Source organism: Scyliorhinus canicula, chromosome 14 (assembly GCF_902713615.1).
Source record: "Scyliorhinus canicula chromosome 14, sScyCan1.1, whole genome shotgun sequence".
Taxonomy (NCBI): Eukaryota; Metazoa; Chordata; class Chondrichthyes; order Carcharhiniformes; family Scyliorhinidae; genus Scyliorhinus; species Scyliorhinus canicula.
The window spans coordinates 92,788,391-92,932,569 of record NC_052159.1 but is presented as its reverse complement, the minus strand read 5'-3'; the positions used below and the strand labels follow the sequence as shown (position 1 = coordinate 92,932,569).

General features: G+C 50.8%; 1 protein-coding gene across 2 annotated transcripts; it reads left to right on the top strand.

The window, feature by feature from the left end:
- The first annotated feature begins 41,695 nt into the window (after nucleotides 1–41,695).
- LOC119977594 (high affinity choline transporter 1-like) lies at nucleotides 41,696–90,743 on the top strand. Of its 2 annotated transcripts, XM_038818714.1 has the most exons (9): nucleotides 41,696–41,879; nucleotides 46,421–46,441; nucleotides 47,894–48,007; nucleotides 49,234–49,389; nucleotides 55,163–55,311; nucleotides 58,222–58,365; nucleotides 58,641–58,794; nucleotides 81,994–82,211; nucleotides 88,980–90,743. In XM_038818714.1, exons 1-9 carry the CDS (start codon nucleotides 41,696–41,698, stop codon nucleotides 89,508–89,510), a joined length of 1,671 nt encoding a protein of 556 aa, XP_038674642.1. In that variant the 3' UTR covers nucleotides 89,511–90,743. The 2 variants fall into 2 exon arrangements, with proteins under 2 accessions (XP_038674642.1, XP_038674643.1); XM_038818715.1 differs by lacking the exon at nucleotides 46,421–46,441.
- The last annotated feature ends 53,436 nt before the right edge of the window (nucleotides 90,744–144,179 follow it).

The following is a 144,179-nucleotide window of genomic DNA, read 5'->3' as shown; positions in this document are numbered from 1 at the left end:
TTAAAACTGCAGCAGCAGACTGCTGGAAACCAAGGGTGTTTTCTGAGCGTTTTGAGCCAGTGTGCAGGAGGTGCAGAGAGGCCCAGGCTGGAACTGTGGGGCGAAATTCTCCAACCCCACGCAGGGTCGGAGAATCGCCTGGGGGCGCCTAAAATCCCGCTCCTGCCGTGGCAGAGATTCTCCGCCACCCGGGAAGTGGCAGGGGCAGGAATCTCGCCCCGCCGATCAGAGAGGCCCCTGCGGCGATTCTCCGGCCCGGATGGGCCGAAGTCCCGCCGCTGGGAGGCCACTCCCGCCACCGAGGTTTAAAGCACCTCTGGAACGGCGGGCTCAGCGTCGCGAGCAGGGGTCCTGGGGGGGGCGGGGGGGCGATCGAACACCGGGGGGTGTCCCCACGGTGGCTTGGCCCGCGATCGGGACCCCCCGCTCAGACTGCGGGCCAGTGCCCTGGCTGCACTCTTTCTCCTTCCGCGCCGCCACGGCCTCCGCCATGGCGGAAGCGGAAGAGAACCGGCGCATGCGCGGACCGGCGAAAGCCTTTCGGCCAGCCCCGCTGCCGGGGACGCCGGTTTTGTGCGCCGGTCTTCTGGTGCAAACCGCTCCGGCGCGGGGCTGGCCCCCAAAGGTGGGGAGAATTCCCCACCTTTGGGGAGGCGCGACCCCTGAGTGGTTGGCGCCACTCCCCTACTCCGGGACCCTCCGTCACGCCGGGTAGGGGAGAATGCCGCCCCAGGTATCCAGAGTCATGGGGCGGGATTCTCCGTAGCCCGACACTGAAATCGGGATCAGCGATTGGGTAGCAAATAGCTTCTGATGTTGGAATCGGGGCAGGTGTTGGTTTGATGCCGGCTGGCCAGTTGGCGATGCTCTTCCCCCTTAAATTGGCATCACCTTTAGACACTAATAATAATAATCGCTTATTGTCACAAGTAGGCTTCAATGAAGTTACTGTGAAAAGCCTCTGGTCGCCACATTCCAGCGCCTGTTTGGTGAGGCCGGTGCGGGAATTGAACCCGTGCTGCTGACATTGTTCTGCATTACAAGCCAGCTGTTTAGCCAAGGGGCAATTTAGCATGGCCAATCCACCTAACCTGCACATCTTTGGACTATGGGAGGAAACTGGAACGCCTGGAGGAAACCCATTCGGACACGGGGAGAAAGTGAAAACTTCACACAGACCGTCACCCGAGGCTGGAATTGAACCTGGGACCCTGGAGCTGCGAGGCAGCAGTGCTAACCACTGTGCCACGTGCTGTCCCTTTTTTTTAAAGAACCTCATGGTCATCAGGTCCAGGAGGGAGTAGATCTTCCAAATTTTTTTACCACTATCTGAAGTACATCCTCACCCTCTGACTCAAGGCATCAAGGAAGCTGATACCAAGTATTACAACTTGCCCGGGTACATTCCCGTCAGCCTGCATCCAATTGCAGCCTATGACCACTAGGTGGCTGTTTTAGTATTGCTGTGTAACTGGCAGCCTGAGACTTGTGGTGAAATTAAAAATAAGTTGCAGTGCTGATGACATCATTGGACCATGACTTTTGCATGTTAAATAAAGCTCCACATGTTTTTAGCAGGAACTTTGCCCAGGACGGTAAATGAGCTGGGCTGTTCGATTCCAATATTTAACCCTCCCCTGTCCTTCAGGAATGAGGGTGAACAGAAAGGGTCACAGGAATCCACTGTGAGCTAAAATCCACAGTCCGCCCCTTTTACCACACCTCAGAATTCCTTACATGGTGATATCAGCCCAGACAATCCCCTGTGCTGTCAAAACATCACAGTCCCACTGCAATGTTCCCAAAATCCAGGGGCTCCACCTCACCTCTACCAAATCCAGTATTCTGAAAACCCTAGGTCATCCCCCATACTAGAAAAGCCATGGATGGTCTCGAGTGTATTCAGCACCAATACATCAAAATGGCAGAATCTGGTTTCCTATATCAGGCAGGTTTCGATCAAGGCTTTGATATTGATGTAATAATCCTCAATGAATGGCAAAAAACATGGCTCAGATTGGGGGTCTTTTCCGGGATGGGGGTCATGTGGTAAATATTCTGTCACCTTGAAAATATTTAAACCCTCTTTCAGCATGTCAATATCAATGATCTGTCCTGGCTGATCATCCAACTCAATAACTTGCTCCCACAGGCGTGGCATTGTGGCACAGTGGTTAGCACTGCTGCCTCACAGTGCCAGGGGCCCGGGTGACTGTGTGGGGTTTGCACATTCTCCCAGTGCCTGCGTGCGTTTCCTCCTTGTGCTCCGGTTTCCTTCCATAGTCCAAGGATGTGTAGATTAAATGGATTGGCCATCCTAAATTGCCCCCTAGTGTCCAAAAGGTTAGTTGGGGTTATGGTGATAGGATGAGCCCAGGTAGGGTGCTCTTTCCAAGGGTCAGTGCAGTCTTGATGGGCTGAATGGCCTCCTTCAGCACTGTAGGGATTCTATGGGTTCTACGAAACATTCCCCCCCTATCCTTTGATCCCTTTAGCCCCAAGAGTTATTTCTTTTTTTTTAAATAATTTTTATTGAGAAATTTTGATTTTATACAACATTGACGCACCTTAGTAAAATACCGAAAATAACAATAATATTAACAATCATATACATTCGCCCCATCCCCATGAACAACCCAGCATTTTAACAACAAAACAAATTAACACACTATAAAGTTACAGAATAAACACTACAATAATGCACCCCCCCCTCCCCCCCCCCGGGTTGCTGCTGCTATTGACCAAGATACCTATCTTTGAGCCAGGAAGTCCAGAAAAGGCTGCCATCGTTTATAGAACCCTTGTATTGATCCTCTCAGGAAAACATACAATGTTTTGGCCTCAACCACTTTCTGTGACACCAAATTCCACAGGCTCACCACTCTCTGACTGAAGTATTTCTCCTCATCTGAGGTTTACCCTGTATCCTTTGAGTGTGCCGCCTAGTTCTGGACTCCACCACCATAGGGAACATCCTTCCTGCATCTATCCTGTCTAGTCCTGATAGAATTTTATAGGTTTCAATGAGATCTCCCTCATTCTTCTAAACTCCAACAAATGTAATCCTGACCGACTCAATTTCACCTCATACGTCAGTCCCACCATCCCAGGAATCAGTGTGGCAAACCGTTGCTGCATCCCGCTGCAAGAACATCCTTCCTCAGATAGGAAACCAAAACTGCACACAATGCGGGCGATTCTCTGGCCTCGTTGCGCTCGGCAAAAATTGCAGAAGAATTACAGAAGAGGCCCAAAACAGGATTTGCACCATGTGCAGATCAGTCTCACATTCTCCCAGCCGCTCCAGCTGGCATAATCACAAGTCATTTGCATTCATTTTAACCTCATTAGTGAGAATAAAGTTGAACGCAGCAGCCTCCCGGAATTCACCCGGCCACCCCAGCGGGAAGTCATCCACGTACAAGTCACTACTGGTGCCTAAAAGTGCAGACCAGCCACCAGGAACACCATGGGGGAGCAAAGGGACGAGTGCCCGTTCTACACTTACCTCCAGAGTGCTGAAGAGGGTCAGTCAGAAGAGATAGGGATTGGATGGGCTAAGGCTGGGCTGGGGGGGCCCAGATTGGGGGTCTTTCCCAGGATGGGGGGATCATGTGGCAAGTCTTCCCTCTGCAGTCTTGAAATTCTTTAAACCCTCATTCAGCATGTCAATGTCATTCATCTGTCAGATGAAGATAAAAATCTTCCCTCTGTAGCCTTCAAACATCGATGTCTTTTTCAGCATGTCAGTATCAATGATCTGTCAGATGAAGGTAGAAGGCTTCCCTTTGATGTGTTGAAATCTTTGAAGTGCTTTTTTCACATTCAATTCATTCCCCTTTAACTTTTTCGAGCCTCTAGGCTTGCTGAGAAGCCTAATGCTTTGAACTGCATTGTTTACATTAAATTTGTGGCAGTAAATAGTGAAGAGGATAGTTTTAGATTGCAGGAGTATATAGACATGCTAGTCAGATGGACTGATCAGTGGCAAATGGAATTCCATCTGGATAAGTGTGAGGGGATGCACTTCAGCAGGACAAACAAGGCGAGGGAATACATGATAAATGGCAGGACCCTGGGAAGAACTGAGGATCAGAGAGACCTTGGTGTGCATGTACACCGATCCCTTAAGGTAGCAGGGCAGGTAGATACAGTAGTTAAGAAGGGATATCGTATACTTCCCTACATTAGCTGACGCATAGAGTTTAAGGGCAGGGAGGTTATCCTGGAACTGAACAAAATGTTGGTTAGGCCACAGCTAGAGTATTGTTTGCAGTTTGGAATCCACATTATAGCAGGGATGTGATAGCACTGGAAAGGGTGCAAAGGAGATTTACCAGCATAGAACATAGAACAGTACAGCACAGTACAGGCCCTTCGGCCCTCGATGTTGTGCCGAGCAATGATCACCCTACTCAAACCCACGTATCCACCCTATACCCGTAACCCAACAACCCCCCCCCCCCCCCCTAACCTTACTTTTTAGGACACTACGGGCAATTTAGCATGGTCAATCCACCTAACCCGCACATCTTTGGACTGTGGGAGGAAACCGGAGCACCCGGAGGAAACCCATGCACACACGGGGAGGACGTGCAGACTCCGCAGACAGTGACCCAGCCGGGAACCGAACCTGGGACCCTGGAGCTGTGAAGCATTTATGCTAACCACCATGCTACCGTGCTGCCCCCTGTATGTTGCCAGGCCTGGGGAGATTTAACTATGAAGAGAGATTGAATAGACTGAGGGTATTTTCCATGGAGAAGAGGAGACTAAGTTTGGACATGAATAAGGTGTATAAAATTATGATGGGCTTGGATAGAATAGGCAGGACAAAACTTTTTGCCTTGGTGCACGGATCAATGATCGGGGGCATAGATTTAAGGTAAGGGGCAGGAGGTTTAGAGAGGATGTGAGGAAAAATCTTTTCACCTCGAGGGTGGTGGGAGTCTGGAACCCACTGACTGAAAGGGTGGTGGAAGCAGAAACCTTCTTAACATTTAAGAAGTATTTAGATGTGCACTTGCGATGCCAAGGCACACAGAGCTATGGGCCAAGTACTGGAAAATGGGATTAGAATACTGAGGTGATTGTTTTTGAGTGGCACAGGCATCAGGGCCGAAGGGCCTTTTCTGTGCTGTACACCTCTATGACTCCACAATTTCACGGTCTATTACCTTTTTACATGCCTCTTGATTGACAGGTCCAGGCTCTTTCAAAGGAGGGCATGCTTTGTTTGTTTTTAAAGGTCTTCAGGGCCCATGAACTCTGAAGTGCTTCCTCTTTTGATCAAGTGTTATTTCTGACAACAGTTTTTTTAAAGAAGCTGTTTCTTATCTACATTATACTGTATCTGTATAATTGCAGCAAGGTATCCCTGCGCCTGAACTGCAATCCTCTCGCTATGAAGGCCAACATACCATTTGCCTTCTTCACTGCATGCTGCACCTGCATGCTTACTTTCAGCGACTGGTGTACAAGGACACCCAGGTCCCGTTTCACATTCTCCTCCCTCAATCTATAGCTATTTTGGAAAATGTCAAAATAGATAAGTCCCCTGGGCCAGATGGGATTTATCCTAGGATTCTCTGGGAAGCCAGGGAGGATATTGCAGAGCCTTTGTCCTTGATCTTTATGTTGTCTTTGTCGACAGGAATAGTGCCGGAAGACTGGAGGATAGCAAATGTTGTCCCCTTTTTCAAGAAGGGGAGTAGAGACAACCCTGGTAATTATAGACCTGTGAGCCTTACTTCGGTTGTGGGTAAAATGTTGGAAAAGGTTATAAGAGATAGGGTTTATAATCATCTTGAAAAGAACAAGTTGATTAGCGATAGTCAACATGGTTTTGTGAAGGGTAGGTCATACCTCACAAACCTTATTGAGTTTTTTGAGAAGGTGACCAAACAGGTGGATCAGGGTAAAGCTGTTGATGTGGTGTATATGGATTTCAGTAAGGCGTTTGATAAGGTTCCCCACGGTAGGCTATTGCAGAAAATAAGGAAGTATGGGATTGAAGGTGGTTTAGCGGGTTGGATCAGTAATTGGCTAGCTGAAAGAAGACAGAGGGTGGTGGTTGATGGTAAATGTTCATCCTGGAGTTCAGTTACTAGTGGTGTACCGCAAGGATCTGTTTTGGGGCCACTGCTGTTTGTCATTTTTATAAATGACCTGGAAGAGGGTGTAGAAGGATGGGTTAGTAAATTTGCAGATGACACGAAGGTCGGTGGAGTTGTGGATAGTGCTGAAGGATGTTATAGGATACAGAGGGACATAGATAAGCTGCAGAGCTGGGCTGAGAGGTGGCAGATGGAGTTTAATGCAGAAAAGTGTGAGGTAGTTCACTTTGGAAGGAGTAACAGGAATGCAGAGTACTGGGCTAATGGCAAGATTCTTGGTAGTGTAGATGAACAGAGAGATCTCTGCATCCAGGTACATAAATCCCTGAAAGTTGCCACCCAGGTTAGTAGGGCTGTTAAGAAGGCATATGGTGTGCTAGCCTTTATAAGCAGGGGGATTGAGTTTCGGAACCACAAGGCCATGCTGCAGCTGTACATAACTCTGGTGCGGCCGCACCTGGAGTACTGCGTGCAGTTCTGGTCACCACATTATAGGAAGGATGTGGAAGCTTTGGAAAGGGTTCAGAGGAGATTTACTAGGATGTTGCCTGGTATGAGGGAAGGTCTTACGAGGAAAGGCTCAGGGAATTGAGGTTGTTTTCGTTAGAGAGGAGAAGGCTGAGAGGTGACTTAATAGAGACATATAAGATAGTCAGAGGGTTAGATAGGGTGGACAGTGAGAGTCTTTTTCCTCGGATGGTGATGACCAACACGAGGGGACATAGCTTTAAATTGAGGGGTGATAGATATAGGACAGATGTCAGAGGCAGTTTCTTTACTCAGAGAGTAGTAGGGGTGTGGAACGCCCTGCCTGCAACAGTAGTAGACTCGCCAACTTTAAGGGCATTTAAGTGGTCACTGGATAGACATATGGATGAAAATGGAATAGTGTAGGTCAGATAGGCTTCAGATGGTTTCACAGGTCGGCGCAACATCGAGGGCCGAAGGGCCCGTACTGCGCTGTAGTGTTCTATGTTCTATGTTCTCTATGTTCTATTTACACAATTACCTGCCTCCCTACTGGACCCTTACATTTATCCACATTGTACTGTATCTGCCTTGCCTTTACTCACTCACTCAACTTGTCCAAATCACATTGAAGCATTTCTGCATCCTCCTCACAGCTCCGCCTCCCACCTAGCCTTGTTTCATCTGCAGATTTGGAGCTATTACATTTATTTACTTCATCTAAATTATTAATACTGTATACATTGTGAATAGCTGGGTCCCAGCACTGATCCCTGCGGCACCACACAAATCACTGCCTTCCACTTGGAAAAGACACATTTATTCCTACTCTTTGCTATTGAATCCCTACGGTGCAGAAGGAGGCAATTCTACCTATCGAATCTGCACCGGCCCACTGAAAGAGAACTCTACCTAGGCCCTCTTCCCCACCCTATACCTGTTACCCAGTAACTCCGCCTAACCTTTGAGACACTAAGGGGCAATTTAGCATGGCCAATCACTCTAACCTGCACATCTTTGGATTGGAGTAAACCGGAGCACCTGGAGGAAACCCATGCAAACATGGGGAGAACGTACAAATTCCACACAGTCACCCAAGGCTGGAATTGAACCCAGCCCCTGGCACCGTGAGGCAGCACTGCTAACCACTGTGCTACCGTGTTGCCTATTTCTTGTCTGTCAATCAATTTTCTAGCCATTTCAATACATGACCCCCAATCTCATGTGCATTAATTTACACGTTGATCTTGTATATAGTCTAAATAAACCATATTCACATCCACTGGATCCCCCTCATAAAGTCTTCTTGGAGGCTCTTTTATAGTCTGCCTATACCTGTTGCATTGCTGATTTACATTGGGTATTGTCATAATATGCACCCATGCACATCATGAGGTAAAAGCAGGCAGTGACAGACACCCAGGTGAGCCAATCAACGTACAGGACACAACACAACCAATCACCAGACAGAACACCAGAGGGGGGCTTCCAACTATAAAACACACGAGGCATCAACACTCGGCCTATTTCCACTGGTGATAACTGTAGTGACAGTCAGGGTGTACATAGCAATCAACAACTACTACACATGGATCAGAGCTAGCCTGGTCTAGATAGTTAGAATTAGTTTACTTAGAGCAGTAGAGAGTCAACCCACAGGCAGCTATGTGCTTCGTTACTGAAGTTCAATAAATCTTGTGGGCAACACGGTAGCATAGTGGTTAGCACAATTGCTTCACAGCTCCAGGGTCCCAGGTTCGATTCCCGGCTTGGGTCACTGTCTGTGCGGAGTCTGCACGTTCTCCCCGTGTGTGCGTCGGTTTCCTCCTGGTGCTCCGGTTTCCTCCCACAGCCCAAAGATGTGCAGGTTAGGTGGATTGGCCATGCTAAATTGCCCTTAGTGTCCAAAATTGCCCTTACTGTTGGGTAGGGTTACTGGGTTATGGCGATAGGGTGGAGGTGTGGGCTTCGGTAGGGTGATCTTTCAAAAGAGCCGTGCAGACTCAATGGGCCGAATGGCCTCCTTCTGCACTGTAAATTCTGATATGATAAATCTTATTGAACCAACGCCTACGTTTGGTGTATGCTTTAACGTTTATCTGCATCGTGTTGCAGTCCGTGTTACCCCAGGGTGAATAACACAACATGATACCAGGACTGGCTACTTCTTCTAAGTTACCTTCAAGAAGTCACTGACGACCAGCGAGTGCCTTCCAACGGCATGGAACAGATCCAGATCTCTGGAAACCTTGGCGCCAACTGGCGGGTCTTCAAGCAGAAATTCAGTCTCAAAAGTGAGTCCGATGCCAGAAAGATTGCGCTGTTGCTATCGACTGCGGGGGACCAGGCCATCCAAATCTTCAATTCACTCACTTTTGCCGATGGTGAGGACAGGACCAAGTTCCAGACTGTCTTAGCCAAATTTGACAGTCACTGTGAAGTCAAAACGAACGAGACCTTTGAGCGCAATGTCTTCCAGCAACGCCTTCAGGGTAAGGATGAGCCTTTCCAGTCTTTTCTCACTCATCTTCGCATTCTGGCGCAATCCTGGAATTACGGTGTCACCGCTGATTCCCTCATCAGGGATCAGATTGTGTTTGCTGTCCACTCCGATGCCCTGCGGGAGAAGCTCCTGAAAAAAAATATGACCCTGCCAGTAGCCATCGAGACGTGTAAAGTCCATGAACAGGCGAAAAGTTGCTACTCCCGCCTTAAGTCGGCACAGCAGGTCCAACTTACCTCCCGGGCGGCCATCGCCCGAATGCGATGCTTGAGCATCAATGAAGGCGGCCATTTCGCGCGCTTTTCCAGGGGTCTCACGCATGTGCACCAAGGTCGGGAGAACGAAGCGGCCGAAGACCGCATTGCGCATGTGCAACGACGCACAGAGCGTCACGACGTCGACATGATGACATGCCCGAACTGCGGCAACCGCCCATTTAAAGCGGCAATCCCCTGCAAGAGGCAGGCGATGTCTACACTGCAAGAAGCCTGCCCATTATGCGGTCTTGTGCAGGTCTGCACCTCCGATAGTGGGCCAGCGATCCCAGTCCAACGCAGACGCGTTCAAAGTGTGCAGCAAGGGCTGCTGGATTTGGAAATTTGGAACCTGATCCTGCCATGGATCCAGAGGACAAGTGCCCGGAGTCCCCATATCGAGTGGGCATCATTACCATGCATGACAAGGCCTCCCCACATTCAGCAGCACACACACCCAGCCTCAACGTGGATTCTGCGGACGAGTGGCGGCGCCCCTCCTCTCACCTCGCCCCCCCACCTCCCCTCCGCGGCTCGCCACCCCCGCCCCTCCTCGCCTAGCCCCCCCCCACCCCTCCTCGGCCTCCGTCGCCCCCCCCCCCCCCGCGCCACTCCCGGACCCTCGTCCCCCCCCCCGCCCCTCCCCGGCCCTTCCCCACCCTCCGGCCCCGCTGCCCCTCCCTCGGCCCCCCCCCCTCCCTCGGCCCCCGCCCCCCCTCCCCCATCGGCCCCCCCCCGGCCCCCGCCCCCCCCCCACCCACCCCAGCCCCCCCCCCCCCCCCAAGGGCGCCGAAGTTCAGCTTGCCCGGGGCGCCAGCAACCCTAGAGCCGGCGCTGCCTGCATGTGTCTAACAAGGCCATCAAGGCCACTTTGCGGTTTGAGATCGTCAAGCCCGGCAAAGCTTCTCTGCTTGGTGTCCATGCATGCAAGCTACTCCATCTCGTCCGGCGCTTACATGCCATGTCCTCTGCCAACATCACTCTTCAGGCCAACATTGATGAGCTACTATTGCAATACCCGGATGTGTTCAGTGGGATGGGCATGCTGCCCTACTGCTACCAAATTTTGCTCAGGCCTGATGCCACGCCTGTGATCCATGCATCACCCCAGTGCTAGCTCCTCTGAAGGATCGTTTAAAGGCGCAGCTGCAGGAGCTCCAAGATCAGGGTATAATATCTAAGGTGACGGAACCAACTGACTGGGTCAGCTCGATGGTCTGTGTCAAGAAGCCCTCTGGAGAACTGCCCATCTGTATCGATCCCAAGGATCTGAACCGTAACATTATGCGGGAACACTACCCGATCTCGAAGCGGGAGGAGCTGATAAGTGAGATGGCACAGGCCAAATTCTTGACAAGGCTGGATGCATCGCGTGGCTTCTGGCAGATACAACTGGACGAGTCCAGCAGGAAGCTCTGCATGTTTAATACACCTTTCGGAAGGTATTGTTACAACCGCATGCTGTTTGGTATCGTTTTGGGCTCTGAAATCTTTCATAGAATAAAGGAACAAATGCTAGAGGGCATTGAGGGTGTGCGGGTTTATGTTGATGACATCATTATCTGGTCCACGACCCCGGAGGAACATATTTCTTGTCTGCAACAAATCTTCAGATGCATACATGCCAACGGCCTGAAGTTAAACAAAACCAAACACTCCTTTGGTATGTCATCAATCAAGTTTCTGGGTGATCAGATATCCCAGCAGGGCGTGCAACCGGACTCGGACAAAGTCCAGGCCATCAACACAATGAAGACCCCAGAAGACAAAAAGGCGGTCCTCCGCTTCCTGGGTATGGTGAATTTTTGTGGGTAGTTCATTCCCAACCTCGCGTCACACACCACGGCTCTCAGGATCTGGTGAAGAAGTCCACCACTTTCCAGTGGCTACCCACATATCAAGCAGAGTGGCTTGAGTTGAAAGCGAAGCTAACCACCGCTCCTGTTCTAGCTTTTTTTGACTCAGAACGGGAGACTAAAATCTCCACAGCCACCAGCCAGGACGGCTTTGGGGCGGTGCTCCTCCAGAAGGACGACACCTCATCCTGGGCTCCAGTGGCCTATGCGTCAAGGGCCATGACCCCCACCGAGCAAAGGTATGCTCAGATAGAGAAAGAATGCCTGGGCCTTCTCACTGGCATTGTGAAATTCCACGATTATGTCTATGGTCTGCCAACCTTCACAGTAGAGACTGACCACAGACCCCTAGTTCATATCATACACAAGGACTTAAATGACATGATGCCCAGGCTCCTGCGCATTCTCCTTAGACTCCTCAGGTATGATTTTGAATTGGTTTACACACCTGGAAAGGAGCTAATCATCGCGGATTCCCTGTCGCGTGCCATCACCTCGCCCTGTGAGCAGGTAGACTTCATACGCCAAATTGAGGCACAGGTGCAATTGTGTGCCAGCACCCTCCCGACATTCAACGAACGACTCGTCATCATTTGAGAAGAGACCGCCAAGGACCCTCTTCTGCAGCGGGTCGTACATCACCTTATGAATGGCTGGCAGAAAGGGCAATGCGCCCAGTTCTGTAATGTAAAGGATGACCTAACGGTTGTCGAGGGGATCCTCCTCAAATTGGATCTCATTGTCATTCCTCACAGCCTCCAGAGCTTGGTGCTCACGCAGATCCACGAGGGACACCTCGGTATTGCGAAGTGCAGGCGCAGGGCCCGGCAGGCTGTCTATTGGCCCGGCATCAATGAGGATATATCAAACATGGTCCTCAATTGCGCGACCTGCCAGCGCTTCCAGCCTGCTCAGCTCAAAGAAACGCTCCAGCAGCACGAGATCGTGACCTCTCCGTGGTCTAAGGTAGGAGTTGACCTTTTTCACACCAATGGGCGTGACTACATCCTTATAATTGACTACTTCTCCAGTTACGCCGAGGTAGTGAAACTGTCCGACCTAACATCCAGGACATAAAGGTCTGCAAGGAGGCATTTGCCAGGCATGGTATCCCGCTCACTGTTATGAGCGACAATGGTCCCTGTTTCTATAGTCAAGAATGGTCCAACTTCGCAAAGCAATACCAGTTCCAGCACATCACCTCGAGCCCTCATTACCCGCAATCTAATGGGAAGGTCGGAAAAGGGGTCAATATCGTGAAGCAAATGCTCTGCAAGGCTACGGACTCAGCTTCGGACTTTAACCTTGCTCTTCTGGCGTACAGGGCAACCCCTCTGTCCAACGGTCTGTCTCCGGCACAGCTCCTTATGAATCGTAACCTGCGGACGACTGTTCCGGCCATTCATTTACCTGACCTGGATTACCTTCCAGTGCTGCAAAAGATGCAGCAAATCAGAATCCGGCAAAAGCTGACAAATGATGCTCATGCTACTGATCTGCCCATGCTCTCTCCGAAGGATGCTGTTCACATCAAGTTGTCTGGTGGAAGCTGGTCAGCTCCAGCTGTTGTTCGACAGGCTGCTCCCAGGTCGTTTGTGGTTCACATGGCTGATGGATCCATTGTCAGGTGCAACAGAAGGGCATTACGCAAACTTGCCTGCCCACCACCGGAACTCACTTTTTTCCAGCTGTCGTTATGCCTTATCCGGACACCTCGCTCCACAAGGCCACCAATCTGACTGCATACCCGCCTGTCAAGACTCCATCATCCCCACCTCCACTTCTCAGGCGGTCAACAGGAATCCGACGCCAGCCCTAACGACTGGACTAATAAATAGTTCCTTTGTATATATATTGTTATGTTTATGCACACTAGTCACCTTGCATATACATATGAATTCACTCACCAATTGCTGTAAATATTTACTTCTAAAAATATGTCGGATATGCTCTAAGCTACCGACAATTGTTTTTTAAAAAGGGGGATGTCATAATATGCACCCATGCACATCATGAGGTAAAAGCAGGCAGTGACAGACACCCAGGTGAGCCAATCAACATACAGAACAGAACACAACCAATCACCAGACAGAACACAAGAGGGGGGCTTACAACTATAAAACATACAAGACATCAGCACTCTGCCTCTTTCCACTGGTGACAACTGTAGTGACAGTCAGGGTGTACATATTTATCAACACCTTCTACGCATGGATCAGAGCTAGCCTGGTCTAGATAGTTAGAATTAGTTTATTTAAAGTAGTAGAGAGTCAACCCACGGGCAGCTGTGTGTTTTGTTACAGAAGTTCAATAAAATCTTATTGTTTGGTGTATGCTTTATCGTTTATCTGCATCGTGTAACAGTCTGTGTTACCCCAGGGTAAATAACACGACCGGTATCACCAATGAAAATCTTCGTCCTATTGGATCGCATATGACTCACATGTCTGCTGCTGATACTTTAGGCGGGATTCTCTGATCCTGAGGCTAAGTGTTGACGCCATCGGAAATGCCCTCACGTTTCTCGACGGCGTCAACACGGCCTCAGGATCAGCAATGCTGGCCCCTAGCACTGCATTGGAGCCGCCCACGTGTGATCCTGGGGTCCGTGCATGCGCAGTGGCACCAGCGCCAACGCGCGCATCCGCGGTGCCTCCCTTCTCCGCGCTGGCCCCAATGCAACATGGCGCAGGGCTACAGGGGCTGGCGCGGAAGAAAGCAGGCCCCCAGACAGAGAGGCCAGCCCGCCGATTGGTGGGCTCTGATTGCGGGCCAGGCCACATTGGAGGCACCCCCGGGGTCAGAACCCCCCCCCCCCACCCCCGCCCACAGGCCACCCCCCGACCCTTCCACGCCGGCTGAGGGGGCGGGGAACCCTGAACCATATATAGTTATCTTCTGTCTAAAGTCGGCCAGTTTGGGTACCGACAGGAGAGCCCGGATGGGATCTTTTGTGCTGTGGAAATAATAGTTATTGTAATAAAACCTCGTTTCCTTTTAATGCTGGACTCATTATTGGTCTACAAAACTGACCCTAGGCCTCTGGACACTGCACAGTGCATCCTTCTGGACTCATCCCGTTAACCATTCTCTGGAATGTGTCCTGACGTCATTCCCGGGCTGGATGCTTCAGCTGCTGGTCCTGTGGTGCTTGCTTTCTTTGCAGCTCTGGATGTCGAGTTGCAGAGGATTACTTCTCTTCCCCATTGACAACCAACCTCAGAGTATGTGGAACCAATAAAGTGTTATGGATGTAAGACTTTATAAAGTGATTATGTTTTAAACTCTCCCTTTTGATTTAAAGTAAAACAAAATGTCCTGGATTGGGAGATGATGAAATCATGATGAACGCTGCCCATAAACAGGCCCATGTGATTTGTTTGTCATGGGAGTCCCAGGCCTGAAACCCATAGACACCCAAGTTCCACTTTTCACACCTTGACACAAAAGAGAAGCAGCTGGTCCTGCTGGATACAAACGTGCAGACAGGCAGGGAGAGGCAGACAAAAAAAACAGCTTCTGCTGAGCCAAGCCAAGGGGGAAAATGTGTATGTGTGTTGACCACCAAGCTGAATGTTGGTGAGAGTGGAAAGCCAATTTCAAGAGCTTGAAGGATGAAGGAATTGCTAGAGAGTGACTTGCTGCTGGAAATCAGTTCAATGTTGGTCAGATCAATGAGTGAACAATGAACAAAAGAACAAAGAAAAGTACAGCACAGGAACAGGCCCTTCGGCCCTCCAAGACTGCGCTGACCATGCTGCCCGTCTAAACTAAAATCTTCTCCACTTCCGGGGTACATATCCCTCTATTCCCATCCTATTCATGTATTTGTCAAGGTGCCCCTTAAACGTCACTATCGTCCCTGCTTCCACCATCTCCTCCAGCAGCGAGTTCCAGGCACCCACTATCCTCTGTGGAAAAAACTTACCTCGTACATCTCCTCTAAACCTTGCCCCTCGCACCTTAAATCTATGCCCCCTGGTAATTGACCCCTCTACCCTGGGAAAAAGTCTCTGACTAACCACTCTATCTATGCCCCTGATAATTTTGTAGACAAACGCCACAGAGCTCTCCACCATCTTTCCCTCTGCCACACTTAAGAGTGTCCTCCTGGTCTGACTGTTGCCCATTATTTGTTCCACCCCTGGTTTGCTATGTCCTATGCATTCCCTACCAAAGGAAAAGTCTTAGTTCTCGATACTCCTATACCTGCATCGCCCCCTGCAAAAACCGTAAATGGTCCAGAACAATTCCAACTTGAGCAGGAGCCACCTAATGTGCTTCCTTGGCTGCCACCAAAAGTCACGCTACAGCATCTCTGCATCTTCCTCACAGCTCACCCTCCCACCCAACTTTGTATCTTCTGAAAATCTGGAGATAATACATTTAGTTCCCTCAACCAAAAAATTAATATATAATGTGAACAGTTGGGGTCCTAGCACAGATGACTGCGGTACCCCACTAATCACTGCCTGCCAATCAGAAAAAGACCATTTATTCCAAATCTTTGCTTCCTGACTGCTAACCAGCATTCTATCCATCTCAAGACACTACCCGTCATTCCATGCGCTTTACTGGTGATCTGCTGTATGAGACATTATCAAATATTTTCTGAAAGTCTAAATAAACCATATCTATCAGTTCTCCCTGGTCACCTCTTACATCTTCAAAGAATTCCAATAGATTATTTTTTTTCCAATTAAGGGGCAATTTTTAACGTGACCAAGCCACCTACCTCGCACATCCCCGAACCGTGGGGGCGAGACCCACGCAGACACGGGGAGAACGCGCAAACTCCACACAGACAGCGACTCAGGACCGGAATCAAATCCAGGTCCTTGGCGTTGAGAGGCAGCAGTGCCAACCACTGCGCCACCATGACACCCACACCTATAGAAACGTGTCCGTTTTTATGTTCACCGCTAGCTTACTTTCAAATTGTATTTCTCCTTCTTAATCAATCCCTTGATCTGCCTTGGCTGAATTTTAAACTGATCCCAATCCTCAGGTCTATTGCTTTTTCTTGGCCAATTTGTATTCTCCACTTTGAATCAAAGTATATTAGAAGACTTGCCATGGTATCTCTCCTTAAAGATTATCTGTCTCTATAAGGCTCATAATAAAATGGGGGCTCTTATGGGAGACAGATCCACAGGCTATAAAACAGGTACGCTAGATTTTCACAGTTTAAATGAATAAGATTTTACATTTACTTTTGCTTGTATGTTGTAAAAAGTCAATAAGGCTATGTTCACTACTCATGCATTTCTGGGAAGAGATGACATTTCTGTTAATACTTTAGAACAGCGAAAAAAGTTAATTGGAAGGCTGCGGCAGAGAAAGTGAGGGACAGCTGGAAAGTAGGGGCAAAAAAAAAAGGGATTGTTGAAGTATTGGCTCAGCAATTGATCCTTCAAGAGGATAGCACTCCAGTTGTGTTAGCTAGAATTAAATTACAATTGAAACAACTTGGTTTGGAACGAGAAATGTGGAAACTCGAATTGGAACGAAGGAAAAAAGAGAAATAAATAAAGTTGGAAAGAGAGGAAAAAGAGAGAAAGAAAGGGTAAAGCAAAAGCTTGAACTTGAATTCCAAAGAGAGAGAGAGAAGGGTAAGTTGAACTCTTGTTCACAATGCATATGAGTTAGTGCCAGAGGCAGACAGACAGACAGAAGCTTCGAAATGTACAGAAGAGACAGAGTCAGATTTTGGCAGAATTTGCTGGAGAAGTGGATATGATAGTTGATGGGTGGTATTGGTCCACAAAATTTGAACAAGATTTTTGAAAATCTTAGAAAGGTGGTGCTAATGGAAGAATTTAAGAATAGTGGGCGGGATTCTTATAATCAGCGATCGGACGGAGAATCGACTCTGACGTCAAAATCGGGCCTGGCGCCAGTTTGACGCTGGTCAGCCATGACCTCTTCGGAAATGGCGCAATCGCGTTGGGCGACTCAGAAGGCGAGGGAGCCAGGCATATCATATCGAGAATCTCGTGGGGGCGCATTTTTGGGACTATTACAGATCTTGCCAATGTGGCTGACCCGACCTCGCCAATGTGGCCGACGCAAAACACCCCACCAAACCCGCCCAAAATTCTGCTGAATTGCGCCCGTTATTTTTGTCTGATAAAATGACATGTAAAGGTGGAATGCTGGAAAAGCAAGACTGCAGCATTTGCAAATTGCCGAGTGTTCCTTCAGATGGTATTCTTTCAGAGTAAAAATAATAACAAAACTATAGGTTCTCCACTAGAGGGAGAGAGGGTGCAGGAAATGATGAAAGTTTTCAGCTTAGTATTGTCACTTACATCTGGTGAGGCAGCCAAACACATTACCACCCTTAGAGACATGTGGTCAACACAATCACTGACTTTTGCAGGTGATGGAACATTCCCTCCAGAAAATATGCGAAATAAGAATTTATTGATACCAGCTATTGATAGAAATTGTTTATCTGTTTAAATGCACAGAGCTAATTTAAGACATGGTTAATTTCTGGTCCAGTAATTATGAAGGCTGTGTCTAATTTTCCATTGATGGTAGAGATGTTTTATTAGGAAGCAACCTGACCTGGGATATGCTTCAAGGAAAACTTGTCAAAAGGCTGTGAAAACTGAAGTTGGACAGGGGGAACCAAGAGGCTTCAACAAATCAATAGATTCCTGTAACTCTGCTGCAAAATGTGCTGTTTCAACGAGAAATGTTTCCAAATTTGTCAGAAATTCAAACTGCTAATGCTGAAAGGACATTGAAGCACCAGACTGAAAACAAAGTGTTATTGGCAGTTTAAGAAAGATAATGCCATCTGATTTAAGAATGAGGTAAAACATGAACAGATCATACCCTACACCTGAAGCATGTTCATAAGTAAAGGGTGAGAGAGCAGATAACAACAGTACATGATGAAACAAAGGAAAAAACTGCTTTGAAATAGTATAGCCCAGCTGCCTCATTGACATAACTTTCATGAAGTTGTTAAAAATGCTAATGAGGGTTTTACTCAACAGAAAAACACATTTATTGCACAAAGTGAAGCTGCGTTAAACTTGTGTCTCCTGGCAACAAAAGCTGAAAAATTAAAACATGGGAACAAACCTAATGTAAATATGTTCCTGAACTTAAATGGGATTGATGTGACCATCAATTCATTCAAAGACACAAGTAGAAGTAAACCGAGGTTTTAATCAGCTTAGAACAGTGCCTGCCTGCGACGGGTACAATACTGTGATCCGTCCACAGGTCAACTGCTCTTTATATTTCCTTTCAAGGGGAGGAGCCATGGGCGGAGCCCGTACATGCCCCAACATATCCCACCGTGGGTGAAGCCACACAATGGCCCATAGGTGGAGCCCACAAGGTCAACAACATAACATAGCTGTAACACAATGGCAGAACATGATACTAATACACTGGTGAATTACTAGTACTATACATTCACCACATTCACCCCCTGTTAAAAAAAATGAAGTCCGACGGGGGTGAATGTGGTGAATGTATAGTACTTGGAATTCACCAGTGCATTAGTATCATGTTCTGCCATTGTGTTGCAGCTATATTATGTTGTTGACCTTGTGGGCTCCACCAATGGGCCATTGCTCTTTCGAACACCGAAACCCCATTCGTGATACCAAAGGGGACCCGGAGGAAATGGAAAAAGCAGTCGTCTGCCTCAAAAGCCGCGTAGTGGCGGTCCTCCGGGCAGATTGGGAGCTGGTGGTATGCAAACTTCAGATCCACCATGGAGAACACCCGGTAGTGTGCGATCTGGTTTACCATGTCTGCAATCCGGGGAAGGGGGTACGCATCGAGTTGCGTATACCGCTTAATGGTTTGGCTATAATCAACCACCATCCGGAACTTTCCCCCGGTCTTGACGACCACCACCTGAGCTCTCCAGGGCCTATTGCTGGCCTCGATGACACCCTCCCGCAAGAGACGCTGGACCTTGGACCTAATGAACGTCCTGTCCTGTATGCTATACCGCCTGCTTCTGGTGGCCACTGGCTCGCAGTCGGCGGTGAGGTTTGCGAAGAGAGGGGGAGGGTCGACTTTTAGGGTCGCGAGGCTGCATATGGTGAGTGGGGGTAGGGGCCCCCCGAACTTGGGGTTAGGCTCCTGAGGTTGCATTGGAAATCTAGTCCCAGTAGGAGAGGAGTGCAGAGGTCTGGGAGCACATATAATTTAAAATTGGCGTACTCGGCACCCTGTATTGCTAGGGTTGCAGTAGTGCACCCTTGGATTTGCACCGAGCGCGACCCAGAGGCAAGGGAGATGGTTTGTTGCGCTGGGAAAATTGGGAGCGAGCAGCGTCTTACCATGTCTGGGTGAATGAAGCTCTCTATGCTCCCGGAGTGGTAAAGGCAAGGTGTCTCGTGCCCGTTTACCAGGACGGCCACCATGGAGCTCCGGAGGTGCTTGGGTCACGACGGGTCCAGGGTGACCGCACCGAACTGCGGGTAGCCGGCGGCGTGGTCAGAGGTGCTGGGGCGGCCCCGCGATGACTGTCCATATTGATCATATGCGTCGAGCGGCGTAGCAGATGGCGGCCAAGATGGCGGCCCCCTTTGGTCGAGCGGGCGGTGAGGAAGATGCTGTCCAAGATTCCGGCCCCCATGGATCGCACGTGATGGGCCGCGTGGGGGAGGACGGCCAAGATGGCGACCCCATTCTTAGTTCTTAGACTTGGACAGGCAGACTTAGGCAAAATATCCGTTTCTCCCGCAGCTGCTGCAGTTCGCGTTGCGGGCCGGGCAGTGCTGTCGGGAGTGTTGAGACTGGCTGCAAAAATAGCAGGGTAGCCCCCCCATGATGGGTGGGCGGCTGTGCGGCACAGGCCTGGGGTAGTCTTTGGTCGGGGGCCCACGAGGGGGTCGCGTGGTCAGCTGGGAATGCAGAAAGGCTCTGAAACGCAACCTCCAGAGAGGTGGCCAACTTTACCGTGTTGTCCAGGTCCTGGGCCCCCTTTTCGAACAACGCTGTCTCACATAATTCATCCGGACTCCCGCCACATAGACGTCTCGTACGGCGAGTTCCATGTGCTGAGTGGCCGTAACGGCCTGGTAATTAAGTTGCGTGCGAGGGCTTTGAGGTCGCGTAGGTAGTCATCTAGTGACTCCCCGGGGCGCTGGCGGCGAGTGGTGAAGATGTGTCGTGCGTAGACTTCGTTCATGGGCCGTATGTAGAGGCATTCGAGTATCGCATTGGCGTCTGCGTAGGAGGAGGCCTCGTCGAGCTGAACAGAAATGCGATGACTCACCCGTGTGTGGAGAAGGCTCAGCTTCTGTTCATCGGTGATGGAAGACGTGGAAGAGGCAGCGAGATAGGCCTTGAAGCATCAAAGCCAGTGCGAAAAAATGTCTTTCGCCTCCGCAGCGTGCGGATCGAGTTCTAGTCGATCAGGTTTGAGGGCTGATTCCATAGTTGTGTTTAAGCTGATTAAATTGATGCAACCATCAATTCACTCAAAGACACAAGTAGAAGTAAACCGAGGTTTTAATCAGCTTAGAACAGTGCCTGCCTGCGACGGATACAATACTGTGATCCGCCTACAGGTCAACTGCTCTTTATACTTCCTTTCAAGGGGAGGAGCCATGGGCGAAGCCCATACATGCCCCAACATATCCCCCTGTGGGTGAAGCCACACAATGGCCCATAGGTGGAGCCCACAAGATCAACAACATAACATAGCTGTAACACAATGGCAGAACATGATACTAATACACTGGTGAATTACTAGTACGATACATTCACCACAGGGATGAGGTGAATTCAATTGTTATCCATGACCATTTGGATGTGTGGCTGGTTCAGAATTTCTTTACAGACCTGGACAACTAAAAAACATGCAGATATTGAAGAGAATAGAAATCAGGGGCGGAATTCTCCGACCCCCTGCAGGGTCGGGGAATCGCCCGGGGCCTTCGTAAATCCCGCCCCCACCGTGGCCAGAATTCTCCGCCACCCGGGAATCGGCGGGGGGGGGGGGGGGGGGGGGGGGGCGGCGGAATCACGCCGCACTGGTCGGCAGGCCCCCTGCGGCGATTCTCCGGCCCGCGATGGGCCGAAGTCCCGCCGCTGTCAGGCCTCTCCCGCTGACGTGTTGAAACCACCTCTGGTACCGGCGGGAGCAGGCGTGCCCCAGGGTCCTGGGGGGGGGGGGGGGGGGGGGGGGGGGGGGGGCGTGGGGCGATCTGACCCCGGGGGGTGCCCCCACGGTGGCCTGGCCCGCGATTGGGGCCCACCGATTTGTGGGCGGGCCTGTGCCATGTGGGGCACTCTCTTTCTTCTGCCGTCACCCCGGCGCATGCGCGACTCACGCCGACCGGCGAAGGCCTTTCAGCCAGCCCCGACGCCAGTCGGCGTGGCGCCAAAGGCCGTTGCCGCCGGTCGGCGGAGCAGGAGCCACTCCGGCACGGGCCTAGCCCCTAAAGGTGCGGAGAATTCCGCACCTTTGGGGAGGCCTGACGCCGGTGTGGTTCTCGCCACTCCGGTACGCCGGGAACGCCGCCCCGCCGGATAGGGGAGTATCCCGGCCCAGGAGTTAAAACCTGAACAGAGCAGTTGAGATGCTTGTTTAATAACTGGAAAATTTGATAACGATTTCAAATCTGTCTTTAATGAAGAACAGGATAAATAGCTGACTCTCGAGGGTTATAAGCTCTCTGACATGATTTCTCCTCGGTTTCCAGTTGACAGCTGTCAGCACTCAGAAACTAGTCGGGTTGCCAGCAACCAGTAATGTTGTTCTTGACAAAGTTAGCTGGAACAAACAAATTATGAAATCTTTTGGCATTGCAAGGTTTGCCATTTCCAAGGTCCAAACTGTGCATAATCCAATATCAATTTTTAAAAGCAAAGTGAAGGATACAAAACCGTCATTGACTCTTTTTACTGAAAACATAGAAATGCTTTACAGTTAATGCAAAATGAAAGCAAAGAACTTTTGGGCAAATCGAAAGTTAAATGACCAGCAGTAAAAGAAACTCTCATGTGCAAGAGAGTTTGGACACCAAAAACTCATGCAAGTTGGATTTAAACTTTAATTGTCACATTTGCCTGACTATCATGGGTTAAACCTTGTAATGTAACCAAGACAAATTGTTTAATGATGAAATGGGACAAAAGAGGAAAGACTGTTACCTGTACTGTATGGAGTAAATTCATGATTAAAGTGTTTACAATGTTGTACTTTGATGATGTAATAGAAAAGTCATTACAGTTTTCTAAAATTCGAATTTTTAGGGGTAGGTGTTATAAATGCAAAATTTTAAGAAGTGATTATGCTTTAAACTCTCTCTTTCAATTTAAGGTAAAACAAAATGTCCTAAGATGGGGACAGTGGACTCACGCTGAACTCTGCTCAGAGACAGACCCATGTGATTTGGTTGTCATGGGGACAGGTCCAGGCCCGAAACCCATTGAAACAGTTTTCACGAGGCACAAAAGAGAGCAGCTGGACTTGCCGAGTCCAGATTTTCAGTTAGAGAAGTGACCTAGAGAGGAAGACAGAAAACAGCCTCTACAAGCCAAGAGAAAATTTGTTTTTGTGTTAACCACCAAGCAAAAGACATGGAACTTGAAAAGATTTAAGGATCAATTTGTTGCCAGCAGATGCCCTGCTGCTGAAAGTCAATTTGTTAATACTCAGATGATTTAGTGAATGGACTTTGAAAGGATATTGGAAGACTCACCCATCTGGCAAGAGAGGGGATCCTGTCGGAAAGTTTGGGGAGTTTGGGACTTAATACACACGGCTACATATCCATTGAGAGAATGGCGTAGTGTATAAAGTTGGCATAAAGCATTTTCAGTTCTGTCAATTAGTTACTGGGGGAATATCTTTTCTGCAGTTTGCTATAATAGTTGCTTTCTCAGCAATTTTACTCAATGTTGATGTTGCTTTTAGTTTGTTACAGTAAAAGTCTTAAGACATGAAATCTTGTCATGCAACCATCTCTGTAGCCACTGGAAAATTCATCTCTTCTTAAAAGTTATTTGTCTCAATGGGAATCATACAAAGGGCACAACTTTTAAGGTTGATGCTGCCCTCTATCTCTCTGGATAGCATCAATATAATGGCACAAAGCCCGTCTCATTGCAAAATCACCAAAATAAGTGCTTCAAGAAGTTCTTGTTTGTGCGAGTCTTACACTATGGTTGGCCCATGCTGCAATGATTGTGGCTTGATGTCTCTCTGCTTACTCTATGCTATGTGCTTTTCCTCCTTAACTTGTTGAATTGCCCACGCGGTGCATAACCCGTGTGTCACTGAGACAGAACCACTGCACCTATAAAACGTATTCTGTTTATTAGTGTTTTCATCGCATAAATTGGCTGTGTGTTTCACTCAGGGGCGATCCTGAGTGTTAGCCCACTCCTGAGAAGTCCAGAGGGAGTTAGGAAGACAATGGGTTGATGGTCCAACATCTATTTCCACGATTTTGTCAGCCTGCCAAAAACTGTACCCCCTCCAATTGCCCAATAAAATTCCACCTTCTGTGACCGTTTTGATTCTGCAAGTCCTGGCAGCCTCTGGTCACCAGATGGCGCTGCATTGTCTATTTGCCACAAAACAGGCCAATCCATTCTGTCAACATACCCGGTTTCAACCTAGGCAAGGACTTTTAATGTATTCATTACAATGTCCCTGAAGCGGGGCTGTGGGACAGGAGACAGTAAATTAGGGTGAAAGGTGGGTGCAGGAACTCACTGCACTGGAACTTCCCGCTTCTTCAGTTCACATAGATCCTGGCACATGTCTTGAGCATACCCAATGAAATGAGGCTTAATGGTCTCCAGAAGGCAAAGGTACGCACATCTGGTTGGGAGGTACATGTTCAGGCCTGTAAAACAACCTAGATCCCAGAAGTACCTTTTTTTGTGGAAAGTTTTATATTCTTTCGAAGGCCAGTGTGGCCTGAGGAAGAATTTCTCTGGGGAGGGAGACCAGAGAACCCCCAGATTCTAGGTGGTGCCAAAATTTCTGTCAGCACTGTGTTGGTGGGTGACTGAGAGCAAACCACGGTGATGTGGGTACTTGCTAACCCCAAGAACAAGAGTTGTCCTTCTAGTCTCACACAACACTCCATATGGCCAGTGCTGGAGGCATTGTAGCTACAATCCAGTGTAACCCATTACTAATAGCCTGTGCATTTTCAGATCCGCTACCTGTAATCAGTTTCACAAGACAACAGATCGGTCTCCACATCATGAACAACAAATCCAAGAATTTTTTGAAATGAAATGAAATTTCACATATTCAATCATTTTGAGTTTTATCTTTGATAATATTCCTTAGATGACACAAACACCACTATTGTTATAAAACTGTTCGTATTGTGTCTTCCAATGGTTAGGGTCATGGATGATCTGCTATTCATACATTAGAGGTCTCACACTTGAGCACATTTGCTCTACCTTCCCATCATACTTTTTCTGTTTTTTTAATCAATTCTATCATGATTAAGCTAATATAATAATTTTACTTCTTTCTGATTGAATCCTCCTAACTTTGGAAGGTGACGTTGTTGCTTATTACATCCAAGCTGTATCTGCAAGGTAACTGACACTGCTGTATGATGTTCCAAAATCCAGCTCATTAATACATATCAAAAGAAGTCGTGGTCCGAAAATCAATCCTTGAAGGACACCACTGCATTCCTGCACCCAGTTTGATAAAGAGCTGCCTATCCGTACTCTGTGGTTTCAGTCCCTTAGTCAGTTTTGTATCTTTCCTGCCACTGCCATTTTATTCCCACCACTCCAATTTTGCTAACAAGTCTAGTGAGTGGTATTTTGTCACCTGCCTTTTGATTGTCCATGCATGCATCAACCACACTACTCTCATCAGCCTTTTCCTTTACTTCATCAAAGATCGCAGTCAACTCAGTCAAACATGATTTACCTTCACCAAATTCATGTTGACTTTCATTCATTAGCTCACACTTTTCCAAACGCCAGTTCGTTATGTCCCAGATTATTGTATCAAAGTTTTCTCACCAAGGTTAGGCTGACATACGAACAATGGGGAGATCATTTGGCCCCTTGACTGTGGCTGGCCCAAAGTTGCTGGTATATCCTCTATCCTTTGTTGAACAGGGTGCAATAATGGCAGTCCTCCGGTCCTCTGGCACCAATTCCAGATCCAAGGAGAATTGGAAGATTGTGGCAAAAGCCTCCAAACTTTCTACCGTTAATTCCCTCAGTAACCTAGGTACATCCCATTCAACTTGGGTAATGTTTCTACTTTGAGGGCTGCCAGCCTATTACGTAACTCCCCTTTATCCAGTCCAATATTGCGACCGCAGTGTCATTTTGTAATTAAAACTCTGACTTTTAAAAACATTTCCAAGTACCCAATTGTTTTTATTTTTATTTTCTTTCCCAATTAAGGGGCAATGTAGCATGGCCAATCCACCTAGTCTGCACACCTTTTTGGGTTGTGCGGGTGAGGCCCACGCAGACATGGGGATAGTAACCCGGGGCCAGGATTGAACCCGGGTCCACAGTGCCATTAGGCAGCAGTGTTAACCACTGCGCCACCGTATCGCCCTAGAACTCTGAGTTAATTTGAATTGGATGGATGAGGAGTGACACCAAAGTCAAAGGCAGTTCTGTGATTCCAGTTTGCTTCTTTCCGATTCTTTTTCTTCATTAAGCACTCACTGCCCATTATGGTTGCTCTGTTTGATTCTAGTTAACAATGTCAACTGATCTCCAGGATTGAGGATTGTGTTCCAGACGTTATTGGGGAGGACCAGATGGGGTTTGTTAAGGGTAGGCAGTTGGTGGCCAATGTGAGAAGGTTGTTAAATGTGACCATGATGCCCCCGGAAGGTCGGGAGGTGGAGGTAGTGATCGCAATGGATGCAGAAAAGGCTTTTGATTGGGTAGGATGGGATTATCTGTGGGAGGTACTGGGACGGTTCGGATTTGGGCGGGGCTTTATTGACTGGGTCAGGTTGCTGTATCAGGCTCCTGTGGCAAGTGTACGGATGAATAGGACAATATCGGACTATTTTAGACTGCACCCGGGGACGAGGCAGGGATGCCCCCTCTCCCCACCGTTGTTCACATTAGCTATAGAGCTGTTGGCAATTGCTCTGAGAGCCTCAAGGGGCTGGAAGGGGCTGGTACGGGGGAGGGGTGGAGCACAGAGTCTCGCTCTATGCAGACAACCTGCTTCTGTCCGTATCAGACCCATTAGAGGGGATGGAAGAAATCATGAGGATTCTAGGGAAATTTGGCCGGTTTTCGGGGTCACTGTCTGTGTGGAGTCTGCACATCCTCCCCGTGTGCCGTGGGCTTCCTCCGGGTACTCCGGTTTCCTCCCACAGTCCAAAGATGTGCAGGTTGGGTGGATTGGCCATGAAAAATTGTCCAAAATTCTATGATTAACCTAGGACAAAAGTTCGGCGCAACATCGTGGGCCGAAGGGCCTGTTCTGTGCTGTATTTCTCAAAAGAAAAAGCTAAATATGGGGAAAAGTGAGATGTTTGCGGTCCAGGCGAGGGGGCAGGAGAGGCAATTGGGGGAGCTGCCGTTTAGATTAGTAGGGGGAAGCTTTAGGTACCTAGCCATTCAAGTGGCGCGGGAATGGGATCGGCTGCATAAATTAAATCTGGCCTGGCTAGTAGACCAAATGAAGGTCGATTTTCAGAGATCAGACGCACTCCCATTGTCATTAGCTGGGAGGGTGCAGACGGTGAAGATGACGGTCCTCCTAAGATTCCTGTTCGTGTTTCAATGTCTCCCCATCTTTATTCTGCGGTCCTTTTTTAAATGGGTCAACAAAGTGATCTCTGGCTTTGTTTGGGCGGGCAAGACCCTTTGGTTAAGGAAGGTATTGCTTGAGCGGAGTCGGGGAGAGGGCGGGCTGGCACTGCCAAATTTTAGCAACTATTAGTGGGTGGCGAATATAGCCATGATCAGGAAGTGGGTGGTGGGGGAGGGGTCGGCATGGGAGTGCATGGAGGCAGTTTCATGCAAGGGTATCAATTTGTGGGCCTTGGTAACTTCGCCTCTGCCGTTCCCGCCAGCACGATACTCCACCAGTCCAGTGGTGGTAGCGGCCCTGAGAGTCTGGGGGCAATGGAGGAGACATGAGGGAACAGAGCAAGCATCGGTCTGGTCCCCAATCTGTAATAATCACCGGTTTGCCCCAGGAAGTATGGGTGGGGGGTTCCGGATATGGCGAAGATTGAGAAGATGGGGGATATGTTTATATCGGGGAGCTTTCCGAGTATGAGGGCGCTAGAGGAGAAGTTTGGGTTGGCGAGGGGTACAAATTTAGGTATCTGCAGGTGCGGGACTTCTTACGTAAATAGGTGTCAACCTTCCTGCTCCTACCGCTAAGGGGGATTCAGGACAGGGTAGTTTCCAGAGGGTGGGTAGGAGAAGGGAGCATCTCGGACATTTACAAGGAATTTATGGGGTCAGAAGAGATGCAGACCGAGGAGCTGAAGCGCAAGTGGGAGGAGGAGCTGGGAGGAGAGATAGAGCAGTGTTCTTCAAAGTGGGGGGCGCGATCCACGGGTAGGTTGCAGGCGGGTGTCGGGAGGGTCGCGGAGCTGTTGTCCACGGCGCTCCCGACCGCGCAAATTCCCGCACAGCAGCCAGCTTTTCACAATGCCGGCTGCAAGCGGCCGCAAACATGTTAAAAAAAAAAATTTGGCCGCATTGCGCGTGCGCGCACGATGATTGCCGCGCATGCCGCGAACACGTTTAAAAAATTCGGCCGCATTGCGCAGCACGATGATCGGTGAGCCTGCGCATTCTGCGAACATGTTAAAAAAAATTCAGCCGCATTGCGCATGCGCGCACGATGATCGGCTGCATGCGCAGTGCGGTCGCTATTATTTTAAACAGTTGCAGCTTTTTGTTTTCCAAGTTCTGTAGTGGTTTTTATTCATTTATTCATTTATTTTATTCACTTAATTTTTACTTTTATCATTTATTTTATTCATTTTATTTTTTTTTTACAAGTTTGGAGGGGTTTTATTCATTTTTTTCATTTATTGTACTCATTTTTTTTTTTTTACAAGTTCGGGGGGGTTTATTTGATAAAATTTTACAGGAAAAACATGCAGAACTTTGGACAGATGGAGACTCTATACCTTCCGATACAGGAAGGCTTCACCTTCATCTAACAGGTTCCTTTGGAGGAGCGTGTACGAGGGCCAAAGGGACCCAAAACCATTTCCTCCATTTTTGTCAGCAGCAAACAAGGTAAGAGAAAATGGTGGGTTGCGCAGGTCGGCCGGCGTGGATCGCAAAGGTCGGCTGACGTGGGTCGCGAAGGTCGGCCGGGTTGGGTCCCGAAGATTGGCCGGATGGTAAAAATGGATCCCCGGAAAAGAAGTTTGAAGAACACTGAGATAGAGGATGGTCTGTGGGCAGACATGTTGAGTAGAGTCAACGCATCCACAACATGTGCCAGGCTCAGCCTAATACAATTTAAGGTCGTTCACCAGGCTCACATGACAGTGGAAGACAGGTGTGAAAAATGTGCGGGAGGACCAGTGAACCATGTCCACATGTTCTGGGCATGGCCGAAGCTTCGGGGATTTTGGCAGGGGTTTGCAGATGTTATGTCCACGATGTTAAAAACATGGGTGGCGCTGAGTCCAGAGGTGGCGATTTTCGGGGTGTCAGAAGACCCGGGAATCCAGGAGGAGAAAGAGGCAGACGTTCTGGCCTTTGCTTCTCTGGTAGCCCGGAGACAGATACTATTAGGATCGAGGGACTCAAAGCCCCCAAAGTCGGAAACCTGGCTAACTGACATGGCTAGCTTTCTCTGTTTGGAGAAAATCAAGTTCGCCTTGAGAGGGTCAATGTTAGGGTTCGCCCAGAGGTGGCAACTGTTGCCAGAAAATTAATCGTCAGCAGAAGGGGAGGGGGTTAGTTTAGCTTAGGGTAAGGGCTTAATAAAGGTGGGACCTGTAAGGGAGTGAGACGGTTTTATAGTCTCATGTACATTGTTTATTGTGCTGTTGTTATACCAAAAAATATCTCAATAAAATGTTTATTAAAATAAAACAATGTCAACTGCTGTGTAATCACCTCAGAAGAAGTATAAACCTTGCAGCCAATACAATCCCATCAGTTTGCCACCTAATGCTTAGATTAACATTACCCCAAACAATTTCAATGCCTTGATCCCAATGTTCTTCTTTTCATTAAGCATTTTGGATATTTTCCTATATCAAATGTAGGTATAAATGTAAGTGGTTGTCATCAATGTCATGCAACACAAGCCTATAAATCCATCATGTAGAGTAAAAGTAGAATGAAGCCTTTGTACATTGCATACAACAGCGACAAGTCATCCAGTAATAAAATGAATCATACTTTTGTGGTTTTGCGTCGGACTTTTTACGATTCCTTATCACCAAAGGACTATCTTCAAGTTGTAAATTTTTACAAATGATCAAAAGCAAGATTTCGACTTTTCACCTGATTTGCTCAACTTTGAACTAAACTCAACAGATACGGCATGCACACAAGGTATAAAAGTAAGCTACATTCTTGTTTCATGATAATAATTCAAAACTAAAGCGACTCTAGTGTTGGAATGAAGTTAGTTGATCCTTGAGAAGACATATAAAATTCAGGTATGGATTTCTGATATATTCGCTTTTGATAATTAGCATCTTCTGGGAGATTAGGTAATTTATCATATGATTTTGGCGATCCCCAATTTATTCAAACGTATCGAATTAATCTGACGGAGAGTTGATCAACCTAGCTTTATTTTATTTTACTTAATCTGCCTTTGCGCTGTTGCCCAATACATGCAAGAGTGGAATCTATGTTGCAGAAGCTGAGTAACTTGCAGCAAGCATTTTAATCTTTACTCAGTAAGATCGGTAATAAAGAGGACATTGGGTCTGGATTGGGTCAAATATTTTTGTGGAGACCTGAATGATGACTAGATGTGTGTTTATAAAAATTTAAACCAGCAGAAGCAGGATTGTGAGAAAAACAGAAAATGCTGGAAATACTCAGCTGATCGGGCAGCAGCTGTGGAGCGAGACACAGCATCTGGGAAAAGCATATGGGTTTTTTGTGTACTTGGGAGCTTCAACCAGGAAAAATGTCAGTGGGTCATAAAGATAGATGCAGTCCATTGGTTTTTATATTTCCCTTGAGTGCTCCAGGTTTCATGTATGCAAACCCTCCAGGAAAGACCGATTGGCCAATTAGCGCATGACAATCCTCGTCATCAATGAAGGCAAACATCTTGCCAAGGTTATCCCCACACCCCCACTACCTGCCTTCAAACAACGCGCAACCTCAAACCATTATTTGAAGCAAACTACCCAGCCTTCAGAACAGCGACCACGACACCACACAACATTGCCATGGCAATCTCTGCAGGATGTGCCAGATCATCGACATGGGTACCACCATAACACGTGAGAACACCACCCACCAGGTACGCGGTACATACTTGTGCGACTCGGCCAACGTTGTATACCTCATACGTTGCAGGAAAGTATGTCCCAAAGCGTGGTACATTGGTGAGACCATGCAGATGCTGAGACAACGGATGAACGGACATTGCGCGACAATCGCCAAGCAGGAATGTTCCAGCCGGGGAACACTTCAGCAGTCAAGGGCATTCAGCCTCTGATCTCCGGGTAAGCGTTCTCCAAGGCGACCTTCAGAACACGCGACAATGCAGAATCGCCGAACAGAAACTTATAGCCAAGTTCCGCACACATGAGGGCGGCCTCAACCGGGATCTTGGATTCATGTCGCATTACATTCATCCCCCACCATCTGGCCTGGGCTTGCGAAATCCTACCAACTGTCCTGGCTAGAGACAATTCACACATCTTTAACCTGTGAGTATCACTCTCTGCAGGGGCTCCCTCTGGACCTGTAAAGACGTAACTACCTGCAACGACTCGCATTCAAAGTATCGTCTTGCATTTTTGACTTTGTCTATATATATATGTTTCTGGAACCTACCTCTTCATTCACCTGAGGAAGGGGCAGTGCTCTGAAAGCTAGTGATTCAAAACAAACCTGTTGGACTTTAACCTGGTGTTGTAAGACTTCTTACTGTGCTCACCCCAGTCCAATGCCGGCATCGCCACATCATGACAATCCACAATGAGAGAAATACTGACAGAGATTTGCAACTTTAACATCAGGATCAAGGGTTTCTCAGGCATCCTGAAACTAATCAGCGACAGCAGGGTGAAAATACAAACAATATTAAAGGGGCCGAATCAATCACAGAGAAAACATGTCAGTAAAATACTCAGTGTTTTTGTTAAGCAAAGGTATTAAGGGGTATGGGCCTAAGGCAGGTACATGGAGTTAGGCAACAGATCAACCATGATCTCAGTAAATGAAGGGACTGCCCGAGGGGCTGAATGGTCTCCCCCTGTTCTTATGTTCCTACCCACAGCTGCTTTCTTACCTGCTGTGGGAAATTAGCTTCGAGTAGTTCACACTGCTGAGAAGTTACTTTTTGATGGTTACTTTTTTTATTTGTTTGTGGGTGGCAAAAGCAAGGCCAGAATTTATTTCCCACCTGTTATTGGCCTTGAGCAAACTGTGGTGGTGAGCTGCCTTCTTGAACTGCTGCATTCCATGTGGTGTTGGTATGCCCAGAGCTGTTTGGAAAGGAGTTCCAGGATATTGACCCAGTGATGGTGAAGGAATGTTGATATAATTCCAAGCCAGGATTTCACATGACCTGGAAGGGAACTTGCAAGTGATGGTGTTTTGATGTACCTGCTAATCGTCTTCTAAATGGTAGAGGTTGTGAGTTTGGAAAGTGATGTCGAAGAAACGTTGGTGAGTTGGTGCAGTGTATCTTGTAGATGATAAACTCTGCAGTCATGATTTGCCAGTGTTGGTGGGAGTGAATATATAAGGTAGTGGGGGGGAGGGGGGGAGGGGGGGGGGGGGGGGGGGGGGATACCAATCAAGCCTGGATGATATCAAGCTTCTTGAGTGCTGTTGTGGAGAATATTCTATCACATTCCTGACGAGGGATGGGCTTTGGGAGTCTTGCTGTGTAAGTCCTCCCTCTGACCTGTTCTTGTAGCTACAGTATTTATAGGAACATTAGAAATAGGAGCGGGGTAAGCCATTCGGCACCTCAAGCCTGCTCTGCCATTCAGCTAGATCATGTCTGATTATCAACTTCAATGTCATTTTGCTGCACTATTCGCTCGGCATCTTTAATATCTAGAAAGCTATCGGTCGCTGCCTTGAATATACTCAATGACTGAACATCCACACCCCTCTGGGGTAGAGAATTCCAAAGATTCAAAGAAATTCCTCCTCATCTCAGTGCTAACTGGTCGACCTCTTATTCTGAGACTGTGTCCCCTGGTTCTGGATCTCACAGCAAGGGTAAACATCCTTCCTGCATCTACCCTATTATGAACTCTAAGAGTTTTGTAAGATTTAATGAGACCATCTCTCATTCTTCTAAACTCAGGAGAATACAGGCCTAGTTTCTTCAATTTCCCCTCATAGGACACTGCTGCCACCCCAGAGATCAGACTGATGAACCTTTGTTTCACTCCCTCTATGACAAATGTATCCTTCCTTAGGCAAGGAGACCAAAGCTGTACGTAATACTCCAGATCTAAATAGTAGAGGTTGTCGAGTTTGGAAGGTGCTCTCGAAGAAGCTTTGGCAAGTTGCTGCAGTGCATCATAGTCATAGAGGACAACAGCACAGAAGAGGCCCATAATTTCATACATCTCAATCATGTCCCACCTTAGTCTCCTCTGCTCCAAGGAAATCAACCCCACTCTATCCAACCTCTCTTCATAACTGACACTCTTCAGCCCAGACAACATCCTGGTAAATCTCCTCTGCACCCTTTCAGTACTATCACATCCCTCCTGTAATGTGGATTCTAGAACAACACACAATACTCTAGCTGTGGCCTAACCAACATTTTATACAGTTTTAGCATAACCTCCCTGCTCTTAAACTCTATGCCTTAGCTAATGAAGACGAGTATACCATATGCTTTCTGAAATACTTTATCCACTTGCCCTGCTACCTTAAGGGACCGGTGTTCATGCACACTAAGATCCCGCTGATCCTCAGAGCTTTCCAAGGTCCTACCATTTATCATGTATTCCTTTGCCTTGTTTGTCCTCCCCAAGTGCATCACCTCAAACTTACCTGGATTGAATTCCATTTGCCATTGAAATGCCTATTTGACCAGCCCGTCTATATTCTCCTATAATCTAAGGCTATCCTCACTATTTACCACCCCACCGAATTTCATGTCATCTGCAAACTTACTGATCAACCCTCCTACGTTCATGTCTAAATCATTTATATAAACCACAAACAGCAAGGGCCCCAACACTGATCCCTCGGGACCCCAATGGACACAGACATCCGGTCAGAAAAACACTCTCGATCATCACCCCCTGCTTCCTGTCACTCAGCCAATTCTGGATTTAATTTGCCAAAATTCCTTGGATCCCATGGGCTCTTACCTTTGCTATCGGTCTCCCATTGGAACCTTATCAAAAGCCTTGCTGAAATCCAAGTAGACTATGGCAAATGTATTGCCCTCATCCACACACTTGGTTACCTCTGAGAAAAATTCAATCAAGTTAGTCAGACATGACCTCCCTTTAACAAAACCATGCTGACTGTTCTTGATTAATCCCTGTCTCTCCAAATGCAGATTCATCCGGTCTCTCAGAATTGCTACCAATAGTTTCCCACCACTGAGGTTAGACTGACAGGCATATAGTTTCCTTATTTATCCCTTACTCCCTTCTTGAATAATGGTACCGCATTGGCTATCCTCCAGTCCTCCGGCACCTCTCCTGTGACCAGAGAGGAATTGAAAATTATTGCCAGTGCCCCTGTTATTTCCTCTCTTGCCTCACTCAATGCATTTAATCCAGACATGGAGGTTTATCTACTTTTAAGCCTGCTAAACGACTCAGAACCTCTTCTCTGTCCATGTTAATTTATTTAATTTTATCACAGTCGTTCTCCCTGATTTCTATACCCACATCATCCCGAGTGAACATTGACACCTGGAACCCTACATACATAGAACATAGAACGATACAGCGCAGTACAGGCCCTTCGGCCCTCGAAGTTGCACCGACATGGAAAAAAACTAAAGGCCATCTAACCTACACTATGCCCTTATCATCCATATGCTTATCCAATAAATTTTTTAATGCCCTCAATGTTGGCGAGTTCACTACTGTTGCAGGTAGGGCATTCCACGGCCTCACCACTCTTTGCGTAAAAAACCCACCTCTGACGTCTGTCCTATATCTATTACCCCTCAATTTAAGGCTATGTCCCCTCGTGCTAGCCACCTCCATCCGCGGGAGAAGGCTCTCGCTGTCCACCCTATCTAACCCTCTGATCATTTTGTATGCCTCTATTAAGTCACCTCTTAACCTTCTTCTCTCTAACGAAAACAACCTCAAGTCCATCAGCCTTTCCTCATAAGATTTTCCCTCCATACCAGGCAACATCCTGGTAAATCTCCTCTGCACCCGTTCCAAAGCTTCCACGTCCTTCCTATAATGAGGCGACCAGAACTGTACGCAATACTCCAAATGCGGCCGTTCTAGAGTTTTGTACAACTGCAACATGACCTCATGGCTCCGGAACTCAATCCCTCTACCAATAAAGGCCAACACACCATAGGCCTTCTTCACAACCCTATCAACCTGGGTGGCAACTTTCAGGGATCTATGTACATGGACACCGAGATCCCTCTGCTCATCCACACTACCAAGAATTTTACCATTAGCCAAATATTCCGCATTCCTGTTATTCTTTCCAAAGTGAATCACCTCACACTTCTCCACATTAAACTCCATTTGCCACCTCTCAGCCCAGCTCTGCAGCTTATCTATGTCTCTCTGTAACCTGCAACATCCTTCCGCACTGTCTACAACTCCACCGACTTTAGTGTCGTCTGCAAATTTACTCACCCATCCTTCTGCGCCCTCCTCTAGGTCATTTATAAAAATGACAAACAGCAACGGCCCCAGAACAGATCCTTGTGGTACGCCACTCGTAACTGAACTCCATTCTGAACATTTCCCATCAACTACCACTCTCTGTCTTCTTTCAACTAGCCAATTTCTGATCCACATCTCTAAATCACCCTCAATCCCCAGCCTCCGTATTTTCTGCAATAGCCGACCGTGGGGAACCTTATCAAACGCTTTACTGAAATCCATATACACCACATCAACTGCTCTACCCTCGTCTACCTGTTCAGTCACCTTCTCAAAGAACTCAATAAGGTTTGTGAGGCATGACCTACCCTTCACAAAACCATGCTGACTATCCCTAATCATATTATTCCTATCTAGATGATTATAAATCGTATCTTTTATAATCCTCTCCAAGACCTTACCCACCACAGACGTTAGGCTCACCGGCCTATAGTTACCGGGGTTATCTCTACTCCCCTTCTTGAACAAAGGGACCACATTTGCTATCCTCCAGTCCTCTGGCACTATTCCTGTAGCCAATGATGACCTAAAAATCAAAGCCAAAGGCTCAGCAATCTCTTCCCTGGCTTCCCAGAGAATCCTAGGATAAATCCCATCAGGCCGCGGGGACTTATCTATTTTCACCTTGTCCAGAATTGCCAACACTTCTTCCCTACGCACCTCAATGCCATCTATTCTAATAGCCTGGGTCTCAGCATTCTCCTCCACAATATTATCTTTTTCTTGAGTGAATACTGACGAAAAGTATTCATTTAGTATCTCGCTTATCTCCTCAGCCTCCACACACAACTTCCCACCATTGTCCTTGACTGGCCCTACTCTTACCCTAGTCATTCTTTTATTCCTGACATACCTATAGAAAGCTTTTGGGTTTTCCTTGATCCTACCTGCCAAAGACTTCTCATGTCCCCTCCTTACTCGTCTCAGCTCTCTCTTTAGATCCTTCCTCGCTTCCTTGTAACTATCAAGCGCCCCAACTGAAACTTCATGCCTCATCTTCACATAGGCCTCCTTCTTCCTCTTAACAAGAGATTCCACTTGTTTGGTAAACCACGGTTCCCTCGCTCGACCCCTTCCTCCCTGCCTGACTGGTACGTACTTATCAAGAACATGCAATAGCTGTTCCTTGAACAAGCTCCACATATCCAGTGTGCCCAACCCTTGCAGCCTACTTCTCCAACCAACACATCCTAAGTCATGTCTAATGGCATCATAATTGCCCTTCCCCCAGCTATAACTCTTGCCCTGCGGGGTATACTTATCCCTTTCCATCGCTAACGTAAAGGTCACCGAATTGTGGTCACTGTTTCCAAAGTGCTCACCTACCTCCAGATCTAACACCTGGCCTGGTTCATTACCCAAAACCAAATCCAATGTGGCCTCGCCTCTTGTTGGCCTGTCAACATATTGTGTCAGGAAACCCTCCTGCACACATTGTACAAAGAACGACCCATCTAATGTACTCGAACTATATCTTTTCCAGTCAATATTTGGAAAGTTAAAGTCTCCCATAACAACTACCCTGTTACTTTCGCTCTTTTCCAGAATCATCTTCGCCATCCTTTCCTCTACATCCCTAGAACTATTAGGTGGCCTATAGAAAACTCCCAACAGGGTGACCTCTCCTTTCCTGTTTCTAACCTCAGCCCATACTACCTCAGAAGAAGAGTCCCCATCTAGCATCCTTTCTGCCACCGTAATACTGTCCTTGACTAGCAGCGCCACACCTCCCCCTCTTTTGCCCCCTTCTCTGAGCTTACTAAAACACCTAAACCCCGGAACCTGCAACAACCATTCCTGTCCCTGCTCTATCCATGCCTCTGAAATGGCCACAACGTCGAAGTCCCAGGTACCAACCCATGCTGCCAGTTCCCCTACCTTATTTCGTATACTCCTGGCATTGAAGTAGACACACTTCAAACCACCAACCTGAACAATGGCACCCTCCTGCGAAGTCAAATCTGTGCTCCTGACCTCTATACTCTCAATCTCCCGTACCCCAAAACTACAATCCAGGTTCCCATGCCCCTGCTGAATTAGTTTAAACCCCCCCAAAGAGCACTAACAAATCTCCCCCCCAGGATATTGGTGCCCCTCAGGTTCAGATGTAGACCATCCTGTCTATAGAGGTCCCACCTTCCCCAGAAAGAGCCCCAGTTATCCAGAAATCTGAATCCCTCCCGCCTGCACCATCCCTGTAGCCACGTGTTTAATTGCTCTCTCTCCCTATTCCTCATCTCACTATCACGTGGCACGGGCAACAACCCATCTGTCGGCTCCACACACAGATTGCCAATGTGGTCCTTAATGAGCCCTACTCTTTCCCTAGTTATCCTTTTACCCTTAATCTATTTTTAGAATAATTTAGGATTGTCCTTTATTTAACCTGCCAGTATCCTTTCAGGTCTCCTTTTTGTTCTTCTAATTTCCTTTTTAAGTTCCCTCTTGCACATTCTATATACCTCTAGTGCGTCTGCTGTTTTGAGCCTTCAATATCTGTCGTAAGTGTCCTCCCAGTCCACTCTGGCCAAATCTATCTAATCTTATTAAAATCAGCCTTCCCCAGTTTAGAGCTCTGTTATGGAAAAGACAAGAAGAGGCCTGAAATTAATCTTGACTCTAAATCAATTATGATCGTTGTCTGCAAAATGCTCCCTCACTAATACTTCAACTACTTGCACAGCTTTGTTACTTAAACTTAAGTCCAGGACCAACCCCTCTCTTGCAGGACCTTCTATGTACTGGCTTAAAAGGGTCTCCTGGATGCCTTTTAAGAATCCCAACATGACTACATCAGCGTCACGGCTGAGGGAAGGGCAGGATTGACATTGGCAGCTCAATATTCCAGGATATAGGCGGCAGGATTCTCCATTCCTGAGACTAAGGGCGCGATTCTCCGCTCCCCACGCTGGGTGGGAGAATCGCAGGAGGGCCCCCCGACTAATTTCATGACCCCCTGGCACCCCCCGTGATTCTCCCACCCCCCCTTCGGAGGAATCGCCGCCCGCCGTTTTTCACAGCGACTGGCGATTCTCCGACCCGGATGGGCCGAGCGGCCTGCCGTTCGCGACCGTTTCACGACGGCGGCAACCATGCCTGGTTGCTGCCGTCGTGAAATCACCGTGAGACGCCCGTTTTGGGGCTAGTAGGGGGCCTGGTGGGGAATGAGCACCACGACTGTGCTGAATTAATGGCTGAATTTAATGCGGAAGGAATTCTCGATTATGCACCGTCGATATTTAAGTTTCCACCTTATAACTGAAAACAAAGCAGAGTTAGGAAATAAATCGGCATGTGTAATGTCTGAACCACATTACTGCTCCCAGTTAGCAAGATGACTAAGTTCTCCTGCCGGAGAAGAATCGCCCCTGTCTGCGCTGCCAGTGGGAGTTGTGCCCAGGAATGATTCTCTCTACCTTGCCGTGCAAATTTATGCATGGTGGGGAGCTCTTGGGATGCCTATTGAAACCTGCTATCGAGCATCCATTTCGAAGTCCAGCTGTGAAGCAAACCACAATGTTTAGAAGCATCGCCGAGATAAGTGGTTTTGCTTCCTCTTTTTTCAGCAGAAAGCACTTAACTGCTTTTGTTGTGGTGAGGACCTGGCAATCATATGTAGATGTTTATAAACATTATGGTTAGGTTCACAGCAGGGTACTTGAGATACATTCAAACTTGAAGGGAGATGAAAATAAATAATCCATGCACCTGGCTCTCTGGAAGCTATTACTCTGTCAGTTACAGCCTACGAAAAGCTAATTATCTTTGAAAGTGACTAGAAGTCTTGCCGATCATAGTATCTGGGGGAGTTTAAAGCATTTTCATGTGTTTAAGTGAAAACACTGTGATTTATCACTGTGTCTGCCTAGATTGCTCTTTAGATTCCAGGCAAGTGTGACTGATGTCTGATTTCAGGGGGTCTCTGAAGGTGGGGGTCTCTGATATGGGTGGTCTCTGGTATAGGTTCTCTAATATGGGAGTCTGATTGGGGAGTCTGATGGGCTGGTCTGATATGGGGCCTCTGATGGGGGGGGGTCTTATGGGGGCTGGGGGGCAGGATTTGCATTGTAGGGGGCAGCAGCCCTCCGATGGACTTTGGGGTCACCTATGATACATATTTACCCCCTTGGGTAAAGGACGAGGTCTACCGCATCAGGACCAACTCCCAGCTCATCAGTGCTCATGGTCAAAAGGGTAATGTGTGGGACTGGGGAAACAGCAACACCCACATGATGATGTAAGGAACATGTGACTGATAATCAAGAGGCGAATGTTGATGACTTAGACTGGGTAACACTTGTTTTCTTGTATATCTGTAAATAGTTATGAATCAGAAATTGTAAAAATAAATTTCAGCTACTGAAATCCATTCCCCAACAGAAATTTCAATTGTCTTTCCACAATGCAAGACTGCCCACCCCCACCAGACTCCCCACCAGCCCCCAAAATAGATCTCTAAATAAAGGAGTTCCCAAAGGGAACCCTTAAATAAAGAGAGCCCCCCACAACGACCTTCTAAATAAAGAGACCCCCAGATATCCCATAAATAAAGAGACCCCCCACTGAGACTCCCGAAGTAATGATACCCCCAAAGAGACGCGAGAAAAGTGATCCCTGACAGGAAGCCGCCCCCCCCCCCCCCCCCCCCCCCCCCCGAGAAAAGTAACCCCTCTCAGGAAGCTCCCCAGAAAAGTGACCACTGACAGGAAGCTCCCCAGAAAAGTTACCCCTGACAGGAAGCTCCCCAGAAAAGTTACCCCTGACAGGAAGCTCCCCAGAAAAGAGACCCCTGTCAGGAAGCTGAAGAGCAGTCCAGACAGAGGCAGTGAAAAAAATGACTGCTGTAACATTCACCTGGACAATACACCTGCTGGTACAGACACAGGAAGCACCAATGCCAGAGCACTTCAGAGTTATTCAACTGTGAAGGGAGAACAATGAAGCAATGCTGACAGCTGTGTTTGTGTGGAAGTTGTCAATCACAGCCTCATAAAATCAATACCAAAGGGAAATGAATGATTAGCTTGCAGATCAAATATCTGAGGTGGTTTAAACACAGCTGACTGGTTTCCAGGAATTGACACATGGGTCAGGATTCTCCGAAATCCCGGCCAAGTGTTGATGCCGGCGTCAAAACCGGCACGAACAATGCCGGCGTCAACAGACCTCCAGGCCCAGGCATTCACCCCTTCTTAGGGGGGCTAATATGGCGCCGGAGTTCCGTGCGCTTGAAAGCCAGCATAACACGGCTGGCACGGATCCGCGCATGTGCGTGGGTTGCCGTCTCCGTGGCGGCCCCCGGGCAATATGGCGGAGCCGTACAGGGGACCGGCACGGAGGAACAGAGGCCCCCCCCCCCCCCCCCCCGGAATTAGCATGCATGCCGATCAGTTGGCCCCCGATCATGGGCCTGGCCACCATGGAGGCCCCCCCCCGGAGTTGGACACCTCACCCCCCCCCCCCAACCAGGATGGCCCCTGCAGCCAGAACTCCGAGATCCCGCCGGGTGGGACCATACGTAACCCACGCCGGTGGGACCTGGTGGAACCAGGCGGGAACTCGGCCCATCGAGTGCGGAGAATCGCCACGGAGGCCATTTTCAAAGGCATTCGACCAGTGCGGCAGCGACCGGAGAATTGGCAGCCTGGTGTCGGAGCGGCATGGCGTGTTTCTCTACCTGGCGATTCTCCAACCCGACACGGGATTGAAGAATCCCGGCCATGATGCTTCCTATGTCTGAGCCAACAGGTGTATTGCCCAAGTGAGTGTTACAATGAGAATTTTTTTCACCGCTTCTGTCTGGACTGCTCTCTTGCTTCCAGATAGGGGTCTCTCTTCTGGGGGGCTCCCTGACAAGGTTCTCTTTTCTGGAGTCTCTGTGGGGGAATTTCTTTATTTAGTGTTTTCTGTGGGGAGTCCCTTTATTTAGGTGGTCTCTGAGGGTCCCTTTATTTAGGTGGTCTCTGAGGGTCCCTTTATTTAGGTGATCTCTGTGGGGGGCAGTGGGGGATCTAGTCGGCGCCGATCTCGGTTTCTTCACTACCACTGGATTCTCTGCCTCATGGGGAGCTCCACTTCCGGCAGCATGAGTCGGAGAATTTAGCTCAGTGTCTTATCAGTCAATTGTCTTCCAGCGGGACGGCACGGTGGCGCAGTGGTTGGCACTGCTGCCTCATGGCGCTGAGGACCCGGGTTCAATCCCAGCTCCGGGTCACTGTCCATGTGGAGCTTGTACATTCTCCCTGTGTCTGCGTGGGTCACACCCCCACAGCCCAAAGAGTGAAAGGTAAGTGGATTGGCCAAGGAAATTGCCCCTTAATTGGAAAAAAGGAATTGGATACTCTACATTTTAAAAAAAAATAATTGTCTTCCATAAACAGATTTTAAAAATTATAAGACAGGTTTCTCCAGCAAATGCAAACATACATCTGATGAGAAGTTCTGTGCATGTACGAAAGGCTGAAAGCAACATTTCCTTCTCTCCAGTAGGTTACTGAGCGACATGGCTGTTAACATCCCTGGACTTGTGTCAGTCATTGTCTTCTATGTACTAATTCTCGCAACTGGAATTTGGGCTGCTCGAAAATCAAAGCAGGAAGAGAAAAAATGCTCTGGAGACAGAAGTGAGGTGGCTATGATTGGAGGAAGGAACATTGGAACCGTAGTTGGAATTCTTACGACCACAGGTAAATAGGCGTATCAGTAAAATCAAAACTGTTGGACGCCACTTTAGTTGCCAAATAAAAATAATCTCGGAGGTGTCAAAAGTTGTGAAAGTCAAAATTCCAAACACTTACCTGCAGTGCCCAACCTGTCTAACAGAGTCACAACAGAACACAGCAAGTCACCAGGGTAGATCTTAGTTGTCTATTTTTAAAGTGATCTATGATGGGATTAGGTAAGATCAAATCCATTGGTTCAATCAACAAGTGTAAAGGAACTCCAGATGGTTTATAAAATGCTCCGTCCCCTGCTTTGCTGGACAGTGTCCAATAAGAAGTTAAAGAAGCCGCAGCCACTATAGGCATTCCGCAAATGAGGTGCCAAACTGGTGAAGCTGCGTCCACCCCTCAACAATGGAAATAGCACACAACAGAAAGAGCGAAACAATCCCACAACCAATGAATCAGATCAAAAGTCTTGTCGTCCTGCCCCTTCCAGTTGTGAATGCTGTTTTATTTGTTCATGGGTTGTGGGCGACATTGGCATGGCCAACATTTGTCGCCCACCCCAAAAAGAGCATCAACCATATTTCTGTCAATCTGGAGTCACATGTAGGCCAGAAGAGGTAAGGAGGGCAGATTTCCTTCTTCGGTGGGCCAAATGGGTTTTTATACCAATCCTTGTTAGTTTCATGGCTCAACCTTTTCAATTTCAGGTTTTTATTAATTGCCTTTAAGTTCCACATTTGCCATGGTGGCATTTGAACCCATGTCCCTGGAGCATCAGCCTGGGCCCCTGGATTACCTGCCCAATGACCACTATGCCATTGTCTCCCCTTAATTGGTGGACAATTAAACAGCTGATAGGAGGAGGAGGAGTCTCCTTGAATATTTCCATCCTCAATACTGCCAGAGCACAGCAGGTGAAAGATCAGCCGCAAAAGAAACTTTTCCAACCCTCTTCAACCAGGGGTGTTGAGTGGATGATCCATCTTGGCCTTGGGTCTCCACTGTCATAGATGCCAGTCTTCGGTCAATTCGGTTCACTCCATGTGATCCCAGACGTGGCTGAAGATACTGGATACAGCAAAGGTTACAGTCACCAGCAAATTCACCGTCTAGCTCTGAAGATTTATTATCTAGAACTAGCCATGCCATGACTATCCTCTTCCAGTACAGACACAATGCTGACATCTGACCATGCCATGTCCAAAAAGCAGGTCAAATCTAATCCTGTCAAATAATGCCGCTTCAGTCTGCTCTCAGTCATCAGCAAAGCGATGGAAGGGATCATCGACAATGTTAGCAAGCAGCACTTGCTCACCAACAACCTGTTCACTGAGGCAACATCTGTGAAGAGAGAAGCAGAGCTAATGCCCTAAATTTTTCAGATGGGGAGAGTCTCACTTCCCGCCATCTGAAGAGTCGTCTGTGTACCTAACCCCGCCATCTCCGAGTGTCCCGCAGTCATTTCCTGCTCAAACGAGTGTAAGTGGCTGCAGGTGGGACTTCAGTCCTTCAGTTGGGAGGAAGTCTAGCCTTCGAGAGTTTCTGATCAATCAGATTGGCAAGAAGCTCTCCAGTCCATGCAGCAACAGTGCTGCAGTGGACTGAAGAAGAAATGTGGGAGGATGTCAGAACATCCCGTCCAGGAAACAGTGGCCCAGTAAGTTCAAGGGGCCCCTGGGGGGAAGTGAAAGAGCGATCAGGGTTTCAGTGAGAGACGGGGGAGAGGAGAAGAGAAAGAGATCCAACCAGATGCAACCGAACGTTAGAGGGATGATCCCAACCTCAGAAGGGGGCTTCTGATGCAGCCACCTAAATTTTGAGGCTGGGCAGGAAATGAGCCTTAATTGGTCATTAATTGGCTACTTGGTCATTAATTGGCCCGGATCTTATGCAGGAAGTTGTGAGAGAGAGGAGGGAGATTCTCTTCCAAGAGGGTGTCAGGAGGAGGCCAACTTGCCCTGCAGTAGAGGCTTCTCCACCTTTACTGTACTTTCCATCTGTCTCCAATTCCTCCTCCTCGTTTACTTTCTGATTCTGCTGCTCCAACGATGAGCTGTCTCCTTCCAGGGCCTCACCGATTTCCAGGTCCACGCCTCTCTGTAGGGCCATGTTTTGGAGAACGCATTAGATTACCACAATGACCGAGATCCTTGCAGGAATGCACTGCATGGCACCACCCAACTGGCCCAGGCAGGAATCGCATCCTCAGAAGTCCAATGGCTTGCTTCTGTGTCCTTGGCAGCCTTTGTCGCTCCTATTTCATTCTTTTTTTAAATAAATTTAGAGTACCCAATCAATTTTTTCCAATTAAGGTGTAATTTAGCGTTGCCAATCCACCTAGCCTGAACATCTTCGGGTTGCGGGTGCGAACATGGGGAGAATGTGCAAACTCCACATGGACAGTGACCCAGAGCCGGGATCGAACCTGGGACCTCGGCGTTGTGAGGCTGCAGTGCTAACCACTGCGCCACCGTGCTGCCCCCTATTTCATTTTTTTGGCACCACCCCTCTGGCGTGAATTGTCCAACACTGCCTCTTAGCTGAGCCACGTCTGGAGAAAATGATCCAGAAACCCCTCATCTTCTTACAACAATTAAACTCCTCTTAATCACCTCACATATAATTACAGTAGAAAAGAATCCAATGGCATCTTAAGCTTGAAGTCCCTCAACAGTTGGATTGGATTGGATTGGATTTGTTTATTGTCACGTGTACCGAGGTACAGTGAAAAGTATTTTTCTGCAAGCAGCTCAACAGATCATTCAGTACATGGGAAGAAAAGGGAATTAAACAAAATTCAAGAAGATACATGAGAATACATAATAGGGCAACACAAGATATACCATGTAACTACATAAGCATTGGCATCGGTTGAAGCATACAGGGTGTAGTGTTAATGAGGTCAGTCAATAAGAGGGTCAGAGCAGTTGCCATACCAGGCTGTGATGCAGCCCGATAGGATGTTTTCTATAGTGCATCTGTAAAAATTGGTAAGGGTTAATGTGGACATGCCGAATTTCCTTAGTTTCCTTAACTGCACAATGTTTGCATTAGCCTCTACCAGCCTAGGAAAATACTGCCTGAAAGTGTAAATGCCATGTGCCAAAGGGCTTGAAAAAAAAAGTCACATTCAGGACAGTGAAACTATTTTAATAGGGAATCAATTTCTTTTTCATTTTATGATAAAATGTGGGCATCAAGGATTGATCCACATGTCTGAAATTCCTATAGACCACTCCACTTGTGGAATAGCGGTCTGGTCAAATGAAGAGGTTCAAACCCCATCCCAAATTATGAGAAGATGATCACTTATATGTGGGACAGGCATATTGTGCTTCAGTGGAACCCATTCTGAACATTTGCCAGAGTTGGCATTCTGCACCACTGGTGTGGAGAAGGATGAGGAGATTCTTCTGTGGATAAATGGGACCTCTTGCTGAATGCAAATTATCATCTCTTGGATTGATTTCCTCTCTGAACGAAGGATAGGAGCCTTTTTTAAGGCCTGTAACATGACTTGCGCAAACTCTCTGCTGACAAGATTTATCCTGAAGCTGCAGAATGTGTGTAACTCCCAGAATCCTCAGCTACGCCTCATTAGAGGTGGAACAGTCACATGATCGGCTGATAGAAACACCCTCCCCCACCAATAGAAAATGGCTAAATGTAGGAAATGGGATGAAAACATCTCAAGGGCAATTAGGGATGGGCAACAAATGCTGGCTTAGCCAGCAAAACCCACAACCTGTAAAAAATGAGTACAAAAAGAAGTAACTGCTCCATCTGACTTTTCACTTTCCAATTTGAGGTGCTCAAGATGTCCACCTTGGTCGAGGCCATAATGGTGGTCGACCACAGTCTTATCTGAATTCTCACAGCAATGCAAGTTGTCCATTTTCCTTTCTAACTTCAGAAACACAATCCTGAAGAATGATATGCTCTTTTACAATTGGTGGTTGCAATCGAATTGCTGATCATGTGATCTAATCTTCAGGAATCTGCCTGGTAAGACTATGGCAAGTAAATTACAATGTCATACCTTCACTAGTGTAAGTGTGGCACAACAGGTCTTAAATGCATTGTGGTCACCAAGTTTGGAGACAGTAAATCCATGCATAAGAGTTTCAATGGCATGGAGGTTCAGATAGTTTTGGAGGCAGGAACATAGAGATGCTGTAATGGTGGGCTTTCCATAAAGGATAAAATAACTGGGCAAAATGAGCTCAACTATACTTTACTTTGTGAGTTATTCTGCAACCCCAAAATCTAACAGCACCGTCATGCTTAACACTGTTCCACAATCTTCGGAACCTCCCAACCACAAGCTTCAGCTCCACACCTTAGGAAATTCCTGCAGTCCCAGGACCCTGTCGAAGGGGTGTAGCAAGTAATGGTGCACACCTTCATCTTTAAAAAAAAAAAAAATTAGAGTACCCAATTATCTTTTTTCCAATTAAGGGGCAATTTAGCGCAGCCAATCCACCTAACCTGCACATCCTTGGGTTGTGGGGGTGAGACCCACGCAGACACGGGGAGAATGTGCAAACTCCACACAGACAGCACCTTCATCTTTTTAAGTCAAAATTCAACATTCAACCCTTTTGGAAACAGTTCATGAACCAACAAACAGCCTCAGCTTCATAATACCCTGAAAACAATTGTAAATTTGCACAGCCTCCTTGCAGAAATCCTCACAAAGGACACATTTGTTTAGCAACAAGATGAATCTCATGCTGTGTTGGAGTTAAACTGTTACCACAATGGATGAAGATTTTTTGGAATATATGTCAATCCACATGAATGGTATGCAGCCTCTGTCTGGAGCTCTTTATTGATTTTCCATTTCTGTCACACTTCTGGAATTCAGCTCTTTGATCAATGGTGGAATTCATCTGTAATGAGGTGTGGAGCTAAGTGGGCCTGACAGAGCCCAAATTATGTTTTGGTGAGTAACTGCAGCTTGGTAGCACTGTCAATGCCTCCCAACATTTTACCAAAGAGTAAATTCAAAGAATGGTAATTGGTCAGGTTGGAGTTTTCTAGCATTTTGTAGACAGGACATACCTGAACAGTATTCCACATTGTCAGGTCGATGCTGGTGCTGTACCTATACTGAAGCAAGGACAATATCAACCCATTTATACACATCTATATCACCCAACCAACAACTTTAAAGCAGGAACTGTATCAGATTCAGAACAATCAGAGCAAAATCCAACTCTTAAACACAACATCAAGAGATGGAATTCCCTCCCTCACAGCACAGTGGATGTACCTACACCTGTAGGTCTGCAGTGGTTCAAGAAGGCAACCTTCTGATGGGCAACTAGAGATGGGCAATAAATGCTGGCCTAATCAGCAACGCTCACATCCCATAAATGAATTTTTAAAAAGATGGCCTAGCCCACTGTATCCTCCTGTTTAACTCCTCCACAGAATTGTAACAAACAGAAAGGGAAACTTGAATTTATATAGCGCCTTGCAGGACATCAGAACATTCCAAGCATTTTCAAGTCAATTGAGATTGTTGTTGTAATGTAAGAAATAAATATATAGATATATTGGTTTGAAATGGGATAGCAACTTCATTATAATTATGAACATAGGAATTTTACACAAGCATATTAAGCAATGCACCTGTGGTAGTCACAACTGATGTATATACTGTATATATATGTGTTTTACGGTAAGGCCCCTGTACTACAGATAGGGGGGTAGATCTCTGCCTGCTAGCTCCGCCCAGTAGGCGGAGTATAAATATGTGTGCTCCCCGTACAGCAGCCATTTCGTCAGCTGCTGTAGGAGGCCACACATCTCAGTGTAATAAAGCCTCAATTACATTCTACTCTTGTCTTCTCGTAATTGATAGTGCATCAGCGCCTAAAGTCAAAGTGAGCACAATTTTAACCCTCATAAAATCTATCATAATTTGGAAATCATGCAAATGTAGTAGTGACTATTGTAGCTACGATACTAAGTTACAACAAGTTCATGTGAACCATCTTACTGCTGATCTTTATTTTTTACAGCAACGTGGGTTGGAGGAGGCTTCATCAATGGAATTGCTGAAATAGTTTACCTGCCAAATCGCGGAGTAGGCTGGGCACAGGCACCCATTTCTTATTTTTTGAACCTTATTTTTGGTAAGAGCTCATAAACAAAATGGTACCAAGCAAGATTAATCAAGCAATACAGATTTAAATGCAAGCAAAGATGCATCTCTCTTGACCAAAATGAAATGTACAAGAGCTTTGTCATTTTTCAGCTGTTATCCTGGAGAATGTATTGTGAGGTACATCACACCCAAAGATTGTGGGTGTGATCTACCGGCTCCTTTGAGCATGTTTATAAGCTGCATTGGTTTAAATTAAACAACATTTTCAAAGCTTATTGGGTAACAAAGGTAACTTCTTGATCTTGCCTGTATAACTATGAATAAGGAAGTGAAGACCAGGCACTTTTCGCGGGAAAGGAAGGAATGTTGGAGAGAAACATGGTTGTTCTTAAATCGTGTTGAATAGAATCGCACCGTTAGCTCTGTGAATTGATCACCTGCCTGTTTCACAGCTAGGCACCTAAGGATGGTGAGCAATGCAAGGAGATCATCAAGAGGAGAAAATCAGAATAGTTTTACAGTAAAGGGTATGGATTTGAAAGAGGTTTAATGTTACTGAAGTATGACCAGCCATTGATCATCAAATATTCAAATGCATCTACAACTCCACTTCTGCTAGCATCGTCATCTCAGAGTACTTGCCAATTGAAACAGAAACAGAAAATACTGGACAATCTCAGCAGGTCTGCCAGCATCTGTGGAGAGAGAAGGGAGCTAATGTTTCGAGTCTGGGTGACTCTTTGTCAAAGTCAGAGTCATCCAGATTCTAAATGTTATCTCCCTTTAAAAATGTTTATGAAGATTAGCCCCTTTACAGAGGGAGTGTTGGGGACCATAGCTGGAATTGGATAGGTTGGGGTGGAGTAGAGGGGGGTTAATATTTGGGTGCTATGGATAGTAATTTGCACCATTTGGTAGGATCAACGGTAGAGGGCTGTGGTGATATGATCTGCATACCTGTCTGCCATTGGGCCAGAACGTCGGCTTACCATTGGCCCTGGTCGGTCATGTGCCACTCGACCGATTGGCCGAGAGGCTGAGTTAACCACCCCTCTATTAACGAGGTATAAATGGTCAGATGCCTGACGATCGTCCTTTCCATTGTAGATGATCGCAGAGCTGTGTTCTAGTCTATTAAAGCTGGACTTTGGTAAATCACTCGCCTCGCGTACAATTGATGGTACATCAAGGGCACTGGCAAGGCAGATCCTAGCAAAACAAATACAATTGCAACCATTTTTATTTTAAATGCAGGTGGCCTATTCTTTGCAAAGCCAATGAGGAACAATCAATATGTCACCATGATGGACCCGTTCCAGATCAAATTTGGTAATCTCATGACTAGTCTCCTCATTATCCCAGCTGTGTTAGGAGATATATTCTGGTCAGCTGCTATTCTTGCAGCATTAGGTAAGTCTTCAAAAGTTTTCTTAATATGTACATGTTGTGAGGGCCACGAAGAATCCAGCACGAGTTGAAGGATAGAAAGAAATAACATTTATTTACAATAACATACATATACAACTGCAGCAGCAACTTCCCTTGCTGCTCACTCTCCTCTAGCCGGTTCCAAACTGGCCAGCTTTATTTATGCTGGGAATCTGCTAATGATTTCTGCGCCCCCCCCCCCCCCCCCCTCCACCCCCCCCCCCCCCCCCTCATTGGGGAAGCTCATACTCCCAAAGGATTGTGGGATTGCCATTCGTCCCCAGCCAATGGTAAGCAGGCAGGTTATAACATCCCACCCCCAAAGTCCAAGGAATCCACCGATGACCCTGGCGAAGGAGGGCTTCGGACTCGTTTTGCCGCAGACCGGACACCATTTGCACGAGGCACTGGATCGGGCGGCGTGTAACGAGACGGAGAACGACGCTTCCGTGATGAACGACGTAACGGTTGTATATCCATGGCCCGTGGGCCCGAGGATTCCCCCTCTGAGGCATCCTGTGTCTCCATCTCGGAGTCGGAGTCCGCTGCCTCCGTCATCTCAGCGTCTCTATCTCCACGGGGCTCTGCAACGACCTGCGCAGGATTTGAGTGCGGCACCAGAGGAAGATTGTGAGGAATACTTTCCACTGTGTCTGGTCTCTGTGGCTGTAGAAATGAATTCCGGGGTCGGGGAATCTTTGGAAAGGATGGTCTTCTGGACCGAACGTGGTCTACATGCTTGCGCTGGAGACGACCCTGGGCTTGCACCTGGTAAGAGATAGGGCCCGTTTGGCGAAAGATTATGGCAGGGACCCACTGGGCACCACCAGCAAAATTCCGAACGAACACTGGGTCACTGGGCGCAAACTGCCGAATCGGCCTATGCTGAGAAAAACCATGTCCCTGCCATTCTTGTGTGCGGCGTACTTTTGCGCCACTGTCTGGGAAAACCATGCTAAGGCGGGTGCGAAGTCTGCGGGAGCTACCCCAGTCACCGCATGTGGGGTGGTCCGATATGAAAACAAAAAACGAGCCAGTCTTGTGTCTATTGACCCGGAAGACTGCTTCTTCAGGCCTCATTTGAATGCCTGCACTGTGCGCTCCGCCAACCCATTTGAAGCCAGGTGGTATGGGGCAGTGCGGATATGGCGTATGCTGTTCATCTTAATGAACCTCGCAAACTCCTCACTTGTGAACGGAGTGCAGTTGTCCGTGACCAGCATCATGGGGAGGCCATGCGTACTGAAAGACAAACGCATCTTCTCGATTTTGTTGCGCAGGACGTTGTGCCTACCATCTTATGCACCTCTAGCCATTTAGACGGACATCGATTAATAGAAGGAACATGGATCCTTGAAAAGGGCCGGCGAAATCGGCATGCAAGTGTGCCCATGGCCGCCCTGGCCATTCCCAGTGATGTAGGGGTGCGGCCGGCGGAAGCCTCTGATGCTCCTGGCAAATGGAGCAGTTTTGGGCCACCTTCTCAATGTCGGTGTCGAGGCCTGGCCACCAGACATAACTCTGGGCCAACATTTTAATTTTGGTCACATCTGGATGCCCATTGTGCAAGTCTCTTAGTATCAGCTCCTGTCCTTTTTCCGGGGCAATCACATGTGTCCCCCACAAGAGGATGCCGTCTTCCACGCCGAATTCGAATAGCTTGGAGGAAAATGCCCGCAACTCGCCTGGGAGCTGTCTATGCTGCCCACCATACAAGACTATGTGTCGAACCTTTGACAGGACTGGCTCCATTTGGGTCCACTCATGAATCTGCGATGCTGTTACAGACAAGGGGCGGGATTCTCCGACCCCACGCAGGGTCGGAGAATTGGCGGGAAGCGGCGTGATTTCCGCTCCCGCAGGTCTCCTAATTCTCCCGCCGGTAAAAAACCGGCGTTGTGCAAATCCCGCCGGCAGCCTGTGAAAACAGCTGGCGCCGGCGGGATTTCATTTTTTTTAAACTCACCTTTAAATCTCCGGCCCGGATGGGCCGAAGTCCCGCCGCTGGGAGGCCTTCTCCCGCCGCCGAGGTGTACACCACCTCAGAAACGGCGGACTCAGCGGCGCGAGCAGGCCCCCGGGGTCCTGGGGGGGGCGGGGGGCGATCGGACCCAGGGGGGTGCCCCCACGGAAGCCTGGCCCGCGATCAGGGCCCCCCGCTCACTCCGCGGGGCAGTGCCGTGGGGGCACTCTTTCTCCTTCCGCGCCGCCACGGCCTCCGCCATGGCGGACGCGGAGGAGAACCCCGCATCGCGCATGCGCCGGCAGTGAGGTCAGCGGCCAGCTGCCGCTGACGTCACTGCCGGCGCATGCGCCGACCGCCGAAAGCCTTTCGGCCAGCCCCGCTACCGACTGCGCCGGGTGTTTGCGCCAGTCTACCGGTGCAAACTGCTCCGGCGCGGGGCTGGCCCCCAAAGGTGGGGAGAATTCCCCACCTTTGGAGGAGGCGCGACCCCTGAGTGGTTGGCGCCACTCCCCTACGCCGGCACCCTCCGTCACGCCGGGTAGGGGAGAATCCCGCCCAAGGTGTCTATAAAATTTAGGGTTGCAATCACCTCACCAGTCGTGGGGTTGACATGGGGCCGGTCGATAAAGGCAATCAGCTCAGTGCATTGGCATTCGCTATCTGGGTTCCTGCCTTGTGCTCCAGAGAATGCTCGTATGCAGCGAGCAACAAAGCCCAGCGCTGGATCCGTGCGGAAGCAATGGGCGGTGTTGGCTTATCCTCTTAGAAAAGTCCCAGCAGAGGCTTATGATCAGTCACGATAGTGAAGAGGCAGCCATACACGTACTGGTGGAAGCATTTCACCGCAAAGACCACCGCCAGGCCCTCCATCTCGATCTGCGTGTACTTTTTTCCTGCTGCAGTCAATGTGCGGGAGGCGAAAGTTATCGGCCGCTCGGCCCTGTTCTCCATCCTGTGGGACAGGACGGCCCCAATACCATACGGGGATGCATCACATGTGATGAGCAAAGGCTTTCCAGGATCATAGTGGGTTAGTAACCCAGACGACGACAATTGTTGTTTTACCCGCCAGAAAGCGATTTCTTGCGGCTGACCCCAAATCCAGGTGTGATTCTTCTTTCGCAGAAGGTGCAACGGGGCCAGCATAGTTGCCAAATTGGGGAGGAACATTCCGTAATAGTTTTCGAGGCCGAGAAAAGAACAAAGATGCGAAGTGTCAGTCGGGGCGGGGGCCTGTTGAATTGTGCGCACCTTCTCTGCGACGGGGTGCAAACCTTCGCGGTCCACCTGATAACCCAGGTAGACTACTTCCTTCGCCTGAAAAGCACACTTTGTGCGACGTAAACGGACTCCAGCCTCCGAAAAGCGTCTAAGGACAGCCTCCAAATTTTCCAAATGTTCCTGCTCCGACGTCCCTGTAATCAAAACGTCATCTAAGCAGACAGCGACATGCGTTAAACCTCTCAAAATGCCCTCCATAACGCAAATAGCGCAGGCAGAGGATACTCCAAAGAGCAAACGTGTATATTCATACAGGCCTCGGTGTGTATTAATTGTTACATATGGCCGGGAGGCAGGGTCCAGCTCCAACTGTAGGTAGGCGTGACTCATATCTAATTTTGTGAACAAGAGTTCGCTTGCAAGCGTCGTGTAGAGATCTTCTATGCGAGGCATTGGGTATCGGTCGAGCTGGGAAGCCGTATTCACTGTCAGTTTATAGTCGCCGCACAAGTGAACTGTGGCACCTGGCTTAATTACAGGTACAATTGGTGCTGCTCAGTCAGCGAAACGGACGGGCCTGATTAGACCCAAAGTCTCCAAACGAGTGAGCTCCCCTTCTACCTTCTCGAACAAGGTGTAAGGCACCGGGCGTGCCCGGAAATAGCGCGGTGTGGCTCCTGGTTCGACTTGGATACGGGCTACAGCCCCTTTTATTTTCCCCAAACCGGGCTGGAATACATCTGGTATCGTCCTAGCACCTCAGTCAACCCTCCAGAAACTGTTTGGAGGATGTGCTGCCCCTGCAGCCGCAAATGGCGCAACCAGTCCTAACCCAACAGACTGGGCCCGTGGCCGCGCACCACGATAAGTGGGAAACGCCCCTCCTGGCGTCCATAAACAACAGGGGTCATCGTAGTTCCTGCAATATCCAATGGTTCCCCCGTATAGGTGGCCAGCCTGGCCTGTATGTCGGTTAATGTAAGGGTCTGTATTCCCTGCTTGATGCGGTCGAATGTCCTCTGGCCGATCACGGAGACCGCTGCGCCAGTGTCCAACTCCATCTCAAGCAGGTGACCATTTACCCGTACGGTCACCTTAATGGGGGCCACACGGGGAGTTGCCACTCAATGCAGCTGCAGGCAGTCATCCTCCGTCTCCATGTCCTCGCCGCAGGTTCATCCAAATGGAAGGTACGGCCCCTGGCCTGGCCCCAGTTTCTGTCGGAACGATGACGCCGTGGACCGGCATCCACGATGGGGTCGGCGCCCACAAGCCTGACACGGACATGGCTCCTCCTCCATTGGTTCTGGAGAAGGCTCCCTTCAGGGAGGAATGTCCGACGGCCACTAGCGTCGATCCAGACGTCGCCTCGTCCAAGGTACCGCAGGGGTGCGGGGACGCTTTCGGATGGAAGGGGTTACGCCCCAAGGCATGCAGCTTCATTCCCTGGAAATGAATGAAATGAAAATGAAAATTGCTTATTGTCACGAGTAGGCTTCAATGAAGTTACTGTGAAAAGCCCCTAGTCGCTACATTCCAGCGCCTGTCCGGGGAGGCTGGTACGGGAATCGAACCGTGCTGCTGGCCTGCTTGGTCTGTTTTAAAAGCCAGCAATTTAGCCGAGTGAGCTAAACCAGCCCCGGGACAATACTATTTGAATGGCCTGTTGAAAAGTCAATGTTGGCTCAGCTAACAACTTTTTCTGGGTGGCCGCATTGTTAATACCGCAAACCAAACGGTCGCGTAACATTTCTGACAAGGTCTCACCATAGTCACAGTACACCGCAATCCTGTGTAGCCTGGATAGGAACTCGGCAAGGGATTCTCCTGGGGTCCTCTCAGCGGTATTAAACCGGTAACGTTGGACTATCGTGGACAGGGTTGGGTTAAAATGTTGCCCCACTAAGTTCACAAGTTCATCAAACGTTTTGGTATCCGGCGCAGCTGGGTACGTAAGGCTCCTAATCACCCCAAACGTATGCGGGCCGCAGGCGGTGAGCAATATGACCACCTGGCGCTCGTTTTCGATAATGTTGTTTGCGCGGAATAATAATTCATCCGTTGTGCGTACTGGTTCCAGCTTTCCAGCGCAGCGTCAAAAACATCCAAACGTCCATACAGAGGCATGGTATAATAGAAAACAACTTCCAACCTGAATCCAACAAAAATCCAGGGAGGTGGCTTCAGCAGTGTAGACAGCTATTCACTTTAACCCTCGTCGCCAGTTTTGTGAGGGCCACGAAGAATCCAGCACGAGTTGAAGGATAGAAAGAAATAACATTCATTTACAATAACAGATATATACGACAGCAGCAGCAACTTCCGTTGTTGCTCACTCTCCTCTAGCCGGTTCCAAACTGGCCAGCTCTATTTATGCAGAGAATCTGCTAATGATTTCTCCCCCCCCTCCCCCCTCCCCCTCATTAGGGAACTCATACTCCCAAAGGATTGTGGGATTGCCATTAGCCAGTGGTAAGCAGGCAAGTTATAACAGTACATGTTATGGTATTTGTTGACTATTTTTTTACAATTCCACGGTTTATGAACAATGATTCACGTCTTTTTCAGGTGCTACGATGGCTGTTATTTTGGACATAGAAACCTATTTGTCCATCATTCTGTCATCTTGTGTAGTCATCACGTATACATTATTGGGTGGTCTCTACTCTGTGGCATATACAGATGTGATGCAAATGATTTTTATTATCATCAGCCTGGTAAGTATTTTCTATGTAGAGCCTGATTTCAAAATTTCTGAAGTGGTATCTTTCGAACAGAATTAACCCTAAGCTTTTCTCCTGGATAAATACACGTCAAACATAAAAGATTGCAAATGTTTGGACATAGTGTTCCATGTGTAACTATGGCCAAATATTTGCAATCCTCTCAGTGCATCCATTGATCCCTAAATGCACAAAATTCAACATGCCTCCAGCACCACACACTTCAGTTTCACTTGTTTCAGGGATTTCATTACATTGTTCCCTGGTTCTCAAGTGCACGGGCAATCTCTCCATGGTCCAATGCAAGTCAGCTGACTCAAAGTGAGTTAAAGCCTTATTCCTGCTCTGTTGCTGCAGAAATTTGCATTTTAAACAAAACCAAGGAAAGGGAATTAGAAATACATTAGAGCTTGTGCAGAGCATTTCAAATCTTTTATGGCAAAAGATTTGCCCAACACCCTCACCCAGAAGGAAATTTTCCCCCGCTTTTTATATGAATCCACCCTGTGTGTACCAACCACAAGATGCAGTGCAGCAATTCACAAGGCTCCTTTGACAGCATCTTCCAAACCCACAATCTTTACTATTTAGAAGAACAAGGGCAGCAGATACATAGGAACACCAACACCTGGAAGTTCTGCTCGAAGCTACTCACTCACCTGTCTTGGAACTATATCGCTGTTCTTTCACTGTCACTGGGTCAAAATTCTGGAACTCCCTCCCTAACTGAGCTGTGGGCTATACATACATGGACTGCAGCGGTTCAAGAAGGTGGCTCATCACCACCTTCTCAAGGGCAATAAATGCTGGCCTAGCTCATGGGATGTGGGCATGGTTGGCTGGGCCAGCCTTTATTGCCCCTTCCGAACTGCCCTTGAACTAAGTGGCTTGTTAGGCTATTCCAAAGGTCAAGTGGAGGCCGGACCAGGTAAGGATGACAGATTTCCCTTCCGAAAGGACATTAACAAATGCTTTTTTTACAACAATCAACAATGGTTTCATGGTCTTCATTAGGCTTTTAACTCCTCGTTTTTAAAACATTTCATCACCTGCCATGATAGTCTCCAAAGCCTAAGGGTAGGATTCTGTGATCCTGAGGCTAAGTGTTGACGCCGTCAGATACATCCTCATGTTTCTCGACGGCGTCAACATGGCCTCAGGATCAGCAATTCTAGCGCGTAAAGGGGGCCAGCATGGCACTGGAGCGATTTGCGCCGCTCCAGCTGCTGGACCTGTCAGGGACGGGTCGCCGCGGGATCCGCGCATGTGCAGTGGCTCTGGCGCCACTGCGCACATGCGCTGGCCCCAACGCAACATGGTGCAGGACTACAGGGGCTGGCGCGCAAGAGAGGAGGCCGGCCCGCCGATCGGTGGGCCCTGATCGCGGGCCAGACCACATTGGAGGCCCACCCCCCGGGGTCGAACCCCACCTGCCCCCCCAGAGCAGGTGTGGACGGCGCCGGCGGGACTCAGCATTTTTACGACGGCCGCTCAGCCCATCCGGGGCCAAAAATCGGCAGGCCGACTGCGTAGAGTGGCCCCCGACCGGTGCCACACCAACCATGCCGGCGCCAATGCTGCCGATTCTCCACTGGGTTATGGGGTAGAGTGGAGGTGTGGGCTTAAGTAGGGTGCTCTTTCAAGGGCTAGCGTAGACTTGATGGGTCGAATAGCCTCCTTCTGCACTTTAATTCTATGATTCTATGAACGTTCTTCCTTTGAGTTCCAGTTACATGAGATCTGACAACATATATCAGCACTGATGATACACTCTACAAGTTATGCTTATAGCTATTAACCCCATATACTACACATTACCTGAAGCCTTTCATTCTACCCATAAACAATATGTATTGTTATCCTACTCCCCCACAACACTCTCTTGCACTTGTGGCATCAATCTCTGACTGTGTTCTCAGCTCTCTTTGAGGATGTGTAGGACATATGCACAAATATTCTTCGCCTTGGAAGGCACAAAAATTTGCAGACAGAGATTTCTGCTCCTAGCCGGCCAGACCATCTCTGGAACTGCATCAGAATATATCCTGTCACCAGCATCAACAGTGAAAGAAACATGCAGAGGGAGCGAAATTCCACTTCTGCACGCTTATGACATTAGTAAGATCTGTAGTAAGCACCTCTGATCTCCAGATTTAACTTTGGAGGCTACAATAGTAGGGATTTGTTCCACAACAGTTGCAGTGGTAACAATAAGAACTTCTGATCACAGTTGTACATTGTAATCTGTCACTGGTGTCTTCAGCAGAATGAACAGACAGATTTACAACTTTGGACAGGATTCTCCATTCTGGCAAGATCGGATAGCGAAGGGACAGGTACCGGAGGTAGTGGTCTCTATGGACACGGACAAGGCTTAAGACCGGGTGGAGTGGTAGTACGTGTTTGAGGTTTTGAGAAGGTTTGGGTCGAGGTTTGTGGCATGGGTGCTTCTGCTGTACATGGCTCCGGTGGCGAGCGTACGACAAACGAGATGTGTTGGAGGGTCTCGATTTTGATCTCTTCCTGAACTAGCGAGCGGAGCTCCTCAGTGCAGGAAATGGGACTGAGTGAGGCCTCGACGGGGTATTCCTTGCTGAGGCTGCGAGCACCGGGATACTCTCGGCTCAACACGGGACTCTATTTTGTTGATGTTAAATCGTGCATGAAAAATGATGACGCAAAAGACATCTCAATACAGAATTGCAGTCTCACAGCTGCACAGTTACTGACTATAATTGTCCATAAAACTGATAAGCATGACTTGTTGATTGTTATAGCACTTAAAATGCTATAAGGTATCTTTGGCTGCTGGATTACAGAATCAGATACTGAAAAGAGTTGCCAGAAACATCTGAGATGAAACAGGATTAAATTACAATTATGTTATTTTGTTTTCCTTACCAGTGGCTTTGTGTGCCTTTCACCATTATAAATCCAGCTGTTGCCGACATCAAATATACCATGGTGAATTACCTTTACCAGGACCCATGGATAGGTAAAGTAGAAGTGAACCAAATCTGCCGATGGATTGATGACCTACTTTATATGGTGAGAACGCTTCACCAATCAAACAATAGTATTAAAAATACTCTATTCAGTCCATAATTTTGTGACAAAGTTTGTTGATGTAACATTCAGGGAAAGTATAACCGGGAAGAGGAGATTTTGTAGTTGTTTGTCAGGTTCATAAAAAATCTACTTGTTTGCAATTAACTTGTGTTTGAGATATTGTGATAATCACACAGCTAAATTGTTTCAGTGTCTGAAATAACTACTTTTAAATAACTGACCACCTGGATAGTTGTATTTTACATTTCTTTCAGACTCTGGGAGGGATTCCTTGGCAAGTGTATTTTCAGCGCGTTCTTGCTGCATCATCAGCTTCTCAAGCACAGAAAGCATCTTATATCGCTGGTGTTTTATGCTTCACACTGTCTTTCCCTTCCATTATTATTGGTGCAGTTGCTGTTTCTACAGGTATGAAATTTGGAGATTATACAAAATACTTGTTTGGTTTATTCTATACGTGAGAATTCTGATGATGGCCTTTGATATTGTTGAGCAAACTAGTCACCAGGCAAACAAAATTGTTTTCCTTTCTACTAGCTTGCAGCTTCTCAGCAATAAAAACAGCATTCTGAGGAAAGAGGAAACGTGTTGACTGGATCCACTCAAACTCTTTAAGATGCTGAGGGATATTGACAGGATGGATGTGGAGAGGGTGTTTCCTTTAGTCGGAGAATCGAGAACTAGCGGGTCACGGTTTAAAACTAAGTGGGTCTCTCCTTTAAGACAGAGAAGCAGAGAATGTTTTCCTCTCAGAGGGCCGTAAGTCTCTGGAACTCTCTTCCTCAGAAGGCAGAGGAAGCAGAGGGGTGAATTCTCCCCCTCCCCGCCATGGCACTGGCAGTGGGAATCTCCGTTCCAATGGGATTTCCCATTGTAGCCGCCAAACGCCAGCGGGAAACCTACAGGCAGGGATGCGTTGCAGTTGGAACAGAGAAATATATTTATATATATATTGGCCTTTTGGAATGTATAGCAGCAATGCAGTGATGTTTCAGCCACCCATGAGGGTATACGCCTGAGATCATCAGAACAGCCAAGATCAACTTATTTCTTTGGTTGGTGAACCAAAGGTGCATGTTTCGTGTAAACTGTCATCATCATAGTCATAATCCTCTTGCTCTTCTTTCTCCTCATCTGGCCTGTTGGCTTGCGAGGGGAAACTTGCTGCTGCTGGATTTAAAAGTCTGCAGCACTTCCAGAGGCAGCAGCTTCCCAAAGAATAAGCAAGCAATATGAATTGAAATTAATTATTATGAAAGAATTCTGACGTTCTCAAGATCCTTTTCACAACAGCACAAGAGTTTTCAGGATCCAAGACGTTTAATTTAATCTCCGGCAACTCATGGAAAGCAGTCCCAGACTGTTTTATACTTTTATGAATGACTATTCTAAAGCCATGTTCTAAAGGGGTGTTCAAGCACTGATTTAAAAAAAAAATGTATATCATAAGATTCTATTAGAGCCAATAACACTGTAATTGATTGCTGGGGTTGCACGGGAGAAATGTACGGAAAGAAGTAACCAAATGGAGGGAAGTGGCAATAGTGCAGAATGTCACCTCTCTTGTATCCAGTAGCAGACCAGTGTCAGAAAGGTTCAACAGCCAGATAAGGAAACAGAACTAAATAAAAGCAAATTAGTGCGAATGCTGGAATCTGAAACCAAAGAGAAAATGCTGGAAAATCTCAGCAGGTCTAGCAGCATCTGTAGTGAGAGAAAAGAGCTAACGTTTTGAATCCAGATGACCCTTTGTCAAAGCAAACAGCATCTGTAGGGAGAGAAAAGAGTTAACGTATCGAGTCCAGTTGACACTTTGTCAAAGCAAACAGGAAACAAAGGAAAGGAAACAGAACTGCTACCTTCTTTCATAGAATTTACAGTGCAGAAGGAGGCCATTCGGCCCATCGAGTCTGCACCGGCTCTTGGAAAGAGCACCCTACCCAAGCCCATACCTCCACCCTATCCCCATAACCCAGTAACCCCACCTAACACTGAGGGCAATTTGGACCCTGAGGGCAATTTATCATGGCCAATTCACCTAACCCGCACATCTTTGGACTGTGGGAGGAAACCGGAGCACCCGGAGGAAACCCACGCACACACGGGGAGAATGTGCAAACTCCACACAGACAGTGACCCAAGCCGGGATTCGAACCTGGGACCGCTGGAGCTGTGAAGCGTTTGTGCTAACCACTGTGCTACCGTGCTGCCCCTCCTTTTCACTTTTGTATTCTGGACCTGCTGTAATGAAACAGAGAATATCCCTGCGGGATGTCACATAATGTGTAGTGATATCAGCAGTGTACATTTGAGGGCTTTCATTCTCCACCTCACCTCTGTATGAACACCATCTCCTAATGGACCGCGCATCGTGTTTGCAAGAAATCCAGGCGTGTGGCACCTCCATACCTTTTTACTTTGCGGCACATGGAGATGCTGCAAACTTTCATTTTGTAGATGGAGCATTGTCCTGCCCAGTGGATGATAGTTGAGTGACTCTCTAACTCAGGAGCTTGTTTGAAACTCCCCTCACAGACTGTTTTTTGCCTTCCAACTCCAGCCTCTCCTATTACAAAGTCCTTCCACCACTTGTCCCTCTGACAGAGTATTTGCAGACAACTCCGCCTGCGGGATGCTCCCGTTTTGTCGGCAGTCCGGGGATTTCCCGACTGCGTGGGGCTGCCGCACAATTGGAAACCCCATTGACTGGCTGCCGTATCGGAGCAACCCACCGGTGGGGCGAGGCAGAATTGTGGCACGGCGGGTCGGAGCATGCCGCCGGCGGGGCGAGGCAGAATTGTGGCACGGCGGGTCGGAGCATCCCCCCCGGCGGGGCGAGGCAGAATTGTGGCACGGCGGGTCGGAGCATGCCGCCGGCGGGGCGAGGCAGAATTGTGGCACGGTGGGTCAGAGCATGCCGCCGGCGGGGCGAGGCAGAATTGTGGCACGGTGGGTCAGAGCATGCCGCCGGCGGGGGGAGGCAGAATTGTGGCACGGCGGGTCGGAGCATCCCACCGGCGGGGTAAGGCAGAATTGTGGCACGGCGGGTCGGAGCATGCCGCCGGCAGGGCGGGGCAGAATTGTGGCATGGCGGGTCGGTGCATGCCGCCGGCGGGGGGAGGCAGAATTGTGGCACGGCGGGTCGGAGCATGCCGCCGGCGGGGCGAGGCAGAATTGTGGCACGGTGGGTCAGAGCATGCCGCCGGCGGGTCGGAGCATCCCGCCGGCGGGGCGAGGCAGAATTGTGGCACGGTGGGTCAGAGCATGCCGCCGGCGGGGCGAGGCAGAATTGTGGCACGGTGGGTCAGAGCATGCCGCCGGCGGGGGGAGGCAGAATTGTGGCATGGCGGGTCGGTGCATGCCGCCGGCGGGGGGAGGCAGAATTGTGGCACGGCGGGTCGGAGCATGCCGCCGGCGGGGGGAGGCAGAATTGTGGCATGGCGGGTCGGAGCATCCCGCCGGCGGAGCGAGGCAGAATTGTGGCACGGTGGGTCAGAGCATGCCGCCGGCGGGGCGAGGCAGAATTGTGGCACGGTGGGTCAGAGCATGCCGCCGGCGGGGGGAGGCAGAATTGTGGCACGGCGGGTCGGAGCATCCCACCGGCGGGGTAAGGCAGAATTGTGGCACGGCGGGTCGGAGCATGCCGCCGGCGGGGCGGGGCAGAATTGTGGCAAGGCGGGTCGGTGCATGCCGCCGGCGGGGGGAGGCAGAATTGTGGCACGGCGGGTCGGAGCATGCCGCCGGCGGGGCGAGGCAGAATTGTGGCACGGTGGGTCAGAGCATGCCGCCGGCGGGTCGGAGCATGCCGCCGGCGGGGCGAGGCAGAATTGTGGCACGGTGGGTCAGAGCATGCCGCCGGCGGGGCGAGGCAGAATTGTGGCACGGTGGGTCAGAGCATGCCGCCGGCGGAGCGATGCAGAATTGTGGCACGGTGGGTCAGAGCATGCCGCCGGCGGGGCGAGGCAGAATTGTGGCACGGTGGGTCAGAGCATGCCGCCGGCGGGGGGAGGCAGAATTGTGGCACGGCGGGTCGGAGCATCCCACCGGCGGGGTAAGGCAGAATTGTGGCACGGCGGGTCGGAGCATGCCGCCGGCAGGGCGGGGCAGAATTGTGGCATGGCGGGTCGGTGCATGCTGCCGGCGGGGGGAGGCAGAATTGTGGCACGGCGGGTCGGAGCATGCCGCCGGCGGGGCGAGGCAGAATTGTGGCACGGCGGGTCGGTGCATGCCACCGGCGGGGCGAGGCAGAATTGTGGCACGGCGGGTCGGAGCATCCCGCCGGCGGGGCGAGGCAGAATTGTGGCACGGCGGGTCGGAGCATGCCGCCGGCGGGGCGAGGCAGAATTGTGGCACGGCGGGTCGGAACATCCCGCCGGCGGGGCGAGGCAGAATTGTGGCATGGCGGGTCGGTGCATGCCGCCGGCGGGGGGAGGCAGAATTGTGGCACGGCGGGTCGGAGCATGCCGCCGGCGGGGCGAGGCAGAATTGTGGCACGGCGGGTCGGTGCATGCCGCCGGCGGGGCGAGGCAGAATTGTGGCACGGCGGGTCGGAGCATGCCGCCGGCGGGGGGAGGCAGAATTGTGGCATGGCGGGTCGGAGCATCCCGACGGCGGAGCGAGGCAGAATTGTGGCACGGCGGGTCGGAGCATGCCGCCGGCGGGGGGAGGCAGAATTGTGGCACGGCGGGTCGGAGCATGCCGCCGGCGGGGGGAGGCAGAATTGTGGCATGGCGGGTCGGAGCATCCCGACGGCGGAGCGAGGCAGAATTGTGGCACGGCGGGTCAGAGCATGCCGCCGGCGGGGGGAGGCAGAATTGTGGCACGGCGGGTCGGAGCATCCCACCGGCGGGGTAAGGCAGAATTGTGGCACGGCGGGTCGGAGCATGCCGCCGGCAGGGCGGGGCAGAATTGTGGCATGGCGGGTCGGTGCATGCCGCCGGCGGGGGGAGGCAGAATTGTGGCACGGCGGGTCGGAGCATGCCGCCGGCGGGGCGAGGCAGAATTGTGGCACGGCGGGTCGGTGCATGCCACCGGCGGGGCGAGGCAGAATTGTGGCACGGCGGGTCGGAGCATCCCGCCGGCGGAGCGAGGCAGAATTGTGGCACGGCGGGTCGGAGCATGCCGCCGGCGGGGCGAGGCAGAATTGTGGCACGGCGGGTCGGAGCATCCCGCCGGTGGGGGGAGGCAGAATTGTGGCATGGCGGGTCGGTGCATGCCGCCGGCGGGGCGAGGCAGAATTGTGGCACGGCGGGTCGGAGCATGCCGCCGGCGGGGTGAGGCAGAATTGTAGCACGGCGGGTCGGAGCATGCCGCCGGCGGGGCGAGGCAGAATTGTGGCACGGCGGGTCAGAGCATGCCGCCGGCGGGGCGAGGCAGAATTGTGGCACGGCGGGTCGGAGCATGCCGCCGGCGGGGCGAGGCAGAATTGTGGCACGGCGGGTCAGAGCATGCCGCCGGCGGGGCGAGGCAGAATTGTGGCACGGCGGGTCAGAGCATGCCGCCGGCGGGGCGAGGCAGAATTGTGGCACGGCGGGTCGGAGCATGCCGCCGGCGGGGCGAGGCAGAATTGTGGCACGGCGGGTCAGAGCATGCCGCCGGCGGGGGGAGGCAGAATTGTGGCACGGCGGGTCGGAGCATCCCACCGGCGGGGTAAGGCAGAATTGTGGCACGGCGGGTCGGAGCATGCCGCCGGCAGGGCGGGGCAGAATTGTGGCATGGCGGGTCGGTGCATGCTGCCGGCGGGGGGAGGCAGAATTGTGGCACGGCGGGTCGGAGCATGCCGCCGGCGGGGCGAGGCAGAATTGTGGCACGGCGGGTCGGTGCATGCCACCGGCGGGGCGAGGCAGAATTGTGGCACGGCGGGTCGGAGCATCCCGCCGGCGGAGCGAGGCAGAATTGTGGCACGGCGGGTCGGAGCATGCCGCCGGCGGGGCGAGGCAGAATTGTGGCACGGCGGGTCGGAACATCCCGCCGGCGGGGCGAGGCAGAATTGTGGCATGGCGGGTCGGTGCATGCCGCCGGCGGGGGGAGGCAGAATTGTGGCACGGCGGGTCGGAGCATGCCGCCGGCGGGGCGAGGCAGAATTGTGGCACGGCGGGTCGGTGTATGCCGCCGGCAAGGCGAGGCAGAATTGTGGCACGGCGGGTCGGAGCATGCCGCCGGCGGGGGGAGGCAGAATTGTGGCATGGCGGGTCGGAGCATCCCGACGGCGGAGCGAGGCAGAATTGTGGCACGGCGGGTCGGAGCATGCCGCCGGCGGGGGGAGGCAGAATTGTGGCACGGCGGGTCGGAGCATGCCGCCGGCGGGGGGAGGCAGAATTGTGGCATGGCGGGTCGGAGCATCCCGACGGCGGAGCGAGGCAGAATTGTGGCACGGTGGGTCAGAGCATGCCGCCGGCGGGGGGAGGCAGAATTGTGGCACGGCGGGTCGGAGCATCCCACCGGCGGGGTAAGGCAGAATTGTGGCACGGCGGGTCGGAGCATGCCGCCGGCAGGGCGGGGCAGAATTGTGGCATGGCGGGTCGGTGCATGCCGCCGGCGGGGGGAGGCAGAATTGGGACACGGCGGGTCGGAGCATGCCGCCGGCGGGGCGAGGCAGAATTGTGGCACGGCGGGTCGGTGCATGCCACCGGCGGGGCAAGGCAGAATTGTGGCACGGCGGGTCGGAGCATCCCGCCGGTGGGGGGAGGCAGAATTGTGGCACGGCGGGTCGGAGCATGCCGCCGGCGGGGCGAGGCAGAATTCTGGCACGGCGGGTCGGAGCATCCCGCCGGTGGGGGGAGGCAGAATTGTGGCATGGCGGGTCGGTGCATGCCGCCGGCGGGGCGAGGCAGAATTGTGGCACGGCGGGTCGGAGCATGCCGCCGGCGGGGTGAGGCAGAATTGTAGCACGGCGGGTCGGAGCATGCCGCCGGCGGGGCGAGGCAGAATTGTGGCACGGCGGGTCAGAGCATGCCACCGGCGGGGTGAGGCAGAATTGTGGCACGGCGGGTCGGAGCATGCCGCCGGCGGGGCGAGGCAGAATTGTGGCACGGCGGGTCAGAGCATGCCGCCGGCGGGGCGAGGCAGAATTGTGGCACGGCGGGTCAGAGCATGCCGCCGGCGGGGCGAGGCAGAATTGTGGCACGGCGGGTCGGAGCATCCCGCCGGCGGAGCGAGGCAGAATTGTGGCACGGCGGGTCGGAGCATGCCGCCGGCGGGGCGAGGCAGAATTGTGGCACGGCGGGTCGGAGCATCCCGCCGGCGGGGCGAGGCAGAATTGTGGCATGGCGGGTCGGTGCATGCCGCCGGCGGGGCGAGGCAGAATTGTGGCACGACGGGTCGGAGCATGCCGCCGGCAGGGCGGGGCAGAATTGTGGCATGGCGGGTCGGAGCATCCCACCGGCGGGGCGAGGCAGAATTGTGGCACGGCGGGTCGGAGCATGCCGCCGGCGGGGCGAGGCAGAATTGTGGCACGGCGGGTCAGAGCATGCCGCCGGCGGGGCGAGGCAGAATTGTGGCACGGCGGGTCGGTGCATGCCGCCAGCGGGGGGAGGCAGAATTGTGGCACGGCGGGTCGGAGCATGCCGCCGGCGGGGGGAGGCAGAATTGTGGCATGGCGGGTCGGAGCATCCCGACGGCGGAGCGAGGCAGAATTGTGGCACGGTGGGTCAGAGCATGCCGCCGGCGGGGCGAGGCAGAATTGTGGCACGGTGGGTCAGAGCATGCCGCCGGCGGGGGGAGGCAAAATTGTGGCACGGCGGGTAGGAGCATCCCACCGACGGGGTAAGGCAGAATTGTGGCACGGCGGGTCGGAGCATGCCGCCGGCAGGGCGGGGCAGAATTGTGGCATGGCGGGTCGGTGCATGCCGCCGGCGGGGGGAGGCAGAATTGTGGCACGGCGGGTCGGAGCATGCCGCCGGCGGGGCGAGGCAGAATTGTGGCACGGCGGGTCGGTGCATGCCACCGGCGGGGCGAGGCAGAATTGTGGCACGGCGGGTCGGAGCATCCCGCCGGCGGAGCGAGGCAGAATTGTGGCACGGCGGGTCGGAGCATGCCGCTGGCGGGGCGAGGCAGAATTGTGGCACGGCGGGTCAGAGCATGCCGCCGGCGGGGCGAGGCAGAATTGTGGCACGGCGGGTCGGTGCATGCCGCCGGCGGGGCGAGGCAGAATTGTGGCACGGCGGGTCAGAGCATGCCGCCGGCGGGGCGAGGCAGAATTGTGGCACGGCGGGTCAGAGCATGCCGCCGGCGGGGCGAGGCAGAATTGTGGCACGGCGGGTCGGAGCATGCCGCCGGCGGGGCGAGGCAGAATTGTGGCACGGCGGGTCAGAGCATGCCGCCGGCGGGGCGAGGCAGAATTGTGGCACGGCGGGTCGGTGCATGCCACCGGCGGGGCGAGGCAGAATTGTGGCACGGCGGGTCGGAGCATCCCGCCGGCGGAGCGAGGCAGAATTGTGGCACGGCGGGTCGGAGCATGCCGCCGGCGGGGCGAGGCAGAATTGTGGCACGGCGGGTCGGAGCATCCCGCCGGCGGGGCGAGGCAGAATTGTGGCATGGCGGGTCGGTGCATGCCGCCGGCGGGGCGAGGCAGAATTGTGGCACGGCGGGTCGGAGCATGCCGCCGGCAGGGCGGGGCAGAATTGTGGCATGGCGGGTCGGAGCATCCCACCGGCGGGGCGAGGCAGAATTGTGGCACGGCGGGTCGGAGCATGCCGCCGGCGGGGCGAGGCAGAATTGTGGCACGGCGGGTCAGAGCATGCCGCCGGCAGGGCGAGGCAGAATTGTGGCACGGCGGGTCGGTGCATGCCGCCGGCGGGGGGAGGCAGAATTGTGGCACGGCGGGTCGGAGCATGCCGCCGGCGGGGGGAGGCAGAATTGTGGCATGGCGGGTCGGAGCATCCCGACGGCGGAGCGAGGCAGAATTGTGGCACGGTGGGTCAGAGCATGCCGCCGGCGGGGCGAGGCAGAATTGTGGCACGGTGGGTCAGAGCATGCCGCCGGCGGGGGGAGGCAAAATTGTGGCACGGCGGGTAGGAGCATCCCACCGACGGGGTAAGGCAGAATTGTGGCACGGCGGGTCGGAGCATGCCGCCGGCAGGGCGGGGCAGAATTGTGGCATGGCGGGTCGGTGCATGCCGCCGGCGGGGGGAGGCAGAATTGTGGCACGGCGGGTCGGAGCATGCCGCCGGCGGGGCGAGGCAGAATTGTGGCACGGCGGGTCGGTGCATGCCACCGGCGGGGCGAGGCAGAATTGTGGCACGGCGGGTCGGAGCATCCCGCCGGCGGAGCGAGGCAGAATTGTGGCACGGCGGGTCGGAGCATGCCGCTGGCGGGGCGAGGCAGAATTGTGGCACGGCGGGTCGGAGCATCCCGCCGGCGGGGCGAGGCAGAATTGTGGCATGGCGGGTCGGTGCATGCCGCCGGCGGGGCGAGGCAGAATTGTGGCACGGCGGGTCGGTGCATGCCGCCGGCGGGGCGAGGCAGAATTGTGGCACGGCGGGTCAGAGCATGCCGCCGGCGGGGCGAGGCAGAATTGTGGCACGGCGGGTCAGAGCATGCCGCCGGTGGGGGGAGGCAGAATTGTGGCATGGCGGGTCGGTGCATGCCGCCGGCGGGGCGAGGCAGAATTGTGGCACGGCGGGTCGGAGCATGCCGCCGGCGGGGTGAGGCAGAATTGTAGCACGGCGGGTCGGAGCATGCCGCCGGCGGGGCGAGGCAGAATTGTGGCACGGCGGGTCAGAGCATGCCGCCGGCGGGGCGAGGCAGAATTGTGGCACGGCGGGTCGGAGCATGCCACCGGCGGGGCGAGGCAGAATTGTGGCACGGCGGGTCAGAGCATGCCGCCGGCGGGGCGAGGCAGAATTGTGGCACGGCGGGTCAGAGCATGCCGCCGGCGGGGCGAGGCAGAATTGTGGCACGGCGGGTCGGAGCATGCCGCCGGCGGGGCGAGGCAGAATTGTGGCACGGCGGGTCAGAGCATGCCGCCGGCGGGGGGAGGCAGAATTGTGGCACGGCGGGTCGGAGCATCCCACCGGCGGGGTAAGGCAGAATTGTGGCACGGCGGGTCGGAGCATGCCGCCGGCAGGGCGGGGCAGAATTGTGGCATGGCGGGTCGGTGCATGCTGCCGGCGGGGGGAGGCAGAATTGTGGCACGGCGGGTCGGAGCATGCCGCCGGCGGGGCGAGGCAGAATTGTGGCACGGCGGGTCGGTGCATGCCACCGGCGGGGCGAGGCAGAATTGTGGCACGGCGGGTCGGAGCATCCCGCCGGCGGAGCGAGGCAGAATTGTGGCACGGCGGGTCGGAGCATGCCGCCGGCGGGGCGAGGCAGAATTGTGGCACGGCGGGTCGGAACATCCCGCCGGCGGGGCGAGGCAGAATTGTGGCATGGCGGGTCGGTGCATGCCGCCGGCGGGGGAGGCAGAATTGTGGCACGGCGGGTCGGAGCATGCCGCCGGCGGGGCGAGGCAGAATTGTGGCACGGCGGGTCGGTGTATGCCGCCGGCGGGGCGAGGCAGAATTGTGGCACGGCGGGTCGGAGCATGCCGCCGGCGGGGGGAGGCAGAATTGTGGCATGGCGGGTCGGAGCATCCTGACGGCGGAGCGAGGCAGAATTGTGGCACGGCGGGTCGGAGCATGCCGCCGGCGGGGGGAGGCAGAATTGTGGCACGGCGGGTCGGAGCATGCCGCCGGCGGGGGGAGGCAGAATTGTGGCATGGCGGGTCGGAGCATCCCGACGGCGGAGCGAGGCAGAATTGTGGCACGGTGGGTCAGAGCATGCCGCCGGCGGGGGGAGGCAGAATTGTGGCACGGCGGGTCGGAGCATCCCACCGGCGGGGGAAGGCAGAATTGTGGCACGGCGGGTCGGAGCATGCCGCCGGCAGGGCGGGGCAGAATTGTGGCATGGCGGGTCGGTGCATGCCGCCGGCGGGGGGAGGCAGAATTGTGGCACGGCGGGTCGGAGCATGCCGCCGGCGGGGCGAGGCAGAATTGTGGCACGGCGGGTCGGTGCATGCCACCGGCGGGGCGAGGCAGAATTGTGGCACGGCGGGTCGGAGCATCCCGCCGGTGGGGGGAGGCAGAATTGTGGCACGGCGGGTCGGAGCATGCCGCCGGCGGGGCGAGGCAGAATTGTGGCACGGCGGGTCGGAGCATCCCGCCGGTGGGGGGAGGCAGAATTGTGGCATGGCGGGTCGGTGCATGCCGCCGGCGGGGCGAGGCAGAATTGTGGCACGGCGGGTCGGAGCATGCCGCCGGCGGGGTGAGGCAGAATTGTAGCACGGCGGGTCGGAGCATGCCGCCGGCGGGGCGAGGCAGAATTGTGGCACGGCGGGTCGGAGCATGCCGCCGGCGGGGCGAGGCAGAATTGTGGCACGGCGGGTCGGAACATCCCGCCGGCGGGGCGAGGCAGAATTGTGGCATGGCGGGTCGGTGCATGCCGCCGGCGGGGGGAGGCAGAATTGTGGCACGGCGGGTCGGAGCATGCCGCCGGCGGGGCGAGGCAGAATTGTGGCACGGCGGGTCGGTGTATGCCGCCGGCGGGGCGAGGCAGAATTGTGGCACGGCGGGTCGGAGCATGCCGCCGGCGGGGGGAGGCAGAATTGTGGCATGGCGGGTCGGAGCATCCCGACGGCGGAGCGAGGCAGAATTGTGGCACGGCGGGTCGGAGCATGCCGCCGGCGGGGGGAGGCAGAATTGTGGCACGGCGGGTCAGAGCATGCCGCCGGCGGGGCGATGCAGAATTGTGGCACGGCGGGTCGGAGCATGCCGCCGGCGGGGCGAGGCAGAATTGTGGCACGGCGGGTCAGAGCATGCCGCCGGCGGGGCGATGCAGAATTGTGGCACGGCGGGTCGGAGCATGCCGCCGGCGGGGCGAGGCAGAATTGTGGCACGGCGGGTCAGAGCATGCCGCCGGCGGGGCGAGGCAGAATTGTGGCACGGCGGGTCGGTGCATGCCACCGGCGGGGCGAGGCAGAATTGTGGCACGGCGGGTCGGAGCATCCCGCCGGCGGAGCGAGGCAGAATTGTGGCACGGCGGGTCGGAGCATCCCGCCGGCGGGGCGAGGCAGAATTGTGGCATGGCGGGTCGGTGCATGCCGCCGGCGGGGCGAGGCAGAATTGTGGCACGGCGGGTCGGAGCATGCCGCCGGCAGGGCGGGGCAGAATTGTGGCATGGCGGGTCGGAGCATCCCACCGGCGGGGCGAGGCAGAATTGTGGCACGGCGGGTCGGAGCATGCCGCCGGCGGGGCGAGGCAGAATTGTGGCACGGCGGGTCGGTGCATGCCGCCGGCGGGGGGAGGCAGAATTGTGGCACGGCGGGTCGGAGCATGCCGCCGGCGGGGGGAGGCAGAATTGTGGCATGGCGGGTCGGAGCATCCCGACGGCGGAGCGAGGCAGAATTGTGGCACGGTGGGTCAGAGCATGCCGCCGGCGGGGCGAGGCAGAATTGTGGCACGGTGGGTCAGAGCATGCCGCCGGCGGGGGGAGGCAAAATTGTGGCACGGCGGGTAGGAGCATCCCACCGACGGGGTAAGGCAGAATTGTGGCACGGCGGGTCGGAGCATGCCGCCGGCAGGGCGGGGCAGAATTGTGGCATGGCGGGTCGGTGCATGCCGCCGGCGGGGGGAGGCAGAATTGTGGCACGGCGGGTCGGAGCATGCCGCCGGCGGGGCGAGGCAGAATTGTGGCACGGCGGGTCGGTGCATGCCGCCGGCGGGGCGAGGCAGAATTGTGGCACGGCGGGTCGGAGCATCCCGCCGGCGGAGCGAGGCAGAATTGTGGCACGGTGGGTCAGAGCATGCCGCTGGCGGGGCGAGGCAGAATTGTGGCACGGCGGGTCGGAGCATCCCGCCGGCGGGGCGAGGCAGAATTGTGGCATGGCGGGTCGGTGCATGCCGCCGGCGGGGCGAGGCAGAATTGTGGCACGGCGGGTCGGTGCATGCCGCCGGCGGGGCGAGGCAGAATTGTGGCACGGCGGGTCAGAGCATGCCACCGGCGGGGCGAGGCAGAATTGTGGCACGGCGGGTCGGAGCATGCCACCGGCGGGGCGAGGCAGAATTGTGGCACGGCGGGTCGGAACATCCCGCCGGCGGAGCGAGGCAGAATTGTGGCACGGCGGGTCGGAGCATGCCGCTGGCGGGGCGAGGCAGAATTGTGGCACGGCGGGTCGGAGCATCCCGCCGGCGGGGCGAGGCAGAATTGTGGCATGGCGGGTCGGTGCATGCCGCCGGCGGGGCGAGGCAGAATTGTGGCACGGCGGGTCGGTGCATGCCGCCGGCGGGGCGAGGCAGAATTGTGGCACGGCGGGTCAGAGCATGCCGCCGGCGGGGCGAGGCAGAATTGTGGCACGGCGGGTCAGAGCATGCCGCCGGCGGGGCGAGGCAGAATTGTGGCACGGCGGGTCGGAGCATGCCGCCGGCGGGGCGAGGCAGAATTGTGGCACGGCGGGTCAGAGCATGCCACCGGCAGGGCGAGGCAGAATTGTGGCACGGCGGGTCGGAGCATGCCACCTGCGGGGCGAGGCAGAATTGTGGCACGGCGGGTCGGAGCATGCCGCTGGCGGGGCGAGGCAGAATTGTGGCACGGCGGGTCGGAGCATCCCGCCGGCGGGGCGAGGCAGAATTGTGGCATGGCGGGTCGGTGCATGCCGCCGGCGGGGCGAGGCAGAATTGTGGCACGGCGGGTCGGTGCATGCCGCCGGCGGGGCGAGGCAGAATTGTGGCACGGCGGGTCAGAGCATGCCGCCGGCGGGGCGAGGCAGAATTGTGGCACGGCGGGTCGGAGCATGCCGCCGGCGGGGCGAGGCAGAATTGTGGCACGGCGGGTCGGAGCATGCCGCCGGCGGGGCGAGGCAGAATTGTGGCACGGCGGGTCAGAGCATGCCACCGGCAGGGCGAGGCAGAATTGTGGCACGGCGGGTCAGAGCATGCCGCCGGCGGGGCGAGGCAGAATTGTGGCACGGCGGGTCGGAGCATGCCGCCGGCGGGGCGAGGCAGAATTGTGGCACGGTGGGTCAGAGCATGCCGCCGGCGGGGGGAGGCAAAATTGTGGCACGGCGGGTAGGAGCATCCCACCGACGGGGTAAGGCAGAATTGTGGCACGGCGGGTCGGAGCATGCCGCCGGCAGGGCGGGGCAGAATTGTGGCATGGCGGGTCGGTGCATGCCGCCGGCGGGGCGAGGCAGAATTGTGGCACGGCGGGTCGGAGCATGCCGCCGGCGGGGCGAGGCAGAATTGTGGCACGGCGGGTCGGTGCATGCCACCGGCGGGGCGAGGCAGAATTGTGGCACGGCGGGTCGGAGCATCCCGCCGGCGGAGCGAGGCAGAATTGTGGCACGGTGGGTCAGAGCATGCCGCTGGCGGGGCGATGCAGAATTGTGGCACGGCGGGTCGGAGCATCCCGCCGGCGGGGCGAGGCAGAATTGTGGCATGGCGGGTCGGTGCATGCCGCCGGCGGGGCGAGGCAGAATTGTGGCACGGCGGGTCGGAGCATGCCACCGGCGGGGCGAGGCAGAATTGTGGCACGGCGGGTCGGAACATCCCGCCGGCGGAGCGAGGCAGAATTGTGGCACGGCGGGTCGGAGCATGCCGCTGGCGGGGCGAGGCAGAATTGTGGCACGGCGGGTCGGAGCATCCCGCCGGCGGGGCGAGGCAGAATTGTGGCATGGCGGGTCGGTGCATGCCGCCGGCGGGGCGAGGCAGAATTGTGGCACGGCGGGTCGGTGCATGCCGCCGGCGGGGCGAGGCAGAATTGTGGCACGGCGGGTCAGAGCATGCCGCCGGCGGGGCGAGGCAGAATTGTGGCACGGCGGGTCAGAGCATGCCGCCGGCGGGGCGAGGCAGAATTGTGGCACGGCGGGTCGGAGCATGCCGCCGGCGGGGCGAGGCAGAATTGTGGCACGGCGGGTCAGAGCATGCCACCGGCAGGGCGAGGCAGAATTGTGGCACGGCGGGTCAGAGCATGCCGCCGGCGGGGCGAGGCAGAATTGTGGCACGGCGGGTCGGAGCATGCCGTCGATGGCAGCTGACCCAGGCTATGGAGTTCAGGAAAGGTATTCCAACTTGGCTGTCAATGATGGAGAGGTCAACGGGCTGATGCCAATTATAGGCAACTGAGTGAAAGCTGTGCTTTTACCTGCTGCAGCTCCTTAAAAAAAAACCTGGAGCTGTCATCACTTTTCTTCAGGGCTGCAAAGCCATTCCAAATTAATTTCCGCTTCTTCTGCAGGTCAGTCTCAGTAACTGGGGGTTCAGATGACTGGAATGAGTGACATTAAACCTGTACATTGTGGGAGACATCTTCATTGCCTATGAGATACAAGTATGGCTGATATGTTCAGTCACTGTGAAGGGACACCACCAATGTGCTGGGAATCTTGCACAAAATACATGGAGGAAATGCTGGAATGAGCCCTTGTCTTTTTCTGGTACAGGAATCCAGTTTTCAGGCCGGGATTAGAGGAACACAGCTCATCAGAACAAGCAGCAATAGAAAGGGTGCAATCAGTGAGAGTCTTTTTACAGAAGTAAACACAATCTGCAAATGCTTAACACCCAGGCCTACGCTGTGCATTTAAAGCTCCTTAACCTTTCTAACCCTGCCGCTATGCCTTGGTGCATCCCCAACATCTGCTGCACCCTGCAGTCTGCCACTTCCTGTTGTCTGTGTAGACCTTGGTGGATGGTCTCTAGAGGGCCAAAGCCAGGCGGGCCATGGCCTGCTTTCAGGGTCCTTTATGTGGCCGTGCCACCCTTCTCAGCCTGTGGAGCTGGAGCTGAGACAGTCACAGGAAGAGAGGATTTGGGTGGGCAGGACTCTCCTGGAGTCATCTGGGTGGATAATCCCAGCTCGTGCATCACATTCTCCTCTTTCCAATGGGTTCCCGAGGACCCCTTGATTCCTCCTTGGGATAGAGGGGCAGCTGGGAGCTTGAGAAGCCTTATCTGACGATGGCACTCGTGGATTCCCCACACGTGTCTGAACCATCAAGTGCATGCCCTGCAGCAGCAGTACAGGACAAATGTCTCACACCAAGATCTGCACTGTGGCTGCCACCCTCACTGTGTTGACCTCGTTGAGTTGGAGTGTCGACACTATCACCTTTAGGCAGGAGGACTCTCTATTCCGTATCTCAATCCGAGGGAGTGTTTCTGACATCCCCTCCTGCTGTTCCTGGCTTTGCCTTTGGAGTCCCAGCAACTGAGGGATGACCGAGTCCAGAGGCACATCAGCTCACTGGGACTCTGCAAATTCCTGTCCTCCAGCAATCCTCCGAGTGCCTGAACCCTGGGACATTCCTGTCCTGCCTGCTGTGGATCAGAGAGAGTGAGGCTCTCACCAGATTGTGATCCTGATGCCTCCCTAAATCTAGATCCCACCGAGGTGTGCGTCTCTGTGCTAGTGGAGAGTGTGGCTGAAAACTGTGATGGCTCTTCAATTATAACATCAGAAAACTCATCTATTCTGCTGGAAGAACTCGATTGTTGGACCTAGGCGGAGGACTCCCTGAGTTACTTTCCAGATGTGTCTGAGAAAGAAAGGAGAGAAAATTTGGTTCTAACTCCACCTACAAGTTTGCTGACGATACGACCATGGTGGGCCGGATCTCAAATAATGATGAGTCAGAATACAGGAGGGAGATAGAGAACCTAGTGAAGTGGTGCAGCAAAAACAATCTCTCCCTCAATGCCAGCAAAACTAAAGAGCTGGTCATCGACTTCAGGAAGCAAAGTACTGTACACACACCTATTAGCATCAACAGGGCCGAGGTGGAGATGGTTAGCAGTTTCAATACCTAGGGGTGCACATCTCCACAAATCTGTCCTGGTCCACCCACGTCGACGCTACCACCAAGAAAGCACAACAGCGCCTATACTTCCTCAGGAAACTAAGGAAATTCGGCATGTCCACAATAACCCTTACCAACTTTTACAGATGCACCATAGAAAGCATCTTATCTGACTGCAACACAGCCTGGTATGGCAACTGTTCAGCCCAGGATCGCAAGAAACTTCAGAGAGTTGTGAACACAGCTCAGTCCATCACACGAACCTGCCTCCCATCCATTAACTCCATCTACACCTCCCACTGCCTGGGAAAAGCGGGCAGCATAATCAAAGATCCCTCCCACCCGGCTTACTAACTCTTCCAACTTCTTCCATCAGACAGGAGATACAGAAATCTGAGAACACGCACAAACAGATTCAAAAACAGCTTCTTCCCCGCTGTTACCAGTCTCCTAAATGACCCTCTTATGGACTGACCTGATTAACACTGCACCCCTGTATGCTTCATCCGATGCCGGTGCTTATGTAGTTACATTGTGTTACAGCACCTTTTGTTTCCCTATTATGTATTTTCTTTTATTTCCTTTTCATTTCATGTACTTAATGATCTGTTGAGCTGCTCGTAGAAAAATACTTTTCACTGTACCTCGGTACACGTGAAAACAAATAAATCCAATCCAATCCAATCATTAGTGCATGGCGGGGGCCAGAGGAACAGGAGGCGTGGACACATTAGATTCAGATCTCGGCCTACTACGCTACTGAAATGCAATTCAAGTGCAATCTCGTCGAGGTCAATGCTCCTAAGCACTGTATATAGACACTGCAAATAAACTAGGTTTGCCTGATGATATGCTGGAGGCCCAGTTAGATGTTTTTTCTTGTACTCTCAGCATGTTTCTCAGCACTGATGACACCAGGAGTCAGGAAAGGGGGTGGAATGTCAGGCATCAGCAGCCTGGGAAGGGCCAATTATATCTCTTGGGAGGGGTGATGGAGCTGGGTATGGAGGGTGAGAAGGGAGAGAGGGGTGATGGAGCTGGGTATGGAGGGTGAGAAGGGAGGGAGGGGTGATGGAGCTGGGTATGGAGTGTGAGACGGGAGGGAGGGGTGATGGAGCTGGGTATGGAGGGTGAGAAGGGAGAAAGGGGTGATGGAGCTGGGTATGGAGGGTGAGAAGGGAGAGAGGGGTGATGGAGCTGGGTATGGAGGGTGAGAAGGGAGGGAGGGGTGATGGAGCTGGGTATGGAGGGTGAGAAGGGAGGGAGGGGTGATGGAGCTGGGTATGGAGTGTGAGAAGGGAGGGGGGGTGATGGAGCTGGGTATGGAGGGTGAGAAGGGAGAGAGGGGTGATGGAGCTGGGTATGGAGGGTGAGAAGGGAGGGAGGGGTGATGGAGCTGGGTATGGAGTGTGAGACGGGAGGGAGGGGTGATGGAGCTGGGTATGGAGGGTGAGAAGGGAGAGAGGGGTGATGGAGCTGGGTATGGAGGGTGAGAAGGGAGAGAGGGGTGATGGAGCTGGGTATGGAGGGTGAGAAGGGAGGGAGGGGTGATGGAGCTGGGTATGGAGGGTGAGAAGGGAGGGAGGGGTGATGGAGCTGGGTATGGAGTGTGAGAAGGGAGGGGGGGTGATGGAGCTGGGTATGGAGTGTGAGAAGGGAGGGAGGGGTGATGGAGCTGGGTATGGAGGGTGAGAAGGGAGGGAGGGGTGATGGAGCTGGGTATGGAGTGTGAGAAGGGAGGGAGGGGTGATGGAGCTGGGTATGGAGGGTGAGAAGGGAGGGAGGGGTGATGGAGCTGGGTATGGAGTGTGAGAAGGGAGGGGGGGTGATGGAGCTGGGTATGGAGGGTGAGAAGGGAGGGGTGATTGAGCTGGGTATGGAGGGTGAGAAGGGAGGGGGGGTGATGGAGCTGGGTATGGAGGGTGAGAAGGGGGGGGGGGGGGGTGATGGAGCTGGGTATGGAGTGTGAGAAGGGAGGGGGGGTGATGGAGCTGGGTATGGAGGGTGAGAAGGGAGGGGGGGTGATGGAGCTGGGTATGGAGTGTGAGAAGGGAGGGAGGGGTGATGGAGCTGGGTATGGAGTGTGAGAAGGGAGGGGGGGGTGATGGAGCTGGGTATGGAGGGTGAGAAGGGAGGGAGGGGTGATGGAGCTGGGTATGGAGGGTGAGAAGGGAGGGAGGGGTGATGGAGCTGGGTATGGAGGGTGAGAAGGGAGGGAGGGGTGATGGAGCTGGGTATGGAGGGTGAGAAGGGAGGGAGGGGTGATGGAGCTGGGTATGGAGGGTGAGAAGGGAGGGGGGGGTGATGGAGCTGGGTATGGAGGGTGAGAAGGGAGGGAGGGGTGGTGGAGCTGGGTATGGAGGGCGAGAAGGGAGGGAGGGGTGATGGAGCTGGGTATGGAGGGTGAGAAGGGAGGGAGGGGTGAGGGAGCTGGGTATGGAGTGTGAGAAGGGAGGGGGGGTGATGGAGCTGGGTATGGAGGGTGAGAAGGGAGGGAGGGGTGATGGAGCTGGCTATGGAGTGTGAGAAGGGAGGGGGGGTGATGGAGCTGGGTATGGAGGGTGAGAAGGGAGGGAGGGGTGATGGAGCTGGGTATGGAGGGTGAGAAGGGAGGGAGGGGTGATGGAGCTGGGTATGGAGGGTGAGAAGGGAGGGGGGTGATGGAGCTGGGTATGGAGGGTGAGAAGGGAGGGGGGGGTGATGGAACTGGGTATGGAGGGTGAGAAGGGAGGGAGGGGTGATGGAGCTGGGTATGGAGGGTGAGAAGGGAGGGAGGGGTGATGGAGCTGGTTATGGAGTGTGAGAAGGGAGGGAGGGGTGATGGAGCTGGGTATGGAGGGTGAGAAGGGAGGGAGGGGTGAGGGAGCTGGGTATGGAGGGTGAGAAGGGAGGGAGGGGTGGTGGAGCTGGGTATGGAGGATGAGAAGGGAGGGAGGGGTGATGGAGCTGGGAATGGAGGGTGAGAAGGGAGGGAGGGGTGATGGAGCTGGGTATGGAGGGTGAGAAGGGAGGGAGGGGTGATGGAGCTGGGTATGGAGGGTGAGAAGGGAGGGGGGGTGATGGAGCTGGGTATGGAGGGTGAGAAGGGAGGGGTGATTGAGCTGGGTATGGAGGGTGAGAAGGGAGGGGGGGTGATGGAGCTGGGTATGGAGGGTGAGAAGGGAGGGGGGGTGATGGAGCTGGGTATGGAGTGTGAGAAGGGAGGGGGGGGTGATGGAGCTGGGTATGGAGGGTGAGAAGGGAGGGGGGGGTGATGGAGCTGGGTATGGAGTGTGAGAAGGGAGGGAGGGGTGATGGAGCTGGGTATGGAGGGTGAGAAGGGAGGGAGGGGTGATGGAGCTGGGTATGGAGGGTGAGAAGGGAGGGAGGGGTGATGGAGCTGGGTATGGAGGGTGAGAAGGGAGGGGGGGGTGATGGAGCTGGGTATGGATGGTGAGAAGGGAGGGAGGGGTGGTGGAGCTGGGTATGGAGGGCGAGAAGGGAGGGAGGGGTGATGGAGCTGGGTATGGAGGGTGAGAAGGGAGGGAGGGGTGATGGAGCTGGGTATGGAGGGTGAGAAGGGAGGGAGGGGTGATGGAGCTGGCTATGGAGTGTGAGAAGGGAGGGGGGGGTGATGGAGCTGGGTATGGAGGGTGAGAAGGGAGGGAGGGGTGAGGGAGCTGGGTATGGAGTGTGAGAAGGGAGGGAGGGGTGATGGAGCTGGGTATGGAGGGTGAGACGGGAGGGAGGGGTGATGGAGCTGGGTATGGAGGGTGAGAAGGGAGAGAGGGGTGATGGAGCTGGGTATGGAGGGTGAGAAGGGAGAGAGGGGTGATGGAGCTGGGTATGGAGGGTGAGAAGGGAGGGAGGGGTGATGGAGCTGGGTATGGAGGGTGAGAAGGGAGGGAGGGGTGATGGAGCTGGGTATGGAGTGTGAGAAGGGAGGGGGGGTGATGGAGCTGGGTATGGAGTGTGAGAAGGGAGGGAGGGGTGATGGAGCTGGGTATGGAGGGTGAGAAGGGAGGGAGGGGTGATGGAGCTGGGTATGGAGTGTGAGAAGGGAGGGAGGGGTGATGGAGCTGGGTATGGAGGGTGAGAAGGGAGGGAGGGGTGATGGAGCTGGGTATGGAGTGTGAGAAGGGAGGGGGGGTGATGGAGCTGGGTATGGAGGGTGAGAAGGGAGGGGTGATTGAGCTGGGTATGGAGGGTGAGAAGGGAGGGGGGGTGATGGAGCTGGGTATGGAGGGTGAGAAGGGAGGGGGGGTGATGGAGCTGGGTATGGAGTGTGAGAAGGGAGGGGGGGTGATGGAGCTGGGTATGGAGGGTGAGAAGGTAGGGGGGGTGATGGAGCTGGGTATGGAGTGTGAGAAGGGAGGGAGGGGTGATGGAGCTGGGTATGGAGTGTGAGAAGGGAGGGGGGGTGATGGAGCTGGGTATGGAGGGTGAGAAGGGAGGGAGGGGTGATGGAGCTGGGTATGGAGGGTGAGAAGGGAGGGAGGGGTGATGGAGCTGGGTATGGAGGGTGAGAAGGGAGGGAGGGGTGATGGAGCTGGGTATGGAGGGTGAGAAGGGAGGGAGGGGTGATGGAGCTGGGTATGGAGGGTGAGAAGGGGGGGGGGTGATGGAGCTGGGTATGGAGGGTGAGAAGGGAGGGAGGGGTGATGGAGCTGGGTATGGAGGGCGAGAAGGGAGGGAGGGGTGATGGAGCTGGGTATGGAGGGTGAGAAGGGAGGGAGGGGTGAGGGAGCTGGGTATGGAGTGTGAGAAGGGAGGGGGGGTGATGGAGCTGGGTATGGAGGGTGAGAAGGGAGGGAGGGGTGATGGAGCTGGCTATGGAGTGTGAGAAGGGAGGGGGGGTGATGGAGCTGGGTATGGAGGGTGAGAAGGGAGGGAGGGGTGAGGGAGCTGGGTATGGAGTGTGAGAAGGGAGGGGGGGTGATGGAGCTGGGTATGGAGGGTGAGAAGGGAGGGAGGGGTGATGGAGCTGGCTATGGAGTGTGAGAAGGGAGGGGGGGTGATGGAGCTGGGTATGGAGGGTGAGAAGGGAGGGAGGGGTGAGTGAGCTGGGTATGGAGTGTGAGAAGGGAGGGAGGGGTGATGGAGCTGGGTATGGAGGGTGAGAAGGGAGGGGGGGTGATGGAGCTGGGTATGGAGTGTGAGAAGGGAGGGAGGGGTGATGGAGCTGGGTATGGAGTGTGAGAAGGGAGAGAGGGATGATGGAGCTTCGTATGGAGGGTGAGAAAGGAGGGAGGGATGATGGAGCTGGGTATGGAGGGTGAGAAGGGAGGGAGGGGTGATGGAGCTGGGTATGGAGGGTGAGAAGGGAGGGAGGGGTGATGGAGCTGGGTATGGAGGGTGAGAAGGGAGGGAGGGGTGATGGAGCTGGGTATGGAGGGTGAGAAGGGAGGGGTGATGGAGCTGGGTATGGAGGGTGAGAAGGGAGGGAGGGGTGATGGAGCTGGATATGGAGGGTGAGAAGGGAGGGAGGGAGGGGTAATGGAGCTGGGTATGGAGGGTGAGAAGGGAGGGAGGGGTGATGGAGCTGGGTATGGAGTGTGAGAAGGGAGGGAGGTGTGATGGAGCTGGGTATGGAGGGTGAGAAGGGAGGGAGGGGTGATGGAGCTGAGTATGGAGGGTGAGAAGGGAGGGAGGGGTGATGGAGCTGGGTATGGAGGGTGAGAAGGGAGGGAGGGGTGATGGAGCTGGATATGGAGGGTGAGAAGGGAGGGAGGGGTAATGGAGCTGGGTATGGAGGATGAGAAGGGAGGGAGGGGTGATGGAGCTGGGTATGGAGTGTGAGAAGGGAGGGAGGTGTGATGGAGCTGGGTATGGAGGGTGAGAAGAGAAGGAGGGAAGGAAGAGGTGAAGAAGCACAGCAAAAAGAAAATATATTTTAAAAGCCACCGTCCGTTTCATTCCATTATAGGGAGGAATGCTAAAGAGTGCTAATTAATACCTTTGATATCCCCAATCACCCACAACGCCCAGCCCTTTACCTTCCTGTGGAGAAATATCAAAGATCTGTTCTGAGGCTTGTAGTTGACTGCACGTCTGAGATGAAGAGTTCATTGTGGGCAAACTGTAATGTGCTCCCCTGTGGCAGAGGCATTTAATAAGTACAGGAGAGCAGCTGGTGGGGATCTCACCCTGTTCCTGTCACTGCACCGAGTAAGTGTGTGATGGGAAGGCCAATGGAAGGCCTTTCTGGCCTGAAGCAAATGAGGCCCATAATTGGGCAATTGATGCAGCGGGCAGGAGAATCATGAAGCAGGCAGCCTGAAAGGTAAATTCTGTTCGGGTTGTTTGCCAGCTCCCAGAGGGTCCCTTGATCTGGTCAACCTGGAATCAGTAAAGGCAGGTCCAATGAGAGACCCCCAACTGCCCTTGGTGCCACTCTCCCTCCAACGCCCTCCCCCATGTTCCCCCATCCCACAACTCCACCATCACTCACCTGTACTGGGTCCATGGTGATCAGGTGTGTGAAGTACCAGCAACAGCTATTGTATTGCCTCTCCCTTCAGCTGCCGACTAATGAAAAGCTCCTGGCCTCTGATTGACCAGCAGCTCTCAGTGAGCGGAACCCCTGAGGAAGGCCTGACTGGCATTTCATTCTGCATGCCTTCCCAAGAAGAGGGGACACGGGACTCTCCCCATATCTCCAGCAGGTCCCCCTTTCACCGCTATTAAATACTGCCCTCTATGTTAGATCCTGAGTGAGAATCTCCTTCATACCCTTCCAGAACATAGTGCTCAGGGATTTTCCATACTTGTCAAATATTTATTTTTCAGGCTTCATGATTTCATATTAAGAAATTACTGATTAAAACAATTCTAAATGCAAACTGTCTTATATCTTCCAGATTGGAATCAAACAGACTATGGCTTGCCAACTCCAAATGAAAGACAGGAATCGAGCATGATATTACCCATTGTCCTTCAGTATCTATGCCCTGTTTATATTTCCATATTGGGAATCGGGGCTATTGCAGCAGCAGTTATGTCATCAGCAGATTCATCACTTTTATCAGCAAGTTCAATGTTTGCACGTAATATCTACAAGACTATTATTAGGAAAACGGTGAGTATCTGTTTGAACTATTTAGAAAAGGAATAGACAATGGAGCCCTCTTAGTGTAGAGCAATGCTCATAGGGAGTGTTGGCTGGCACAGTGTGGTCTGTCAACATAATGAACAGAAAATCTGACCCATTTTCCGTATGAGTGCTTCTCTGCGCTCTACTGCGGAATCTACCATGATATGAATATTGAAATGTAAGCTTTGTACTTCACTTACTACGAAGATTATTGGGTTCAGAGCTTAACCTTCCCCTGCTGACATTGGGGTGGGGTGGGGGGTAATCTTAGAATTTCTCAAATAGCCTTCCCACCAGGTTCCCACCCACCCTATGCTCTCCTCAACTTTATACACTAGGATGGGCGAGGCCTAGGCTGGCCTGCCCATTCTTGTTCCAGTTGAGGCCCAATTAACCACTTAAGGGCGGCTTTCCTCCCAGTCTCAATTTTCAGATAAGCAGGAGGCCATTCGGGGCAGGGGAAAGCCTGGAAATGAACTGCGTTCAAGCCTCAGACAGGAGGGTGGGCTGTGTTACCTCCATCAGCTGCCTCTTTTTAACACTGTCACCCCCTCCCCCCCAAAACATCCGGCCCCCAAATTTGTTCCCTCCCCATGGCTTCTCCATTGACGCCCCCACCCTCCTGTACAAGAACTGGGGTAGGTGATCATCAGCACCCATTAGCTGAACCCTCAGTCCCCACTTCCCCGTCCTCGTTAACTTGTCAAAATAAAGTGAAGTTGAGCAACATATGAAGACTTTCTTGTTCTTATTGTTGTTTGTATGATATCTGTCAAATGAAAAAAAGGAAAAGACTCACATTTACACATCACTTTTCACAACCTCAGGATGTCCCGAGACGTTTTATCGCCAGTGAAGCATTTTAGAAGTGCAGGCGTTGTTGCAAGGCAAGAAATGTGGCAGCTAATTATTTCCAACAAACCCCACAAACAGCAAGGTGATGATGACCAGATAAACCTATTTCAGAGATTTTGACTGAGAAATAAACATAAGATAGTGGGGATAATTTGCCTACTGTTCTCGTGTCATGGAGTCTTTCATATCCACCTGAGACAGCAGACAGGGGCACAATTTAAACTCTCATTTGAAAAGACAGCAACTCCAATAGTTCAAGACTGGACTGCCAGCCTAGTTTCTTACTATTTCATTCTTTTCCACAACCTTCTGATTCAGAGGTGTGTGCTGCCACAGTTAAGAGTAATTGTTTTCGGACCTGATGACTTTATCTTTGTTAAAATAAGTCATTGGCTTTTTTTGGTACCAAGCCCGACTGAAAATATAATGCTGGGCGCCTGATATGTTGAAGCCTGGGGCCTATAGCCTAACTAAGGTGCCAATTGTGCCCCAGTGAAGCAATGGACATAAAGGGACTGGAGAACCTTGTGCAAGTTCTCATCCAGGTTTATCAAGGAATATGAATGATACTGCGGCTTCACCATGCAGTTGAAGTGCTTGAGCTGACTCCAGCCATAAAGCACCTGTTTGGAACTTGCTCCCTCCTTTGTTTTCCACCTCTGCCCAATGTCTTCTGCCTCTATCCCCACAAGCCAGGAAAGTGCTCAGCAGACAACAGACAGCCAACAACCTTCACTGGCTGCGTATATTAAACAAGGCAGACTGGCATTCCTTTTTTTTATAAATGTTTTTATTCAGTTTTCATATTTTATATTGAACAAATTACAAATTGTTAGGAGAGAAAAAGAACAAAAAAAAACAAACAAACACGCAAAAATTAACATACATATTTACAGGTAGGCATCTTCGTAGTAGTAACTGCGCCCGCCCCCCCCCCCCCCCCCCCCCCCCTCAACATGTTTATTTAGTTTGGTTTTGGGCCTTAGCTAGCCATCGAACCCCCGTACCGAACCTGTAGCCCCCCCCCCCCCCCCCCCCCCCCCCCCCCTCCCGCTACCTTCCCCCGACTATTCTTCCTCTTGTACATTGGCCACAAATAGGTCCCGGAACAGTTGCATGAATGGCTCCCACGTTCTGTGGAAGCCGTCGTCCGACCCTCGGATGGCAAATTTGATTTTCTCCATTTGGAGAGATTCCGAGAGGTCGGACAGCCAGTCCGCAGCTCTGGGCGGTGCTGCTGACCGCCAGCCAAACAGGATTCTACGGCGGGCGATCAGGGAGGCAAAGGCAAGGGCGTCCGCCCTCCTCCCCAGGAATAGATCTGGCTGTTCTGAAACCCCGAAGACCGCCACTATCGGGCATGGCTCCACCCTCACTCCCACCACTTTGGACATAACCTCGAAGAAGGCTGTCCAGTACTCCACGAGTCTGGGGCAAGACCAGAACATGTGGGCGTGGTTGGCCGGGCCTCTTTGGCACCGTTCACATCTGTCTTCCACCTCCGGGAAGAACCTACTCATACGGGTTCTTGTTAAGTGGGCTCTATGTACCACTTTTAGTTGCGTCAGGCTGAGCCTTGCGCACGTGGAGGTGGAGTTGACCCTATGCAGTGCTTCGCTCCAGAGTCCCCACCCTATCTCCATCCCCAGGTCGTCCTCCCATTTCCTTCTTGTTGCGTCCAGTACGGTGTCGTCCCTATCTACCAGTCGGTCATACATGTCACTACAGTTCCCTTTCTCTAGGATACTTGCGTCCAGTAGGTCTTCCAGTAGTGTCTGTCGTGGCGGTTGTGGGTACGTCCTTGTCTCCTTTCGTAGGAAGTTTTTGAGCTGCAGGTACCGTAGCTCGTTCCCCCCAGCTAGCTGAAATTTCTCTGTCAGTTCGTCCAGTGTTGCGATCCTGTCGTCCGTGTATAGGTCCCTGACTGTCAGTGTCCCCCCGTCCTGCCTCCACCTTTTGAAGGTGGCGTCAGTCAGTGCTGGTGTGAACCTATGGTTGTTGCAGATGGGAGCCCTGTTCGACATTTTGGTCAGGCCAAGTTGCTGCCGCAGTTGGTTCCAGGATTGGAGGGTGGCTGTCACCACTGGGCTGCTGGAGTGTTTTTTGGGTGGGGATGGGAGTGCTACCGTGGCGAGGGCCCGGAGGGAGGTTCCCATGCAGGAGGCCTCCTCCGCACGCACCCACTCAGCCTCTGGCTCCTGGATCCATCCCCTTACTCGCTCGGCTGTTGCTGCCCAGTGGTAGAATTGTAGATTCGGGAGGGCTAGCCCTCCCCTGGTTTTTGTTTTTTGTAAGACCTTCTTTGGGATCCTAGCATTTTTACCCCCCCCCCATACGAACGCCATGATGAGTTTGTCCAGCGCTTTGAAAAAGGCCTTGGGGATGTAGATCGGAATGGATCTAAACAGGAAGAGGAACCTGGGCAGTACGTTCATTTTGATCGTCTGAACTCTCCCCGCGAGGGAGAGCGGGAGTGTGTTCCATCTTTGCAGGTCCTTTTTAACTTCCTCCGTCAGGCTGGTGAGGTTCCATTTGTGGATCCCTTTCCAGTCATGGGCTATTTGGATCCCCAGGTAGCGGAATTTATGTCGGGCTTGATTGAACGGCAGCCCCTTTAGTGCTGCCCCCCCCCCCCCCCCCCCCCCCCCCCTTGCGGGTGTACTGGGAAGATCTCACTTTTGCTCATGTTGAGTTTGTAGCCCGAGAAGGCTCCAAACTCTTTCAGGAGCGCGATGATTCCGTCCATGCTGCTTTGTGGGTCCGAGATATAGAGGAGCAGATCATCCGCATAGAGTGAGACTCTGTGCTCTCTACCTCCCCTTCGGATCCCCCTCCAATTTTTTGCTGCCCTGAGCGCGATTGCTAGCGGTTCAATTGCTAGTGCGAACAGCAGCGGGGACAGTGGGCATCCTTGTCTGGTGCCCCTGTGCAGCTGGAAGTATTGGGAGTTGGTATTGTTGGTCTGTACACTCGCCATGGGAGCGTTGTACAGGAGCTTTACCCAAGCGGTGAACCCTGTTCCAAGCCCGAACCGCTCCAGTACCTCTATGAGGTATTTCCACTCGACTCTGTCGAAGGCCTTTTCTGCGTCCAGGGAGACGATCACCTCTTGTGTTCTCTCCCCGGAGGGGGTCATTATCACGTTCAGCAGGCGCCTGATGTTCGCGGTAAGCTGTCTACCTTTGACAAAGCCCGTCTGGTCCTCTGTGACCACCTCAGGTACACAGTCTTCTAGCCTCTTGGCTAGGATTTTGGCCAGTATTTTGGCGTCTGCATTCAGCAGAGATATGGGTCTGTATGACCCACATTCCGTTGGGTCTTTGTCTTTCTTAGGTATCAGCGAGATTGAGGCCTGTGCTAACGTGGGTGGCAACGTGCCCCTAGCTAGCGAGTCTGTGAACATCTCCCGCAGGTGCGGGGCCAGCGCTGTAGACTGGCATTCCTGAAACATCCTGAAAAATGTGTTTGGAGGGCCAGGAAGAGAAGCAAATGGGATGAAAACACACAGCTAGGAAGCTGAGATCACTTGTGCACAGATACACATTACAGAATCACCACACAAGTAAAACATGCAATGAGGAAAGGCAAGGCAGTATTGTTCCACCAGAGACCTGTCAATTTTCCCCATCATGAAATTTACCATACATATTTAACCTCCTGAGTTACAGTTCTTCATACAGTGGGGAGGCGATGGCGTAGTGATGTGGGGAGGCGATGATATAGTGGTAGTGGGGAGGCTGTGCCGTAGTGGCAATGTCACTGGACTAGTGAACCAGAGACCCAGAGTAATGCTCTGGGGACCCAGGTTCAAATCCCATCACTGCAGATGGTGAAATTTGAATTCAACAAAAACCTGGAATTAAAAACATCTCATGATGACCATGTCGATTGTTGGAAAAACGCACCTGTTTGACTAATGCCCTTTAGGGAAAGAAATCTGCCGTTCTTACCTGTCTGACCTACATGTGACTCCAGGCCTACAGCAATGTGGTTGACTCTTAATTGCCCCCTCACGGGGCAATTAGGGATGGGCAATAAATGCTGGCACAGCCTGTGACGCTCACATCCCATGAACAAATAAAATATAAATAAATAAACAATCTTTTGCTGAAAACCAGAAAATGCATTACACACATCAAGAAACATTGCTAGGAAAAACATTTTATAACATTGATGCTAACAATTTGTCATATGTGGTACACAAAAAACCCTAAAGCTGGTTTATAAGTCAAGCTGTTTTTGGTATGGCAAGTCAATCAACAGCAGGCAAGCAGTAGGCCCAGTTTAAAATAATGTGTCCCTTAGCTTAGGCTCAAAGGGAATTATATCAAACCCAGCCGTGTGGAGTACCTTGTGGATCTAACTGTTCTCAAGCCTTTTCAATATTTTTGCAACAAGAATTTTATTTGTATCTAGAGAGTTCTTCATTGACTGTAAAGCACTTTGGGACATCCTGCAGCTGTGATAGTTGCTATATAAATTCAAGTCTTTCACCCATTCTTTAATGAAAACCTGCAAAAATAAGTGTTAAATAGGACAGCGGAGGCCCATTTAATGGCGGAACAGTCCATGGTGACTAAACAATTTGCTTTATCCCATCCCTTATCACCACAAGGACTGCAGTGGTTGTTGTGGTAATATGTCTATGGGCGAGATCATAGTTGGATGGCGTGTGACCTCCAACCAGCAGGTGGCAGTACAAGCACACCATGTGGTCTCCAGACCAAGGTCATTTGACCTGGGACCCGGATATAAAAGAAGACACATCTGGCCATCTTGGAAAGAAGGTTGAGAGGGTAATAAGACGTACATGTAATTGGTCAGTGCTAGGTTTATGTTCCAGAGGAATAGCCTTCATAACGTGCTCTGAATCAGATTACCATCTTACCACACGAGACACAATAAAAGAATCCTGGTTTGGACATATCGAAGTGTTTGGTGAGTTACTTTATAAAGTACAAGGGACCAAACACAAAAGTTCTAAAAGGCCCATCCCCCACATTTCAAAGGGCAATTAGGGATGGGCAATAAAAGCAGATTTTCTGGTATCACCCACATTCTGAGAGCAAATATTAATTTATATATATTATAATAGTATATAAATAACATGTGACAGTCTGGCTATTGTAATTCTGGATATAAACTCCTCATTCACACTATCTCATTCTTCCAGTTGTACTGTGGAACCCTCATGAACTCATACAACCCTCATGAAATACCTGGAGTCTATGGGAGTACAAGGTTGTGGTGGTATGATTTGCATAGCTGTCAGCCATTGGTGCAGAACACTGGCTTACCATTGGCCCTGGTCGGTCATGTGCCTCTCGACCGATTGGTTGAGACCAGTCATGTGACGGCTCTCCGATTGGTCGAGAGGCTGAGTTAACCCCGCCTCCAGAGCGAGGTATAAATACCCAGAACGCCTGGCGGTCGTCCATTTACTGTAGTCGACCGCAGGGCTAACTTCTAGCTTATTAAAGCCTAACTTTTGTACAGCAACTCGTCTCGCGTTCGATTGATGGTTCATCAAAGGTCATTGTTTAAAAAAAACTCCCATTAAGTGTTGGGTGACTATTTTAATTGTGTCATCTCTATTTGAGCTCCTCTGCTTTTAAATTTATTCCCAGCTATTGGTCACTGCATGATACAGACGTTCCTCGACTGAGAAAACAGGAAGCTACTATTGGAATGGAGATGTGCAAGGTGATGGCCCCTGTGATTTACCCTCCCTGTTGGGATGGGTTCTGATCAGTGCTTGTCCACCAGATTATGGCTGTGATTGGGAAATTGTGAAATGGAGACACACGGCCATGAACCATGCTCGAGTATGCTGGCATTTAATGATAAAAGCAAAGTGTAATCAAGCTTCACTAATCAAACATATTATTTTGTCCACAGGCTGCTGAAAAAGAAGTGATTTGGGTTATGCGAACTACAGTAATTCTGTGTGGAGCTGCAGCTACAACATTGGCACTTGTAACAAACTCAATTTATGGCCTGTGGTTCCTGAGTTCAGAATTAGTGTATGCCATACTCTTTCCGCAGTTTGTCTGTGTCCTCTTCATCCCAAGCACAAATACATACGGATCAGCTGCAGGATATCTTGTTGGATTAACCTTGAGACTATTAGCTGGCGAACCTTTTCTTTGGATTCCGCCTTTAATTCAATATCCAGGCATTTCCTTTGAAAATGGCACCTATCGGCAACTCTTTCCATTTAAAACTTTCACAATGCTGCTGTCCTTACTTTCTATTGTGGTGTTCTCATACCTGGCCTCATTTGTATTCCGCAGAAAGCTTCTGCCTGTAAGATTCGACGTTTTCAAAATTACCGATAAAACACAGGAATTTCCCGCAACGCCAGAGGAGCAGATTACTTTAAATGATTGCAACAATCATAAACTGGAGCCTGACAAGAATCACATGTAATAATTGCCATGTTAGCGTTCTTTAGCTCCTCAGATGTCTATTTTCAGAGAAGGTGTTGGGGATTTATTTCATTCTTGTCCCACACCACTGCCCTAACTTCAGTAAAAGTTTGATGAAAACTCCCATTTCATGCGGAAGCAGAACTGGTTGCTCTTTCACCTAAATTATGGTGAAACTTCCAGATGCCTGAGGACATTCACCCCCATCGTTTATACTCACAGTAATCGTGACCATTTTACATGGAGATGTGATGCTTGATATTATTCTTACAGGGTGATTGAGAGGTTCATGTCTCCAAGAACCTGCAGCCGCCTACCCTAGCTCTCTGTCTTCCAATTGAAATTAGGGTGTAGATCCCTAATACTGGCTCTTCCTCACTATGGGTCACACCCACACATTTCTGGGCGAGAAGAAAAGGGTCAGGAAACTCATTCTGATGTGGGAATTAGAAGGAGTTAACATCACTTTGTCCTACATAATATTTCGGAAACTTTGCAAATCAAGCTGAGCTCTGGTTTTCACACCCAGGAAAACTCAGCAACTGGAGTCACTCCAGTTTCAATTGTAGACACATTTGACTTCAAGAAAAATAACCATTGGGAACCATTTAGATTGGTTTCACTGACTATTGCACAAAACGACTCCTGCGTTCAATTAAAGAACCTAGTCAGGAGGTTCATTCAACAGTGCAGAGGCCATTTCCCAACCATTTCGACTGCCAGTTGGGATTGTTACCCCTCTCACCAAACCAATGAGCTTCTCAATAGGAGTCTCGCTATGTGAGTTGTGAGCTTGAGAAGAATGAATGGCAGATAGACAAGACAGCATGAAATGTGCTCGATGCACACTCAGCAATCCACTCACATTCATCTACAGATAGAGATGCATTTACTTTGCTGTCCAAGGGAGCGCATGGCAAAAGACCTGCTGATATATAAATGTTGGGCGCGACTCAGCTACCGCATTGCGCCCGATATGGAACCGGGCACAACGGATGAATCAACCTAATTGTCTGGCAGAGTGAGGATGAGGTTCTGGACCAGCTAGGAATGTGAAAAGGCTCGGTCTCAGTGATCGATAACTAGGATAATCACTTCTTAGTATAACTGACCGAGATAGTCAATGCGAACTGTAGGAACTGTGTTGTAAAATGCAGAGATTGTACAGCTGGCAGTGTACTGCATGTGAACCGTAGACAGTGGGCTTCAGGCTGTATTTGAGGTCAGGGGGAAATGAAAAGAATGAAAAATCAATGCAGAACTGGTTAAAGGTGGAAGCAATGAAAGCAGAATTAGAGAATGACGTGGACAAATGTTACGAAGAGGAAGTTAAACAGCTGCAAGAGAATTAAATCCAGCAGTTTAAAGATGAGACAGTGAGCAACAAAGGACCAAAGAAGCTGGTTGAAAACTTCAGCCTAATGGGTAGGATTTTACCATGGGTTTGGGGACCGCAACATCATGATGGAATGGGATCCTGAGCACAAAAGTGTGCACAGAGGCACTAGTTCAGAAGTTTTAATGGAGGCAGCCTCCTAATTGTCCGCCTCGGTACTCACAGGCCAACTGAGGATGGCGGGTGGTTCTCAGCGTTGCCAACCACCATCGCAGGGCCAGCAGCTCGAGACCCTTGGCAGCGGCATCAGGTGGATGCCCCTGGAGCAAAGGATGAAGCTAACTTGGTTAAAATTAGAAAACATGCTGGATAATTGGTAACATCAAAAAGAATCATAAATTACAAGCAGCAACATTTATTTATGTAACATATTTAATGTAATAAAATATTCAAGACACTTCACAGGAGCATTATAAAGCAAAACTAGCAACTGTGATACAGATTGAAGCAGGTGGAAAAAAACTTGGTCAAACCTTGGAAGAAAGAGAGGTAGAGAACCAGACAGGTTTAGGGAGGGAATTCCAGAGTTTCGGCCTAGACAGCTAGATAGCGGCCATTGGTGGAGCAATTATAATCATTAAAATTCAAGAGGACTGAATCAGATGAGCACCGATATCTGGGAGGGTTGGGAGTTTGGAAAAGATCACAGAGATAGGGGGCTGGATTCTCCGATTCTGGGGCTATGTCCCCACGCTGGTGTGGGAACGATGGCATTTTACGCCCGAACAACTGACGCAAAACGGCCACCAATTCCCCGTTTTTCTGGGGGCTAGCAGGACGGCAGCGTAGAGCCCCCGGCTCTAGCTGATGATATGCCCCGGAGAATTGCCGGGTCCGTGGCCACGCATGCGCATGGCGACGGCCTGCAGCGGCCGCGCCGTGCTACATGTTGCCGGCCGGTCGCGGACCCAGCCCGCGAAAAATAGTCCCCCCTTCAGCCGGCTCACATGCTCCAACAGTGCGCTCAGCCCCGAATAATTCCCCCCCCCCCGCCCATGGATCGGCCCTCCGCCGACTGTGGCGGTGCTGGGCTGCGTCCGCAGCCGCCACGCCAAGTTCCCGACAGGTGAGACGACACGCAAACCACAGCGCCAGAATCTCACCTGTCGAGGGCGGAGCATCGGGAGGGCAGGCCTCAGGCAATGTCCTGAGGCCGTCGCTACGTGGCGCGGCATAATGCCGCTTTGGAGGAGGGCGGAGCATCGCAAAAGCGGCGCCGCCCCCGATTTGGTCAGGAACTCGGATTGTCCAGCCATTCGCTGAACGAGATTTCGGCGTCGGCGACCGGAGAATCCAACCCAGGGAGAGGTGAGATCATGGAGGGAGGGATCTGAAAATTAGGATGAGAATTTTTGATTAAAGGCATTGCTTGGCTGGAAGGCAATGCAGGCAAGTGAACTACAAGTGAATGGGACTTGGTGCAAAGGCAGCAAAGATTTGGATAGCATTAGGTTTAAGAGGATAGACAGCCAGGTGTGTGTTGGAAGAGTCAAGTCTAGAGGTGAGAAGCCATACGTAAGGGACTGGATTATTTTGCACCACCTGCCGCAAGAACGCCACAGGCGAGAGGCGGATAATGGAGAAGTCCATTGACCTCGGGCGGGCGCGGCCGGAGAATCCCGCACAAGGCTTTCTGCAGTAGATGAGCCAATGCAGGGACGAAGTTGGGGTGCACTAGAGGGGAGGTGGCATTATGTGGTCTTAGTGATGGCATGGATAAGTGGGCTGAAGGTCAATTCGGAATCGAATACAACACCAAGGTCCGGTCAGTCTGATTCAGTCTCAAGCAGTTCCCAAGGAAAGAGGTGTAGTTAGGGAATGGAGTTTGTGGCAGGACTAAAGGCAGTGATTTATATCTTCCCACTATTTAATTTTAGGTAATTCCTAATGATCCAGTGTTGAAGCTTATTATATAGAGGCAAGAAAACCAGCAGAAAATGATGAGAGATAAAGAAAGTCAAAGATAAGAGAACTGTGTGCTGAACCGTAAGAGAGAGGAGAAATACTGTCACATATTGCCGGGCGACAAACTAAATAAAAATATAAAATCCAGGCTGACAGTGATTTTTCAGCACTGCGTACATTGCTACAAAATAGAATAGGAGAGGAAACATTTTATCTCCCATGAAAAAGAACTCAATCACTCTGTTGTGTTCACCATTATAAAATTGTTTGAGAAACTATTGTATTATTTCTGGTAAAACTCTTCAGTTTGAATGTCAAATAAAATTCTTGAGTCACCTAAATACCGTCTCATGCATAATCCTTGATCTTTTCTACTCTAAATCAGGAAATCTCTCTTCAATGTGAAAGAGCAAAGGGCGTTTGTCTAAAGTTACAATGTAGGTTACATTTGCGGCTTACAAAGCAAATGTCCAAAGAGTACTCTTACATACTTCACAGCTCTTCGGCATGTATCAGTAGGTCAATCTCTCTGGCCCATGTGTATGATTCAGAATCAAGCTGTAATACAAATCAAGCTGCAACTGCATGGAGGGAAGGCTCCAGCCTGGACCAACCTGTTGCAATATTCTGGACGGTGAGTCAGCCTTGTGTGACACATCATGCCAATGTCTGGTCTGTGTCATTGAACTTCAAGGTCTGGAAGACAAGATGGCAAACACAAAGTAAGATCTGTGTAGGTCCGGGCACATACTAAAATCAGACGAATTCTGTAAAGCTCATGAGGAAACTGAAATTTCAAACAGTGGTCTGGATTTTCATGGGGACAAAGAGGGTCCCTGGCTTTTGCAAAAAGGCACTGAGCCCTTAAATCAAAAGTCCCACCCCTGAACCCATGACCTGCCATTTTCATCAGGATAAATGAGGGCGAGTTGTACTTTGCACATCTGTGATTCACAGAGGCAGCTGCACATGTTAAAGTGCAGCTGCGTGCAATCTGATCAAATTTTGGTTTACGTGATGTCCAAAACACAATTTGTGCAGTTTAGACCTTACGCTCTTTGGAAAGTTGGATACTCTTTGGAAAGGTAGAATACCCCCTTTTGGATAGGTTCAGGGACACCTTTGGATGAGGTGAGGTGCCCTTTGGGAAGGACTTGGCTGCCCTTTTGGAATGTTAAAAGTAGACATAAATGTGCATAAAAAGTGCATAAACTCATTGGAACTATTCAAGTTTTTTGTAGCTGCAAAGCTATCAAGGAAACAGTCAAAGCTCTCAGGCAAAATATCAAAACTCATTGGAACAAAAAGCTATCAACACATTTAAACGTCCTGCCATTCAAACTTAAAATAATGCTTGCCAATTCACTCTGTTTATGGCATAAGACTGAGGGTTATCATTATAGGATTAGTACTGACTTCACAACCTTATCATTCAATCTACCATTATCATAGTGGGGTGCGTGTCACCTCACCGTTGTAAGATTGACAGGTTCAAGTGCTTATAAAATCTTTGATGTGAGGCTGTGATTACAAATGCATGTTGTTATAAGGGATTAATGTACTTGAAGTATTTTAAATAGACTTGTTTTTAACCAATGAGTGCTTTTATACATAGTGAATTCATTAATAGAAACTTAGAAGTATATTTTGTTTCATCTCAACGTGGGTCCTGAGGTCTCCCATGATGAATACTGGGTGAGTTGGCACAGAGAGTATAAGGGCAAAGGGTGGCGGCTGGGGGGTGGGGCATGAGTTTCATAGAAAGTCACAGATTGACATGCAGGGTCTGAAGGGCCAATGATGGAGTGGGTGTAGGGCACAGGTTTGAGAGGCCATGGGGGTTGATGGGAGCATAAGCTACCATAGGTTGGAAGGATAGGGCCTGGGGAGTATATGGGGCTGTGGAGTGTGAGAAGATAAGTTCTAGAGGGTTGTTTTTTGTTTTGAGGGTTAATTTGCAGCTAGGAAAAACTGACAGAGCACCAAGGCCAGCCTTTCATCCATCCCATCTTCACATCTGACAACTGGTAACCTGGCTAGCTTCAAGTTGAATCCAAAGAACAAAGAACAAAGAAAAGTACAGCACAGGAACTGGCCCTTCAAGCATGTGCCGACCATGCTGCCCGTCTAAACTAAAATCTTCGACATTTCCTGGGTCTGTATCCCTCTATTCCCATCTGTTGCTCGTTCTGGGTGAGTGTGTTTTACACTCAATTTGGCTCTGTTTCGTTCCTTAGCTCTAGAGTCGCCAGGTATCGTTAAGATACCGCCACAAGTTTCAAGTTCAAGTTCAGACCAATAACTCAATACACCAGTTAGTAAGTTCAAACAAGACATGTTTATTATAATACAGTTATCTACTAATTATGCATATAAAACTACAAGACTAGGCTAATCCTACCACTAACAGGCCAATACTTATCTGGGTAAGAAGTCTTACAACACCAGGTTAAAGTCCAACAGGTTTGTTTCAAACACGAGCTTTCGGAGCACGGCTCCTTCTTCAGGTGAATGGAAAGGCTTGTTCCAGAAATGTTTATATAGACACAGTCAGAGATGCCCCGGAATGCGAGCACCTGCAGGCAATCAAATCATCAAAGATGCAGAGAGAGAGGTAACTCCAGGTTAAAGAGGTGTGAATTGTCCCAAGCTAGTTCAGTCGGTAGGCCTCTGCAAGTCCAGGCTTGTTGGTGGGGGCCGAATGTAATGCGACATGAATCCCAGATCCCGGTTGAGTCCGCATTCATGCGTGCGGAACTTAGCTATAAGTTTTTGCTCAGCAATTTTGCGTTGTCGCGTCTCCTGAAGGCCTCCTTGTAGAATGCTGACCCGGAGATCAGAGGCTGAATGTCCTTGACTGCTGAAGTGTTCCCCAACTGGAAGGGAACAGTCCTGCCTGTTGATAGTCGCACGATGCCCGTTTATTCGTTGTCGCAGTGTCTGCATGGTCTCGCCAATGTACCACGCTTCGGGACATCCTTTCCTGCAGCGTATGAGGTAGACTACATTGGTCGAGTCGCACGAGTATGCGCCGCGTACCTGGTGGGTGGTGTTTCCACGTGTAATGGTGGTGTCCATGTCGATGATCTGGCATGTCTTGCAGAGATTACCCTGGCAGGGTTTTGTGGTGTTGTGGTTGCTGTTCTGAAGGCTGGGTAATTTGCTGCAAACAATGGTTTGTTTGAGGTTGCGCGGTTGTTTGAAGGCCAGTAGTGGGGGTGTGGGGATGACCTTGGCAAGATGTCCATCCTCGCTGATGATGTGTTGGAGGCTGCGAAGAAGATGTCGTAGTTTCTCCGCCCCAGGAAAGTACTGGACGACGAAGGGTACTCTGTCAGTGGTGTCCCGTGTTTGTCTTCTGAGGAGGTCGGTGCGGTTTTTTGCTGTGGCGCGGTGGAACTGTCGATCAATGAGTCGAGCGCCATATCCCGTTCGTACGAGGGCATCTTTCAGCATCTGTAGGTGTCTGTTGCGCTCCTCCTTGTCTGAGCAGATCCTGTGTATACGGAGGGCTTGTCCATAGGGGATGGCTTCTTTAATGTGTTTCGGGTGAAAGCTGGAGAAGTGGAGCATCGTGAGATTATCTGTGGGCTTGCGGTAAAGCGAGGTGCTGAGGTGACCGTCCTTGATGGAGACGAGTGTGTCCAAGAATGGAACTGAATTTGGAGAATAGTCCATGGTGAGTTTGATGGTGGGATGGAACTTATTGATGTCATCGTGTAGTCGTTTCAGTGATGTCTCGCCGTGGGTCCAAAGGAAAAAAATGTCATCGATGTATCTGGTGTATAGCATCGGTTGAAAGTCCTGTGTGGTGAGGAAGTCCTGTTCAAACTTGTGCATGAAGATGTTGGCATATTGAGGTGCAAATTTGGTCCCCATGGCTGTTCCGTGCGTCTGGATGAAGAATTTGTTGTCGAAGGTGAAGACGTTGTGGTCTAGAATGAAACGGATGAGTTGCAGAATTGCGTCTGGAGATTGGCAGTTGTCGGTGTTGAGGACTGAGGCTGTTGCAGCAATGCCGTCGTCATGGGGGATGCTGGTGTAGAGTGCCGAGACATCCATTGTGACGAGGAATGTTCCTGGTTCAACTGGTCCATGGGTGCTGAGTTTCTGTAGGAAGTCCGTCGTGTCGCGACAGAAGCTGGGTGTACCTTGTACGATGGGTTTCAAGATGCCCTCGATGTGGCCAGAGAGGTTCTCACACAGGGTCCCATTGCCTGAAACGATAGGACGGCCTGGTGTGTTGGCCTTGTGTATTTTCGGGAGGCAGTAGAGATCTCCAATGCGGGGATTACGTGGGATGAGAGCACGTAGGGTGTTCTGAAGGTCTGGATCTAAGGTCTTGATCAGTCTGCTGAGTTGGCGGATGTGTTCCTTGGTTGGATCTGCGGGTAACTGCCTGTAGTGTTCCTGGTTGTCGAGTTGTCGGTATACTTCTTTGCAGTAGTCTGTTCTGTTCAGTATGACGGTGGCCCCTCCTTTGTCTGCTGGTTTGATGACGATGTTGCGGTTGGTCTTGAGAGTGCGGATGGCGTTGCGTTGTGCTTGGGTGACGTTTGAGGCTGCCTTGTGATTGCGAGTGATGAATCTGGCATTGACACGACTTCTGACGGCTTGAGCATACATGTCGAGTCTAGGGCAGCGGCCTTCCGGAGGGGTCCAATTTGACTCTTTCCTTTTCGGTTGCTGCACTGCAGATCTCGCGGTCTGCTGTTCCGGTTCATTGGTCGTGTCCCTGGGTTCGCTGTCGGCCTCTTGGGGTCTGTGGAAGAATTCACGGAGCCTCATTCGCCTGATGAATTCCTCCGTATCTGCCGCGAGACTGATGGGGTCCATTTTGGTGGTGGTGCAGAAATTGAGCCCTCTGCTGAGGACTTTGATTTCGTCTGGTTGAAGGGTGTAGTCTGACAAGTTGACAATGGATTTCCCTGTATTGTTTTCGACTGTTGTACCGGGAGAAGCTTGATTGCTGCTGGTGGTGATGCCAAGTTTCTCAAGCTTCCTGTTCTTGGTGTGCATGTAGGTGGCATAGTATTGCTGTCTCATCTGTTTGGCGGTGTTCCGCAGCTGGTCTGCTGTGTCCTGAGCGCAAGTTGAGAATATGGCCTCTCTCTTGGTTTCCAGGTTGCGTCGACTGCTGTAGAGTTGGTGTACGAGGTGTTTGAGGAGTGTGACAGAGGTGCGGTGGCAGAGTGAACCAAGAGAGAGGCCATATTCTCAACTTGCGCTCAGGACACAGCAGACCAGCTGCGGAACACTGCCAAACAGATGAGACAGCAATACTATGCCACCTACATGCACACCAAGAACAGGAAGCTTGAGAAACTTGGCATCACCACCAGCAGCAATCAAGCTTCTCCCGGTACAACAGTCGAAAACAATACAGGGAAATCCATTGTCAACTTGTCAGACTACACCCTTCAACCAGACGAAATCAAAGTCCTCAGCAGAGGGCTCAATTTCTGCACCACCACCAAAATGGACCCCATCAGTCTCGCGGCAGATACGGAGGAATTCATCAGGCGAATGAGGCTCCGTGAATTCTTCCACAGACCCCAAGAGGCCGACAGCGAACCCAGGGACACGACCAATGAACCGGAACAGCAGACCGCGAGATCTGCAGTGCAGCAACCGAAAAGGAAAGAGTCAAATTGGACCCCTCCGGAAGGCCGCTGCCCTAGACTCGACATGTATGCTCAAGCCGTCAGAAGTCGTGTCAATGCCAGATTCATCACTCGCAATCACAAGGCAGCCTCAAACGTCACCCAAGCACAACGCAACGCCATCCGCACTCTCAAGACCAACCGCAACATCGTCATCAAACCAGCAGACAAAGGAGGGGCCACCGTCATACTGAACAGAACAGACTACTGCAAAGAAGTATACCGACAACTCGACAACCAGGAACACTACAGGCAGTTACCCGCAGATCCAACCAAGGAACACATCCGCCAACTCAGCAGACTGATCAAGACCTTAGATCCAGACCTTCAGAACACCCTACGTGCTCTCATCCCACGTAATCCCCGCATTGGAGATCTCTACTGCCTCCCGAAAATACACAAGGCCAACACACCAGGCCGTCCTATCGTTTCAGGCAATGGGACCCTGTGTGAGAACCTCTCTGGCCACATCGAGGGCATCTTGAAACCCATCGTACAAGGTACACCCAGCTTCTGTCGCGACACGACGGACTTCCTACAGAAACTCAGCACCCATGGACCAGTTGAACCAGGAACATTCCTCGTCACAATGGATGTCTCGGCACTCTACACCAGCATCCCCCATGACGACGGCATTGCTGCAACAGCCTCAGTCCTCAACACCGACAACTGCCAATCTCCAGACGCAATTCTGCAACTCATCCGTTTCATTCTAGACCACAACGTCTTCACCTTCGACAACAAATTCTTCATCCAGACGCACGGAACAGCCATGGGGACCAAATTTGCACCTCAATATGCCAACATCTTCATGCACAAGTTTGAACAGGACTTCCTCACCACACAGGACTTTCAACCGATGCTATACACCAGATACATCGATGACATTTTTTTCCTTTGGACCCACGGCGAGACATCACTGAAACGACTACACGATGACATCAATAAGTTCCATCCCACCATCAAACTCACCATGGACTATTCTCCAAATTCAGTTCCATTCTTGGACACACTCGTCTCCATCAAGGACGGTCACCTCAGCACCTCGCTTTACCGCAAGCCCACAGATAATCTCACGATGCTCCACTTCTCCAGCTTTCACCCGAAACACATTAAAGAAGCCATCCCCTATGGACAAGCCCTCCGTATACACAGGATCTGCTCAGACAAGGAGGAGCGCAACAGACACCTACAGATGCTGAAAGATGCCCTCGTACGAACGGGATATGGCGCTCGACTCATTGATCGACAGTTCCACCGCGCCACAGCAAAAAACCGCACCGACCTCCTCAGAAGACAAACACGGGACACCACTGACAGAGTACCCTTCGTCGTCCAGTACTTTCCTGGGGCGGAGAAACTACGACATCTTCTTCGCAGCCTCCAACACATCATCAGCGAGGATGGACATCTTGCCAAGGTCATCCCCACACCCCCACTACTGGCCTTCAAACAACCGCGCAACCTCAAACAAACCATTGTTTGCAGCAAATTACCCAGCCTTCAGAACAGCAACCACAACACCACAAAACCCTGCCAGGGTAATCTCTGCAAGACATGCCAGATCATCGACATGGACACCACCATTACACGTGGAAACACCACCCACCAGGTACGCGGCGCATACTCGTGCGACTCGACCAATGTAGTCTACCTCATACGCTGCAGGAAAGGATGTCCCGAAGCGTGGTACATTGGCGAGACCATGCAGACACTGCGACAACGAATAAACGGGCATCGTGCGACTATCAACAGGCAGGACTGTTCCCTTCCAGTTGGGGAACACTTCAGCAGTCAAGGACATTCAGCCTCTGATCTCCGGGTCAGCATTCTACAAGGAGGCCTTCAGGAGACGCGACAACGCAAAATTGCTGAGCAAAAACTTATAGCTAAGTTCCGCACGCATGAATGCGGACTCAACCGGGATCTGGGATTCATGTCGCATTACATTCGGCCCCCACCAACAAGCCTGGACTTGCAGAGGCCTACCGACTGAACTGGCTTGGGACAATTCACACCTCTTTAACCTGGAGTTACCTCTCTCTCTGCATCTTTGATGATTTGATTGCCTGCAGGTGCTCGCATTCCGGGGCATCTCTGACTGTGTCTATATAAACATTTCTGGAACAAGCCTTTCCATTCACCTGAAGAAGGAGCCGTGCTCCGAAAGCTCGTGTTTGAAACAAACCTGTTGGACTTTAACCTGGTGTTGTAAGACTTCTTACTGTGCTCACCCCAGTCCAACGCCGGCATCTCCACATCAATACTTATCTGGAATAAGGGAACTGCCGGAACAGGGAACAATGGCCTCTTGCTTTGTCCTGGATCTGCAGGCTTCCAGTCGGTGTGGACTAAAGGGGTCAGGAGTGTCTACTCTCGTAGCGTGCGTTGTATGACACTTACTTGATGGCGGCTGCTGACCAGGCCTCTCCTTCTCAAGGTCTTCTGCTGCAAGGATGTTCTGCTGGGAGAGCCGGCTGGTCAAGAAAGCTGGTCAAGGAGACGCTAGCTAAGAGAATGAATCAGTCCAGGGACCTGACTTTTATAGGTCCCAGGGGCTTTGCATCCTTCAGGGCGGACCCTCTATAACCCTGCAATCGATTGGGTCTCTTCCCAATCGATTGATTTGAATTTCCCCAATAACGGGGCTGTTCCTCGAACACCGGGCGGTTCCTTCCACCTTATTGGTGTCCTTTGTCTTAGACTCTACTGGCGCCGGAATGCCTGGCCTTCCATAGAATGTTTAACTGTTGTGTCCATTGTGCCTGGGAATCACTGTAAATCGCTTCATTAATATGCGCAGCTTGTTAGTTACAATTCTGTCGGGTTTCTGTGGCAGCTAGAATACAGGGGATTCTGCAGACTGCTGGTTTCTTTGCCAATGTCCATTTTACACTGCAATCTTTGCGTTCTTCCATTTTGTGTGAGGAAGTGGCTAACCCAGGTGGCTACACATCCTACTCATGTATTTGCCAAGATGCCCCTTAAACGTCACTATCGTTCCTGCTTCCACCACCTCCTCCGGCAGCGAGTTCCAGGCACCCACTACCCTCTGTGTAAAAAACTTGCCTCATACATCTCCTCTAAACCTTGCCTCTCGCACCTTAAACCTATGCCCCCGAATAATTGACCCCTCTACCCTGGGGAAAAGCCTCTGACTATCCACTCTGTCTATGCCCCTCATAATTTTGTAGACCTCTATCAGGTCGACCCTCAACCTCCGTCGTTCCAGTGAGAATAAACCAGGTTTATTCAACCGCTCCTCATAGCTAATGTCCTCCATACCAGGCTACATCCTGGTAAATCTCTTCTGCACCCTCTCTAAAGACTCCATATCCTTCTGGTACTATGGCGACCAGAATTGAACACTATACTCCAAGTGTGGCCTAACTATGGTTGTATACAGCAACATGACTTACCAATTCTTATACTCAATGCCCCAGCCAACGAAGGCAAGCATGCCGTATGTTTTCTTGACTACCTTCTCCACCTGTGTTGCCCCTTTCAGTGACCTGTGGACCTGTACACGTAGATCTCTCTGACTGTCAATCCTCTTGAGGGTTCTACCATTCACTGTATATTCCCTACCTGCATTAGACCTTCCAAAATGCATTACCTCACATTTGTCCGGATTAAACTCCATCTGTTATCTCTCCGCCCAAGTCTCCAAACAATCTAAATCCTGCTGTATCCTCTGACAGTCCTCATCGCTATCTGCAATTCCACCAACCTTTGTGTCATCTGCAAACTTACTAATCAGACCAGTTACATTTTCCTCCAAATCATTTATATATACTACGAACAGCAAAGGTCCCAGCACTGATCCCTGCGGAACACCACTAGTCACAGCCCTCCAATCAGAAAAGCACCCTTCCATTGCTACTCTCTGCCTTCTATGACCTCGCCAGTTCTGTATCCATCTTGCCAGCTCACCCCGATCCCGTGTGACTTCACCTTTTGTACCAGTCTACCATGAGGGACCTTGTCAAAGGCCTTACTGAAGTCCATATAGACAACATCCACTGCCCTACCTACATCAATCATCTTTGTGACCTCTTCAAAAAACTCTATCAAGTTAGTGAGACCTTCCCTTCACAAAACTGTGCTGCCTCTCGCTAATACGTCCATTTGCTTCCAAATGGGAGTAGATTCTGTCTCGAAGAATTCTATCCAGTAATTTCCCTACCACTGACGTAAGGCTCACCGGCCCGTAGTTCCCTGGATTATCCTTGCTATCCTTCTTAAACAAAGAAACAACATTGGTTATTCTCCAGTCCTCTGGGACATCACCTGAAGACAGTGAGGATCCAAAGATTTCTGTCAAGGCCTCAGCAATTTCCTCTCTAGCCTCCTTCAGTATTCTGGGGTAGATCCCATCAGGCCCTGGAGACTTATCTACCTTAATATTTTTCAAGACGCCCAACACCTCGTCTTTTTGGATCCCAATGTGACCCAAGCTATCTACACACCCTTCTCCAGACTCAACATCCACCAATTCCTTCTCTTTGGTGAATACTGATGCAAAGTATTCATTTAGTACCTCACCCATTTCCTCTGGCACCACACATAGATTCCCTTCCCTGTCCTTCAGTGGGCCAACCCTTTCCCTGGCTACCCTCTTGCTTTTTATGTACGTAAATCCAGCGGTCTTATTGCGGTCTTGTCCAGCGATAATCCAGCAGTCATGTTGCTTTCATTCTATGGCCTTCTGTTTTAACTGCAGGCGCAGTTTAAAAACCATATAGATGGTCTATCCGTTCCTCTGGAGATGCGGGGGTGGAGTTCATTTCTTTCTTTAATAAGCCTTCTTTGCCTGTTGCACATGGAGTGAGAGGCAAACAATAGCAGACACGGCCCAAAAACCTGTAGGTTGGATGGAGAGAGCGAGAGGGAGAGAGAGAGAGAGAGAGAGGAAGAGTTTCTTTTGGTTTCTCAGCTGCTTGTCCTCAGTCCTGCTGAGAAAGCATATTTTTAAAATTATTTCACAGGATGATGGCATTGTTAGCTAGGCCAGCATTTATTTGCCCATCCCTAACTGTCCTTGAGGAGCTGGTGGTGAGCCACCTTCTTGAAACATTGCAGTCCATGTGGTGTAGGTACTGTAATGAAATGTATTTAGATACGCCTGTGAAGGGTTAATTATTACATCTCAGTGTAATTCAAACACTAGAGGGCACTACCAGTTCCAAGTATAAATATCAGACCTCAGGGAATGCTGGGTATTTAGCAAAGTATTGATCACAGCACAAGGAGTAGTTTAGATTAGAGAGAGAGAGTTAACACGCGGTCATCATTAGTTAATACAAGATTATAGATTACTGTTTAACAGATTCAACCTTACTTTATTCATAGTTATAGCTCAGTAGTGTGTGCAAACTTTATTCAATTAATCGTTATTCAATAAATTAGTTTTGCTTCAATCTAAAGATTGGTGGTTTCTTTATCATCAACTCATCGGACCTTTCTGGGTCACAAGGCAAAGAATAACGACATATTACCACAACAACTTCTTAACAAAGCTTTAGATTCTCGTTCAGATCTGAATCTAGCTTTACTCTCATACAGAGCAATTCCGCTTTCCACGGGTCTATCACCTGTGCAGATGTTGATGAACAGGGATTTGAGACATCTATGTCTCTACCCAATCGAGATCATCTGCCCGTCATACAAAAGGCGAAACGTCAGCGAGAATGACAGAGAATGTATTATGACCAGCATGCAAACACACTGGACTCACTGCTTCCAGATGATACCGTCAAGATCAAAGTTCCTGATGGAGGTTGGTCAGCTCCTGCAAAAGTTATTAGACAAGCAGCACCGCGTTCTTATATTGTCCAGACTGCTGAAGGAACAATAGTTCGACGCAATTGCCGAGCACTACCAAAACTCAAACAACACAATAACATCTTTCCAGATCTACCAAAACTCAAACAACACAATAACATCTTTCCAGATCTACCAAAACTCAAACAACACAATAACATCTTTCCAGATCTACCAAAACTCAAACACCACAATAATATCTTTCCAGATCTACTAAAACTCAAACAACACAATAACATCTTTCCAGATCTACAATTCCATGAAAGTATTTTCAATTATACTATGACAAATTCTCAAGTTCGTGAAGATTCACAGAGGACTGTTAAAACTTCTACGTCTCCTCTTCATGGTTTTAGCAGGTCACCCAGGAAAAGAAGGAAGCTGGACAGACTCGATTTGTGAATCGTTCCTATTGAACTTTTTCCTTATTGATCTTTCACTACGTTTCAAACATGTACTGTAATAGTATTATATATTTTTTTCTTTGTTATACATAGAAAAGAAACGTTAAAAAAGGGGGATGTAATTATGTGTACAGGTACGCCAGTGAAGGGTTAATTATTACATCTCAGTGTAATTCAAACACTAGAGGGCACCACCAGTTCCCAGTTCAAATATCAGACCTCAGGGAATGCTGGGTAGTTAGCAAAGGAGAAATACTAATCACAGCACGAGAAGTAGTTTAGCTTCGAGAGAGAGTTAACACAAGGTCATCATTAGTTAATACGAGACTATAGATCTCTGTTTAGCAGATTCAACCTTACTTTATTAGTAGTTATAGCTCAGTAGTGTGTGCAAACTTTATTCAATTAATCGTTATTCAATAAATTAGTTTTGCTTCAATCTAAAGATTAGTGGTTCCTTCATCATCAACTCATCAGACCTTTCTGGATCACAAGGCAAAGAATAACGACATATTACCACAAAGTGTAATATAACAGGTACCCACAGCGCTGTTAGGGATGGAGATCTAGGATTTTGATCAGCAACAGTGAAGGAACGGTGATATAATTCCAAATGTGGATGATGCGTGCTGTGGAGGGGAACTTCCTGGTGGTGGTGTTCCCATGCATCTGCTGCCCTTGACCTTCTAGGTGGTAGAGGTTGAGGGTTTAAAATATGCTGTTGAAGGAGCCTTGGTGAGTTGCTGCAATGCTCCTTGTAGATAGCACACAGTGCTGCCAATATGTGTTGGTGGTGGAGGAAGCTATTGAAGGTGGTGGTTGGGGTGCCAATCAAGCGGGCTATTTTGTCGTTGACGGTGTCAACCTTCTTGATAGACGTTAGAGTGGCACACATCCAGGGAAGAGAGAGTATTCCATCACATTCCAGACTTGTAGATGTAGTGTTTGGGGATTGGGCAGTGAGTTACCCTCCACAGGATTCCTCGCCTCTGACTTGCTCCTTTGGCAACAACATATATATGTTTGGTTGATTTTAGTTTCTGGTCAATTGTAACCCCCATGATGTTGATAGTGGGGAATTCAGCAATGATAATTCCATTGAATGTCATGGGGAGATAGTTGGTTTCTCTCTTGTTGGTGAAAATGTGCTTTGAAATATACAAAGGTTGGCTTGACATATGATTACCCTCTCCAACTGACAAGATTTCAAACATGATTGTGTATTCCAATTTTAACTTAATTACATCAGGTCTGGGAACTCCCCCTCTTAGCCGGAGCCCCATTGTTCAAGTGATTAATTTAATAATACTCTTTATTGTCACAAATAGGCTTACATTTACACTGCAATGAAGTTACTGTGACAAGCCCCTAGTCACCACATTCCAGCACCTGTTCAGGTACACAGAGGGAGAATTCAGAATGTCCAATTCACCTAACAGCACGTCTTTCGGGATTTGTGGGAGGGAACCGGAGCATAGAACATAGAACATAGAACATAGAACGATACAGCGCAGTACAGGCCCTTCGGCCCTCGATGTTGCACCGACATGGAAAAAATCTAAAGGCCATCTAACCTACACTATGCCCTTATCATCCATATGCTTATCCAATAAATTTTTTAATGCCCTCAATGTTGGCGTGTTCACTACTGTTGCAGGTAGGGCATTCCACGGCCTCACCACTCTTTGCGTAAAAAACCCACCTCTGACCTCTGTCCTATATCTATTACCCCTCAATTTAAGGCTATGTCCCCTCGTGCTAGCCACCTCCATCCGCGGGAGAAGGCTCTCGCTGTCCACCCTATCTAACCCTCTGATCATTTTGTATGCCTCTATTAAGTCACCTCTTAACCTTCTTCTCTCTAACGAAAACAACCTCAAGTCCATCAGCCTTTCCTCATAAGATTTTCCCTCCATACCAGGCAACATCCTGGTAAATCTCCTCTGCACCCATTCCAAAGCTTCCACGTCCTTCCTATAATGAGGCGACCAGAACTGTACGCAATACTCCAAATGCGGCCGTACTAGAGTTTTGTACAACTGCAACATGACCTCATGGCTCCGGAACTCAATCCCTCTACCAATAAAGGCCAACACACCATAGGCCTTCTTCACAACCCTATCAACCTGGGTGGCAACTTTCAGGGATCTATGTACATGGACACCGAGATCCCTCTGCTCATCCACACTACCAAGAATTTTACCATTAGCCAAATATTCCGCATTTCTGTTATTCTTTCCAAAATGAATCACCTCACACTTCTCCACATTAAACTCCATTTGCCACCTCTCAGCCCAGCTCTGCAGCTTATCTATGTCCCTCTGTAACCTGCAACATCCTTCCGCACTGTCTACAACTCCACCGACTTTAGTGTCGTCTGCAAATTTACTCACCCATCCTTCTGCGCCCTCCTCTAGGTCATTTATAAAAATGACAAACAGCAACGGCCCCAGAACAGATCCTTGTGGTACGCCACTCGTAACTGAACTCCATTCTGAACATTTCCCATCAACTAACACTCTCTGTCTTCTTTCAACTAGCCAATTTCTGATCCACATCTCTAAATCACCCTCAATCCCCAGCCTCCGTATTTTCTGCAATAGCCGACCGTGGGGAACCTTATCAAACGCTTTACTGAAATCCATATACACCACATCAACTGCTCTACCCTCGTCTACCTGTTCAGTCACCTTCTCAAAGAACTCAATAAGGTTTGTGAGGCATGACCTAACCTTCACAAAACCATGCTTGACTGTCCCTAATCATATTATTCCTATCTAGATGATTATAAATCGTATCTTTTATAATCCTCTCCAAGACTTTACCCACCACAGACGTTAGGCTCACCGGCCTATAGTTACCGGGGTTATCTCTACTCCCCTTCTTGAACAAAGGGACCACATTTGCTATCCTCCAGTCCTCTGGCACTATTCCTGTAGCCAATGATGACCTAAAAATCAAAGCCAAAGGCTCAGCAACCTCTTCCCTGGCTTCCCAGAGAATCCTAGGATAAATCCCATCCGGCCCCGGGGACTTATCTATTTTCACCTTGTCCAGAATTGCCAACACTTCTTCCCTACGCACCTCAATGCCATCTATTCTAATAGCCTGGGTCTCAGCATTCTCCTCCACAATATTATCTTTTTCTTGAGTGAATACTGACGAAAAGTATTCATTTAGTATCTCGCTTATCTCCTCAGCCTCCACACACAACTTCCCACCACTGTCCTTGACTGGCCCTACTCTTACCCTAGTCATTCTTTTATTCCTGACATACCTATAGAAAGCTTTTGGGTTTTCCTTGATCCTACCTGCCAAAGACTTCTCATGTCCCCTCCTTGCTCGTCTCAGCTCTCTCTTTAGATCCTTCCTCGCTTCCTTGTAACTATCAAGCGCCCCAACTGAAACTTCACACCTCGTCTTCACATAGGCCTCCTTCTTCCTCTTAACAAGAGATTCCACTTCTTTGGTAAACCACGGTTCCCTCGCTCGACCCCTTCCTCCCTGCCTGACTGGTACGTACTTATCAAGAACATGCAATAGCTGTTCCTTGAACAAGCTCCACATATCCAGTGTGCCCAACCCTTGCAGCCTATTTCTCCAACCAACACATCCTAAGTCATGTCTAATGGCATCATAATTGCCCTTCCCCCAGCTATAACTCTTGCCCTGCGGGGTATACTTATCCCTTTCCATCACTAACGTAAAGGTCACCAAATTGTGGTCACTGTTTCCAAAGTGCTCACCTGCCTCCAGATCTAACACCTGGCCTGGTTCATTACCCAAAACCAAATCCAATGTGGCCTCGCCTCTTGTTGGCCTGTCAACATATTGTGTCAGGAAACCCTCCTGCACACATTGTACAAAGAATGACCCATCTAATGTACTCGAACTATATCTTTTCCAGTCAATATTTGGAAAGTTAAAGTCTCCCACAACAACTACCCTGTTACTTTCGCTCTTTTCCAGAATCATCTTCGCCATCTTTCCTCTACATCCCTAGAACTATTAGGTGGCCTATAGAAAACTCCCAACAGGGTGACCTCTCCTTTCCTGTTTCTAACCTCAGCCCATACTACCTCAGAAGAAGAGTCCCCATCTAGCATCCTTTCCGCCACCGTAATACTGTCCTTGACTAGCAGCGCCACACCTCCCCCTCTTTTGCCCCCTTCTCTGAGCTTACTAAAACACCTAAACCCCGGAACCTGCAACAACCATTCCTGTCCCTGCTCTATCCATGTCTCTGAAATGGCCACAACATCGAAGTCCCAGGTACCAACCCATGCTGCCAGTTCCCCTACCTTATTTCGTATACTCCTGGCATTGAAGTAGACACACTTCAAACCACCTACCTGAACACTGGCACCCTCCTGCGAAGTCAAATCTGTGCTCCTGACCTCTATACTCTCAATCTCCCGTACCCCAAAACTACAATCCAGGTTCCCATGCCCCTGCTGAATTAGTTTAAACCCCCCCAAAGAGCACTAACAAATCTCCCCCCCAGGATATTGGTGCCCCTCAGGTTCAGATGTAGACCATCCTGTCTATAGAGGTCCCACCTTCCCCAGAAAGAGCCCCAGTTATCCAGAAATCTGAATCCCTCCCGCCTGCACCATCCCTGTAGCCACATGTTTAATTGCTCTCTCTGCCTATTCCTCATCTCACTGTCACGTGGCACGGGCAACAACCCAGAGATAACAACTCTGTTTGTTCTCGCTCTGAGCTTCCATCCTAGCTCCCTAAAGGCCTGCCTGACATCCTTGTCCCCTTTCCTACCTATGTCGTTAGTGCCAATGTGGACTACGACTTGGGGCTGCTCCCCCTCCCCCTTAAGGACCCGGAAAACACGATCCGAGACATCACGTACCCTTGCACCTGGGAGGCAACATACCAAACGTGAGTCTCTCTCGCTCCCACAAAATCTCCTATCTGTGCCCCTGACTATTGAGTCCCCAATTACTAATGTTCTACTCCTTTCCCCCCTTCCCTTCTGAGCAACAGGGACAGACTCCGTGCCAGAGGCCCGTACCCCATGGCTTACCCCTGGTAAGTCGTCCCCCCCACAAGTATCCAAAACGGTATTCTTGTTACTCAGGGGAACGACCGCAGGGGGTCCCTGCACTGACTTCTTCCCAGTCCCTCTTACAGTTACCCATCTATCTCCAGTCTTTGGTGTAACTACTTCCCTGAAGCTCCTATCTATGACCCCTCTGCCTCCCGAATGATCCTCTCAGACACTCAGAGGAAACCCACACAAACACGGGGAGAACGTGCTGACTCCACACAGACAGTGACCCAAGCCGGGAATTGAACCTGGGACCCTGGAGCTGTGAAGCAACAGTGCTACCCACTGTGCTGCCGTGCTGTCCACGGTATGTTTCCACCCAGTTGAGTATCTTGATATTGTGCTAATGGAATAAGAAATATGGTTCATTCACACTCCTCAGCGGTCATTGTAATTAATGGGCTTTTGCAGCCATGCAGTCTCCATCTTAATTGGGTTGTGATGTGAATTGTACAGCAGTACAAATTAGGTAGCCATCTTGGCTGTGAATTCTGTATTTTAAAAACGCTTATTGTTAAAAGTTTGATTCATATTTCTAGCTTGTGGATTTAAAATCATTATTTAGATTAAGCATATCTTCATGACAGTAGAGATATTTATCATGAACTATTACCCAGTTTACAACAAATATACATCACTTACACTGTAAGACATTCAACAAAAAGATACTCTTTTGAGGCACAAACACCCAAAATGAAAAGTGAGTCAAGTGTGACTAAAAACTGATAAAGAAGTGGAAAATAGAATATGAATGTAAACTAGTGAGAAACAAAAAAACAGACTGTAAAAGCTCCTACAGGTATGTAAAAAGGAAAAGATTAGCAAAGACACATGTCAGTCCATTTCAGGCAAAGTCCAGAAAGACATGGGGCGGGATTCTCCTGCAATTTAGCGTGGCCAATCCACCTACCCAGCACATATTTGGGTTGTGGGGGCGAAACCCACGCAAACACGGGGAGAATGTACAAACTCGACACGGACAGTGACCCAGAGTCAGAATCGAACCTGGTACCTCAGAGCCGTGAGGCAGCAACGCTAACCACTGCACCACCATGCTGCCCTTAGACTAGAGGGGCGGGATTCTCTGAGCCCGCCCCGGTTTGGAGATTCGCCGTTCCCAACGTTATTTCGCACGACTTTGGTCCAATGCCATTTCACTATTCCGCCAACAAGCGAAAACGGCGTGGTCATGATCGCCGCCGCGTGGCCCGGAGAATCACCTGAGGAGGTCCGTTTAGCGATTCTCCGGGCTCCCGGCGATACTGCTGCCCTGATAGGCCGAATTCCCGACAGCGGGCCCCCAGGCCACGCCGGCGCCATTCTAACATGCTTTTAAAAATCGTCAACCAGTCGTGCTGGCTGACAATGCGGAAGCAGGAGGTGGGGGGTCGGCGTGAAGGGGGTACCTACGGCTGGTGGGACGGGCACGGCCATGGCTGGGGGGGGGGAAGAGCCTCCAGGTTTTGTGGGGGGGGTGCGTGGGGATGACAGCCCCTCCGGCCGGGAACGGTCAGCCATGGCAGGGGGGTGCCAAAGCAACGGCCGCCATTACAGCCGAGCGGATGGCTGCCAGATCCCCCAGGGGGTGGCCCTCCCAGCTGGCAGCACCCACCAGCAGGTAGGTCCAGGGCCGCACCCTTGGCAGCCCCCAGTGAGGGCAGTGCCATCCAACGGTGGCGCTTGCAGCAGGGATGGGCAACAGGAGTCGAGGCACAGAGGGTGTGGGCAGGGGTGGGGGTGCATGCGTGGCTGTGGCGCAAGTAGCCAACCTAGGTGGTCATGTAGCCCATGGCATCTGGTTGAGGAGGGGGCCATGCGCCATTGTTAAACCTGTTGCCCACTCCCCACACCCCCTGCAGATCATAATGTTTGGCCAGCAGCCAGCGATGTTGGTCGCCATGGCGCGGGCCGCTGCCCTTCATGCAGCCCTGTGGCAGCGTCGGCGCAGGCCACTCAGCGAGGCGGTGGCAGTGGCAGCTGCAGCAAAGGGACGGGCTGCAGAGGGCCAGGTGGCACCTGCTCAGGCTCCAGAGACACCCACCCGACAGGCGCAGGAGGAAGAGGACAACGACGAGGGTGAGGCACAGGATGAGGATACCAATGTGAATGACGAGGAGGAGGGGTGAGGGGAGGGGAGAGAAGAGGAGAGGAGGAGAGGAAGTGGTGGTGCCACGCGCCGGAGGCACCCGATGAGGCCTCGTGTTTACCAACGCCGCATGTCCTTCAAGGACCTGCCAGGCAGGCATGCAGGAGGAGACTCCTGATGAGCCGGGAAACGGTCGCACATATCTGCCTCATGATGACACACCTGGCACCGCGTGGTACTGGGGGAGGACACCCTCTCCCCGTGGCCATCAAGGTGATGGTGGCAGTGAACTTTTATGCCACGGGGTCGTTCCAGTCGTTGCGTGGGGACCTGTCCATCATCTCCCAGGCATCGGTGCACAGGTGCATCCGTGCAGTTACTGACACCCTGTGCGACATCGCGGCCCGCTACATCCAATTCCCTGTGGACCGCACCCACCAGGATGCCCGGGCAGTGGGGCCAGAATACCCATGGTTCAGGGGACAATCAATGGGGTTCATGTCACCATGTAGCCACCAGCAGATAATAGGGACATGTTCATGAACAGGATGGGGGCCTACTCCATGAACCTTCAGGTGGTCTGTGACCACCAGATGAAGATCCTGCACGTCTGTGCCCGGTACCTGGACAGTGTGCATGACGCATTTATCCTGGCACAATCATTCATCCCCGCCATGTTTGGGTGACACCCCCCCTCCCCCGGCTGCGGGGCTGGTTGCCAGGCGACAGGGGTTACCCGTGCAGTCGTGGCTGATGGCGCCCATACAGAGGCCACAGACCGACACGGAGACCCGCTACATTGAGGCCCATGCAGCAACCAGGCGTGTGGTCGAGAGGTGCTTTGGCTTGCTGAAGATGCGTTTCAGGTGCCAGGACCGCTCTGGAGGGGCCCTCCAGTACCCTTCAGAGAGGGACGGCCGCTCATTGTGGTATACTGTGTCCTCCACAATATAGCCCAGCAGAGGCGCGTGTGGTGATACAACCACTGTATATATGTGTGCTTGCAGTAGGGGGATGTATGGCCGTACCTGTAATACAGGTTTCTCCGGTAAGCACCTGCCGGTTATCTCCGCCCACAGAGTGCTTGTGTATAAATATGCGCTAGCTTCACTGAGATACTATTCTACAGCTGCCGCCGGAGGAATAGCATCTCACAGCAATAAAGCCTCTCTTGTACCTCACTCGAGTCTTTGTGTACAATTGTTAGCGCCTGTTGCACGTTTTACTTGAGTGTATTACGCGTTTTATTGGAGTGTATTAACACGCCTCCATTTAAAGGCCGTGTGCTTAACACTACTACGGCTCTGTGTATGTAATTCTGCTCAGGAGTCGCCAGGTGCTGTATTTAGACACCTCACAAGTACATCAAGGTCAGGTTCAAAGTAATAAATCTGTACACCGATTAGTAAGTTCAAACGATTGATATTTATTATAACAAATATAATAAATACACATGCATACGCTAAAGAGACTAAGTTACTTCTAAACTAAACGACTAAAATACTTATCTAGACAGGAACAGGCAAGGTCAGGGAGCGAGGCCTTCATCCCGTTCTTGGTCGGCAACTCTCAGGGTCTTAAAATCGTCAGGGTCTATCAAAGTCTGGATCACGTAGCGATCGTTGTGGTGACACTTACAGTTCGATGGCTGGTGGCTCAACGGCTGGTGATGGAACTGGAGTCACTGAGATACTATTCTACAGCTGCCGCCGGAGGAATAGCATCTCACAGCAATAAAGCCTCTCTTGTACCTCACTCGAGTCTTTGTGTACAATTGTTAGCGCCTGTTGCACGTTTTACTTGAGTGTATTACGCGTTTTATTGGAGTGTATTAACACGCCTCCATTTAAAGGCCGTGTGCTTAACACTACTACGGCTCTGTGTATGTAATTCTGCTCAGGAGTCGCCAGGTGCTGTATTTAGACACCTCACAAGTACATCAAGGTCAGGTTCAAAGTAATAAATCTGTACACCGATTAGTAAGTTCAAACGATTGATATTTATTATAACAAATATAATAAATACACATGCATACGCTAAAGAGACTAAGTTACTTCTAAACTAAACGACTAAAATACTTATCTAGACAGGAACAGGCAAGGTCAGGGAGCGAGGCCTTCATCCCGTTCTTGGTCGGCAACTCTCAGGGTCTTAAAATCGTCAGGGTCTATCAAAGTCTGGATCACGTAGCGATCGTTGTGGTGACACTTACAGTTCGATGGCTGGTGGCTCAACGGCTGGTGATGGAACTGGAGTCAGGATGCGATGTATCAGCAAAGCGATGAAAACAGCAGAGAGCCGGAGCCAAAAGCAACAGACCGGACCATGTGCGGGGTCTACTTTTATAGGTCCCCCAAAGTCCGTGTTTCTTCGGGGCGGTCTCTACCTGCCGTGTATCGATTGGGCCTTCTCCCAATCGATATTTTCCAAACCCCCCAATCTGAGGGTCGCTTCTCGATGGGTGGGGCGGTCTCTATGGTTCTTTGTGATGGATACTATGGTGCCGTTTCGTCTGGGCGTCTACTCAAAAGTATCCATTCATACCTAAATGTTTCTATTGTGTGGGCCTGGATCTGGATCACCTCATTACTATGTAAATCGTTGTTGCCATTTACACCTTTAGCTGAGATTCTGCACCTGGCCACAAACTGGTTTCTGTACGTGCACAATGCTAATTATCCTTCTGCAAACTGCTTGTCCTTGCTAAGACTGTTTTCTCCCTGCAGCCTTAGCAGTTCTCCATTTTGTAGCCCAGTGTCCATCTTAGGTGGCTACACGCCACAGGGCGATGAGCTGGAGGAGGAGGAGGGGGAGGGGGATCCCAGGGAAGGGCACGCCTCTCCAAATGAGGAGGATGGGGAGGGAGGAGGGCAATGGACGCAGCATGGGGGCTGGATATGGAAGTGAGGCTGCACCACGCCACTGGCTTGGCCAGCGAGCACGGGAGGCATTGATCGCCGCACGTTTCACCAACTAAAGGGTAGGGGCTCGCTGAGCACGGGCATTGACCCCACTGTACGGCACCACCTCACCACCCCGCACCCCCACCTCTCACAACACCCATGAGACGCACCTCCTCACACCACCCCCCACCCTTAGCTCCCACACAACCTCCTGCACCACACCCCTCCATTACAGATCCACCAGTGGCACAACGGGCTGGGCTCACAGGGTTGCTTGTGGAAGTGGGTGTGCTCTATGCCATGGAGGATGATGGCAACCCGCTCTGTGATAAGCTGTGAGCTCAAAATTGTTTGACAATGTCTGGCTCATGGCCACATTTACACCCTCCACCTGGGTCCTCCCTGTTGCGGCCTGGAAACTCCATCACATGGCCCTGTTGAATTGTGGGGACGGGGTGGCGTGGACGTCCGGGGAGGGCACATTACACCCACCTGGGCTCAAGTTCATTCACCCCTCAACCACAGTGGCACTCAGTCCCCTACCCGACCCCGCAGGCATCGGACATGGCACAGAGGCAGCTTGCATTGGTGTGACGGTGAGTTTAATTAGAAAGTCTATATACACGTGCCATAGCCCCTATAACTAAACTGCGCTCATTTCCTGGGGCAGCCCAGCTTGGATGGGCCAGGCTGCTCCCCGGAGTCCTGGATGGCTTTGTGCCACCGTCTTCTGCCCGCTGCCCACCAGATGCACCAGGGGCCGAACGGGGGGAGTCCAAGGTGCCACGGTGTTCCGGGGCCTCCCCTGCAGGAGTCACCGGAACGGGCCCCAGAACCTCCTTCTCCCCCTGGGTGCCCGGTGGCCTCCGCGCCTCTCGATGGGACAGGGGTGCGAGCGGAGACAAGCCCCGAGGCACCACCGACACCTAGCGCTGCCAGTCCTGGAGGCCCACTGCGGTATCGACCAGGGTTCTAACGTCAGCTGTGATGGACATCCCTGTCTGGGACTGCGCCACCTCCCTCTGGGCTTGTGCGACACCATCCAGCACCTGGGTAATGCCGCCGATGCTCTTAGCGATGGTCTGCTGAGACTGGGCCAGACTGCGGAGCGTGGCTGAGATGTCCAGGTGGCTCTGGCACATGGCTGCCTGTGAGGGGGCAGCCCTGTCCTGGGCCACGGATGACTCATCCACATGAAGCCCCACGCCTTGCATGACCTGACCCATGGCCGACATCGTCGCCCCCATTGCCTCCACCACGGACACCACCCGTGCGGTGTCGACCTGTGTGGCTGCCGTGACCGGCACTACCCCCTGCTCCTGGACACGGATGGACTCCTCCACCTGCATCTGCAGCTGCTGGCCGTCAGCCCATTATCTAGTCCCTGGGTGTCTAACTGCATTGGATCTGTGGGTGGGCCTGGAAGCTCCAGGAACCCGGGAACCGATTGGGCGGCAGCTGGTTTCTGGGGCCGGTCTGCCCTCCGACCGTCTGGCCCCTCGGCTGCTCCTACCTCCACCTGCTGTACCGGTACGGCTGTGTGGTGAGCACCAATCCATGTCCCAGAAGCCTTATCAATAAAGTGCCCAACCGAGGTGAGAGATCTGTGATGGTGGAGGGTGTGGGAGATAGCAGTGACGAGAAGTGAATGTCTTCATCGGAGCCAAAGTCCAGGGTCTCCTGCATCGACCCTTGGCCTGATAGTCCTTGTGTTGCCCCCATCTGTGCATCTATGTCCTGGGTGTCTGTGTCCTGATATCCGTCCTCTGTGTCTCAGTGTCGTGGGTCTCTGTGTCGGTGGAAGGTCTTCCCTGATGTCTGGCCTCCCCGCCGTGGCCTGCGTCCCTGGGGGCCACTGGGCCTGGCACTGGCTGTGGGCCTGCAACGCCAGACGGGCCGGGACCACCGGCAGCTGGTCCTGGAAGACACAAGACAGCACGTATCGTTAGACAGGCGGCCGAAGGGAAGGGGGTGGAGTGGGGGGTGGGGGGGGGGGAGATGGGGGGTGATGGGGTGAGGGGGTGGAGTGGGGTGATGGGTTGAGGGGTGGAGTGGGGGATGGGGTGAGGGGTGGAGTGGGGGTGGGGTGAGGGGTGGTGGGGGGATAGGGGGATGGGGTGAGGGGTGGAGTGGGGGATGGGGTGAGGGGGTGGAGTGGGGGGATGGTGTGAGGGGGGAGTGGGGGGTGGGGTGAGGGGTGGAGTGTGGGGTAGGGTGAGGGGTGGAGTGGGGGGATAGGGGGATGGGGTGAAGGGTGGAGTGGGGGGATGATGTGAGGGGTGGAGTGGGGGGTGGGGTGAGGGGTGGGGTGTGGGATGGGGTGAGGGGTGGAGTGGGGGGATAGGGGGATGGGGTGAGGGGTGGAGTGGGGGGGATGGGGTGAGGGTTGGAGTGGGGGATGGGGTGAGGGGGTGGAGTGGGGGGATGGGGTGAGGGGGTGCAGTGGGGGGATGGGGTGAGGGGGTGGAGTGTGGGATGGTGTGAGGGGGTGGAGTGGGAGGGTGGGGTGAGGGGTGGAGTGGGGGATGGGGTGAGGGGGTGGAGTGGGGGAATGGGGTCAGGGGGTGGAGTGTGGGATGGTGTGAGGGGGTGGAGTGGGAGGGTGGGGTGAGGGGTGGAGTGGGGGATGGGGTGAGGGTTGGAGTGGGGGATGGGGTGAGGGGGTGGAGTGGGGGGATGGGGTGAGGGGGTGGAGTGGGGGATGGGGTGAGGGGTTGGAGTGGGGGATGGGGTGAGGGGTTGGAGTGGGGGATGGGGTGAGGGGGTGGAGTGGGGGGATGGGGTGAGGGGTGGAGTGGGGGATGGGGTGAGGGGGTAGAGTGTGGGATGGGGTGAGGGGGTGGAGTGGGGGGATGGGGTGAGGGGTGGAGTGGGGGGGTGGGGTGAGGGGTGGAGTGGGGGATGGGGTGAGGGGTGGAGTGGGGGGTGGGGTGAGGGGTGGAGTGGGGGATGGGGTGAGGGGTGGTGGGGGGATGGGGTGAGGGGGTGGAGTGTGGGATGGGGTGAGGGGGTGGAGTGGGGGGATGGGGTGAGGGGTGGTGGGGGGGATGGGGTGAGGGGGTGGAGTGTGGGATGTGGTGAGGGGTGGAGTGGGGGGATGGGGTGAGGGGTGGAGTGGGGGGGATGGGGTGAGGGGTGGAGTGGGGGTGGGGTGAGAGGTGGAGTGGGGGATGGGGTGAGGGGTGGTGGGGGATGGGGTGAGGGGTGGAGTGGGTGATGGGGGCATGGGGTGGAGTGGGGGATGGGGATGGGGTGGAGTGGGGGGCTGGGGTGAGGGGGTGGGGGTGGGGTGGTAGGGTGAGGGGGTGGAGTCAGGAAGGGAAGTCTCACTTGCTGGTTTGCCTCCGACCTGGCAACCAGCCACCTCCCGGTCCTCGGCTCCGCCTCCAGGGTCCAGTGCCCTCTGCTCATGGTGAGGGGCTGCAGTACAGGTGGAATCCCTCCGGTTCTCTGACACTCATGTGGTTGTGGGCGGTCTTATCCTTGCGAGGGGGGAACAAAAATCAATGTCCGACGCATACAGCGCAGCTGTAGGGAATATGATGGCATGGCAGCACGGGGCACCCGGCCAAAGCAGCTGGCATGGGTGGGCGCAGCCCACGTGTGTCAAGTAGCGGGTTGTGCCATCCTACTTGGGGGGGGGTTGCTTTTCACATGTGTGGGTGGTAGTGCCAGGGGCACGTCACTGTGTACTTACCCTAGCTGCTCTTGTTAAGGCGTGCATCTTTCTGCGGCACTGTTCGCCATTACGTGGGGTATGCACCATGGAGGAGCGTAACATACATCTACAGACGCTGAAAGATGCCCTCGTACGAACGGGATATGGCGCTCAACTCATCGATCGACAGTTCCAACGTGCCACAGCAAAAAACCGCACTGACCTCCTCAGAAGACACACACGGGACACCACTGACAGAGTACCCTTCGTCGTCCAGTACTTCCCCGGACCGGAGAAACTACGACATCTTCTTCACAGCCTTCAACACGTCAGCGATGAAGACAAACATCTTCCCACACCCCCACTACTTGCCTTCAAACAACCGCGCAACCCCAAACAAACCATTGCTTGCAGCAAACTACCCAGCCTTCAGAACAGCGACCACGACACCACACAACCCTGCCATGGCAATGTCTGCACGACGTGTCAGATCATCGACATGGGTACCACCATTACACGTGAGAACACCACCCACCAGGTACGTGGTACATACTCGTGTGACTCTGTCAACGTTGTCTACCTCATACACTGCAGGAAAGGATGCCCCGAAGCATGGCACATTGGCGAGACCATGCAGACGCTGCGACAATGGATGAATGGACATCGTGCGACAATCGCCAGGCAGGAATGTTCCCTTCCAGTCGGGGAACACTTCAGCAGTCAAGGGCATTCTGCCTCTGATCTTCTGGTAAACGTTCTCCAAGGCGGCCTTCAGGACTCGCGACAACGCAGAATCGCAAAGCAGAAACCTATAGCTAAGTTCTGCTCACATGACTGCGGCCTCAAAAGGGACCTGGGATTCATGTTGCATTACATTCTTCCCCCACCATCTGGCCTGGGCTTGCAAAATCCTACCAACTGTCCTGGCTTGAGACAATTCACGCCTCCTTAACCTGGGGTTACCCCTATTTCTGGATCTCGCATTCTAAGCATTGTCTTGCATCTTTGACTTTGTCTATATATATGTTTCTGGAACCCACCTCTTCATTCACCTGAGGAAGGAGCAGTGCTCCGAAAGCTAGTGATTTGAAACAAACCTGTTGGACTTTAACCTGGTGTTGTAAGACTTCTTCCTGTGATAAATAGTGAGGAGGAAAGCTTTAGATTACAGGATTATATAGACGGGCTGGTCAGATGGACAGCACAATGGCAAATGGAATTTAACCCTGAAAAGTCTGAGGTGATGCATTTTGGGAGGACTAGCAAGGCAAGGGAATACACAATAGGACGCTAGGAAGTACAGAGGGCTAGAGGGGCCTTGGGATGCATGTTCAAAGATTCCTGAAGGCAGCAGGACAGGTAGGTAAGGTGGTGAAAAAGCCATATGCAATTCCTGCCTTTATTAGTCAAGGCATAGAATATAAGAGCAAGAGGGTTATGATGGAGCAGTATAAAGCACTCGATAGGCCACAGCTAGAGTATTGTGTAGGGTTCTGGTTGCCTTACTGCAAGAAGGATTCCATGAGAAAGGGTGCACAGGAAATTCACCAGGATGTTGCCTGGGCTGGAGCATTGCTAAAAAGGCTGAATAGGCTGGAGTTGTTTTCCTGAGAACCGAAAAGGCTGAGGGGGGCCTTGATTGGCATGTACAAAATTATGAGGGACATAGATAGGGTAGATAGGAAGAAACCTTTCCCGATAGCAGAGGGGTTAATAGCCAAGGGGCATAGATTTAAGGTAAAGAGCAAGTGGGGATTTGAGGAAAACCTTTTTCACCTCAAGGGTGGTAGGAATCTGGAACTCACTGCCTGAAAGGTTGGTAGAGGCGGGAACCCTCACAGCATTTAAGAAGCCTTTAGATGAGCTAGATTACTTGAAACTTCGCAGCAAACAAGACTACAGACCGAGTGCTGGAAAATGGGATTAGAATAGATAGGTGAGGTGCCTGATGGCTGGCACAGACACAGTGGGCCAAACGGCCTCTTTCTGTGCTGTAAAACTCTACCTTTAGTAGTCTATCAGTAGTCTCATTCCCATGTGCCCACTCTATTCTCATATCTCTTTATTCTCCTTTCCTTCAACCACCTACTTCAGCTCTCATTAAAAGTTCACTTTGGACATAACTTTAGGGCCCCCTCACGCAGGGCTGTAAAATGTAATGAGCTGTTTAAAGCACCATTGACTTCGATGGGACAGGAATATCCTGCCGGCGATAGGGGCTGGAAAATTCTTCACATAGTCTATGTTCAATCATTAATTCTAATAGTCTTTCCACAAACTCATTACCCCTTATCTCTGCCATTTGTCCAAAATCTCATTGTTAACCTATGTCAATGCACTTTACCTTCTCAGCGTCACCAATTCAGAGCTAAATGTCACTCATTTCCTACGTATTCTATCCTCTGTGTAATAACTTGTATTTATCTAGTATCTTTAACATGGTAAAATATTCCTCAACATGTAATTTTGCATTTATTTCCATTGTACTAGTGGGTTAATCCATGGCCCGTATCTTCCTCAGAGTGGCAATCACCAGCGGATTTCCACTCTCGAATGACTTATCGACACTGGAGTCTGAAACCCCTGCCTCTCCCACTCAAGCCGAAAAAGACAGGAGCAGCAAAATGCTCCTTCAGTGGGGAGTAACTGGGGCGCAGAGAGGTTAGAAATGCCCCCTTTTTCCAGCGTTAGCAGGACATGAGGTAGTGGGGGGCGGGGGGAGTCAGTCAGGAATTGGGGGAAGGGGTGGGGGTGGGGGGGATGTCAGACTGGGTCACAGCACAGAATCACAGAATCCCTACAATTCAGAAGGAGGCCATTCAGCCCATCGAGTCTGCAATGGGGGGGTTGTGTGTGTGGGAGGTGCTGTCCTGTGCGAGGCTGGGTCTGGGTTTTTTAAGTAGCTACTCTGCAGTTAGAAATGATTTATTTCCTCTAACTCTTTCAGAGTAACTATCAGAGTAGAAGTGACAGAACCAGCCAAAGTTAGCAATTTAAATCCTTTCTGTCGGTTGGTTCCCAGCCCAGTGCAATTGTTTTTTATTACTTTATCAGAGTTACAAAGACAGAGCTCAGAATGTGGACAGAGGCAAATCCCTAATCCAGCTCCTTGCCTGCTCCAAAAACCAATTCAAATTGAATCCAATTCATGGTCCCCACAAGAGAGGCATACCAGATCCAGGCATTATACCGGACCTCACGCTCATCTTAGCCAAAAGGACGAGAAGCAAGTCAGTGTAATTGTTTAGCAGATGTTAGCATTTCTGGATAATTGCTGCGTAAACCCTTTCAAAGAACAAAGAACAAAACAACACAGGAACAGGCCCTTCGGCCCTCCAAGTCTAGTCCCATCTAGACCAACCGCCTATATCCTTCTATACACCGTCTGTTCATGTGCCTATCCAGATAAGTCTTAAAGGTTGCTAACCTATCTGCCTCAACCACCTCATTTGGCAGTGCTTTCCAGGACACCCCCACCCTCTGTGCAAACAATTTTCCCCGCACATCTCCACTGAACCTTTCCCCCCCCTTACCTTGAACTTGTGCCCCCTTGTAATTGTCATTTCTGCCCTGGGAAAAAGCCTCAAACTGTTCACCCTATCTGTATCCCTAATAATTTCATAAACTCCTATCAGGTCGCCACTCATTCTCCGTCTCTCTAGGGAGAACAATCCCAGTTTAATCAATCTCTCCTCACAGCTAATATCCTCCATACCAGGCAACATCCTGGTAAACCTTTTCTGTACTCTCTCCAAAGCCTCCACGTCCTTCTGGTAGTGCGGTGACCAGAATTGGACACAGTATTCCAAAAGTGGCCTAACCAATGTTCTATATAACTGTAACATAATTTTCGAGCTTTTATACTCGATACCCCGTCCTATGAAGGCAAGCATGCCATATACTTTCTTTACCACCATTTCCACATGTGCTGCCACTTTTAAGGATCTGTGGACCTGCACGTCCAAATCTCTCTGTGTCTCTATGCTCCTGATGGTTCTGCCATTTATTTTATAGCTCCCACCTGAATTGGATCTACCAAAATGCATCACCTCACATTTGTCTGAGTTAAATTCCATCTACCATTTTTCTGCCCAATTTTGCAGCCTATCTATATCCTGTTGTATCCTCTAACAATCTTAGTATCATCCGCAAACTTGCTAATCAAACCCGCTACGTTTTCTTCCAAGTCATTTATATATATTACAAAGAACCGAGATCCCAGTACTGATCCCTGCGGAACACCACTAGTTACAGACCTCCATTCGGAAAACCACCCTTCCTCTGCTACCCTTTGTCTGCTATGGCCAAGTCATTTCTGAGTCCACCCAGCTAGTTCACCCCTGACCCCATGTGATTTAATCTTTTCCACCAGACTGTCATGAGGGACCTTGTCAAATGCTTTACTAAAATCCATGTAGCCAACATCCACAGCCCTTTCCTCGTCAATCATTTTTGTCACCTACTCAAAAAATTCTATTAAATTAATGAGACATGACCTCCCTTGTGCAAAACCATGCCTTCTGTCACTGATTCACTTCCAAATGTGCATAGATCCGGAGCTGGATTCTCTGTTTCAGGGATTATGTCCCCGCGCCATCGTGAAAACTGTGTTTTTTTTTACACCTGAAAAACTGCGTTGAAAGGCCACAGATTCACAGCCTTGTAGGGGACTAGCAGGCAACTGTCGTGGAGCTCGCAACTCCAGCTGCCGATGCAAACCCCCCCCCCACCCCCCCACCCCCCCGCACTTCCGGGTCAGAGGCCGGGCATGCGCACGGCGGCGGCCCTCCAGTGGCCATGTTGTGCTCTATGGCGGACTCAGACCGCGGGCCTGGACCGCGGAAATAGTGCCCCTGATAAGCCCGCCCCCGACTGTGGTGGCCAGGGACTGAGTCCGCAGCCGTCACGCGAGTATCCCGAACGGTGAGTCCATGAGCGGCCCACGCCATCGGGATTTCAGCCGGTTGGCACAGAGAATAGCAGGGTGGGCCTCGGGCAATGGCCTCAGGTGGCGGATAATCGGTGCGGCGTACTTCCTGAGTACGCCGCTTTTCAGGGTGCGGAGAATCGCTGAACTGGCGCCGGGTCCCGATTTCATGGGGGAAACTAGATTCTCCGCCCCATCGCCGAACACGATTTCGGCGTCGGGGTGCGAAGAATCCAGCCCCCTATCTCTGAGAATCTTTTCCAACAATTTCACTATCACTGACGTCAAGCTCACTGGCCTATAATTACCCAGATTATCCTTGCAACCCTTCTTAAATAATGGTACAACATTGGCTATCCTCCAATCCTCTGGGATCTCACCTGTGGCCAATGAGGACACAAAGATTTCTGTTAGAGGCCCAGCGATTTCATCTCTTGTCTCCTTCAGTTGTCTGGGATAGATGCCGTCTGGCCCTGGGGATTTGTCTACCTTGGGGCAGCACGGTAGCATAGTGTTTAGCACAGTTGCTTCACAGCTCCAGGGTCCCAGGTTCGATTCCCAGCAGGGTCACTGTCTGTGCAGAGTCTGTGTGGAGTCTGCACGTTCTCCCCGTGTCTGCGTGGGTTTCCTCCCGGTGCTCCAATTTCCTCCCACAGTCCAAAGATGTGCGGGTTAGATGCATTGGCCATGCTAAATTGCCCTTAGTGTCCAAAAAATGTTAAGTGGGGGTCACTGGGTTACGGGGATGGGGTAGGTACGTGAGCTTCAGTAGGGTGCTCTTTGTAAGGGCCAGTGCAGTCTCAATGGGCCGAATGGCCTCCTTCTGCACTGTAGATTCTATGATTCCATGATTAATACTTTTTAACACATCTAACACTTCCTCCCTCGTAATAAAGACCTGTTCTAAAGTGTTTACACATCCCTCTGAGATACCACCAATCAACGTGTCCCTCTCCTTTGCAAATACCAATGCAAAATACTCATTAAGGACCTCACCTACTTCCTCTGGTTCTACATATAATTTCCCTCCTTTGTTCTTGAGTGGATCAACTCTTTCTCTAGCTACTCTCTTGTTCCTAATATACGTATAAAATGCATTGCGATTCTCCTTAATCCTGTCTGCCAAGGACATTTCGTGACCCCTTTTTGCCCTCCAAACTCCCTGCTTGAGCTCTTCTCTACTTTCTTCCTATTCATCAATTGGGGCTGGTTTAGCACAGGGCTAAATCGCTGGCTTTGAAAGCAGACCAAGGCAGGCCAGCAGCATGGTTCAATTCCCGTACCAGCCTCCCTGAACAGGTGCCGGAATGTAGTGACTAGGGGCTTTTCACAGTAACTTCATTTGAAGCCTACTTGTGACAATAAGTGATTTTCATTTCCTTTCAAATGCTTCAGCTGTTTTGAGTTGTCTGCACGCATGCATCTTTTTTCTTTCCGACAAGATTCACAATTTCCCTGGTCATCCATTGTTCCTGAATCCTGCCTTTCCTGTCCTTCCTTTTGACTGGCACATGCCTGTCCTGCACTCCCATCAAATGCTTCTTAAAAGACTCCCACATGCCAAATGTGGATTTACCCTCAAACAGCCTCTCCCAAGCAACAGCCTCCAAATCCTGCCAAATCTGGGTGTAGTTAGCCTTCCCCCAATTTAGCACCTTAACTCTAGGACAACACTCATCCCTTTCCGTGAGTATCCGAAAATTTAAGGAATTGAGGTCACTGTTCGCCACATTTTCTCCCATGTGGGAACTTCCGCGAGGGATTCCCCAGCGCATTACTGTGGTATGGGCTGATGTTGAGACAGAAACAGAGTAATGTTTCAGGTCAATAGCCTTTCATCAGAACAATTCTGCCAAAAGGTCATTGAACTGAAATACTCATAGTTTCTCTCTCCACAGTTGCTGTGAAATGAGCTGAATAATTTTAGCATTTTCTGTTTTTATTCCAGATTTGAATGAAATGAAAATCGCTTATTGTCACGAGTAGGCTTCAATGAAGTTACTGTGAAAAGCCCCTAGTCGCCACATTCCGGCGCCTGTCCGGGGAGGCTGGTACGGGAATCGAACCGTGCTGCTGGTCTGCTTTGTCTGCTTTCAAAGCCAGCGATTTAGCCTGGTGAGCTAAACCAGCCCCTGCAGCATTTTGATTTAGTAACTATCAAACCCACCTCCAGCCCACCCACCTGTGGCTTTAACTAAGGCAGGAATGTAGGCCGACAACCTCATTATTTGTCTAATTTTCAACTTTTAAGTGGGGAAACCCAGCAGCTCCATTCAGACAGGGATTGACAGATCCAAGAGCTGACTGCCATTCCGCCCACGCACTAGGTGCCACATGCCCGTCTGGGCTGCTCGCAGTGCACCGGCTAAATCTCCACTTCCCAGATCCCCAGTCAGGATGTCAAAATCCAACCACCGGGGCAGAAAGCCCCACCCCCCTCCCCCCAAAAGGGGCATTTTGCAATAGTGGAGGCAGCCCACCATTGGTCAGCAGCAGGATATTCCAGTCCCACCAGGAACCCTCAGCAGGGGGTTGCCGTCTGCAGAACCAGAACATCCCGCCAGTGGGAACGGCCAGAAAATCTTCCATATTTTCCATTTCCCTCAGAGTTCTGTGGAACAACAATTAATTTTGGAACCATGATTTTAACACTGAGTAGGTTGCGAGAAGGCAGCGCGCCAACGTCATGTCAAGGGCAATTAGGGATGGGCAGTAAATGCTACCCTATCCACCGACACCCACATCCAAAAACTGTATTATGATCCTTAGACGCTCTCCAGGATGTGGTAGGGAGATCCAGTTAGGGGCCAATAGCATTTTGTTGAGATCCAAGACACCTGCTTGTGGAATAAAGCCATAAGATTCCACAGGTTTTTGAACAAACAAAAATAAACTTATTGTACAAGTTCAGAATTTTTTAAAATCAATTTAGCGAACCCAATTATTTATTTCCAATTACAGGGCAATTTAATGTGGCCAATCCACATTAATCCCACACCTGGATTGTGGCACACTGTAGCACAGTGGGTAGCACAGTTGCTTCCCAGCTCCAGGGTCCCAGGTTCGATTCCCGGCTTGGGTCACTGTCTGTTTGGAGTCTGCACATTCTCCACGTGTCTGCGTGGGTTTCCTCCAGGTGCTCCGGTTTCCTCCCACAGTCCAAAGATGTGCAGGTTAGGTGGATTGGCCGTGATAAATTGCCCTTAGTGTCCAAAAAGGTTAATTGGGGTTTCTGGGTTAAGGGGATAGGGTAGAGGAGGTTTGTGCTTGAGTGGGGGTGCTCTTTCCAAGGGATAGTGCAGACTCGATGGGCCGAATGGCCTCTTTCTGCACTGTAAATTCTATGAATTCTATGAGACCCATGCAGACACAGGGAGAATGTGCTAACTCCACGCAGACAGTAACCTGGGCCGGGATCGAACTCGGGTCCTCAATGCCATGAGGCCGCAGTGCTAACCACTGAGCCACCGTACCACCCACAATATGTATCTTAGAAGAACATACGAAATAGAAGCAGATGTATGTCATTTGGCTCCTCAAGCCTGCTCTGCCATTCAACAAGATCATGGCTGACATGTCTGTGTTTTGAGTTCTATATTATCTTTTTCTTTATTACTTTACGGATTGTGGGCATCACTGATTAGGCCAGAATTTATTGCCCATCCCTAGCTGCCCTTGAGAAGAAGGTATTGAGCTGCCTTCTTCAACCATTACAGTCCCTGAGGTGTAGTAACATACTCAGTGCTGTTAGGGAGGGAGCCAGTGAAGTAACGACGATATATTTCTAAGTCAGGATGCTGAGTGACTTGGCGGAGAGCATCCAGGCGGTGGTGTTCGCAGGTATTTGCTGCTCTTGTCCAACAAGATGGTGGTAGTCGTAAATTTGGAAAACTGGTGAGTTGCTGCAGTGCATCTTGTAGATGGTACACACTGCTGCCATGTACTATTCGTCAGTCCTGGGAGGGATTGAATATTTGTGACAGGGGTGCCAATCCAGTAGACTGCTTTGTCCTGGATGGGGTGTAGAACGTCTTCAGTGTTGTTGGAGCAACACTCATCCAGGCAAGTGGAGAGTATTCCATCACACTCCTGACTTGTGCCTTTATAGATGATGGACAGGCTATGGGGAGTCAGGAGGTGAGTTACTCACTGCAGGATTCCTAGTCTCTGACCTGCTCTTATAGCATTTATATGGCTAGTCCAGTTCAGATTCTGATCAATAGTAATGCTGATAATGCAGGGATTCAGCAATGGTAATGTCATTGAATGTCAAGGGGCAATGATTAGATCCTCTCTTGTTGGAGATGATCATTGCCTGGCACTTGTGTGGCATGAATGTAATTTGCCACTTGTCAGCCCAAGTCTGGATATTGTGCAGGTTTTGCTGAATTTGGACATGGACTGCTTCTGTATCTGAGGAGTTGTGAATGGTGCTGAATATTGTGCAATCATCAGCGGATAGCTACAATTCTGATCTTATGATGGAAAGCAGGTCATTGATGAAACAACTGAAGATGGTTGGGCCTAGGACACTACCCTGAGGACCTTCTTCAGTGATGTCCTGGAGCTGAGATGATTGACCTTCAACAATTACAATCATCTTCCTTTGTATTAGGTGTCATAATATCCACTCATGTATATAATGAGATGCAGACAGGCAGTGATTGACACACAGGATGACCAATGAACACACAAGACAGAACAACCAATCACCAAACAGGACACTACCACTATAAAGCCCACAGGGCATTAAGGCTCTCCCTCTCTCAGGACCCAGCTCCTGAGGCAGCAGAGTGCACAAGCTAGTGAGCACTATCACCATGCGATAGCTAATAAGTCTGGTCAAGCCAGTAAGAGGTCATCAGTTGGAGTAGTAGAGTGTCAACCCACAGCTGAACATGTACAGCAGTCCACTAGTTAAATAAAACAGTGTTGGATCATCTCCTGTATCAGACGTCTGTTTCTAGCTTCATTGCATCCAGTTGCAGTCAACGTCGAACCAACCTGCCTAACACATTATTAGGTATGACCTCAATCAGTGATTGACCCCATAATTCCCATTGGCTCCAGTTTTACTGGAGTTCCTTGACACTCGGTCAATTACTGCCTTGATATCAAGGGCAGTTACTTGCACCTCATCTGCAATCCCATCTACACCCGATAATCATAAATCCATAGAATCCTTACAATGCAGAAGGAGGCCATTCGGACCATAGAATCATTACCAACCCTCTGAAAGATCACCATGCCCAGGCCCACTACCTCACCCTATCCCCATAACCCCACCTAACTAAAGGGCATGGCCAATCCACCTAACCTGCACATCTTTGGACTGTGGGAGGAAACAGAGCACCCAGAGGAAACCCACATAAACACGGGGAGAACGTGCAAACTCCACAAAGACAGTCACCCAAGTTTGGACTTGAAGCCAGGTCCCTGGCTCTGTGAGGCAGCAGTGCTAACCAGCGTGCCACCGTGCCACCACTGATTTTTTTTTGGTAACCTTCAATTCCCTTGCTCACAAGAGTTTATCTAACTCTGCCTCCCCCTGCCTTTTGAGGCAGAGTTAACAATTGAACCACCCTCGAAGAGAAATAAATTGTATATTCTGTCCTATGAGGGCAAACATTAAACTGATAACAGTATCCCGTGGTTCTGTGCTGTATACTTTAACATCCTGGGTAAGTATGAAGTACATGCAAATTAATGAGCAAACTGTAGTTAAATACAACACACTACAGAGTAAAGGACAATTGCAGCCAAGCCATAAATTTCGCAAGAACCCACCCAGATGTCCATAAACACAAAGTGAAGCAATCTAACTGAAACTCACTTTCACCAAGGGATTCCAAGCTTCACCTTCAAAGACCTCTCCAGATAAGTGGAAAATAATATTCATGCCACACATGTGCCAGGCAATGACTATCTCCATCAAGAGAGAAAGTAACCATCCTCCCTTGTCATTGAATAGCATTACCTTGCTGAAACCCCCACCATCAACAATTGGGGGGTTAAAATTGACCAGAAACGTAACTGGACCAGCCATATACATACTGTGGCTGCAGAGCAAGTTAGGTTCTGAGAATTCTACAGTGAGTAACTCACCTGCTGATTCCTACAATCTCACCACCTTCAAGGCACGAGTCAAGAGTGTGATGGAATACCCTCCACTTACTTGGATGAGTGCAGCTCCAACAACACTCAAAAAGCTCAAACAAAGCAGCCCATTTGATTGGCACCCCATCCGCCACTTTCAACAATCAGTCACCAACCACTGGCACACAGTGGCAGCAGTGTTACCATCTACAAGATGAACTATGAACTGCAGTCACTCGCCAAGGCTCTGTTTGTGCAGTCTGTGACGAGTCATCTTTTTAAAGTGTCATTAATAGGTGAAGAGAGAGGTTAGTAAACTTGTAGGCAGCAAATTGTTAGAGTATGGAATATGTCAACAAAAGAAATGGCTGAAACAGAAACATTGTAACTTTTAAGGAATACTTGGTTAAATATTTGAAATATATTTTTTTAAAAGATACGGGAGGACAGAGGTGTTTTTGAAAACTCACCATTAATCTTGGAATTCCCCTTATACCAAAAAGGGCCGACATTCTAAATGGTGAACAGGGATTCTCACTCCCTGACTCCGATGCAGGCTTTGGTGGGTGCTAGTCAGGTCAAACTATATTTTCAAGTTATCCCCCGGTATAACCCATACCTTCACCAAAGATTTTATCTACTTACCACTTAGTAGCATCGATGTCCTGGGTCCTGCATTGCTAAGTAAGTAAAGTAGACTTTAGGAATAACCACTATTTCAGGTTAAATTAAGTTATTTTATTATTATATTTTTTCTTTTAAAAGCTGAAAACAGTTTATTTACAGAAAGGTAAAAAGATCTTGCTTCTGGATCCTGTTGGTTGGTTGAAGGGACCTTCAGGCCCACCTTGACAATCAATCTTCTTTTTAAAATCTGGTCTTCTTAAGATGTATTCGCTGGTTAGCTCTGTTGCTGTGTCTTGTCGATCCCATGTACTGAGCTATAAGAGGTGACTCTGCTGGCTATCTCTCAGCTGACTCTGACTCCTGTTTAAATTCTAGTCTTCCTTAGATGTATAGCTGTTTAAGCACGGCTGCTTGTCTTGTCTTTCCCATGACCGAGCTGTGAGAGCTGAATATGCTTCTCTCCTCTCTCCTCTCTCTGAGTTCTCCTCTCCTTCTCCTTCTGGTTCTGCTTCCTTGGTTTATATTCTCTTTCTAGTAGTTATTCAGTTTTTATGACCTTATTGGAAATTAGCTTATTTCACTTTGATTGTAAAAAGTATCTTTAATCTAAACATTTTAATACAACTAAGTATTCATTTTGGGCATAACCTTACCTCTCAGATCTGATTACATTGTCCTTTGTGATGTTCAAAGTTCCTTTGTGATATTCAAAAAATGCTTTGGTTTCAGTAGGTGTTACTTTTAATTCCTATGATTTCTATAGTTTAATTTTTCAATTGTCCCCAGCTCATAACTTTGCCTTTGATTTTGACTTTAAATTATGTTTCTCATAGACAGGTTGTCTCCTATTTTCTTTAATTTACTTGATATTAGTGGAATTTCACACTTAGAACCTTATCCTTTCCTTTCCAGTTGCTTACTAAGAGAGTTAATTTCAATTCAGGTGTGAAACCTTTGCTTTTAGCTGTATGCTAAAATTTCACTTGGTTATCTCTTGAAAGACCTGCCTGTTTTAAACATTCGACACTTAATTCAATTTAAACTCTCATCCATGCTTTTCCAGATGCTTCCTAAGATAGTTACTTTCAATGAAGGTGTGAGCCATTGTTTTAGCTTAATACAAGAATCTTGTGTGTTTGCTAAGCCTGCTTGTGAGAAAGAATCTGTATTTTATAATCCTGTCCTTTGCAGCTGCTATTAACCTTTTGTGGGATCTTTCCCTGTATCCCCTCATGTTTCTCTCAGACCAGATATTGCCAGACTTCCATGTTTCAAATGACACATTTTTCCATATTTTTAATTACAGTGGGTTGCAGGATTAATTTAGGACATCTCTTGAAATTAAATGGGCTGAATGGCCTCCTTCTATGCTGTTAATTTAAATGGTTCTAAAGTGCCACGATGCTATGATGCGGCAGGGTACCACAGTGGGATGGCACGGTAACACAATGGGTAGCACTGTTGCTTCACAGCGCCAGGGCCCCAGGTTCGATTCCCGCTTGGGTCACTGTCTGTGCGGAGTCTGCATTTTCTCCCTGTCTCCGGATGCTCCGGTCTCCTCCTACAAGTCCCGAAAGACGTGCTTGTTAGGTGAATTGGGCATTCTGAATTCTCCCACATTGTACCTGAACAGGCGCCAGAATGTGGCGACTAGGGGATTTTCCCAGTAACTTCATTGCAGTGTTTACATAGAATTTACAGTGCAGAAGGAGGCCATTCGGCCCATCGAGTCTGCACTGGCTCTTGGAAAGAGCACCCTACCCGAGGTCAACACCTCCACCCTATCCCCATAACCCAGTAACCCCACCCAACACTAAGGGCAATTTTGGACACTCAGGGTAATTTATCATGGCCAATCCACCTAACCTGCACATCTTTGGACTGCGGGAGGAAACCGGAGCACCCGGAGGAAACCCACACACACACACGGGGAGGATGTGCAGACTCCGCACAGACAGTGACCCAAGCCGGAATCAAACCTGGGACCCTGGAGCTGTGAAGCAATTGCGCTACCCACAATGCTACCGTGCTGCCTACCTGTCCCAGTCTACCTGTGCCACTAATAAAAATCCACTAAAGTGTGGCCTCGATGAGGAGAAACTACCCGAGGCCCAAAAACCGGCAAAGTGCCGGTGAATAGCGCGGTGAATCTCGGCGTTGCAGTTGCCCAGAAATACCCCAGCGAAGGTGCCCGAAACCGGACTTTGTTTCATGTCTGCAGAATTGGCCCCATTAACTCTGTTTTCTCTCCTCTAGATATTGTCAGATTTATCTGACTTGTTACAGCATTCCCTGTTTGTCTCTGGATAACTAGTCTAGTAACCAGCCTTGATAGCTGCTCTGGACAGAGCCTTTCCCAAAATTCAAGCTAACTGATGCTCAATTTGCCTATCAATGGGGAATTGGATTTGAAAGAAACAATTGAATCTTTTCTTCCTCTGGATCTCCTCAGACTCCCTTTCAGCTTAATCCTTAGCCAGTTTAGCACCATTCGTTAAGTGTACATGTTGTCTATTTTTCTTCTTATGTGTAATGCTTCACACTTGCTCACATTAATCTTCAGCCATGAGCGCCATGCCCACTATCAATATAGTCCAATTTATTCGGTAATTTCTAAATTTCCCCCTCAAGATACGAGTCACACAAGACAATATTCAGGACTTTGCCCTGGCACAGAACATCTATCTTAAGTAAGAGCTGCAATTAGTAAATACAAGCCGAGAGACAGATTTGAAATGAGAATAAACAGCAATAAATACAGCAGTTCAACTGTAATTGTGACTTTTATCTTCTGCAAGAAGAAACATTAACGAAAGCTAACCAAGGAATTATATAAAATAAGGATCTATGCACAACAAATGATTAACCCTATAAACATCTGACCATGAAAGTAAATCCAGTTAACTTCACTGACTTGAGTAGATAAGCTTACCAACAGTAAAAGGATCGATTTAGTTTGATAGCTTTTCCTGTAATACCACCCAAAGGCATTTGGAATAATTGCAGGAGTTACAAATATATTTCTACTTTCTTATCTCACTCAAACTTTTCTTGAAACAAATTTTGTTACATTTCACGACGCAAATTTGAACAAGCGAGTTATTGTTAACACCCCTTCGCAGTTGTGTTTGAATAATTAAATATGAATAGTGCTTTTGCAAAACCGAAGCTAACATTTGTTTACAAATGGGGATTTGGAATTGAAAGAAGCGTCTGAAGCTTATTTATGTTCCTCTGTGTTGCTCAAGTCTGCAGATTGTTCCAATTGTCAGGAACCTCTTATTTATTATTGTAACGTATTCGCTAACAATGGGTAACTTGAATTATATGAATGGCCTTCTGTAATGGTTGTAAACTTAGATAAAGTTTTGCCTGAGGCAATATTTATTACCTTGTTACATAAAGTATTTTTTATGGAATACGTTATGTACAACTCTGTTAACAACAGGATGTAATCAGACCATAAGTTGGTTGTAAGGATGCAGATATAGGCCTAGAATCTTCATTCTGGAGTCTATGGGCTGGATTCTCTGATTTTGAGGCTATGTCCGGAGTATGTGTCTAGTATTGCAACCACAAAGTCGACGCTGCCCCCACACCGAAGCTCCGCCCGGTGGGGGGCTAGCAGCCACGCCACGTAAAGCCCCGGCTTTCCCTGCAGATATAGATGGAGAATTGCCGGGTCCATGGCCGTGCATGCTCACACCATCAGCCTGCGCCGTACAACATGGCACGAGCCGCGAGCATACCCGGCCTGCCAGATAGTGCCCCCCAGTAACCCCTCTTGCCACCCCTGGAACACCCCCCCCACCAGTTCCCCCAGCCCCCGCTGAAGTCTCCCTGGCCAGCAGAATGGCTTCCCCTCCCCCTTCCCCATCTGTGGCGGTGCTGGACTTAGTCCGCAGCCGCCACGCTAGGATCCCGAAAATTGTGAGCATACGCAACCGACGCAGTCGGGAAGTCAGCCCATCGGAGGTGGAGCATTGGGGAGGCCCTCCGGTGATGTCCTGAGGCCGTCCCAACAGCATGAGGCGTACTCAGCGCTTATGCCATTTTTGAGGGGGCGGAGCATCTGAAAAACGGCACAGCCCCCGATTTCGACGTAAAAACGGATTCTCCGGCCAATCGCCGAATGAAATTTCAGTCAGCAATCGGAGAATCCTGCCCTAAGTGCTCCCACCAGTGGAGAATCAGCACTGGTGACGCTGGGAGCAGGGCCCAGGTGCAAGTCTCTCTCCTTGACCATGCAAATGTATGCATGATGGAGAGTTTGCCGGATTCTGTTGGAATTCTGGTATCGGGCCGTCATTTTGAGCGGGTTGCCCAATCCAGAGGCCCCCCTCCTCCCCACAACCCCAATGCTGCCCCTCCCCACTGACAAGGAGGGACATCCTCACCCCCACACCTCGGGAATAAGGGGTCACCCACTCACAGCACGCTGCATGAGGGTGGTCTGACCCCCCTCCAGGTCCCCCAGCAGAGAATCCATCAGACCCCATTAGTCATCTCCATTAGAGACACCCCCCACAGTGCCTCCCCATCAGACCCCACCATCAGAGACCCCCAGCAGACCCCACCATCAGAGGCCCACATCAGTCACCCCTATCTGAAAGCTGAAGAGCAGGCCAGGCATTTCAGTGAAATCTCACTGCATTTTCACTAACATCTGCTGCCTCAGACAAAAGTGTTTAAAGCAGCAGCTGTTGCAAGTGTCAGTGGCTTTTTCCAAAGCCAAGGACACTTGAAAAGGCGTCAAATCCCCTGACAGCCTTTGAAATGCAAATATTACATTCAATTTCACACAGCAATATATCGCACTACCCAGTGATTGACAGTTTTATTAGTCCAGGGAGAGGCGCTTGGTCGATTGTTTATCTATCTTTCCCTTCACACTTAAATGCATCTCAAGTACCCTGCTTTGAGGCAATGTTTATAAACACTTCCTCTGATTGACAGCTGATCACCATATCCAATGGATCTACGTGGTTTAATTTCCTCTTATTCATAACACCCTCATGCGTACGTGCTGTGGGGGAAGGGTAGCTCATTATTCCTGTGGTGGGGTGGAGAATGCCCTTACCTGTCAGCAGGGGGGGGGCATAATTTGCAATATAGGGGTCAGAGGGGCATTTCAGTTATACACTGACCCCCTTTGACCCACCTCGGGGTCCACCGCATTAGGCCACACTTGGACAAACCTGAACCAAAGCCCGGCCGGTGGATTTCCCACTGTGGGGGTCAGTAATAAGGGGTGGGGGGGGGGGCAATGGTGAATTGGGATTCTAGCCTGTTAATTAAATTGAAATGGATGAAAATCGGTGATTTGCATCCTCCCGCCAGCACGGGGCGGGTAGCTGCCAGTGGAGGATCAGAGCATCGCACAGCATTTTCCAGGGAAAGTTCCATTCTCCGCCCAATCGGGAATCGTGATCATGGTGTCAGCCATTGGAGAATCCACTCCATAATTTTTCATATAGTTGATAGCACAGAATTTACGTATTGCTGAGAACAGAGATATGCTGTTGAAACTTTTAATCTTGCACTCAATCAGCACAGATTCACAAAAATACCAATTCTAAAGGGGACAACAATTTATAGTGCACGAGAAGAGAGTGCTGATTGGTTGGCAAATGAACTCTGATCACTAGAGGTGTTGTCATGGAGAATGCACCACGGAATAGTTAACTGCCAAATTTCTGTTGAAATCCAAGCCAGGCAAGTTGACTCTGGTTGGTCAAGTCATTGTCCTGGGGAATGAACCAGGGAATGGCTGTCCCCCAAACCTTTGTTTAATTGAAAAAGACGCAATGTGTGGACATTCTCCTTCTGTATACAAAGGATTAGACTCTCTGTGTAAAAAAATGTAGCTTCTAACATGCATAAGCTAACCGTTTCACCCTACTACTATGAAGTAGCAACATGCGTGGTATTCTCCACTAAAATAATGCTGCTGTCAAGCCTAAAATATATTCTGCCTAGCACGCAAATGAATAATATCAATTTCAGTGGTGATGTGATGCCAGATATGTAGCCATATGTCCCAATGACTGATGAATCAGATCAAGCGGCCCCACCCTTCAGCTGTTCACAACAGGAAAAGTACTAACTGTACCAATAAGCCTGTGCTTACAAAATTCAAAACAGAGAGAGGGATTTTCCCACCCCTTCTGACCAGTGGGATCTTCCCGTCTTGTGAATGTGACCTCTCCCGGCAGACTCCCCAGCAGCAGGAAGGGTGAGCCATGCAAAGTATCATAGACATCAGTGGGGCCAGAATATCCCTCTAACAGTCAATGGTGAGCCGCATCAACCCCTGGAAAACATGCCATGGGTGAGAGGGGGGGGGGGGGGGGGGGGGAGCAGAAAGTCCCGCTCATGGTGTCCAACATTAAATTTTATTCTGCAGTTGGACAGCACTTGTTAAAGAATTCTGATTAGCAACCAATTTGAGATTAGCAGCCAGGTTCCCAGTGTGACCGACTTATGCACGCTAGAAGCTACATATAGGCACACATGGAGCCCTGTCCTTTGCAGGCAGGAGTGTGTCCATACATTGTTCCATTTTCAATTAAACAAAAGCTTGGGGGACAGCCATTCCCTAGTTCATTCCTCATGTCAATGCCTTGACCAATCAGAGTCGACCTGCCTGGTTTGAATTTAAACAGTATAGTTTTGAAATCATTGTTCCCTGGTGAATTCTCCATGGCAATTCTTCTAACAAGCAGAGTTCAGTTGCCAATTTCTCGTGTCACTTAAAGTGTTCCCTTCACAATTGGTATTCTTTTGAATTTGCCCTGGTGAGTGCAAGCGACTTTCACAGTAACTTGATTGCAATGTTAATGTAAACCTACTTGTGACACTTGTCACCTTTTCTGCTCTGCCTGAAGTTAGGTACCTGCCACCTTCTATACTCTCTGTTCTATTACATGTTCTGAAAACTTTACTAACTACTCCTGAGCCCTCAGCCCCTTTAACCAGTTCAAAGTCCACGTCATTAACCTGCACATCTACCTTCTCCTTTAACTTTGATTTTCAAATTCTCCGTACAACTGAATCCTCTCACCACTATTTAGTTTAGATTCCTATCATTAATTGTTGTAAAACCCATCTGGTTCATTAGTGTCCTTCAGGGAAGGAAATCTTCTGTCCTTACCTTTTCCACAACATAATGGTTGACTCTTAACTGGGGCGGGATTCTCTGACCCCCACCCCCCCACTCCCCCCCGCCGGGTGGGAGAATCGCAGGGGGTCGGTGTGAATCCCGCCCCGCCGTCCTCCCAATTCTCCCGCCCCCCCAAAAAAACCGGCCCGACGTGAGTCATGCCGCCCACCTCGGAGAATGGCGGGGTCCGGCGCAACTCAATGGGCGTCGGGGTTGCCCGGATTCTCCGGCCCGTGATGGGCCGAAGGCCTACCTGCCTGTAGCTGATCCCGCCAGCGTAAATCAGAGTAGGTCCCTTACCGGCGGGACCTGGCAGCACGGGCGGGCTCCGGGGTTCCTGGGGGGTCGCGGGGGCATCTGGCCCCGGGAGGTGCTCCCACAGTGGCCTGGCCCGCGGTCGGGGCCCACTGATCTGCGGGCGGGCCTGTGCCATGGGGGCACTCTATTTCTCCGCATCGGCCGCTGTGGTCCTCCGCGACGGCCGATGCGGAGACAAACCCTCCCGCGCATGCGTGGGGATGACGCCAGCATGCGCTGGCGCTCCCGTGCATGCGCCAACTCACGCCGGCCGGCGGAGGCCCTTCGGCACCGGTTGGCGTGGCGCCAAGCTCCTATCCCACCGGCCGGCGGGGCGCAAACCACTCCAGGGCGGGCCTAGCCCCTGAAGGTGCAGAGGATTCCGCACCTTTGTGGCGGCCCGACGCCGGAGTGGTTCACGCCACTCCGTCCCGCCGGGACCACCCGCCCCGCCGAGTACGGGAGAAACCCGCCCCCGACTTTTGCGATGGCTGAGCAAGTCTCTCAATTCAATTCAAAGACTATTAGGAATGGGGAACAAATGCTGGCCATGCTAGCAATGCCAACACCTCATGAAATGATAACAAGAAACTACAGATTGAAACAATTTTGCTGCTTAGCTTTGAATCTATTCGTACAATACCTCTATTAGCAGAGCACTGCAATGGATTGATTGACCCAAAGTGGCTGCAAAATGTCAAGGACAGTGACAGCATGTGCTGGCCCTTTAACAAAGAGGGCAATTCTAAGATGGCAGGAGTGCAGTAAGACCGGGATTTAAATTATTTTCGACTAACTAATTTTAAATTGTGGGCGTGATTACCGACCACGTCCTGCCTGAATCGGGATAGGACACGGCCGGTAGATCCTGCGAGAGGCATCTTCCAGGTTCCCCGAAGGTTGTTATGCCTCGCCAGTTCTAAAGAGATCTTGCAAGACATCGCCATCTGGATCCCACCCACAATTCCGATGCCAGATCTAACTGGCTCCCAGGATCTACTGGCCTGGAGTCACATGTAGGCCAGGCCAGGTAAGGACGGCAGATTTCCTTCCCTAAAGGGCATTAGTGAACCAGATGGGTTTTTACGCCAATCGACAATGGTTTCATGGCCATCATTAGACTCTTAATTCAAAATTTAATTTTTATTTAATTCAAATTTCACCATCTACAGTGGTGGGATTCAAAACCAGATCCCCAGGGAATTACTCAGGGTCTCTGGTTTACGAGTCCAGTGACAATATACCACTGCCTCCCTCTATGATACCCCCAATCCTGCCCATCCCGACTCTTTTTTTTTTACGTTAGATCGCACCCTGTAGGTAGCAAGGACACCTGCCCAAAACTGAGGGAACTTCCTTAATGTGCAGATTGGGCACACTGCCCTATTTTATCTTAAAGCGTGAGCAGCTTTCCCATGAGGCAATACGTGCCAGACACAGGCACCAATAGCAGAAGAAATCCAGTAAGGTCAGTTTTAAATTTTTTTACAGTGATTTATTTTTTTGCAGGGCAGTTAGAGCAGGAGTGGGCCACTGGGACCGATAGAGAAACTGTCCTGGCTTTCCTGTCTTCCTCCAGGAATTCTCCATCATTTACTTTGAGCTCAGGACACCTCCAGTGGAGCTAGTGCTCACTGGCTTGGGTCAGAAAGCAGCAAATTAAAATAAGTTAAGCCACCTGGCTGCCAGTCCAAAACTAGCGCACATTTGGCTTTGCTGTGTTCCTGCCAGGGACTAAAATCGGCTCTTGTGTTGTTCATGTTTTTAAAAAAACTTTGGTTTATAAAGTGCCTTCCATTTCATCAATGTCCCAAAATGCTTCACTACTAATGGATGTTTTGAAAGGCATTCTCTGTTGTTAAGCAGATCAACATAGTTTTCACACAGCAAGGTCCCACATATAAAACAAATTAATAACTAGGTGATCTATTTTGCTTGTGTTGAATGAAAGTTAACTGTGAGCCAGGACACCAGAAAAATTCTACTGATCTCCTTTGGATAATGCTATTTGATCTTTTACATCAATATGTGCAGGCATATGGGGCTTTATCCAAAAGACGGCAAATCTAACAACCAAACTGAAATTTGCTCCAGGGTCTCAAGTTCGATTCCTGGATTGGGTCACTGTCTGTGTGGAGTCTGCACGTTCTCCCCGTGTCTGCGTGAGTTTCCTCCGGGTGCTCCGATTTCCTCCTACAGTCCAAAGCTGTGCAGGTCAGGTGGATTGGCCATGATAAATTGCCCTCAGTGTCCAAAAAGGTATGGTGAGGTTACTGGGTTATGAAGCTGAGGTGGAAGTGTGGGGTTAAGTAGGGTGCTCTTTCCAAGGACCAGTGCAGACTCGATGGGCCAAATGGCCTCCCTCTGCACTGTAAATTCTATGCTTGGAGGGCCGAAGGGCCTGTTCCTGTGCTGTACTGTTCTTTGATACTTGACAGCAGGCAGGAAAAAGATAGATTACAAATTCATTTAAATATCAGTGTGTTTAGTTTTTTGAAATGATATACATGGTAATAGGTCAATATTTAAACCAAGCTAAGATAAATTGGAGCACAAAATCGAGGCTGCACTCCACTTCAGTACATACCGAGCGCATGCTACACACTGAAGGTGTCATTTTTGGTCAGACATCCAACCAAGGCCTGTTCATGCTCGTGGGACATAAAATATCCCATGACACTATTCAGAGAAGAGTATGACGGTCTTCCTTGTCCTGTTTAATATTCATTCCTCAACTAACATTACAGTATCTGGGCATTGTTACTTTGCTGTTAGTGGAAGTTGCTCCCTGCACATTGGATGCCATGCTTCCTATGGTATCATAGTTCAAAAGTACTTAATCAGCTATATAAAGTGCAATAAAAATGCAATCTCTTTATTTTAGGTAAGCTAATTGATTATTTCTGTTGATAACTGGTAGTTGTTGAGCCTTAGTACATGCCAGTACCTTCTAAGTATTGATGTGGCTTATGGTGCGAATGTTCATAAACTAAGAAGTGGACATAAACAGATCTGTGTTCTTGTCCATGGTTTTGGACATCCTGACTTTAGTAACAACTGGTTCGCAGTGAGGGAAAGAGTGAGAACACTGGACATTGAGCTATCCCACCATCTGTAGGCAAATGAAAATAATCTATTAATAAATAAGTTAAAGGAAAATGTGTGGCAGAGAAAATTGGATCATTAGATGGAAATATTTGTGAAACCATTTCCAGAATGAAGTATTTAATGTGTAATTATTTTATCAGTCAGATATATGCCTTTTTTGCTCTTGTATTCTGGGACACGCGGGGCTGGATTCTGCGGCCCCCGCCGGAGAATCCCCGGGGTGCGGCGCGAATCTCGCCCTGCCGCTGGCTGCCGTATTCTCCAGCGTTGTTTTTCAGGCGGGGGTGGGATTCACGCCACGCCGGTCGGGGGCCGCTGGCAGTGGGCCCACCCCACCCCCACCCTGGCAATTTTCCAGGCCCCGATGGGCCGAGCAGCTGTCTGTTTTTGCCCAGTCCCGCCGGCGCAAATCACTCAACTCATGTACCGGCGGGACCTGGCAGGAAGGTCGGTGGGGACGGTACTCGGGAGGGTGGGGGCGTGGGGGGGAGGGGGGGGCGGGGGGGGGGGGGGATCCAACCCCGGGGGGGCCCCCACGGTGGCCTGGCCCGCGATCGGGGCCCACCGATCTGCGGGCGGGCCTGTTCCATGGAGGCACTTCTTCCTTCCGTGCTGAGGTCATGCCGGCCCTTCGGCGCATGCGCTAACTCACGCCGTCCCTTCGTCGCCAGCTGGAGCGGCGCCAACCCCACTGGCGTCCACCTAGCCCCCGAAAATGCGGAGAATTGCACACTTTCGGGGGCTGTTGACGCCGGAGTGGTTGGCGCCGGTTCTCCCGCCGGCGTGGGGACTTAGTCCCCAGAAGGGAGAATCCCGGCCAAGGCCTTGAAAATCGAAAGAGTGAGCGAGAAGTTTACACACTCTTTAAACAAACTAGTGTACATGGAGCATTAAGCTTTGTAAACTATTGCATTGCTTTCTGTTGCTAGAGGCCTGTTTGAGGTCTTGGTTAAATAAAATTTCTCCAATTAAATATTATGCAACTCCCAAAGGTCAATATTCAGCTGTTCATGCTGGTAACACTAACAGCTATGAATCATCCTTTCAATTTCATTGCATGTCAAAGTTCATTAATGTGCTATGAGTTGAATGAAAACATGATCTTTGGGCTGATCAGAAACGTGGAATCAGCTATGCCCTGATGGCTCAGAGGTAAATTATCCAACTCTGACCCATACAGACTTGCAATCATTGGTGCAATTATTCACCTCTGCCAAATTAACTGGTCTCAGCTACAATCAGCAACATAAACAAATTGCATTTATTTTTATAGAAACTTTAATGATATAAAATGTCCTGAAGTCATTCAGAAGACCGTAAGAAATGAAGTAGTATTAGGCCATCTGGCTCTTTGAGCCTGCCCTGCCATTCAATGAGATCAATGATGACCTGGTGATGGTCTTAAATACACTCTCCTGCAGCACCCACAACACCACATTAACTCACTTGTCAATCAAAAACCTGTCTAACGCAGTCTTGAGCATATTCAATGCCCCGGAATCCACTGCTCACTGGTAAAGAGAATTCCAAAGATCAGCAACGCTCTGAGAGAAGAAATTCCTTCTCAATCTTAAATCGGAGAAAACCGTGCTCCCTCGTACGGTTACCCCAAGAGAGGAAACATCCTCCCTGCATCTACCCTGTCAAACTCCCTCAGGATCTTATGTTTCAATAAGATCACCTCTTCATTCTTCTAAACCCCAAATCTGACCCAAATTTGTAATTCCTCTCTGGCCATAAGGGAGGTGCCAATGGACTGGAGGACAGCTAATGTGGTTCCACTTTTCAAGATGGGTGGTAGAGATAAGCCAGGAAATTACAGAGCAGCAGGTCTCACATCAGTGGCAGGGAAACTAGTGGAGAAAATTCTGAAGGAGAGAATCTATCTTCACTTGGAGAGGCAAGGATTGATCAGGGATAATCAGTACGGCATTGTCTGAGGGGGGGTCATGTCTAACAAATTTGATTGAGTTTTTTGAGGAGCTGATCGGGTGTGTAGATGCAGGCAGTGCAGTTGATGTAGTTTATGTAGATTTCAGCAAAGCCTTTGACAAGGTCCCTCATGGGATCCAGGGTAACCAGGCACGTTGGATCCAAAACTGGCTTAGTGGTAGGAGACATGGGGATGATCCAATTGATCTCCCCATTGGGACCGTGGAATACGAGCTCCCCCACTGCGGGGTGAGATCGAACAGCAGGGGCTCGTTGAACCAGACAGTTAAAAGTCGCCAAGATTGGAACTGGCACTTTGGGATGGTTCCGGCTGGACTGACGTACTGCCCGCCGGCCTTGATTTTCTTTGATAGAATAAACCTGTGAGTTTAAACCTGTGAATATTGTAATGGCGATGAGTAAAAACAGAACTGTAGGCCGTGATTCTGGACATCCGGACCACGGTTGGGTTTCGCTGCAAGGGAGCAAGGTCAGAGCAAATTTTAAAATGCCATTTTTCGGGAGGCTTGAAGCTTTCGACCCAGTTGTAGAAGATTGGGCCCAGTATGCTGTACAGATTTGCTACATTTTTCAGGTGAATGCCAATACAGGGGACGACCGACAAAAGGTGATACTCCTGATGGTCTGTGGAGCCCCTACCTTTCACATTATCAAAAGCCTTACCAACCCTGTAGCCCGAGATTCAACAACCTTTGGCGAGCTGGTAGTATTTCTGTTGGATCATTATCATCCCAAATTGTCGGTGATATTACAGAAGTACAGGTTCAACATGGCCAACGAACGCTGAGGGAGTTGGTCATTGATGCGACCATCGATTAGTAGAAATGAACAGTGGTTTTAATAAGCTAGTTCTGTGCCTGCCTGCGACTGCTCTGTACTGAGTGATACCTACAGGCTGCAGGTTTATATACCACTCCCGAGGGAGTGATAGAGCCCAGAGGGGCATCAACATAATACAGTACAGTACAGTGGTGAATTGCAGTAACAATACATTCACCACATTCCCCCCTGTTAAAAAATTGAAGTCCAACGGGGGTGAAGTGGGCTCACATATCGAGTCTGTCCGGAGCCTTGATCGCCTCAGCTCCGGCTTTGCTGCGGGCACGGGTGTTGAACTCATTGACTCCGGGAGCATGTCGTCTGGAGCTTCATCACGGTGTGTCGGCGATGGGGGAAGGGGGGGTGTAGGCCGTGTAGGGGCGGGGGCCGTGTTCAGGATCCCCAGGGGGCAGCTGGTAGCCCGCCATAAGGGATTCGGTTGGTGGTGATAGGCGGTGTAGGGGGGTTGGGGGGGGGGGGGGGGGGGGGGGGGGGGCGTGTTGGTGATGGTTGCTGGGGAACCGGCGGGTGCCAGATCCCGGAGGGAGACTGTATCCTGTTGTCTGTCGCAGTGCGCCACGTAGGCATACTGAGGGTTGGCATGTAGGAGCTGGACCCTCTCGACCAGGGGGTCAGACTTATGGCTCCTCACATACTTCCGGAGGAGGACAGGCCCCGGTGTTGTCAGCCAGGATGGAAGCGAGACCCCAGAGTTGGACTTCCTGGGGAAGACAAATAGCCGGCTGTGAGGGGTCTCGTTTATGGCTGTGCACAGGAG

Coding starts and splice junctions, on each gene's coding strand:
- LOC119977594 (XM_038818714.1), top strand. CDS start 41,696: ATGGCTGTTAACATCCCTGGACTTGTGTCAGTCATTGTCTTCTATGTA. Junction 41,880..46,420: donor TGGAATTCTTACGACCACAG/GTAAATAGGCGT, acceptor AACTCCACACAG/ACAGCACCTTCATCTTTTTA. Junction 58,795..81,993: donor TGCAGTTGCTGTTTCTACAG/GTATGAAATTTG, acceptor TATATCTTCCAG/ATTGGAATCAAACAGACTAT.